This window comes from Sylvia atricapilla, chromosome 13 (genome assembly GCF_009819655.1).
Source record: "Sylvia atricapilla isolate bSylAtr1 chromosome 13, bSylAtr1.pri, whole genome shotgun sequence".
In the NCBI taxonomy this organism is placed as follows: domain Eukaryota; kingdom Metazoa; phylum Chordata; class Aves; order Passeriformes; family Sylviidae; genus Sylvia; species Sylvia atricapilla.
In genome coordinates, this window is record NC_089152.1 from 10,805,715 (window position 1) to 10,939,953 (window position 134,239).

Here is a 134,239-nt window from a genome sequence, read left to right on the forward strand (position 1 = left end):
ACTTTGGCAGTTTGTCACCAAATTACAAAACTCATTCACAACTGGGCAATATAGGTAGGACAGGTCTCAGATAAAGTACTGAGAGACTGTTTCCCAGTCCCCTCTCTCTTGCCAGATACCAAGATGCAAGTACAGGGTTTTGATGAAGGGTAGGGACCAACAAAGAGCAAAATGACTGATCAGCAGATCATGCACTTAGAGGAAAGGGCCTCCACCCTAGACAAAGATGAATCTACTTGTTTGCCCTGCCAAGCCAGTGTAATGCCTATCCCATGGCTGAAGAGATCTGAATGCTGTCACATTGCTCTTTACTTTCCAGCTCCTTGCAGGGCCAGGCAGGATAATAAAATGGATAAAATGTGTAGTGTTTTGGGCCTGCCTCACTAAAAATAGTCCCAGACAAGAACATGTATCATATGTTACTGATAGGATTATCCTGAGCTGAAATTACCAAGCAGGAGAGCAGTATGAACATCAGCCTGCAAAGGGCACACCTTTCCACTGCTAAAACTTAAAAGCACAGTATTGCCTACCTGTGATCTTCCAGATAAGAAAATCTTAAACTACAGGCAGCTGCAGGAAAAAAAGTGTTTGAGAGCTTCAGAACCTTTTCTAATTCTTTTATGTAAAGTGGAAAAATAGACACTTTCCTTTTTTGTTTCTTCTCTTCTCTGCATGTTCTTTCACCTAAAAGTTAAAAGAGTCATTTGAGAAATTCCACACATTTATTGGATCAGGTTTAGGACAGATTCCTAAAGAATTCTCTGTTAAATGGACAAAAGTCAACTTAAAAAACCAAATTGTTCAGTGATTCAGAATTTTTCTTCCATACAGTAACATACTAATAAATTTGTAAGAAGCATTTCAACAGCATATTTCATAGTTCTTATTTACTACATAGAAGTTATTTCCAGATGAGTTGTGTTATTTAACTCAAACACTGTATTGCTTATTCTTTTGATGTAAGAGAGCTGAAAAATTGGCCTCTTGAGGATCAGGTGAGGATTGAAGTGAGAACTTTACCTTTGAAAAGAAAGACAGGTATTTGGACAGGTTGTAGAGGATGCAGTATCAAATGTCTTAGTCTTATTGTGATTTAGTGGTCAGGGTGGGAAGTCCATTGATACTGTCACTGATGCTGTAAGGAACAGGCTCTCAGTATGACATCCTGAGCAATGTGGAAGACAGCTTTCAGAAGTATAACAAAAACTGGCAAGGGAACAATTGGCTGTTGTAGTTTAGGCGAGTAAAATAAAAAACCCCATTGAGTTATTTTTCATTTATTACAATATAATTGCTACTTAAACAATGCGTTTTTATTGCTGAGGATCAAACATCTTGAAAGAAAAAAATAGTACATCAACTATTAATTCAAGCATGTCATGCACATTTCCTCTCTATGCAGACAAATTCACTGGAGGATAGATACAGAGAAGTCTCAAAAAACTTGAAATATTTTTATGTACACCAAAAATACTACTTCTAATTCAGATGAAAATTTAGAAATAGTATAACAAAAGGAAAAAAGTGTATTCAAGTAATTTTCAGTTCTTCCCAGTAGAGCCAAAGCCACCTTCACCACGTTCTGTATCATCCAGAGCCTGAAAGAAATCAATTATGATGAGCTGCTTTAGTGCCTTAACTTGCCTTTTGTTTCCATACAAGAGACACTGTCTATTATTTACTTGTAACAAGAGCTACAATTAAGAACTCAAATAATGTATGTGAGACACTTTAGAATGTCTTTTGTACAGGCTTAAACAAATGATTGTGAGACAACCATTTCTAGTATATAATGAACTGTTTCTCAAAAACTCAGAAAACTTACCAAAAAAGAAAAAACCCCAAGCAAGTATGTACAAATAGTATTTACCACTGAAAGTAATTTCAGCCAAGTATTTATCTCTATAATAAATTTCATCTTATATACAACTAATAATCATTGAGAAAACCAAAAGAAATATTTTCTTTTGGTAACTTACTTCAACTTCTTCTAGCTCAGGATAATAAATGCGTTCACAGATGAGCTGGGCAATTCTATCTCCCTTTTTAACTGCAGGAAGTTAAAATATTATTAGTTCCTTTAAAAAAGTGAACAATGAATACAGACTAGACAATCTCCTTTCAAGAATTTCAGGATATAGCAAAAGTGAAAACACTTATTTGAAACTTAGCTAAACAGGTGTTAATAGACCCATCTAAAAATACATCTAAATATATCTAAATACATCTAATATATCTAAAAATACAGGTTAAGATAAACTTTTGTTTGGTCTTTCTAAGGTGAACATGAGCAGCTGTACCAGCTCAAGGCTCCATTCATTCCTGCTGCCATACTCTGGCATCTTACGTTCATTGTGCACAAGTACTGCAGAGATGGAGAGACACCTGTATGGATAACGTAGTTCCTTTTCTGAACTAGACCCAGGAATTTGGGGGGGAAAAAGGCAAACTGATAAAAGGAAAACAGATTGATTTCTCACTAGTAACCAATCTGGCTTGCAGAACTTCCATAAGCAGCTTGTGATGTGAGGATGCAGAAGAGGCCACAAAAGCACATATCCTGGGCACTGAAACTTAAAACTGACTTTCTGCAGAAAGACAGTGTAATAAAGGGAAACTCCTGTCTTTGTTTCTCATGTTTTAAGGATTCTGCAAAAGTTTTTTCTCAAATACTGCTCAGCTTTTTTTTTTCCTCAGAGAAAGGTAGTAACTAAATACAAAGTTGCATTTCAGTACAGCTTGTGAATCCAAAGCTTAGCTAGGTAGAGATGTTTTGATTTGCTTTTGTGGCAGTGTGGTGGTTTTGGGGGTGTTTTTTTGAATGCTAGTTAATTTCATGTTCCCTTGACAGGACATTATGAAGTATCTATGTTTTTGTTAACTGAGAGAAGAAAAATGTTTCCAGCTAGTTCTACTTCTGCATAAACTTTTAAAGAAAAAAATTGTTTTTTCTTCTCAGTCAGATGGCTGAAAATAAGCTCTGCCAGGCTTAACACTTACCTTCAAATGTCTCCTTGCCAAAGTTGAACAGGACCACACCAACATTTCCCCTGTAATCCTCATCAATAACACCAGCTGTCACGAGAATTTCGAGATACCCCGTTAGTAAATGTCAGTGTATGAGGTAACTAGATTAGATAAGGTTTAGATAAGTGATTACAGTATCTCATAATGACATTTTTATACTTCTGATAACTAACAATACATATGCAAATACTGAGACATCTAAAAATGGTCTTGCAAAGGAACTGGAAAACACCATCACATGTCAAGAAATGCTTCACCACTGTACTACTAATTTTAGTAGCAATAACCTAACTGAAATCAAGACATCTGGACCAAATTCAGGCTCCATTTGTTCTGCTAACTTCAGCTCTTCCAGCATGAAGCAGAAATCTGTTCTTAACTCTAACATTTCATTTGAGAGCTCTGGATTTGCACAGATCCCAATCCTGTACTTCTGGCAAGGTAACAGAATCAGAACTGTAAGGCAATGATTGTCACACAGCTATATTCCAGTACCAAGACTATAAAACTAGTTTACTTTTGCATTTTGTATGACTCTATTAACTACGTAATTCAGAAGATTAGCTACCAGTGCACATTAAAATAATTATATTCTGCTTCTTTAGAGTTTTTCTCTCAGATAAAGGAAATGTATTTCCAGTAGAAAACATGAGTTTGGGCCTCCCTGTGGTCCCAAGTACGTTTTTTGAAGTCTACCTGCAGGAAAAATTTAAATACTGAAATTAAATGCCATTCCAAGACATTCCCCAGTGAATACAAAATACTACCATTAGAGATTACTAACACCAGAGGAAACTGTAGTGTGAGTGTACCTTGAAGTTTTAATGTTGAACCACAAAATGCACATTTAAGAATAAAACCTGTTTTTTTAAAGTAGTTCCTTCAGCTTTTGAAAAAATTCTAGTGCACATGATCCATAGTTCCCATGCAATCTCTGCACTAGCTCCAGTGTGGAAAAGGTATTTACACAGCTCTCTTATGTACTGTTTTGGGTTAATCCAAGGGCATTTCTGAACAGCTTCCTAATTAATGTACTAGTAACACTGGGAGTATCCCGAGTTTTGAAACTTTAGAAAAACATGCAATTCTCAAGTTAACTTGCTGGTTAAAAAAATGGAGAAACCAGCATATAAGAGGTCATCTTTAATGCCTAAGCCAAAAAACAACTTCTATGTCAGGCAGTCCTACAGAAGTATGATACAGTTATTTTAAAAATCAGTAATATTTTTTATAATTAAGCAAGTTTTAACATAATGATGATGACCTATCTCTCTCAGGTATTACCCAGGTATCTCCTTTTGCCAGACAACCCAAGAAGCCATAATCTATTTGCACTTTGCAGTGTGAAACTAAGGCACTTCCGTGATCAGTATTTACCAAGTCTTAATAAAAAGAACAAAAAGCTTACCTCCAACATCTATGAAGTGCTTTGCAGCTAAACCAGAACGTGGTGCTAGAAAAGATTTTTTTTTATGTATTGCAATTTATTTCTTTAAAAGAACAGTATTTATAGGTTATACAGTATGTTTGCATGCAGTCTTGGCAATGACAATTGTTCCACAGTCTTTTTAAAATAAATATATTACAGGAATTACTCTAAGAGTTTACATATATATTAAACAGAATAACAGCTGCAACAGGCTACAATAAAACTGCAGTCTTGAAGTGATGAAAATGTATCTCTCCTTGACCTGCAATTGCAGAGTAGGTTTCTCCAAGGAAGGCAAATGGAGCAGACAAAGACTGTCTAATCTTGGCTGATTTTTGATGCCTACCACTGGTTCAACATCTTCTCAGAAGGGTATTAGGTGAATCCATTTAAGTTATGAAGGAAAACAATATTTAGCAGGCAATTTTCTAATTATTAGTATTATACAGATAAATTATGTGTGGGGATTTGGGTTTCTACTTACCTTAACCTGCTGTGATGAGAAGCTAAAACTTATATTATCTTCAAAATTTCCTTTGGGTAAGAGAAATGCATGTGCTCTTTTGCATAAAAGTGCATGGCAAACTCTGATCATGCTCTTCCCCAGGAGTGGCTATTGCTTTTTTACTTTAAGAATTTATACGTAATTCAGATAAAGAATGCACAAAATAAATAGAATATCTTCTACAGCTTCTCTCAACTATTCTATCACAATATGTAATCAAATTCTATTACACTGGTACTCTGGGGTAATTTTTAAACATCCAGGGGTGCATTTTCTGTATGTCCATTACCTATTAGTCTGGGTGATTTGAATTCTGAAAGTGCAGAGAAATAACCAGCTACTGCAGAGCCTATAAAGCTGTATTTAGAGTACAGGCATTTTTGCTCATCCTCCTTTTGTCACTTGATGGACACCAAATCTCAAATGTAACTGACAATGAGTAAAAAGGAAACCTCTACTACAAGATTTAGCAAATCACACAGCCACATGGCATCCCTTTTTTGGTGTAAAGTCATTCTGAAAGCTTTAGGCAGAATGTGAAGATGCTCTAGAATGACTCTGCAGCCTTTTGAGAGCTGTGTACTCACCTACTCGGCCATAGCACCCAGAGGGAAGTGCTATTTGAATGTCTGTTTTGACCACAGCCTTTTCCATGGGTGGTATCACACAGTCATAGGCACTACATTAAAGAAAGAAACACTAGTTTATATAGAGTACTTTTTAAGTTCCTTTACTGTAACTTAAGGTACAAAATTACCTAGAATTAATCCTCCTGGGAATTTACACCATGAAATTTAAACAACAAATAGTTACAGATTCGCAAAATGTAATGCAAATCCTAAAACACAAGATGTTGCCATTCTGATGGCATTAGGTGATTCTGATTCACCACTAGGTTAATGTGGTTGTGCATAAGCAGAAGCTTTACAGATCATACAGTCTGATTAAGCTTTCTACAGCAGATGGACTAGTGGTAATCAAAATTAATAATCTATTAAGTTAACTTCTAGGCTACAATGTTTTTTTTTCTGAGCAGTCTGACAGTTCATGATTCACATGATTCTCCTGGGAACTCTGAACTAGAGATTTTAAGAACTTGCTGAAGCTACCCAACTGGAGGCCTAATGAAAAGGAGTGGTGACAAAACTTGCCATATCTTAACCTTGACAAAGAACTGTTTCTTAAATAGTGGGAAACACTGAAAAGTTTTCTATAAAACAGACTTCTTCCAGGTCTACAGTGCAGCACTGGAACAAGAACAAAACCAAACCTGGGGAGATGAAAGGGATAAAAAGGAAAAAGGGTAAAGTGTGGTGTAGTAAATCTTCAGGAAAGAAGTCAGAGAGGTGAAGGAAGAAAAAGGCTGGTTATTCTATGTAATACTGAAAAAGGTAAGTTAGAAATGGTGGCACTCGTTAAAACTAGTGGCTTGATCACAGAATCACTATGCAAACAACCACAAATCTAGTTACAGATATTCCTGAACATAGTGGAACAATTGAATAAGGGCCGTTATTAAGTCAAACAACCCAAGGCCTAAGTCTGGACATCAACCCACGTGGTTTCCAGCTAGCGGCACTATCACACTCCTCCAACGCCCTTTGGCAGGCGGCAGCCCCGGAGCCAAGAGGAAAGCAGAACAGAACAATTGCTGGCAAGGAGGGCCTATGTGCGCTACCATTTTTTCCTTTCAACAAGAATACAACCTGGCCTGAGCACCAGTAGCAATTCTGGATGCTCTGTCAAGCCTGATTTTTAACCATAGACTGCATCTAATGCCTGATGAAATCAGTATAGTAACGTGGCTAGACCACAGACACCCGAAGACAGTCAGGGATGGAGGAGCAAGGGAGCTACGACTGGGCGAGCTGTGGCCTCCTCTCCTGCATGGCCAGCGAGGCTGTCCGGGGGCTCAGCTCGGCACAAGGCCACGAGGGCCCTCCCAGCCGCCGGAGCCCCGTGCCCAGGGCTGGCCGAGCGGGGCTCTGAGCGCGGGCCCCGCCCCGGCTGCCGCAGCCTCACCCTCGCTCACCTGTACAGATCGTAGCCCGCAGACCGCGCGGAGCCCCTGGAGGGGGTGAAGGCGTTCTCGGACAGCTTGGTGAAGCGGAGCCGCGTGGAGGCCTCTCCAGGCCCCGAGCCCTTCTGCCTCTTGCTGGGGGACGGCTGCGGCGCGGCCTCGGAGGCGGGCATGGCTGAGGGAGCGGGAGCGACGCCGTGAGGGGCGGCCACTCGCCCGCCAAAAACCCGCCAAAACCCGGCGCGGCCCATGGGGGCGGGAGCAGAGGGGGAAACCGGCCTCTCCGCGGCCTCTCCGCTCGCAGAGCAACCCCATTCCCCCCTCGGTGAGAATGGCCTCGTCCAAATGCTCCTGGGCATCCCCCGCCCGCACTGAGGGTCCCGCCCCGTGTGTCAGGCGGGGCTCGCCCGCCGTCCCAGATCGCAGCCCGGCGGCCCCCGAGGGGCTCATAGCGGGCCCGTGGCGCGGCTGGGCAGCGTGTAAGCCCCCCAGAGCCCCCGAGGGCTGCGGGCTGGGCAGTGTCTGCTCCCCCGCCGCTCCCCCACCCCTCCTTACAGCGCCCGCCGAGGTGCCGGAGCCACCGGACACACCGGGCCAACATAGCGCCGCTGCCGCCGTGTGGGAAGCGCGCCATGGACCGCTCGGCCGGCGCTCCCCGCCGCGGTCCGCACGGCTCACGGGGCGCGGGCGGAGGCGCCGGTGCCCCGTCCTCCCCCTGCCCGGGCTCTACCTGCCGGCGCAGCCCCTCGGGCAGCGGCCCGGCCCGCGGCGCTCCTCAGGACGCGGCGGCGGCGCTGCCGTGGGCTGGCGGGCGGACCCCGCGGGCTGCGCGGCGTTGCCGGGGGACCGGATTGCGGCTGCACGGGCGGGCGGGGCCGCGGGGGGCGCGGGCGGGGCCGCGGGGGGCGCGGGCGGGCTCGGCGCCCTCAGGGAGCCGTTCTCGTTCCGCATCGTGCGGCTGCGGAGCCCCGCGGCCTGCAAACGGCCCCTGTCCTCCGGCACTACCCGAGGGGCTGGGGCGACCTCTGGAGAACATCCAGTCCAATCTTGCTGTTAAAGCAGATCTTCTTAAAGCACGTTGCAGAGTAGGGGCAGAAGGAGGCTCCTTCAGGAATGGTCAGGCCATGACAGAAAGCGGTTGCCTTATGAGAGGAGAATAATTCTTGACGATGCGGTGGATCGTCAGGAGAACCTGTCAGTCCTGGCCTGCCCAGTTCTTCTCTCTAGGAGGAGCAGACTTCTGATTTCATTGTCTTTAATACTCTCTGCCCTGTTGCCATTCCATTAGTGATGTAATTTCTCCCCTATTTTTCCTATCTCTGTATCTTCCTATCTACATACCTATCTATATGTAGGATATATAGGTACTTTCTACGGGACATATCTATATCCTTAGGAATAGGGAATTTCCTGAATTCTCCCATGGCTCTCCACTGTGTGCTGAGAAGACCATCCATTTGATTCATGGTTTGAAAACTGCCCCTGGTAGAGCTAATGGAGGTATTTGACTCTGCAAAATAGCTACAGACCTTTGGATTCTTCTTGCTGGGCTAGATTTTGTCAAACAACTAGTTTTGTGACTTTTGTTTTAAACTCTTAAGTGTGACTGTCTCCTTGCTATGTTACATTTTCTAAATGCAGCCAGATGGCAGTGAAACCTTTACTACACATTGCAGTTCAGTTGTGAAAGGTATTTTTGCAAATGTCCCAATTTGGGCTTTGTTTTATTCCTGTTCAGTATTTTCAGTCTAAATAGTATGCACTGTTTGAAAGAGAATATGTATGTAACACAGACCCATGTGAAAAAATTACTTAAAGTATTTTATGGCTTCTGATGTAAGCTATCCAAAAATTGAAGTTTATAGGAATTGAAGTGGTATCTAACTAATATCTAATTGTAAATGTTTGTTTATACAAGTAAGACTTTATAGAGTTTACGACTGCATCCTGCATTATAGTCTAGAAAAGGACCAATTTTATGAATGGCCAAGCTTGGTGAGGCAGGCTGGGTTCTAAATTGTGCTGGAGGTAGCCTGGAAGCCCATGAATAATAGAAAAGAGGATTCATCCGAAAATATTATTAAGGAGAAAGGACTCAGCTGAGTGACACTTGTTTTTCTCCCAGATCTTAACAAGGGAAGCCCCCTGATCCTTTTGCTGAAGTCTAAAACCAAGTTTACCTTGGTTCTGGGAAGGTGTTGCTCAATAGTAAACTTTCCTGCATTCCTCATTGCTGATTAGTGCTGCTTTTCATCTGGCATTTCCTCTTTTGACTTCGAAAAACAATACTGAGAGAAACTGAAATCATCTGCCTTTTTGCCTGGACTGAGAGCAGGAGTGCAGGCTGCTTTGTTGTACACAGAAAGAAACAGCCTCTTTCAGGGGTAACAGCCACGAAATTCTCCCCACTGAAGTTTTGTTGTTAAAATTAGGATTTTTATTAGAAGACAAACATGGGTTTAAAAGAGCAACTTCCCACCCCATTCTTACTTAGCACAGCTGTCTCTTTCACAATGATTAAGGTTTGTAATTTAAAAAGGCTGTTATGATGTTGTCTGTTAATAATGCTACTCTGTTTTTGATTGTATGTTTGCAGTACAGCATGAGGGATGTGGAATTTTGCCATTGCTCCTTACTCTGTTCCAGACAATCTTAGTGTGTTTGATTTTGTTTGAAACTTAATTTCCTCTGATGGCAATGGCATGACTGTGGGTTGTTGCACTTGTTTGTGGAAATGTGAGCTGCAACTCGCTGTGTTTGTTTCCATTTTCCCTGGTAGAGTCGAAGCCAGTGTGAGGTGTTCCCTCAGCGGTGCTGGCCGCACGGTCTGGGTGGCCTGTACAGCTCCCGGGGGGCTGTGCCCTGGGGACCAGCATGGAGAGATGGCTGAACAGTGCCCTGGCCTCTGCTGAAGCACAACACTTGCAAAACCTTGACTTTCCTCATCTGTAAGTTGAGGGATGAGTCACTCATTTAGCAAAGAGCTGCAGCACTGAAGGTTTTTGCTCTGCTGCCAAGAGTTAGATAGGTAACAAGGGAGAGAGGGCAGGATTTTGGAATGAACCACACTCATTTCACTGAAGTCCAATGACAGCCAGATCATCAGAGGAAGAAGTTTTAGGGAGACCCCTGAAATTCAGGATGAAAATACTGAGGGTTACTCATTCTGTTCCCCCAGCTTTGCTGATAGATCAGGGACCTCTACCTAGGGGGAGGTTAAGGGAAACAAATAGCTAGGGGAAGTGATTCAGTAGTAGCTAAGACTGCTTGAAGCTGTTTGCCCCATATGTACAGCTGAAGTGTTGATTCCTGTTAGCTGTTGACATCTCTTGCCTGGAAACTACTGATCAGTTGCTGAAACTGCTTTTATAAAAAAGATCTTGAAATCCCACATGGAATTACAGGAAAAGAGAGGAAAAAATGTCTAGGTTTTCTGGGGATTGATACTGCTTAGTCAGGAAAGCTTTTGGTAGGACTTTTCAAAGATGTAATGAAAATTGCAGAGGTTTAAGACTGATGAAATTTACTATGCTGGTAGTGGGAGCTTTGTACTTTGTGATGATGAAGATTGAGTGGAAACTCCTTTGAGTGTGAAGTAGGATAACAACGTGCTTTTTGCACTGTAGTTGCAGTTGTTTATCCTCACAATACAGTGCCTTTTTGGTTAGGTAGCTTTTCTACTTGCACAGTTGGGTAGCTGATTTAAAAATAAAATAAAGAAACAATCCCCTCAAAAAGAATCTCCATTGGGAACTGAAACATCTAATGAAAGACACGTTTGAAGAATGCTGTTCTGGACAGCATAATCTGGACTGTGCTTTAGGAGTATGTGATCAAGATGGGCAACTTGCCAGAGGTTGTAAAAAGATGTAAGAGAAGTGTAGTCTCTGAACTATGATGAAATGCCTTCTGTAATACCTGTTGGAGCAGCACATTGGGAGGGAAAGGTAAGATTCACTGATGAGAGGAATGATAGTGGATCATTTTAACAGGCCCTTAGGCACCAGCTTAGCTGTGCAGGATGCCTAGGCTTTTGAACAAAATTCAAAATATTCTTTGTCCTTGCTTCATAGCAATGGCATTTTCACACTTAAATGTCCCTGGTCACTTTACCTGTGCTTGCTTTTGTTGTGGCTCACCAAATCCAGCCTAAATTATATAAACTTGTGGGATTGGTAGTTTGATACAAGCTAAAAATGTGCTAGACAGCATTAGAGCTGTATTTTTTCCTAGAGATGTCAAACATGTAATTAGAGTTTAGTTACTAACTTGATGATTAAAATTCAGCAGTTGTTTTGTGCATTACTTACATAAAGAAGTGTCTCTTACAGAGTTGGAAATGAGGTAGGTGAACTAACAAAATTTTGCCATCTAAGTTGCAATTTAAGGTAGTTCATAATTAGTATACTCTCCAAATGGGTCCACAGACATTCAGAAATCACGGTGAAGAACAGGAAATAGAAGCTGCTAGGAAAATGCTTCGTTTAAATTAGTTGTGAATTTGTGGAAATAGCACCTTCAGGTAGTTAAGTGCTGTTGCATACCGAGTTTATCCCATTACACTGTTGTGTGGATACATCTTCTAATTAATCACTATAGTGCAAGCAAGAAATTTTATAGGAATGTATGTTAGTACTTAATTTTTGATGACTGTTTATTTAGACGGGTATCTCTTGGGATTTATTTTTACAATGCCCACAGCAGTGTGTTTGTGAGAGAGAAATGTGAATAATATTGAAAGTGCCATTGCTGGTTCATTTTGTGCTCATCTCTTTTTGGATCTGCTTAGGTCCCTCAGGACAGTTTGGGTCAATGTTCCCTATAGATTGAGAATTACAGTACTTGGGAAAATTTAGGAAACAATCTCCAGTCAGGTACATAATTAAAGGGCTTAATAGAGGTGGATAATTCCTCCAGGTCCTTTTTGTGTAGATTGTGAGAAGAGACACACAAAGCCCAAGTGGAGCCTCCCTAAAAGCTTGGCTTTGGCTGGGTGCCATTCAGATTGTATCTGTGTGACATGAGGTGAGGTGGAGGGGAGGATGACCATTACAATTCTGCAAGGAACTGCAAGGACCTGGCAGCATGTAACAAGCTCCAGTATCACTGCTGACATCACTGTGAAGGATGAGAATAATCTCCTTGTTTTGCAGGTGCAGAATGTGAGCTTTGGTTTGCTCAGACTTGTGCAGGAAGTCTGGTATATAGAGGAAACTTCTGTGTAATGCAGTTAGATTGTAAAATGATCCTTCAGCCTGATTGTAAATGTGTAAGAAGCAAAGGAAGACTATTATGAGAAAATATCAATATTTAATATCCTGCCTTTAATAGATGGAGAAAATAAAGCATGGATTACTGGGCTACATTATCATGTTCTGCTGAATTGCTGCTGTTGAACTCAGAAAAAATACGAATATTAAATATTTGTCAGTTTTGGAGATGGAGTGCTAAATCCACTACAAGTTAAATTCTAATAATTCAAGCAAGATGGAAGCTGAGGCCTGCTTTAAAATATACATTTAATGAAATTCAGCTTTCCCTGGCTTTCATGAGGCTTAGATGTTGGTTGGTCTCTGCAAAGGAGTTGCAGGACTACAGAAAATAAATTAGCCATGTTCCTTGATGGTCTTTAATTTAAATAATGCTTACACATAGGATATAGCTTTACCCATTAAAAAGAGAAGCTGCTTTTCTTGACAGCTGAAATTATAAAGTACCATAACATTGCAGAGTAGAAAATAGAAAAATCACACAACTTAATGAATTGCCTTTATTTTAAGTTCGTGTATAATTAATATTATTTAGAAAGTCAAAAGAGAGAAATCTTTTATATAAATCAAAAATAAGGCATTCAACTCAGCTAATGAGTTTTTGTTGTTTTCTAATCACATAAATCACTGTACATGTTATCCCAATGTATGTCAGATTGTATTAACCCTAACATTCATAGCAAAAATTGTCAGAATATTTAGCATTTTACTAATTTTTTGGTGACATTTACATACCACATTTAATTATTTCAATCACACATTCCATTGCATGTCAGAGCTTGAAAATGCATTATCAAGTTTTGTAATAGAGTCCATATTTTTATATTTCTATTTATTGTTGTTGTTTTTCACTAAATTAGAAGTGTTTGAATTAAATTAGCAGAACATTTTAGGTAAGAGCATCTGCTGTAAGCATAGGCCTTAATTTGGCAATATTACAATCAAAAAGCTTTGCATGTATTCTACTTGCATTCTATCAGTTCATTACCTAGACCCGATGGATACCATGCAGGTTTTTGTCTCAAAAGTTGGTGCATTTCATTTTAATCCTACTGTGTGCCTATTAGCAACTATGATAGTGCAATTTGAAATAATTCTTTTGAGATTTATTGCTTTCTATATTATCAGAGTTAATTTTTGCTTCCTAGGATAAATATTAAAAACTTTTTCAATACCTTATAAAATCAGAAGAAATTCTTCTTTGTGTGCTCAAAATATTTGCTGTCTTGTATGACATGTAGGTAGATTTTCCTTCTTTTGCCTGTACTGGAGTGTAACACCAGCAGGGACCATTTACATTTTTTGTCTAATTCTTTGTTGTGTTGCTTTGGATTTTTGAAAAAAATTCTTTACATTTGTATTATATGAGTGTGTCTTTGATGAACTATTGCCATTAAAAATGTAGCAGTTGGAATTGAGCAAGGCATATTCCAGCCACTGAGGATTTTCTAAGAATAGAAAGTCAGTACATTTTTGTGGTTGCCTCTGACCATTAAGACTGGAGGAAGGTTCTTGGAGAGAATTTCTAGCCAAGCCATGTACAGGTAATCAGACACTGCTCCTTTTCTTGCCACAGGGAGGCTCCTGTTTGGGCAGAGGGAAAAATAAAATTATCGTTATGAAGGCAGGGGAAGCCCAGGCTTCTCATTAAATACTAAGCAGAAAACATAACTGTACGTGTGTATGTATGTTCATATACAACTGAGATAATTAGACTACAAGATTATTTTAATATCATCAGCCTTAATTTGCAAACCCTTGCTCTCCTGATTGTACTGGACAGGAACTGTGTGTGATTGTAGCCTTAAACTGGTAAAGAGTATTTTTGGGGTCATAAAAACTCACACATAGTATGTTTTTTTTTAAAAGGATAAAAATGCAACACATGCACAGTTTTGTAGTCCATCAGCCTATTTTCTGATCTGCAGTTACTGTGAGATGGGAGTTTTGAAATATGAATCAATTTATGGTAAGCATTACTTGACTACCCCTTTTTTTTTGAGACTGAATTGATAGAACTGGAGAGGTTTATCTGTGCATCACAAGTGCAAGGTAATTTATTAAAGCTGTGTATAAAAATGTGTCTGTAAATAAAAATCGATTCTGGAAAGGTATCTTTTTTTGGTAATTTTATTGATGGCCTCATTCCCTTTATACAATTGCTTCATCACCAGGAAAAATTCATATTCAGTGCATTCCCAGGGAACCATCAGTCCAGTTGCAAGTCCTCCAGAAGGTATGTAAAAGATTACTTTTGTGCTCAGTGAATTAACACAAGTGTTTCTGAATCTCGAGTTCAGAATCCCATTACACATTATTCTTAGAATCAAAAATCTCACAACTCACAGGACAATGAGGTTGGCTGCTCTCGAGTGCTCCTGTAAGAGTTCGTTCAGACGGACTTGGCGGTAACTCTGATTAAAGCACAGCAGGGAAAAGAAAACAGTTGGGTCAGTGATCCTCAGTCCTGGTGTCTTATGGACTTCTACACTCCCCCTTGCCTGCAAGATTTTCTGTTGCTCTGGGGTCCAGAGTCTCAACAATTGCAAAATATGAGGCTAAGCCGCACTTCTTGATTAGTATAGTTACATTGGGGCCATTCTAATGGTTCACCCCTGTGTAAGGTTTCCTGGGGATAGGGGTTATTTTTGTACTGAACTTACTTTATGGTCGAGCTCAAACCCTCAAAATTTTTATGACTTAACAACAAGTTGCAAGGAACAAGAAACCAGGACAGGTTTGTGTAAGATAGATGTATCTTAACTGATTTTGCAAATTATTTTCTCTTTCCCTGGAGAAAGTAAAAAGCAGGTTTTTCTCCATTCAGGCCTTAAATTTTCCTTCTCTACAGAAATTTCAGTGTTCTTGTGCATGTTATATAGGTAAGAACACTCATAATTTAGCCAGCTGTTACCTCATGAGAATCGTCCTGTAACATCACCCTTTATCTGTGCTGCCAGGTTTTTCTCTGTTGAATTGTAAATGTGTTCTAATATCCTCTGTAAAATTCCCAGAACTGCCCTTCTGAAGAGAAGGGGCATGTCTTTCCAGATGTAAGCTAAACTTTTTGTTCCTGTTTTTGTTTTACAGAGTAATTTGGCACTTTCATATTGCTGACTTTTCAACTTTTGAGGATTTTTTCTGGTTCCTTAATTAGTGACCTAGACAAGACCAAGCTTAATCACGTTTTTTTTTTCTCTTGTATCCTCATTGGTTCTGCACGCATGTGTCTGATTATATTCCTGTTATCTTTTATACTGAGGTGTTTTAAGGGCTCTGACTCTCAATTTTTGACAGTTTATGGTGAGAATAATTCCAAGGTTTTCTGCCCATAGCTGACTGCTATAAGCTCATGCTGGTTATCAGCTCCATGAAGAGGCTAATACAGTGAGCAGTCAGTCTGCTTCCCAGCTGCTGCAGTCAGTACTATAGTGTGTTATCTTAAATCATCATTGATTTCTGCTTATGTTAATATGTCAGGCTGTGACTTCTGGCAGCTCTGAGCTCAGAGTTGCAATGCATGCTCTGCTGAGGAAGTTACCAGCACTATAAAGTGGAGATAACTAAACTCCTAATATACTCAAGTTAATTCCATAGGAGCCATAACTAAAATTCTTGCATTAATTATCTGTGTGTTACAGGAGAACTTGTCTCTTAAGGGTGAAAGAGTTTGCGTCCTTTTGTCACTGGCCTGATGAAGGCTGGTTAAAAGGTATTTTTCCAACAAATTTAAAGAGCAGACTGGGCTGTAATTCACCCAGTGGATCAAACAGCATCAGCCTTGAAGTTCCTCTGAACTGTAGGAGAGCTGCTTCATGGTTGAGCCTTCACCCTGCTACTGAAGTAAGAATTCATGCTCAACCCTGCCTTTGGAGAAATTTCTAGCCTTAGTTGAAGTATCTGGATTTAGTTCTAAATCGCCCAAAGTGGTGAGTGTTTGGAACTGCAACCTTTAAAAGATTCAAGCTCCAAAACATTGGAGCCATTTAATAAACCTCAGCAGACCAATTAGGTCAGGCTCAGTGCAGAAACTGTGTGGCTCCTGGTTCAGAGGTGGTTTTCAGCTGGCTGGCTTTGATGTGGGCAGAGCCTCTCATCAGCCTGGAAAATACTGTGCAAACATGCCAAGGTCTGAGAGAGCTCCATAATGCAATCGACACACCTCTGCAGTGTTTACAATAGAAATCCAATCTGTAAATATCAAATACAGGTTTGTACATGTCGTGTTTCTAATGCCATATCTGGTATTGCACTTTTTCTTACTAATTGCTTCAAACATCTGGAGGGTAAAAAAAGGCACAGATGTAAAAAGGTGGGCGAGGCTTTACCTTCTCCTTGAATGCTTCCAGCTCTGCATCTGTAATTTTCCATGGAGCCTCTCGCTTTAATTTCTCAGCAGTTGTTATATCTTTGCAGCTTTCATGGAGGCGATATGGTTCAATCATCTCTTCAAAGAATTTCCAGCTGAAACAGGGATTACAAAGGAGGCCTTGCTGCGGGGTATGAACTCACTAACTTATTTCACAGTCACTGTGTATGACGGGGATCCCTGATAATAATTATAGCTGAAAAACATGCAAAATCTTTAACTATTCTTTGCTACATTGTGCCCCAAGTTATATCTGTGCCACTTCTGTATGTTTGGGTTATTTGAGGATAATTAAACACTGCATTTAGTGGAGAATTTTCTGCATGGTCGTAGTTCTAGCAAAAATACTGAAATTAGTTTTACAGTATTTATATTTTATATTATAAATTTTTACAATGAAGTGACAGTGTTGTTTTCTGTGGTGGGGGTATTTTTTTTTATTTTCAATATAAAAGAAATAAACTCTAGACAAAGGCTGGTGTCTAAATTGTAGATTTTGTTAATGCTTCTTACCTCTCTTTGTTGGGCTTTATATTGATATCACAAATTATATTAATATCAGCAAATTTTATTCTGAATTTGCTTAGGAGAGAAGCCATCCTGAAAACAAAAGAGAGAATGTTTTATCACTGTACTTCCGAGTGCCTTATATCAAAGAACACTTGTAAATGAGCTAGACAACTCCCTTTTATATCTTATCTTTAACTATATGACAAATTACTTTAAATGCTTTAGTGTCTCAATTTCCAATTACAGAACTAGATTAATGTGATTGCTGTAGCACAATTCATTTAACTGATGAAAATCACAAAATAAAAAGAAACTAATAGCAGACAGAGGGCAGGTGTTTACATTTTGGGAAAACAATGGTACTTTTAAGTATTCCCAAAGGCTTGAGTTATAAAGAAAGACTATTCAATATACAGTAGGTCAGAATTTTCTAGTACTTACAAAAGGCTTTTGTTACTGTCAGAATGTTGTGGATGGAGTTTTATAATACTGGTAGTGCATGTGTTGGGGAAAATTTTGTCCAGAAGGTTGATGTCCAACACATAAAGAATCTTCTTCATCTTTTTAATTTATGAATTTACATTGATCTACTCACGTGTTGTCTTTACGCATATTCATAAAAGAAAATACTTTGCTTTGCTGCCAGGTGGCAGAAGGAATAGTTTATAGTTTTTTGTGTGTTTGTGCTGAGGATAGAGAGGTTTAATTAGGTCTGTTTTGCCTTTGTTTGAACCATGGTTGGGATCTTGTGGTTCTTTCTCACACCTCCTTCTCCCACCTTCTTTTTTGTTTCTATTTTTGGTAAGTAAGCTTTGGATTTTGAAAAGGTCAGAGACTTCTAGGAGCTCACCACAGTAGAAATACATATTTGTTTATGACCTGAGCGTTTACTTTTTCTTTTTAACCTGTTTATATATATATAAAAAAGTACTGCTTGTGTAAATCTTGATGTCCCTTGTGGCAAGCCCCTGTTTTGAACATGATAAAGAGCAAAATCTCAACTTCTGTGAAAAGGTTTTAATATTTGGGGAATTGCATGCTAGTAAAAGTCCAGTTAAGTTTGACTTCTGAATTCAAAATACATGGCTGAAATTGTACTTGGATGATTTTGTGTTAGATCTGTCTAGGGAATGGAGGAATCACCCAGCCCAGATTTGTCTCTTTGAAGGCTTTTGCATGTGGCAGGTAGGTCATGTTTTGAGGAATGCTGGTGTTAAGGTAGTAATACAGACATATACTCTTTTCTTGGGGACAGATTGGGTCTGTCCTGGCTCATGCTCAGCTGTCCTGATCACGCTGATGACTCTGGCCTTTGTGGGACACACAGTGTGTGCAGGTGTCAGAACTGCCTCTGTGGAATCTGTCACGTTTTGACAAATCCCATTTGGTGTCAAAACTTCCTACTTCCAGCAAAATCAGGTGACTAGAGGGTCTGGGTTCAGGAGCCTGTGTGCAGTCCTGAACAGCCAAGACTGGGCAGACTGGACAGGGAGCAGAGAACACTTCCCAGCAGCTCCTTGAGCAGTTCTAGGGCTTTTTTTACCCAATTATGAGGATAGTTTGTACAGACACTCGTGAATCTCTTCTGCAGAAGTACATTAACTTCGGGGTACTGTTTAAAACTGATGGAACCACAGTGGAGTAAAGTTTTGTGTGTTAAAGCTTTATATGTTCTCTTTTGCTTTAAGGGAACATCCTGAGGCAGCTGTCTTTGCAGGACACTGTGTAGTAATCCTAGTGAAGCTGGTGATTCTAACTCTTGTCTTTGCACCCCTCTCACTTGTTTGCCACTGAAGTTTTGGCTGGAGGTGTTGTTTTTAATTCTCTACATGGTGCTTGTGCTCTTTGTTAAGCAGTGACTGACTTCCATCTCAAACTGAGCTGCTTCCACTGGTGGTGAAATGGCTGTGCCTGTAATGTGTGAAGTGCTTAGGAAGGAAAGGTCCTACATGCAGTGGTGATAAAAATAAGTTTGTATTAGTAATTTTCATTTGCTCAAAGGCAAATGATGATTATGAAATCTAGACTTTCTTTAAAACATTGAGTAAAATCAACTTGGCCTTAAAGTTGATTAACTTGCTCTTTAGCATCTTTATATTTTACCACAGTTAATCACATTTATGTGAACTATCTGTCTATACTATTTGCATATGAGAGCTTCATGTGCAATTTCACTTCCTGTTACCTGGACAATCTCATGTAAATCCCATAAAAGTAATTATATTCTCATTACAGAGTGCAGACTGCTCTTCTCAGAGAAGGGAATATGAGCTATTAAAGGGGAAAAGTGCTGAATGTGAGTTTCCTTTGGTAATCACCATTTGCAAAGCCTTAAGGGCTATGCCATAAGCTTAACACCTTTCAATCAAGTACATTTTTTTTTCATGCTGCCCACAATACAACAAACCAGTTGTGCTGAAAAATTCCCACCTTCCTGCTGTATATGCATTATGTTCAGCATCAATTCAAGCTCTTTAAACAAGTGAGACAAATTTATATTTACACTAGTTTTTCTTCTTCAATCCTATTGACCTTTCCTCCAGTGAAGATCCTTAATTTACAGTTCTTCCACTTCTTCCTGAGAGTTAGAATGTAAGGAATTAGGATTGTTAGACCTGGAAGAAAAGACAAAATTGGAGGAATATCACATTAGTGCATTGTATGGTAAAAATTCCATCTTTCACTTCAGCAGTGTTGGATGTAAATTAACTTTAAAGCATTTGAGCCTGACATAAAACTGATTATGTAAGCTTAATAAAAAACAGTTTTATGCAACTTCTCAAGTCTGTTTTTATATTTGGTAACAGAGAAATCTCTTTTCCTGTGATTCTTAATCAAATTCCTTACCTCCATCATCGAACAGCCACCAAATGTCAATTGTACCTTTTCCTTGCTTCTTTTTAAATTGAGTGCTGGCTTCTAGCAGCCTCTGATTGAATTCACCCACATGCATTGACTGTATGGTGTTAATGGTGCTCTCTGTAATGAGAAAGAAAAAAATGTGGAAGGATGTCTGATAAGTGAGGCAATAAGTAGCTTTAGGGAGCCAAATGGAGGGAAAGCTTCAGGAAAATGAACTGTTTCTGACATAATTTCTATTCTTTAAATCTGAAAAAAAAGGTACAGAGTAGATGCTTTAGACATTTAATTTTCTTTTACACACAGAACCCAAAACTTGTGTAACACATTGTCACTAGATTATAACATTTTGGAAAAGGTTACCTGATTATTTGTTCTCTGTCTCTTTAGTTAATGTAAAATGCACTGGGGCCTTAAAAAGCAACTGGGAAATATCTGATCGATTTTAGAAGTAAACGTGTCATTTTGCATCATTTATAGGCTCAGCTGTCTTGTAAAATTCAAGCTCCCTGAAAGGCACAGTCAGAGTGGATGAAATGAGCTGATGGAAGTTAGAAAACATAAGCACATATTGCTGTTTCCCTATGCTGACAGGGTTACTGCTAATTGGAAATAAATTTTGATTCTTGCTGTTTGCTTGGCTGGCTTTAAAAGATGCAGTCCTGACTCTGTACTAACCAATACCCTCTCTCATTCCACCTTTTGAGGCCTGTGGCTTTATTACTGTTTCTCTTTTAATGATTTCAAAGAGATGGTGTCAGAGCAGTATTCAAAGTGGAACAAACAGGCTTCTTTAGAGGTTTTAGTCTGATCTGCTAGGTTCTGAAAATGCTTTGTTTGGTTTTCCTGTGTTTCTGGAGTGTGTGCAGGATAGTTCCAAAGCAGTTATTGGCTTTCCTCTACAGTTCTAGCATCTCTGCTGGAAGATGGAACAACTCTAGGGAGTATGAACATAAAACAAAACAGAGAGTTGGGGCTATTTATTAACATAATCTAATACAGAGAGCCAAAATGTGTCATGTGTATTTACTTTATGCATTTCTCAACTAAATCAAAAAGGGAAGTGGAAACAGAGGTACACACTCTTGGTGGAATTGTCATAAAAATATGTTCTACTGAAACAAAATCAACTGATGCCTGCCAGCTGAAGAATAACGACATTTTATCTTCCCAGTCTGTAGATCGTCCTGGCACCTGTGGGAATTGCATGCACAGGCAGATGTAATAGTCTCTGCAGGTGAAAACTCTCAAAGTACATGTCTGAAGCTTGGCTTCAGGTGGGTCATTATCATTACAACCTAGCAGTTGGGAAATGAGACCTTAAATTGGGTCTGTATCATTTACTGTATCTGAAATGTAATATTGACTTCATCATCTGCACATTTAAGTTATGTGTGAATTAGTTATTTGACAGTATGCTGTGTATGTACTTTCAGTACTTTTACCACCTTCACTTGTGGATTTTAATGAAAATATGCTTAGAATATAGAGCAGCTGTGCTATTTTTACCTGGTTTTCAGTTGTGTACTGAGTTTGTGTATGTATATGTTAAGTAAAGTAAGATTGCTTATTCCCTGCAAATTGTGCTGCATATGTTCCTGTTTTCCTTAGAGAGGAGAAAAAAAGGCCTCTGTTTAAAAGCTTAAAATACCCTATTAAAAAGAAAAAAAGAACAACCCCAAAACCCCCCAGCCAACTTGTTCTGTATTCCTCAAACTTTAATAACCATATTCTCTTTTTGGCAAGTAGAAGTGAACATCAGCAGAGCTGAGAAGTTTATCTAGGAAATGAGGAGAAATGGTTGTGTTGTAGGCAGCGTGTCCTACGAGCAGAGGGTGTGACTGTGCTTCATTACAGGGTGGTGGCCACCATGGTTTGCACAAGGGAGGTTCTGTTCCAGGGGCTTCTGTGTCACTCAGGTGTTTTTGGCTTGATGTAAAGTCCAGTTTGCATATTGGTGAAAGTGTGATGCATTGAAGGGTTGGGGATAAGTTGTCATTTTGGAACTTACCCTTCTTTGTTTCATGTTTTGAGATATTCAATGAGCTGGCTTTTTTGAAGAATCCACAGATGCCCCTTTTTCCTTCTTCGAAATCATTTTCTTTAATGGTGGCTTCCAGTGCCAATCTCTCCTGCTCCAGCTTCTCCAACTCCTCTGTATATTAGAAAAAGTAAGACAACTGGTAACACATTGCTGTCTTTTAAATTAAATCCCTCACTGAAGTAATGATGGTGATGTAATTGGTGTTTGGTATGAAAATTTCTTTTAAAATGCTTTTTCTTTGCAAACCAGTAGGGAGAAGGAAGCTGAGTTCACCTCTGGAAGCCCTAGCTTGGGGTGCCTGTGCCTACAGCACTGTGGTGTGCCAGCTGCTCTCAGGTTGTCTCTTCCAAATCAAATTCACTATTATGACATTTTATAGTTACATGAGATACTATTTATTGAGTTATGTTTGTGAATGTTTAGTTGGTTTCTTTAGCCAAGAATTTGGAAAGACATTAGGAAAGTTGCTTTTCTACACTGAAGAAGCTGAGGTATTTAGTTCTAGCCTGTGGGTCTCCTTTGTTAGAACAAACTCTCATGGTCTGTACTTTGAGAGTCTCAGAAATACGTAAGCATCCTGAATATACAATCATTCTCCATGCAGAAATATTTTTCAATGTTTAGTTTTTTGAGCAGTAGATGCAAAGATGTAAGATTTAGCTAATCAATTCTGTGAACTTAGTAATACAGAAGAACAATTTCATCTTAGCAATATTAGACTTTTGCTGAGAAAAAGGTACCATGTGCTACTCTGGAATATATTATGGTGAGGCACTAATTAATATGATCCAGGCATTTGCCTGCAGAAAACTTCTTTCATAAGGAAATCTTCTGTTTTAGGAATACATTAACTAAATATGAGAAGTTCATTAAAGACATTGTGTTAAAAAGGTAGAATAAGCCCTCACTAACTAGACGTTATTAGCTCTATTAGCACTCTCGGTTGCCAACAGAAAGATTATACTTTCTTTTACTTTTCAATCAATGATAGTCACATACTTCTGATTATTATACATGGTGATAGCCACAAACTTAATGGTTACTCAAAACTAAAATTTCAGTTTTTCTATTGAACAGAATGCTGTACCAAATATAAGAGAACACAATGATCATTGTTTTCCACTACAGTGACTCTGTATCTGCTTCAAAATATTTCTTTGTATTTGAGGCTCCCTCCCTCAATTCTTTCTGACTCCTTGTGTCTTAACACTGGGAGAACATTTGCTCATTTTTAACCTTGCAGAGTTGTTTTTGACTGTATCTTTATGGGTGTTCCAATGACTGTATATTTTGAGCTCTCAGTTTCTGACTCGCATCAATCAGATATAGGCAGATATCTCTCAGAAATCACCAAGGGGAGAAGAAAAGCTTGATTGTTTTGGAACCTTTTCTGAGTCCCTGTAGTTTTGCCCCGTGGGGTCTCCAAGCACATCAAGCTGCCAGTGCTGAGTGAGTGTTCATCTACCCTTGCTCCTTAAAGGAGTCTCTGGCGCCTTTTAACTCTGGGGGTGATTTGTTTCTGTGTGTTTTAATTCTGGGGGTTTCTCCTTTCCCCCGCCCGGGTCGCGGCGCTGCCGTGGGCGCGGCGGGCGGGCAGCAGGCGGCAGCAGAGAGCCGCGGGCCCGGCGCGGCCGCTGCGGGGCGCCGCGGGCAGAGCTGTCCTCTTCTCCCCCGTCCTGTCCCGTCCTGCCCCGTCCTGTCATATCCTGTCCCGTCCTGTCATATCCTGTCCCGTCCTGTATATCCTGCCCCGTCCTGTCATATCCTGCCTCGTCCTGCCCCGTCCTGTCCTGTCCTGTCCTGGGAACCTGGGGAACCGTTCCGCCTTTGCCACACAGATGGCATCTTGTCTCCCGAAATGGCTCTGGGATGGCGGAAGGTTTTCCCTTTCCCCCTGAGATACGCACTGCTGGCCTCAGGAAGAATGAACAAAAAGGGGAGTGAGAGAACTGGTGTTTCCTGCAGCTCGCAGATTTTTGTGTAGGTGGGAGCTCTGTGGGACTCAGAGTGCCACGGAGATGATAGCAAAAGTGCAGCTTCCCTTTTCCTGTGTGTCCCAGAGATATCGGGAAGGCAAATAGACGAGGGTGTGCCAAGACCAGGAAGGAAACATGCAGCAGAGTAACAACTGGTTGCTGTGGCACAATATGATTTTATTGCTTTAGTGTGTGCCTGTGCTTTGGGAGCTGAATTCCCTGGTGTGCAGAGCCCCTTAATGTGTGAGGCTTGGACCCCTGTGGCTGCATGTGATCAGCAGAGATTTCAGGCAAGATTTAACCTGCACAAACAAGGACGAACTGTGGACGTTGTGAGTGTAGGAACTATTCTAGAGAGCAGATGGTGACTCTTATGAGTGTCAGAGTCCTTCTTATGCTGTGTGCCTAACCAGGAGAGATATTCAGCTGTCGAGTCACTGCATACCTTGAACCTGAAGGACCTGAGATATATCAAATCCTTGGCTAATTCTGATGATAATTACGCCGAGCTCAAAATCAAAGGCATCACTGGAAAGAAAGAAAAATAAGAGTAAACATGATTTTACATCATGTATGTTGATGAGGAAAATTATTTTGAAAAGATCAGTGAAAATGTTCACAGGCAGGACAGACTAGGTAAAATTGCAAAAGGAATTGCCTCAGATAAATTTGTAGTACTTATCTTCCCTCATTTAAAAAAAGGTTTGATTTGGCATGAGAATGGATCAGCTATTCCTGAAATGGGTCTTTCAGACAGCACTTTATTAGGAACTAGGTTGCCATAGGGTAATTTTTTCTCCCTTCTCTGATGAAATAACAAAGCCGAGGTGGGGTTTGTTGCTCTGTAACTTGCTTCAGCTTTATGAGTGAATTTTGAGCAAGCATCTATGAGAAGCCTGTTCTAAAATTACTGTTTCCTAGCTAAATCCCAACCCACAGAGCTGCTGAGCCTTAGACACACATGAGATTTGAAGCAAAACTCTTCCTCTGTCTCCTAGGCTTAAAAGAAGAATTCCATGATGTTCTGTTGCTCCCTTAGTATGTACATTAGGGTTGTTTTTCTCTGAGCTCCTGCCCACTGAAAATGGCAAAATACAGTTCTGCCAAAGCACTGCTAACAGCAGTGCAGCTTCTTTAGCATTGTCAAGCCACCTCAGCTCTTGTGGTGCCAGGTGTTTGTTAAGCAGATCATAGGAGGTGTGGGAAGCCAATGAGCTTTTTTTGATGGGCAATAACTTCAGCCACAGAGCTGGCATGTGTGAGCCCAGGTTTGTGTGTTATGTCCTTGCATTGTTTCTACACATCAAATTCTGTATGGAAATGCTACATTAATCAAGTCTAAGAGGAGTGAAAAAGGAGGTACTGAGGTGACTTACTGTATAATGCCCACATAGTTCTCGACTTGAGTGGCAGGTGCACTTCTCCAGTCCTTCTTAAATCCAATCACCAGGGTATTTGGTTTCATTCTACCCAAGCCCGAGGCCTGCCAGTATTAAAACAGTGCTTGAGAGAGGTACACATACATGCTTTTACTGTAAATGAAAAGTAATGGCAAAAGATAACTGAAGTAATGTTCTGGAGACACTTACAACTAGATTGCATTTCATAAATGCCCTTCATGCTCATATCCATGCAGAAAGCAGAAAGATTAGCTTTAAATCATTCCAACTATAAATGATTTTAGATGACAGAAGTGTAGTTTTGCTAAATTAGCATTCATTTGCATTTCTTCTGACATGCTCTCATTAAAATGGTTCAATAACTTGGAATCAAGAGAGAGTTCAAGAAGTGTTTGCATGCTCATTCTAACATAATGGCATAAAGCTTTTATCAGCTTTGGAATGCTCAGTAGATGAAGTGGGTCTGAAGTCTCTTAAATATCTCAGATACACAGAGAAGGTATAGGCTCCTAAGAATATTTTTTTGCTTTGAATTTGGAAACTGTTGCTGTTTCATTTGCTGTGTTCTTTTCAAAAGATTATCCAAAATCAGCTGAGCATGCTTTGTAGAAGTAAGAAGTAGAAGTACTTTGTAAAAGTACTGCTTATAAACAGGAAAAAGCAATGGTATGTCAAGATATGAGTTTGCCTTCAAAATTGGTTCTGGATGCTAAAACCTGGACAAGTAAGGGAAGTCAGATCTAGATTCAGCTAACCTAGTGTTTATAGAAATCTAAATATTCAGTGTATTGGGAACCTTAGGAGGAGACACACAAAACACCAGCTTCCAAAGCTGTTACACTTTTTACTGCTAGCAAACAGAAAATAAATAAAAACTGTTGGAACCTTGTTGGGTTTTTTGAGTAGCACCGTTTATGTTGAAATCAGCAATTGTTGCTGATGTCTATAGGTTGCAATAATGATGATGTAGTTATCCTTCTGTTTGCTGGAAGAGAATTATTTAGGGTCCAGTAGTTGACTTTGGCAATAGTGCTTAAGTAGTAATGGAAAGGAAGAGATCATCAGACCATAGCAGTTCTCAAAAACATCAGAAAGATCTCCTACGGAGACAATGTATAAGCCCAAGATGAAGTGTCTTTGTGAGGCTTTTACAGAACAAGAGGATCTTTATTAATAGCATTTCATCTTGCTCAATTGTACTGTCCATTCAGCAAGTGTACAAAGAGCTCTGGTAGGGCACCAGTGGGTGACATACCCAGAGTATTTTCGTTGGTTCCCTACTGTCTCAGTTGGCACTGATGTCTTTTCAGCAGTGTATTTTGTGCAAAGGATATGAATTTTCTCTACATTTTGCCTCAGTGCCTATATGTTTAAATATTCATATATGTGAGAGAGGAAAGGAGATGGGAAAAATGAAAACAGCATCTCTGTGCCTTCATTATGGCCATTTTAAATGGACTGTTGGAAATTATCTCCTGCATTCTTAGAGTAATAGAAAAATACTGCAGACTTTTATTTAAATTACCTTCTTGCTATTTGCAGAAAAAGTATATTACACATTTTCAGTTTTCATTTATTGCCAAAACATTCTCAAATATTTAATGTGCTGTGTAATTCCAGACAACAGAATTGGTTTGAAGTGTATCAAGCATCAGCTGCATAGACATTCATATGTTGCCCTGTAGATGCTTCTCTTTTTTCATAATAGTGTCTTGTTCATTTAGGAGAGAATCAGTCTGCCTTGTCTCATAATTCCATAGCCCAGAACTAGATCTTTATGAGATAATACACATGTAGCCCCAGAATGCCCTTTCTGTCTATACCATTACCCATTTATATGTAGAGCTTCTTCACAAGCTAATAGTAATGTCTCACATAAAGCGTTTCTTTGATGTACACTCTCCTGTATGTTCTGTAAACAAAAAGCTTACTTGAAGTAGACTTTTGACTCCATCTCTGAAGCTGTCAGCTGCCACTGCTGCATAAAAGGCTTTTCTTTTGTTCTTTGTGAGCCAGGCCTGCTTTTTTTCCATGCCACTGTTCATCTCCTTAACACACAGCTTGCGTGGTCCCTGCATGATATAGTAAAATATTATTACAAAGGCTTTGTATTGTACATTACACAGTGATTTTGAAGGAGTTACCTAGTCTGCTGTGGGAGCAAATGGAGAGAGTCAGAAAAATACCTTTCCAAAAAGGGTCCAGCCCTTTGAAAAGAACCTGTGCTGTAAACATAATTCACATTCTGTTTGAGAGGGCTGAGGCTGTTAATGCTACTTAAATGCAGTGATTCTGATAGGAAGAAGGACTACCGTGGATTGTAACATCTTAAAAAAACATTTAAAGTATGATAAAGCATCTCAGAGTGAATAAAGTCTCTCCCTAACTTGACTATGTAAGAGAGTCTCAGCAGATCTAAATATACATGATTAAGTTCCTGTCTACTGACATAAGAGAAGAGTTGATGCAATGCAATTAAAGATGCAAATGCCTTTGTTGCCAGTTTTCTTTCAGTGGTCATCTGGTAATTTAATGGGGAAAAAATCCATGTGCATATTCAAATCACAAGACATCAATAGATGTCTTACAAAGAATTTGATCCTGGATGTATGAAGAGCTGGGAATAATAACTTGAACAATGTTTGAAGTTTCATTGTGAGTAAGGAGAGGAAACAAACAAGTTTTCCCCTTCTTCCCTATCTCTCAAAGGAAAGCACCTGAAGGTGGTTTTGCAACTGGTTTGCACAATATGTTTCTGCTGTCTGAGTGGCCAGATCCACCCCTCTCTGAGATGCCAGGCTGTCTGTGTCCTCCCTGCTCCTCCTTTGCACCTGTGGAATGTTTGTGCAATTGTACAAGGAGTCCAGTGAATTTGCAGACTGAGGACTAACTCTGAAAAAATATTTTACATGAAGGCAGGGAGTAAGAACATAAACAGTCCCTTTTACTAGAAACTCAGACTGTTCAAGCCAACATTCAGCCATAACCTCAGAGACGAGTAAACTTGAAATCATCTCTGTGTTCTGTTATGATCATTATTTGTCTGTTTCTGAGCTATGTATCACCATGTTCCTAGAAAGTTTCTTGCTACCTTTTGGAAGAGGAGAATGGAAGATGTGCTCTCTGGCATGGTGTCTCAAAACTTTATGCATTGCTAACAGCATGTCAGCTTTTGAGGCAGAATGTGCTGGGTGTTTCATTTATGGCTGAATAGTCTTGCTGTATTTGTTGTGATGTATAATGCAGGCTGCTCTTCAATGTAATTGCTAGGAATTTTATTATCTGCTCTTTACCACAATTTTGCAATTCATAAAGGTTCATTTTGTCACATTTTTATTGCCAAGGAAATTAAATTTCACTTAAGTTGCTGAAGAAATAATTAGAAAGACCCCCTAAACAATTATACTAACAAAATAATCTTTGGGGTTGGTTTTTTTTTTGTTTGTTTTGTTTGTTTTTTGTTTTGTTTTGTATAGACAGGAGTGAAATCTCAGTTCTCCTTAGAAAGTACTAATACTAGAGAAACATGCCTAAGAATTCAGGAAATTTCTGAAACTCAACTTTAGGAAGCTGCATGGTCTCAGGATCTTGTTGGGATTGGTTCTACACTTACTGAATGCAGTGGGAAATCTGGCAATAATTATAGTAGGGAAGAATTAGGACTGTTCATTCTTTATAGATTAATTTGATTTGGGAAGAATCAGATGTGGATCTTCCATACTCTGTTTCTGCAATGTGGAAGCATCAAATGAAGTATTCCTGCACTACTGTAGAGGAATACATTGTCTTGGCTGGACTGACTCTATTATCTAGATTCTGTGGCCCCATTTAGTGCCATGAGCTGGGGTTTTTTTGGGGTTTTTTTCTGCTCTCAAAATTTAAAGGGCACTGTAATATTTAAAACACATTTTTCTCCCTACACTACAAACCTATCTGTTTTTGTTCTGTCCTAATGAGAGACTAGATCTTCATCCTCTAAGATACATCATTTGCTGTATATTTATATCTAGAAATACACTTTGCTTCTCTCTTTAGATCTCAGAAGAGCATGTTTATGCTCAAAATTAGCATTGTAACAGTTTTGCAGGAACCACTGCAAAGAGAGCTGAATTACTTGCCAAACCCCAGCTCTGCAAATCAGTGACAAAGCTGAAAACAGAACCTGGGTGATTTGACTCTGACACAATAACCCTTCAAATTTTGTGTTTTGTGCAGTTTGGGGATTTTCTGTTTTTTAAGCCTAAAATCTATCTTTTAGTTTTTTTTTCCTCCAGACCATTTTTTGGTTCACCTATAATGAACTTTGAAATGCATCTCAGTGAGACATTTACCAGCAGGCTTTGTGTCAGCTGATAGCTTTGTGTCAGGAATTATGATGAAATTCATTCTCAGTGCAGATCTCTTTGGTGGTGTGCAGAGCTGCCAGTCAGCACCAGTGGGAACAACGTGTGCTGAGTTGAGAGTGGGATGTGTAAGGGAGACCTGCAGCCCCCACTGGTGCTGGGGGTGCAGATTTGGGTGAGTTCCCTTACCGTGTACACTTCGCAGCAGATACACAGCCCGTTGTTCTTGGTGAAGGTGTGGGTGATGTCTAGCAGAGCAGGCCTGACCATAGGAGCTCCTGTTAATGCTAGGCACTGGGGTCTGGTGGAGAAAAAAGAGGTTGTAGATAGTTGGTTGATGTACAGATTCAGGACAAGCCATTCTACTGTTCACTGGAAATCTTACCTGAAGTTTTTCACGTGGTCTTCCACTGTTGTTAATGCCAGAGCGCTGTCTAAGGCATTAACAAAGTAAAGAGCCTGCGTAGAGGAGCCCCAGTTGACTTCTGCATATAATAAAGGTAAATAATGCATATTAAATCACAGGCTTGTCCCTATATTCTGTTGCAAAAATCAGCAGTGGTGTTATCTATGAAAAGCAAGAGTAATATTCTCTCATACTTCATTGATACAGACCTTTTGTTCTTTGTGCTTCATAATAGAATGAATTGGTTTTGCTTGTGTGATGCAGAAAACCCCATGCATGTAAACAGTTTCATTCTTATTTAAATGTTCTTCCCTTGCTTGCAAACTGTTTTCTTATTTGTTCCATTAATTTTGTGTCCTTCTCCCATTTAGAAAATGGACAGCCCTGAGTCATGTATGTGGTGTGGAATTTCAGGAAGTGCAAATGAAACCAGTAGGAAGGAACACTGCTAGTGCCAGTTTGCTGTTCTACTGTATAGGCCAGAAATTGTTCTCCAAACCCCATTTTGGCATATACATCTTTTCTCATTATTGTGCAGCTGTTTGGTCAGTGGAGACATATAAGAAATGTCTTTCTAGACTTTGAAATTTGTATTAATGCAGATCAAGTCCTGTTACGCCAAGATACAAAACCAATATTAAATGCAACTAAGCGGAGGTTTGTGTAAAGTTGCCTTTTCTAAGGAATATTAGTTTTTTCTGAACCCTCCAGTTGCTGGTAAATTACTGCTGAACAAAACTCACTCTCTGAGCAAGAGACAGAGGGCTTTTGTACAGTGGCTTCAGTGAATTTAACCAAGCTTTAAGGTGCTACTTTACATTTTCTTGGCAATATCCAAGAAAAGGGCAAAAATCCTGAAATGTTTTTGGCAACTAGCTTGAGATGGGTGTGCAGCTGATGATATCTTTACAGGGAAAGAGGCACAGACCATCTCAGTGGGTGTGAGAGAGCACGGATAGGGAGGACAGACAACAGCAACAAAAACAATAGCACAGTCTCAGACCAGATGTTGCTGTCACAAGCTAATTCCAATAAAAGCACATCTATTGCTAGGAACCGTGCCTCTTTTATTTTGGTTTTGTTTAATGTTTTCTGCTGCAGAAGTAACTCAGGTGGTTAGCACTGAAATCTGGATCTGGGTTAGTTTTGTCCTGGCTGTGAATAGCCAGACTGTCTAGTCTTGGACAGCACAGAGGTTTTTGAGGACAGCTCCTGTGATTTGCTGAGCTACTAAGTGTTTTTTTCCAGCAGTAAAAGTGGGCCCATCTGCTCTTGATTTACGGGGGAATTGTAGGGAGGTGCTGGAGGATGATCACTTCATAAGTAATTCAGCTTGCATTTTTATTGTATAATGGGCAGGAGGTTTACATTTTGAGTGAGGACCCTGCATGAGTCAGCTAAGAGCACTGCAAAATTCAGGTAAGGTTTTGTGTGTGGGTGGAAAAACAATGATGAGTGATACTCAGGTAAAAGCCCAAATGTCATAAAGATGTGGTGGGAATAAACCAGTCTGCTGGAATGTTTACAGAAAACCCTGAACCACACTTGAACTGCTTGTTAAACAGGCAGCCACCAGACTGCACCAGACTATCAACTTAATCTATATTATGTAAAGTGGAGTTTAACGAGATGCTTCAGACTTCCCTCTAAATAAAGATAGCACAGAAAAATAATTTCTAATTCTGTTAGCAGAATTAATTCCTTTAAAATCCAGTCTAGCAGCACAACATAGACAAGTAATAATGGTGGGGTTTGGCCTTACCTGGCTTCTTATATGTTACATAAATATATAGGAAGAGCTCAATGGCATAAGTGATGAGAGCTGCCCACCAGTTGATGACAAACATCACCCCGCAGCACAGCAAGGCTCCAAAAAGTGACACCCACATGTTATAATATCTGAATGCAGGTCTCCAACCTGTTTAAAGAGAATTGAGGAAATTGGAAGAGCATCAAATATATTGATAAAATGGTGATCCATATTTTTTGTTCGTGAAATCCCAAGTACAGTTTGTTTCAGGCTGTCAGAAGGGATGGGAGAGATATCTGTAAATTCTTAGGCACCATATGTACAGATACTTTCAGGTGTTGGCTGATGGAGGTTTCAGTTTTTAGAATACTCGGTCTTAAAGGCTTTCTGCTACTCTCTTTCCTACTGCTTTGTTCAGCCTGGCTTTGAGTAGATATTCTGTTTATATGTATTTTTGCAAAATTCAAGTTTACTGGTTCAGAATATTTCAGAACATCAGAAAGAAATTACCTGTGACTCCACATAACTGATGACTGTGTACTTTTGATGCATATACACAGAACTTATTATTGATAGATAAACACTTGCTGAGAGGAGTGTTTATCCCAATACTGTAAATGCACCTGTCTTAAATTTGGAAATTGCTTGGTCTTGTTGCAGAAAAATAAATTCATCTGCTATTGACTTCAAAAAGATATTATTCCTACTGCTCTTCAGCTGCAGTACTGATTCCATCCCCTGCCACCAATTAAAATGATGAGGCAAGCACTAAGCCTTCATGGTTTGCAGGTCTCTGCCAGGTGTTCTACAGAGCAGACTTCGGAGAGGGAGAAAACACAGAAGATACAAGAGGGTGAGCAACTCTATCTTGGATCATCTTTGTAATGAGGGAATGGGAAGGACCTGCTGTGAAGAAATTTTCTGTCCTGCAGCCTTGCAATTATTATAATTTATCATTGTGAATTGGCAGAAATTAACTAGAGGAAATGAGAAAAGAAAAATGGCTGCAGTTCTGTCTGAAATGTTAAGTAGTGGCAGAGTAGAGTCAGATGTACGCAGATGAAATCTATAGAGGTAATTGTCACTCAGCTCCAAGGCCATATGGAGCATATCTGCATTTGTTCAGCTGTGCAGGTAATTAGCAGAAGTGCTCATCTTTTCTGCCCTCTAAACAAATGGCACTGTGCAGATCCATAGGAAGGAAGTTGATGCAGGCATTTATGTCAGTAGTGCAGTTTCTTCACACTGGAAATCAGAAATGTGTTCCTCCTTGAGCTGAATAATTAATTCATAGAAGCAGGAAATTGTCTTTCCTGTGTGCCAAGCCAGTGTTGCTCAGCTGATTGACTTTATTCCTGAAGGTGTCACCCCTTCATTCATGAGATGGTGAGAATCATTCTGCTGTGGCAATGCACAAATCTGACAGCCAGAATGTTCCTTTGCTGCAAATGTAGAGGGAGGATCTCAGGTTACCCTTGAACAGGACCTCGTTGTTCTTCACAATTGTGCTTTACAATTCTGCTTCTAGGCACTGCAAAGCTGTGCTGGTGTGGATGGACCTGCTCTTGCTCTACGTGTTTCCCTCCAGGCAGCATCACTTGTAGCACTGTTACTGTGCTTAGGAATCTCCCCGTACATTCTGCTGTAGGTTTGGAGAAGGGAGTGATGGCTCCCCACTATGCTTTACTTACCTCAGTGGCCAGAGTTGGCATAAGCTTCTACCCACACATTTTTTAATAGTGAGGGGAAAAAATACCACCCTGATGATAATTGTTTTTTTCTCCAGTGTGATGCACCAAAGCCTTTCTCATCCTGTAAAACTGTAGGCATTGTTAAGGACTAGAGCCATCATTATCTTTTGGAGATAAATAAAATGCCATCATATTCAATAGGACATCAGATCACATAACTTAGATACTTTACACATACTGCAGTTTTCTTTGACGTACAGCCTAAAGCTTCCAGAGATCAGACTATAAAGCCCATATGTAAATCAGTGCTGAATGCAGACTCACCTGGAGATTTTGCATATGAGGCATGAAAGCAGGAGAAATTAATCAAAGCGTATGAAGCCAGGAAGAAATTGGAGATGATGGGAGCAATGGTATTAAGTTCAGCTGCAAGACACATACACAAGTCAGACAGAGGCACCAGTTTCCTGGACTGTTGGCTAGCTGTTTCCTAATTATGCAATAAAACTGAGCATTGTCTGCATTTATCATCCAGACAGAGCTTGGGTATTTTCCTGTCTTACTAATTTAAGGCCACCTTGATCTACCTTCATTCATATGAATTATGTTTGCTAATCCTGATTTTAATAACATTATGTGTTATGCAATGTTATACTTGATACTGTGATTCAGCATACTGTCTCTTAATGATGCAGATCTGATGTAAAGTTCAGAATTTTAAATACATAATTGACAAGATCGATAGATTTGAAAAAAATATTCATAGTTACAACTTAGTAGAAATATGCATTCTCTACTAGATATCCTATTTACTTAGTGTAAGGCAGTTTGAATTTCAAATCTTGGAAAAACTGATTTAACAGTCCCTGTACCCCTAAATGTGGTAGCTGGGATTTTCTTTCACCAGTGCTGGTAAACTGGGATTTGCTTTGGAGCTGACTGTGGGAAAGGCTTGGCCAGAATAGGCTTCCTGGTTATCTCAAAATTACCTCAGAGCTATGTGCAATATAAACTGGAAAACCATTTTCAAAGATTATGACTTTGCCTTATCTGATAGAGTTCTAAGCACTGCCCTCTTCCAGCAGAGTGAACAGGAATTGCAGCTACTCTGCATCTTGGAAAATCAGGCTGTGGTGGTGGTGGTAAGTCACTGGAATCCCTGCTGGTTTCTTTTTGCCTTCATTAGAAGTAATGGAATTGCTACCAGGACTTGTAGTGTGCTAATGTCAGAGCGTTCCCAACTGGAAATTTTTCAAACCGCAGCTACTAATTGTATTACAGTATCAGTTTGTATAATTTCAGAACATGGCGCTGTAGCAGCTGTGTAACATCATACAAACCAATCAAAATGAATGCCATGGCGATCACAAAAGTGAGGACATATCCCCTGATAGGCTCGTTGTTTTTTCCGTATCCTTTGGCAAAGAATTCAAGCCCTTTGTAGACATTGTCCTTGCAAAGAGCCTGGTAAGAAAATCAGCACATAATTCTATTAAAGCAGCACTTTCTTGCATCAGAAGTCACTGTCTGTGAGTGGCAGCTTGCTAGGCTTTTGCTAAACAAAAGTTAAATCTGTCTTAGTGCTTCAAGTACATCAACTGCTGTGGCATGTGGATATTTAAATAAGGTGATAACACAATGCGCTACTATGTTATTACATCGTGGGAAATAGAATCACAGGCATTTAATGCTTATTCAGTGCTTTAAAAGAAAAAGGTAATTAAATAGCTAAATAGAGTCTAAATTGGGAGAAGTTGAAGCATAAATCAGTGGTTTGATGTAATTTGTAAAGCTTCTCTTTCCTATGCCCTCTGCTCCCAGTCTGTCCACATTGCTGCTGCCCAGACAGCTTCTGGACAGCCTGTTTAGAGCACACCTGACAGCACCTGAATCTTATGGACCTGAGGGCTCCTGCTGCTCCTGTGCTTACAGGGTGGCTTTTTGTAAGAAGATAGAAGTGGTCCTGAAAGAACCTTTGAAGCTATTTATGACAGGCCATTTATGACTATCCCCTGCTCCTGCAGCACAGCTGAGTTCTGAGCAAAGGAACATTCTCACCCCTGCAGGATGATAAGACCTGTCTTTTTCTGCTGAAAAACATTCTACATACTGTTTTCCCTGCCTCTTCCAGCCACATGTGTCAGTGTTGCTTAACTATACATTACATTTGGCACACTGAGTTCAATTTCGTCTCTGAAGTAAAACCAAGCATAAGGAAATGGATAGTTTAATTTTACCTGGAAAACTTTGGGTGCGCTGACAAGAGATGCTAGAGCTGATGACAGAGTAGCTGAGAAGATGCCAGCTGTGATGAGAGGACCAAAGCCAGACACCATGCTCATCACCTTTAGGAAAAAAAAAAAAAAAAAAAAAAAAAAAAGGTAAAAAGAATAGGCTTGGATTTGGATACACTTTTTAATCACAAACCCATTTAAGTGCTCTATGTGTCTCTGCTTTTCATGGTTCTAAATTTAATCTGCTAGAAACAGTACTATTATTTCTGGTTTAGTTAAATGGAATGGAGGCAGAGCCAAATTTTTATTCAGATATGCAGCTGTCTGCTAGGGCAGATGAAAACTCTGTGAGATTTCCTCACTGACTTTACTAACTGATTGCTATAAGTAACAGCCTCTACTTGATGAGTAAATAGTCAGCTTTTGGACAAGAAAATGGAAATGGCAGGAAAAAGCATCAATGTATGAAATGTGTTTGGAGGCACTTTATTTTGTTTGTTTTTTTTTTTCCTTGCCTATTTAATATGGCTAAAAATGAGAGAAAATGCCTGGTGGTGGTGCTGATGTAACTGCAGTGCTGCAGACAGTAATGCTGGGCACTGTCAGGCCTCCCTCAGCCCTCCCAGGAGCACTGGGCTGGCCTCTGTGACTGCTGAAGTGAAAGGGTTCTTGGGAAGCACCAGACAAGGAAACCAAAAGATGGATGGATGTGACTGGTGATGTGTGGGCAGTACTTCAGGAAAGAAACCAGTGATTGCTGAAGATTTGTCAGATGCAGTCATACTGTTTTCTGGCTCTAATCTGGCAGGGGTAAATGCAAGAAGTGAAAGTTTGTCTGGCTGTAGAGAGGTCACTGATTTTGCCCTGAGTATGGGCAGCTAAACTGAGGTGAGAGTAAGGATAGTAAATGATCAAGGAAGGAAGGAAAAGTAGTCTATGAAAGGGACAGCACATCCCTTTCAAGGTGGTTACCCAGCCCTGTCATTTAGCAGAGCCAGCTGGGAAAAAAGTGAGTGACTTTAAAAGCTACAAATGACTGGTTGAAAAGCATGTGCAGGTGGGTGGTGAATTCCTCTTGCTGGCCATGAAGCACAGGGGCTGAACAGAGATCTGGGACCTGTGGTTGTCAGGCTGCAGAACTGCTTTACTTTGATGCTTTGCCTAAGCTTTATTTTGAAGAATAAAAATGGCAGTCTCTCTCTGGCCTAGGAGAAAGATTCCATTACTTCTCACTTGATTTTTTGCTCTACTATTTTTAGATTTTTTTTAAGAAGTCAGAACTCATGGTTTTTGTACTGTGACACAACCCTTTAACTGTGACCACAGCACCCCTGAGGTAAAATCACATCCATGTGTCAAGAGCAGTGAGGTGAGTTCCTCATCTAACAGGAGCTCCTGAGGTCTCTGTTAAGTCTGGGCTTTCAGTCTGAAGATAACATGTACTGCTGCATGGTACTTGTTAAGAGAGGGGATAAAGGCCTTACCAGAGTGTTAGGAAGGCTGGTGATGGGCAGTGTGAGTGCAATGCAGGGGATTTTTGCCTCTCATCATTCCTATAGTTTACTTTTTTAGATAAAACTGGTTTTCCTGTTGTAGTTGTCTGCAAATAACATTTTTGCATGTTTGTACTTACATATTCATGTATTGCTTATTATGTTAATATATGCTTATATGCTAATACGTATTATCTCATTAAAACCTGAAAATTATTCATCAGCCCATAATCACATGGCTGACTTGCACATCTGGAAAAATCATAGCCCAGGCCACAGGCAGAGGATCCATTGCAGCTCATTCCAGGTACAATTGTATCATTGACGTTCCCAGTAGCATCTCGTACAACACAGGAGCCTGTGAAATCAATGATATATTTTTATTTTGCTTCCTTGTGACATTGAAAGAATGTTCTTGCCACACTTTGACTCCTAGACTGCACTTTTTATACAATTGCTGCCTCTGACTCATCCCAAAGAGCAACATTTCTGGGCTGGGATTACTTCCGTGTACTGACATTCTCATGGTGTCTGTAAGAAAATATTTGCTTCTGCTACTTTTAAAATACTCAGCCACTTAACTAATAAGGATTAGCATATTTCTGAGATTAGAGACCCAGACAGAGATCAACAATGATTTGACTAACTCAGAAGTCTTTTGTCTTCCTGTTACCACTTTTAAACAGTGGTTTGTTCAGACCAACCAGTCAGTGAGGCTTTTAGGTCTAGGCATACCCTTGTTTTTGTGTACAAAATTACTTTGGAGACTCAGATCCTCAGCTGTTCAGATTGTCATAACCCTACTGATACCAATATGATGAGGAAAAACTTTAAACAGGAGAAATTACCTATGATCTTTTTGTGCTTATTGATATTTATACTATCTTTTTTTTTTGCTTATGTCCTAGTGTGACTTTATCCAAATAATGCAATGACCTGAGCTGAGGCTTGAGTCAAGTATTCTGCCTTATGCATAAAGTCCAAGAACCACAGAAGTTAAGAAGGCTTGAGAGTCATTCCCCAGAAAAGGGAGTTCTCTGCAGGGCTTTCTTGTGGTATTGAGGTATTTGCTCATTAGAAAGAGTGTTGCTTACAACCTTCTTTCTTACAATACTATTAAATACAAAATTATTTTTCTTGACCGGAGGTTTATTATATGCTTGTAATGAGAATTTAACTGCATAATCCTCCAACACAGTTTATGGTTTCAGTACAGGCTTCCTATTCACTCATGCCCATTTTGTTACCTCACATTCCACTACTGTTGAACATGTAGTTGTGTAGTTCCTTTGAGACAGGCAACTGATTACTGTCTTTGACATATAGTGTATAAAATGTGTGTGTTACCCTGTTCCTGTGATTCTCATGAGTGCTCAGTAAGAAGACAAGCAGAAGCCATGTGAAATTTCAATGTGAACCAGGAACAAAAGATCAGCAGATTGATCAGAGGTTCCTTTGATTATTATTATGCTCATGGCTACTATATGCTGGTGGTCATATCAGTGAATCTTTTGCAGAAATAACCATACAAGTTACTTGAAGGTCCAGTTGCCGTATGGAGACTTTTGTTTCTACTGATTGCTGCTTTTTTTAAACCACTGTTTTGACATACAGTAAAATCAAAACTACTGTCTCTACATAATTAATCCATGGCATGAAAAAGCAGTGATGCTAATCATTCATTTGCATGCCAAGCTTTCAAACTTAACTGTACAAGTGAAGCAGAGGTTCTGTACTTACCTGCACATATTGCAACAGCAATGTAAGCAATTGTGGTGATCAGAATGGCCAGCATTGTCCCCTGGGGTATGGCACTTTGTGGGTCCTTAAACAAAGCAGTGATATGAGAAACACTGTGAGTTTTTATGCTGCAGCCTGATTGCATTTGCATGCTGGGAGTTCTGCCACACTGTGGTGTGAGGATACCCTAGAGAGCAGATTTTTGTCACTCTGACCTGTGCAACATTTCTGATCTCAGCATGCAGACACAGCAGTGCTCCTGTGGTGCAGCACTCCTACCCCGCACATAGTGAAGGATATTGGGCAGGAGCAGAGCTCACATTTACAGCAACACAAGGGTCCTGAGGTCTGCATTACTTGAACTCCAAACTCTCTTTACATTGCAATTGGCTTTATTTTAATGTTTAATGATATAGTGGGTAAATAGTTACTGAACCGTCAGACTCTTGTGGATGACAAGATGGGACCATTTTTGGTTAATTGGTAAGACAGATGTAGTCGCCCTGTACAGAAAACAGTACTTCTGTGCTTTGCAACCAGCAATTGTTAGTCGGGTCTTCAAAACAGCTACTTTCTTTTACTGTATTGACTTAATTCAGATAATTTAGTGAGGCTGAGTTATAAAGCATACAGACTGGCTCGCAACAGTATCAGCTTTGATAATGCAACTGTAAGTAAGACTCCAAAGATCTTCACTGTACATTTTAAAGGGATTTTTAATGCTAGATAAAAATGTGTTTGTTTGTGCTAGGAAGAATTTTTTATGAATTTTCTTCTTAAGTTGGTTTAGCATGGGTTCTTAAATCAAAGGATTTTTGAATGCATTTTAAGTCACAGACTTTTTTATAACTATGCTTGTTGCAGGGTAAAAAACCAAAATACAAATTTGGAGTTTACTGTGAAGCATGCATGAATTGCTTAACTGGATCAGTAATTAATACAGGTTTTAAACAAGGTAAGGATTTACTGAGCTGGAAAATAATTATGCTGCACGAGAGTCTTTGCACTCAGACCATAGTAATTTTATGCAGTTCTGATGTTCATGGTTTTTAGGTCATTGTTTTTTGTGGACTCTTGTGGTTATCTTAAACTCTGTAACATTGCATCTTACGGTTAAAGCTTCTTAAAACTTAACAACTTTTATGTTCTCAAAATTTAAACCCATATTTACTATGCTCTTAGCACTTTAGGGGCCAAACCCCACTGAAGTCAGTAGGAAGTCACTAGGAAGCTGTCCCTATAAGTGGGCTCTGGAGTAGGACACAACTTGAGTGCACAGTGACTGCAGGAGCACAGACGAAGGTGTTTGCAACAAATTCTAAAGAAAGTTTGATTGGTAAGTTTTACGCTTTTTAAACACTCCTTAGCTTGTCTTGTAGAGTCTGAAGAGGCTGGTTAATTTAATTAGACTTGTCTAATTCATCTAAACATGCTCAGTGGGGAATCTGCTGCTTGGAGGACTTGATTACAGAAGTCCAGTTATTGTGAGACTGAAACAACTGCAGAGATCCAAGGGGAGAACTGCTTCTCTAGGTTTGCTTGGGTTGTTTCAAACAGCTGATGAAAGAAGTGCTGCTGCTTTGGGAGTCTGCCATGCAGACAGAGCACCATATATGGCAAAAGAATTATTTTTCTTTGATAAAAGGATGGAGATTGTGTGAGGCTGGTGCAGTCTCACTGGGCAGAAGTACAATGGTTTTTTTTTTTTTTTAATTAAAAATGGAATCTCATTGACGCTATCAGTGGCTCAGTTTCCACGTATTTTCTCTGTGCTTGCCTTGAAAAGCAGTCCTCTGAAAAACAAAGGAGCTGAGGCGTGCAGCTCAGGGTGAGGAAGGGAAAGAGAATTGGCTCTCAGGGGTGGTAGGATCTGGTGAAATTGTGACTGCTGTGCCAATACAGAAATAGCAGACCTTTGGTTGAATCCTTTAAGGTCTGCAAGGCAGTGGATTTATAGGATAAGGCCAAATAACATCATTTGACATGCTGGGGTTATCAAGCTGTGAGCCATCTCTTGTTGGTAACTTTTCTGCTTTATTTTGGTTGTTTTTGAGTGTTTTTGTCATGAAAATTAGAGGGCACTCAAAACTAAATTCCTGTCTCTAATTTACCTGTATGTTTAAATACTGGAAATTCCATCTCCTGTAACTGCTAGATTGCAAGAAGAGAATGGGGAACTCACAGAATGGCCACAGCAAGACAAGTGCGCACCCTTGGACCTCCTTTCCCTTTCTCTTCAGACTCTTTTTTTGGTCACAGCTGCAAGCTTGCAGCTTTTCCTTTGAGCAGCAATACTGACATAGGATTGGGACATACTTGCTTTCATTAAATGCTCTGTTTGCTCTGCCCTTGCTATGACCCTGAAGACGAAAAGCTGGTCTCCACTGATTTTTGTGAGTACAAACATGAGCTTTCCAGGTATGCTTTTCAGGATGATGTTTGAATTGAAGTTTACAAAAGATAAGCTCCAAGAGATACATGTGTAATTTCTCTTATAGTGTGCGCTGCTAATGGACTGTTAATGATATATTATTACAGGCTACTGAAACGTGTTTAAATGATATAGCAACCTAAATCTAGCTACAGTAGTTTCTGTAAATACCCATAATGCATTATGAGAGAATTTGTGAGTTGATGTTTTTAAATAATAAAGCAGGTACTTAAAAGAGAGAACTTGGCTTCCCAAATTAAGACATGATTTAAAACTGAAGTGTTGATTCATTATTTGTTTTCTTAGTATTTTTCCAACCTATGGCTAGTATTATGAAGTTCATGCAATACATACTTTCAGATCTCCTGAGATATTGGCTCCTGCTAGAATGCCAGTGGCAGCTGGGAAAAAAATGGCAAACACGGAAAAAAATCCTTCTCCACTTCTGAAATCTGGTCCAAAGTTTTCTGCAAATATTGATCCTGCAAATATAAGTGAGAATGAAATATAGCAACAGGATTTGATTCCAAAGTTATGTAATGAAGGAGGTGAGTAAGCCAGTCTCTCACTTCTGGACAAGTGGGTTTGAATCTGTCTCACATCACAAGCAAAGTGAATTTGATTTCCTTAGTCTGCTCCCCAGAAGGATGTGCTTGTCTGTGTCCCAGAGCTACAGATCTCTGTAGAAGTGACAGAAGTGTTACTGCAGCGCTAGCTCTTAGCTTTGTGCTGAAACTTTGTCTGTGCTCTACTGATGTATAAATGACTCAAGCTGCATCTTACTGTGCTGTCAGCTGCAGCAGCAGAGACAGACTCAAAATTAGAGATGAAATCCATTCCCTTTTTTTGCAAGCTCACTTAAACTTGGGCAGAAGATTCTGATCTTGTGACCTTTTTCAGTGGAATCCTTAGCTTACTATTAAGTCAAAAGACTACAAACATAATTTTATGATAGATAGCAAGGTTGCTTACCTTGGTAATTAAAAAAGCCTCTTGCCTTCTTTTCAGTGTTGGTAGGAATGACTGTCCCAATAAAGAAATTTGCAATGGCAACAAGGAGAACAATTAGAAGAATAACTTGAGCCTATTAATAGAAACAAAAAGATTCTCCTGTTGTTTTTAACTTTGTTGCTGTGGAGATGGCTATATAGTAAGTTACCTGTATCTGTTCCCTGTAACAGGTTATTAATTTCTACAGTTTTTGAAAATACCAGGAATCAAGATAGATGAATCAGCTAATGACAACAGCAGATGCTTTTTACTAAGGGGGTAATGAAATATAGGGTTATAATTTAATTTTAGGTTAGCTTCCTTACAAAAAAAAGGCAAAATGGAACAGCTAATGAATTAGTATCAAGTATAAGACATTTTTATATTGTAATTTTTTTTTTAGTTGCAAGGGGTTGTCATTTCAAAGGTTACAGTATCAAATTATTTTCTGATCTCTTTTACAAGTTGTTCTAGTCTCCATCACAGCAAAAACAAGGGTGCTGTTGAACCTGATTTTGGTAGCTGTATTCTACTCTTCAAAGTATTTCCATTTGAATTTGCATTCTGACCTTTTCTACAGGTGAAAGAATAGCAGAAATCGTTAGAGATTAAGGAATGGGTAACAAATAGAGCTCTTCTGCTGAGAAGGGCTTGAGAGAGTACAGTGAAAAAACCATAGATTGTTTTTTGCTACTGTTTATTCTATCAAGCTGCATCAAAAATAAGGGCAAAGGGGGCACGTAGCCAAGGCTCTGAATGATGCCATGAATTATAAAAATGAATATAACCAAGGTGTCTGCAAAACCCAAACTGCCTCTTTGCTTTTAAATGTATGTTGAAGGAAGAGTTTAGAGTAATTGTGCTTTCATTGAATGTAATGATTAAACTGCTATTGCTTTTAGAAAGATTAAGCATAAACTGAAACTGAGTGCTTTTGAAAATTCCATCTCTTGAATAGCATTCCTCACATACTAATGCTGTGCAGCAGGTTAATATACTGCTTGCTTTTATATTCTTTTAAAAGTTTACCTTTGCTTCCCATTCCATGCCAGCAACAGAGATGCCAAGGAGACACACCACAGTGATGGTGCCTATGATTCTGATGTCGTTGGACTCATCTACCATCAGTGTATCGCTCTCCTGAAAGGGGTGAGAAATGTTATGAGAACCAGTCTTTCTCTGCCCAACTGGTAAGTAACAAGGTGAAATAGAAAGCAGTGAGCTGTCAAAGTTTCAGAGATTTGTGAGACCAAGTGTTAGTATGCCATGTTCCAGCTGGCTTTTTGCAGTTGGGGTTATTTGTCTATCTAATAGGATGTCTGTTCCTACTCTGACTGTGAGATTCTTGTCACGAAATGTATGAAATATTTTCAAAAGGTAGAAATAATGAAGAAGCACTCTGTGGCATGTTTAGACACAGCAGCTTCTTCCCTGCTAAAGATGCCTCTCAAGCATTAACTAAAACATATCAGTACTTATGCAAAGACATCATGTACAACAAACACCATCTCCTAAAAAAAGGAAAAGCCACACAAAACAAAACTGAACCAATTTCATCAGATGCATGAAACATCTATAGTTACCTTAAGAAGTTCTACAACTGTTTCAGCAAATCCAACTACATACATGGCAACTGCCACTGCATTTGCAAAGGCAAAGATCAGTCCTATAGATCCACCAAACTCTGGGCCCAGGCTTCTTGAGATAAGATAGTATGCTCCACCTGCAGACAGAAATGATTGTTATTTCAGCACAACTAAACACTCAGATTTTGCTTTATTTCCCCCCCCACATAACTGTTACTGGAGAAATATGTGTTTTTAATCTCACAAATGTAATCAGTCTTTGCCCTACAATAATAGGGGACACTGCAAAAAAGCAATGTACTTTATACTGATTCTGCATTCAAACTTTTCAGTATGCCTTTTTATTCTAGAAATCTTTCTAGTGCATATTAGCATGAAAAAGTGGACCTTGTTACAATTTTTCATGATGAATGACATAGTAACACAAAGGAGAATGAACTTCACACCAAAAGGGTTCTAACTTACATGGCTCTATCCCAATGTTAACATGACAGGACACATTCTTTGGTACATTGTTTACTTCCTGCATCCTAGTGATGCAGTGAATCTTTAATGGTTTTTTGCATTAAGTCTGTACACAATTCAATTTGCTGTTGATCCACTGGGAGAAATCACTGCAAATACACACATAATTTCTTTGCTTATAACACAGTTATCTCAATTCCATTTACTTATCTAATTCAAATTTGGAGATTTTTGTATTTTTCATGAGATCATATTCACTTACCTCCTCTTACTACTCCATTAGTGCAAATGGCAGACATGGAGATACCTGTCAATGTTGTTACTACTACACTCAGAGCAATAACTATGATTCCAAGACCTGAAAGATCCGAAAAAGAAAGTATATGCAAGTGTATTCCAGTACCTGTTCTGCTTTAGTGATGTAGTAAATGGAAAATTTCCATTTTCCACAGGGCTTAGACCAGACCAGTTATAACTTAAAGGCTCTGAAATGCACCAAAACTTTGTTTCACAAAATACCTGACGTGGACTTTTACAGCCAAGTGATTTACCCGTCTTCCAAGGAGGGACTGAAATTTAAGGAGTGTTATAAAAAAGGCATTAAACTGAAGATATCCACTGATCTGCATCACTCTTCAAAATGACAGGAAGAGATGTCTCATCCTCAGTTTGTTGAAGACTGTCCAACCTGGAATGTTCTGAATAGGAAAGACTGGCTGAAAGGTGAAAGAACTCCATGAAGAGCCAGAACCATCCCTTGCTCAGCAGTTGGCAGGAACATCTGAAATGTACTTCTCAGACTGAACTGAAATCTGTGGTTTATTAGAAATGACAGGTCAAAGACGCCTTAAATTGTGATGAGAGGTGGCTAGAATTTTTACCTTGCAGTTCCATTAGATGTGCCCTTTGGTTTATGGTCCTTCTGGTTTATCTCATACAAAAGTAATACATAAATACCTTCTGGGGCTTGAAAGCATTAGTAACCCTAGGATTTTTACCTCCACGGACAAACCCATTAGTTGCTATTGCAGAAGTTGACAACCCAGTAATTGAGGTTACCATCGTGGCGAGAAGAATTATGATTACTCCAAGACCTGTTAGTAATAAGAAGATAAAATATTTTACTCGTGTTCAATGTTTCCTACAAATCATTCTTTCTTTGAATTGAATTTTCAGGCCAGAATCAGAACAATAAACTGAAAAGATGGTTTGTTGACTACTTGCAGCTTGCAGAACATTTTCATGAAGTCCGTGTCACAATAGTAAATTATTTGCATCAGTCTTCAAGTACTGATTCTTTCTGATAGGAGTACCCTGTCCAGGAATTCTTGTGATTTCCAAAGGATGGAGGAAATAAACAAACAGGTGTCCCTTGACATGGATGCTTATATCTACCTTTAACACACATCCTGGCTGTTTAAATAAAGAAACACATTAACCAGCGCTCTTGTAACAATGCTGTTGTCTTTCATCAGTTGATTAAATGCTGAATCAGACTGGCTGTATAGATTCATAGTGCTTGAGGACAAAGAGTCTGTCAGGCAGAGGTTCAGGACCTGAGTGGGAGCCTCCTACATCCTCACTTGCTAAGCTGTCAAGTGCTGGGTTTTCCCACTCTCTCCTCATCTGCCTCTTTCCCTGAAAAAAAGTCGTTTTACTCTAACACAAAACATACACTTGAAAATGGAAATACTGCTTTTTAGATGCCATTTACTTTAACGGGTGGTCTGTTATAATGTATAGAGAATGTCTGTTATAATGTATAGAGAACTTATTGTTTTATAGAAAACTTATTATTTAGCTGATATCACAATGATAATCAAACATCAGAATATCAGTTATAGGTGATTAGTTAAAAGTAACTGGATTTCAGGTAATACTGAAATCTGAGAATATTTCCAATCTTTGGCTATATGACTGGGTTTCTGTTAACTTTGTGAAACTGCTAGAAACTATTTGAGCAAGATGGGCTTTGCATGATTTAGAATCATGGAAGCATTGGTTTGAAGTGACTTCTGAAGGTCTGTTGCTCAACCTCCCAGTCATAGCAGAACCACTAGCAACACAGGATTAAATCAGTGATGACCTTGGCTAGCTGGCTCTTGAAAACCTCTGTGGATAAAGATCCCACATATTCTAGGGCTACCTGCCCAATAAAAGAGCTTTTATTGTGTACAAACTGCGCCTCCCAAGGTACAATTGCAGCCACTGCTGTTACATTTCTGGCACTACCTAGAGGAGTTTGTCTCTCTAGTTCCAGATCTCCTTTTTGTTGCAAGTCAGGTGAAGAAATAATACAATGTATTTCTCTCAACTTAATTGCTTTTATTCTCATTTCTATCTATGAGAAGGGGGGACAAAACCAGGAGAAAAAAAAATAAAGAATTACAGTTTGGTGCCAAGCCTGGCATCAGTTCTTAGTTTTATCTAAACTTACTAAGGCTTTTGCAATATCTGTCGTGTTTCCATAGGGTTTCCATAGGCATTCAGAGTGGAACTGGAGAATATACATTGCTTGTAGCTGTATTTATTGACCAGGGCTCATCCAGATTGAAACTTAGATCCTACAATTGACATTGAGCTAGAAGTATTACAAACTTATTGATTTATCTGCTGTATTTCTACCTTCTGACTTACAGATCAGATTCCTGAGTTCACTTCATACCGGATGATTACAGACATCCAGTCCCTGAATTAATGTTCTTTGCTGCCTAAATTGTAGCCATGTTATCACAATCCTTTAAGATAGAGCAGTGTAATGTGTGAGCCATAAATTATAGATAACATGGTGTAGGATATTTAAAGTGATTTGAGCCTCTAATAAATCATGTTTATCTTACTGATTTCTGAACTCTAACTAGTCATGCAAGTGTTTTATGTGCAGGTCTGTATAAAAAAATCCAAACGGTCATTCCTTTTGGTCAGCTACCATTTCACAGAAGGATATTGTTCAACCATGTGTATTTTGTGTCTGAGAAGTGGCTGGGTATGACTTCAGGAGCAGTTAACTCTTAAACTGAGTAAGTGTGACACATAATTCTCCAAGCAGTTTTTAAATTATTTGCTAAGTGTATGTGCATCCTAAGGATACTTTTCAAGGGTGTTTTATTGCATTTCATCATTTATATTGTTAACATGTATATGATATATAGGGTCTGATATTTTGCTAATCTGATTGTAACATCTTCATGGGAAAGCTTTAATGATAATTAAAAAAAAAATTAGCATTTAAGAAGAAAAGTGCATAAAATAAAGTGACTCAACCAAAACATCATTGTAATATAATGTAATGTAACAAAATTTTCATATCTGGGGCCGGATTTGCAGATATCATAAACTTGGTGGTTTTCCTTGCCTTTGTCTAACCATTCCATATACAGGTACAAAAGCAGATTTCAGAGAATCCCCAGATATTAGGTGGAAATAGCAGGTTAGTTTTGGACCTGGAATCTTGTCAGAACCATACTGTCCCTTTTTTCTTAGCTGATGATAGCCAGAGAACCTTGTGAAATCCTATTTTTTCCCCTGTAAGAGCTTTTGCCCAAGACAGCCTATCAGGGTATGGAAATAATTGGGTTGTCTGTCTTTGGCCCTCTAATGATGGGGATGTAAATGGTGCCCAGATGGTGGTTTAACTGTCTCATTTAATTTCCATGTTAGTAGCAGTACCCAGTGAAATCCCTGAGCCTTGGTGATGATGAGCTTCCATCACTGTTCTCCTTAAGCAGCTTGACTGGGGACTTAAAGCTTATTGCTTATAAGGCATGCCAAAAATGCATTGAGAAATTATTCAAATAGAATTTGACGTCTCATTTTCAAAAGTAAAAGTAACCCCCTTGCATAACACATGCAATTTAAAAAAGCAACAGCAGAGCAATAAACCATAAGAAAGAAGAGCCTGCTTATCAATAAGTTAAAATGGTAAAATTAAAAATGAAAGCAGAAAGGTTGTAACTGATGTTGGTGCAAATTAATGTTAAAATCTGATTAAAGTTTAGATTGAAAACCAGGCATATGGCTCCTAAGTAAGTTGTTCCAAAATAAATTACTCTTGCCTATGGCTATTCTCACACCTCAAAACAAAGTAATACTTCTTGATGATCTCAATAAGTTACTAAACTGCCCTTAAAAACTAATTTTGCATGAAACCCCAGAGCAAAGTCTTGGCAATATTAAGATGCAGAATTTTCATGGCAAGGCATATAGTTATGAGTGCCCTGGGCTGTATGTGCTCATTTGGTATGCATCATAAAATCAGAAAGCACCCTTTTGTCAGGCACAGCGCTGGAGCCATGCATGGAGCACTGCAGAAGTAGTAAAGTTCTTCTGCTTAGCTCTGGGTCTTTTACTGTTAGGTTGGTTTTTCTTTTCCTATTTGTTTCTCTTTAAGTTTGTGATTTTTTTTCTTAATAAGCGTTTGTTTCATTTATTATTTTTTATTAAAAGCTCAGTATTGCTCAAATGAAATTTCTATGAACTTACTCCATTTTATTGGAAATGATACTTCAACCATGCAAAATTTTGGAGATGTTTCATTTCACTTCCATTGATAAGGATGTGAATGATAGTTATATTCAATATGATTTTGAGCACTGACTTTTATCCAAGCCCAGCAGAGCTGAGAAATTGGATATTTTCATTCTGTGATCATCCAAACTGGACTATTGCCATCCTGTCTTTGCTGGTTTTTATGGCATCTGGGTGCCTGTCAAAGATCAGGGTCCCATTGCTCTAATTGTATGATCATGGATCACGGGGGGCCACTGCCATGGCAGCTCAGGTTTCTGTGCTTCCCCAGAGCAGCAGCTCTCAAAGGGGAGCTGTAGCCCCCAGCTGTGGGACACTGCACCATGCTGAGCTGCTCCTGCAGTGCTGGGCACTTGCAGTGTTGGGAGCACTTCCCTCTCTCACTGGTTTCACTGAACACTCTGCAATATACTGGATGGAGGTCTCGATGCCCAGGCTCCGGAGATCTGGGATCTGGAATCTGGATTAATTAAATTGCACAAAGAAGAAGCAAAGATACAGCACACAATGAAATGTACTTATTTCATTTATATGAAAGCTGTAGCAGAGTTTTTAAAACTTAGTCTTTCATAGTACACTACTATCAAATGATGTTCTGTGGTTAAAAATAACAAAATCCTGATGAGCTGAGACCTCCTTCCAGTTCTGTTTTCATCTTGGCAGAGAAGTGTGAAGAAGTGTTGTTTATAATATGTAGATGGCAAGGTTTGGGTTTCACAGATAAGCAAAGTGTGAACTCTTAAAGGTTAACTCTGAATGCACATATTAGAAATTGGCCCGAGTCATAAAGTTTACATCTGTTACTGGATCTAAATACAAATTTCACTAAAGCTCAGAAATATTCAAATGTGATGATCATATGCATAGTTAACAGATCTATGCCTCTAAGCAGTAATTTGGCTGTGAGTCTGGAAAATTCCAATAGTTTGGAGGATTAATGTCTTTTACCCTGGAAAGCATTTGAAAACATTATTTAGTTCAACATGCAAATGCACATCTCAGATTATATATTAATCATGATCATGTATAGTTTATCTTCTTTATCCCTTTCACTGCTGAAAATGATATTAAATAAGATACATACCAATTCCTGCTTGACCTACAATCCAGGAAAGTCGAATAAAGAGCATCACACCCCAAATATTAAGCATGCATCTTACCTAGGTTTTAAAGAAAAATTGCTGCATTAGTTCAACGTTGAAAGTAATGTTTAAAACCAGAAGGGTGATAAAGTGCATTTCACCCCAAACATCCCTTCATTCTTCAAAGACTTAAGTGTAACAGAACTGATTTTATTTTCTTTTAATTATTTTTTCAGAAATGCAGGTAAGTTTCTCACCAGCACACCCTTCACCCATCCGAACTTGACAAGTCCTGTTTTGTTTTCTTCTTCCTTGCTGGCTGCTGTCTCATCTCCAGCTGTGCTTTCTCCATTTGCCACTCTCTCGACGGAGCCGGTGCTCACGGCAATGTTCTGGAGGATCACACAGAAAACAAATACATTTTTGTGCTGGGCAGAGGACACCTGGCTGCATAAGGGAGACTAATAGAAAAGAATTCCAAAGATCAGGTTTTACAGTCACTGGAGTAGAGAGCAATATTGTACTCACACCAGGCACCAGCAGGTGGGCTTGCTAACAGGAGGAGATGAAAGAATCATTTAAACAGAGTAAATACATTATTACCTGATCTGATACTAACCTGGTTTTATTGTAAGCTATTCCACATATATGTTGTGTTGACATGTTAGTAGACCATCTGACATAATGAGGGTTTTGTGGTTGGCCTCGGCATGCTCTTGCAACAATTTATGAATAATGCTAAGTGTAGACACAGGGATAATTGCAAACAGTGAAAAGAGACCTAATTGAGTGCTGCATAGTTAAGTTCTGTGATGAAATCTAGCATTTCCTATTGAATGGAGTACAAACATAATTGCAGCAGCAGATGGGTAACATATTCCTGGAAACAGAGAAATGCCAGTGAAATGTAAAAGTTGAATAATCTTTTCTGTGGCTTAGCCACCACTGGTGTTACCATAGCAGATAGGATTAGGAATTGCCATATTTATGGTGTAACCAGAGTAAGTAGCCCAGAATTTTAGATTGTTCACATCAGTTACAGACATAAATGTGTATTTTATCTCTTCAGCTATCTTACCCCAGAGTCTTTGAGGCAGTTTAGCCCCATGATATGTTTCTTGTGGCTTGAATAGAAATTAGTCATAGTGCTGTGATTTATACTCATTGTAATTGTCCTTTGATTTAATTGGGTTTTGGGTGTTTTTGTTTTTTTTTTTTTTGTTTTTTTTTTTTTTTAATTTTTATTCAGAGCTCTCACTTGTTTCTGTAAGGATTTGGCATTAGATTAGCAATTGCCTGATTATTCTGGGTCCTCCTCAAAGACCTTCAGGAAGGAGCCTGCACATTGCCATAGTCTGGCAGAGAGTCAGCAGTGGGTACCACTGCTGGAGAGGAATCAAGATGCTCTTAGGCTTTGGAGGGTGATGAAGATATTTACAGATTAACGAAGCAGGTCAAGGAGGAAAGACATCTGTGATTCTGTGAAACATGAGATTTTAAATCTTGGTTAACTTTAAGGTTGTTTGTGTATTTTGTCCATAATTTTTTAAAAATAGCCAACACACAAACCCAAAACAGACATAAAGACCAACTGTATATGCCTCTTATGCTAATGTTTGCATTGCCCCTCAAGGATGGGGACTCTAGCCAAAATGGTGTAAGGTTTTAGAATGCCTTTGGCACCATAAATCCCAGCTGTGCTCACAAATGAAAAATAAGTGACTGGCTAATATGTTTTGACATGAGCTGAACTTGGTACCTATTGCCCTGTTGGCCCAAAGAAAAGTGGGAATACAAGATCTGTTGAAAGCCTGTGACTTTGAGCTCCTTTGAGATACTTAGATAATTCTGACAATTCTTACCCTGAAATTATAATGCCTGTATTTGCTCAAAATACAGTAAATGATTGAAATTGATGAAGAAAGATCAGCAGAATAATATGATGGGCTTTTTCTACAGTGGCTAGAATTTCAAAGAATAAAATTAAAAGGGTTTGGTGTCTGTACTTGAAACAAGTTGTTTCCTCTGTACTTTGAATTAATTTGTGCTCTCTATGCCATTATCATAAATTATGGCCTTAAACCTTCCATAAATGCATTTTAAATTGGTGTGCTTTAGTGAATGATTGGTTATTTACCAAGCAGCTGTACCTGTGCTACTCATGCATTAAGGATGTGGAATAAAAGTGACAGAACATTTTGAAAAACTACTAAAATAAAAAAGTTAACTGCTTAAAAAAAAAAAAAAAAAGATAAAATAACTAACCCAAATATTTTCCTTTCCTTGTTTCAGAATGGTTTAGTCTTCATCTCTCCTGAGGCTAAAGATGATGAGCTCATCAAATCTCCAGAACAAGTGTGGAGAATAGCCAAGAGGAAGAAAGGTTAGATTATTTCTTATGTAGGGTAAATATTAAAGCCCAAGTAATTATCACCAGCCATCAGCTGTGAAATAGCACTTAGACTATTTTTTAGGGATTTAATTGGCTTAATGTGTGCAAAAACTGACATATCTTGCTAAAAGATGACACACATTTTACTCCAGCAGTGTGGAAACTAGATATTTGAGGTTCCTTTCAGGCTGTCTTACATTCTGACATTTGAAAAATTACATATTAAAAAAACTGTATTAAATATTAATATTTATCTTCTGATGTTAAGTCAGCATCAAAGCACAATGGGAATGCTTATGTGATGTTTAGCAATCTGAAGTCAAACATATGCCACTTCTTATCAGAATCTTGCAATGGGCTCTGACAGAGCAGTTGTCTTCAAAAATTTGAGTTTCCATTCGGGGGAGAGGGGGTGGGATTGCCTTGGGGTATGGTGTGGTAAACCAGATTTTAGTGGTTAAGTAAAAAAAGAATAAAGCATCTGCTTCAAAAGTGCACCTTGGGCTATTCCTGCAACTCCTGTCCACGCTCAGGGTGGCATCTCCTCCCCTCCTTGCCAGGGGCTGGAGCCCCATCCAGCACACGTACAGCCTGTGCCTCCAGAGGGGAGCTCTGCCTTTCCAGACATCTCAATTCCCTTTCCTAATAAGCTCCTATGTGGTGACCTCGTGTTTATTTATTCTTCAGCACAAGCTCTGCAGAGGGAAGTGATTTGTGCAAGGTCACCAAGTGAGATCATGGGACAGCCAGGAATGGGCTCCAGCCATGCTAATGGGGCATCGTTTGTTCCAGAGCTGTGGTTGTGCTCCCACACCAGGGCCACAACCCACATAAGGGCACAGCAGGTTGCCAGTGTAACAAAAAGCCCATTACCTATGACATTCACATTTTACTTTGAAAGGCATAAGATTATCTTTCTGTAAGATGGATACTGGATACTGGAAAAAGTCTGGAAATCTCCAAGTTAGATTATACTCTTTTCTCTTTTTTCTAACAGTCCCAACATATGAAAAAAATTTCTCTTCATTTTATTCTGTGATGTAATCGGACTTTTTCTTAATGGTTTTTAAGTGAAAGCCTTGCCCTCCCCCCCCAATCATGTAATTTTGTTTAAAATATACAGACCATTTTTTACAACAGTAAAAAATCCAGAATTTTCTGGTTACTATAAAAACTGAAAATCCTTTAATCTGCTGATGTTCAGTAGATATTCATTTAGCATTATGTTGAAAGCCAAGATACAGTTTTACTCATATCTGGCCACTACTGAAGTAAATTATTTCTATAAAAGGAAATTTCTTCTGGGCATGGAAATGTGTTTAGTCCTTTGAGTAGAAGTTTGCACATCTTCAAATGAGTAGGGATACTAAATAAGTATGTTTCCCTTTTCCTATCTGCTTTGTTTTCATCTTTGGAAATATTTCTCCTTTTAAGCCATTTTACACAGGTCTTGGACAGCTTTATTTAAGTCAGGCCAAAACTAGGAAGCTGCCCTAAAAAGCTCCTAAAAAATCAGGTCCTAATTTACTAATGGCTATATTTTTTCTTGATTTCATTACTTTATATTAACCCTCTGTAGTAAAGAGGACTCTCCAGAGAACAGAACACTAAGCACATCTGGACCAGCATTCAAAAATTAAAAGCATGTCCAAATAATTCAGACCTTGGAGGTCTGAAAAACTGAGTGGAATGGGGATGAGAGCTTGTTTTGTCTCAAGTTTTCTCATTTCACAATTGTCTAACTCAAAAAAAAAGGAGCAGGAGTTTTTGCTGACACATACAGTCTCAGTTTAACTCTAACACTGATATTTCTCTTTCCAGCCCTGCCATGATAGGTGCACAATTAACTTCAAATTCGTTCACTAAATCAGCACCTGAAAAGTGCTGTCTGCTACCCCTCAGCACCCTTGTTCTTGATTCTTTCTTGCTGTTTGGGTTTGTTACAGCAACAAACAGGTAGTGCTCTGGATATCTGATTAACTGAAATTGAATTTGTTTCACACGATATTTTTTATAATACTTATATTTGTTAATGAATACAATAGAGGGATCTGTCAGAATTAGTTATGCATTGATGTAAAATTCAAGTTTAGAATAAGTGTGAATTGTGTGGCTTGGTTAAGTTATGAATTGACATTTACTGTGTGCCATCCTAACTCTTATGTGAAGCAGAAGAGATTTGGTAGGTCCATACTTTTAGACAAGATTAAACTATGTTTTTCTGCTTATCAAATACATTACAATCACCTTTTAATAAAAACCTTATCTTTGAGCGTGGTACAGAGCAGAGAACAAACTGCAGCTACCAGAGGAAATATGGTAAGTAGCTGCTTGTACTTCTTCTCTTGGGCAAGGTCCATGAATTTAAAGACTTTCTCATATTAATAAACAGAGTTAACAGTCTGGAAATGGAATAGAGAAAAATTCTATTTTTCCTTTTCACTTACCTTTGCCAGTTGTTCATGAATGTCTAATAAGCTTGGTCTGTTGAGCTTATTCCCACTGACGCTGCCAGTGTTTCTATAATAATCAATTTTGGGAACTGGGTCCATTGTGTTATGGCCAAAAGTTTGTAGATAATACATTTTACTGTGAGTATCATAGGGATGTAAGCTAGCTTCTGTTTTCTCCCCATTTTGACGGAAATTGTCATATAATTCTCTTTTTCCTGGTCTGTAGCTGATTCTTAGTCTGTTATGTGTTTCATCAGTAAAAGATGTTTCTTCATAATGTGGTGGGTCAGAGCCCACATCCTCTTGGGCTGTTTCATTGTTGTCGTGGTCTTCATTAATTATGTTAACTTGAAACCGATTTGCATTTGGATCCAAGAATACATTTGGTGCATTGTTCATTGACATCTTCAGGGATGCTGCAGACTTAGGTCACTGATCCGCGTACTCTTCTGTGGCTGCAGCCACTCAGTTGCAGATACAGCAAAGGTGCTGTTGCATATCAGATCTTTACTTCTCAAATAATGAAGGGCTGAGAATTTTGTCTTGAATCTCTAAACAGTCTTCCTGATGTTGGCTGCTGGTTTTGTGCTATAAAAGATATAAATAAACTATTTCTATTACCTTGCATGGTTAGATAACTTTCCCATCACAAGCTTTCCCCTCTCCTCTGCCTCAAGAAATATCCATGAGACTGTCATCCTATGGCTTGTTGAGTAAAAACATAGTTGAAGCAAAGACAGAGCTTGTGGAAATGTTCCATCTGTGATGGATGCACTTAACCCTCTAAGCAAACCAGCAGTATTTTGGTACAAGCTCCAAAGGCCTGAGCTGTAACTGGGCCAAGAGTTTCTTTAGTTTCAATCTGTTTTATGAAAACCCACAGAAGAGCGGGGTGATACAGTGAGTATCCGTGTATACAAGCATGGGACATGATAATGCAGTTAACACATGGATAGCGTGGGGCTCACTCCTCTGTAGCCTGTTCCCCCAATCCCTTCCAGGAGAGTTGCTCCCTGTATGGTGCAGATGTTAAATCTGTTTGAGGTACAGGATTTGTATTTGTCCTTGTTGAATGTCCTGAGATTCCTGCTGGCCCATTCCTCTAGCCTATCTAGGTCCCCCTGAGTGGCAGCCCATAGAGAGGTGAACACACAGCTGTATAATCTGCTTCTCACCTCCTCTTTCCCACACAGATCTCCTCAAAGAAACAAACGAGCAACTGAAAACTCCCTAGAGAATAAGGGGTATGTATATTTAAGACCTTTAGTGGGTTAAGTACCCTTGCAGCAATTTAAAGTATGGCTTAGAAAGCCCTGAAACGAGCTACTGAAATGATGGCAATCATATGTCTTGAAACATATTTCTAAGAAGATTAGGGAATAGACCTGTATAATTCAGTAGGAGCCCAATTTATTCAAAGGCACTAAACCAGAACATGCTTAGACATTGAAACTCTGCAAGCATTTGTAAAAGCAGAAAGTTTTAGAAACAAAATCAATCTTATAAACAAATATATGACCTGAAAATCTGGGTAAATAAGCCCATTACAGACAGTGTTTTAAAGCTTCATATTTTCGCAAGAGGTTGGACTAGATGAACTCCGAAGATTTTTTCAATTTAAATTTCTCAATGATTTTATGAAATGCATTTGGCCCTTTGGCACTGAATGATAAAATATGACATAAATATTTATAGCTCAGCAATATAAATTTTCTCTAAAATCACATATCCAAATTTGAAGAGCTGATAATCAGATGTCCTCCATCTTCAGTGTAAGATACAGCTAAAGCATATTTTCATATTTCTTCCATCAGCTATAGGTAATATTCTGCTGTCGCCTCTCTGCTAAGATACCACTTTGTCACCCCTCACATTTATGTTAGTTTTCCTGCTTAATGTTGTGTAAACCTAACAACATACTACATTTATTTAGTTTATTTTACTTCTACTGGCTTTGTACTATTATTACTATTATTATTATTATTATTATTATTATTACTATTATTATTGTTTTTACACATTTATGATCATAGTATTCTGCTTCCTTCATGCTTTTAAAGTTGCAAGGAAGTGTTTCATCTTCAGGCAGGCAGGAAGGAGCAAAAACAAATCTTCTGTCATTGAGGTCAGTGAAATTATGTTTGTTTCCATCTCCATGACTGAATGAAATCCTCATTCTTTGATGACAAGGAAACTTTTGCTACCAAGTAAAATGTCATTTCACTGTCATATTTCCACATTAGTGTAGTGCTAGGAAAAGTAAAGTCTCTTACCTTTCTGCTGTTCTTGAAAATAATACTTTGATTTTCACAATGTATTTCCAGAGATCTCTGAACTGTTATTTACCATTAACTTTGTGTTTAGTTTTCTAGCATTATGCCTAAATAATCAAATTTCCCTTATTCAGGGTAATTTAACTTACCACTCAATCCTGTGTTTTTAGGGAAGCACAGTCTGCCTCTTTTATTCATGCGTATAGTGTGACTCTCTCTTTGAGGCATTACAGACTCTGTCTTATTGGCCAGATTTTTCTCCTGTTTAATATACTGAATTGACCATCCAATCCCTCTCTTTCAAAACATTTCTAGATGGTGATTTACAAAGGCATTCTAGCTTGTTAACTTTTAACCAGCAAATGTACCTATCCATTACAATTACTGGGTTTATGGCATTGCGAAATTTCTAAGGGGCCTGAAAATACTTTTGTTATCTCCATTTCCCTCCCAGCTATGCCTGATTCTGCACAGATCATACTCTCTCTATCTTTCAGTTCTGCATATATAGTCATGCAGATAACAAGAGTTCAGGACAGGATCCGCTCAGTGCATTTTATGCAGAAGATTCAGTGAGGTCATTGGGATCATTCTTTTGGGGGTCCTCTTGTCCTACTTGCAGTTTTAAACCATTTACTCCTGACCCTATTTAAAGTTTTACTCTGTATATTTAAAAGGCCTTTGAAAAATTATGTTCTCTGTATTGTTTCTGGGAAGGCTGACTTCCTAGTCTTTTTGAGATGAAGAAAAGAGCAGGCAGAAAATGATGAAGCTTTGTAATTAGAAGGGAATTAGATAATTGCTTCCAGCAGTAGATTGGGTCAAGAACAAAAATAATAAGACAATATTGGGGTTCTTTGGATGTGTTTGCTGTGTAGTTTAGAGATAACTGAACTATATTTAACCCAGATAACTTAAGCACCTTCAGCACTCTAACCTGACAGCCCAGAGCTCAGCTGTGCTGATTAGATGTACATAAAAAGAATGGCAGTGTCAGATCTCTGCAGTGGATGATCCAATCCAGCAATAACAGATCACACGAAACATTGTAGAGATATCTACCTTGGATTTTATGGCTAAATTAACTAGGATAAATGCAATATACTGAATCTCTGAGGGTCTGGAATTTTTTCTTATGTATAATCTGAAGCAATTGAAAGCCCTTACATTCACAAAATTGTTTATGTTTTATAATTTATGTGGACCAGTGTAGATTAAGATTGTCTGTTCCTCTCTTGTATTTTTCAGACAGGAGATTCATGTCCTTCTGTGTACAATTGAGTATTTTATGTTCCAAATGGCACTTGAGGTCTGCTGTTCCACTGTCTGCCCCTGCCTAGTATATAGGGGAAAAAGGAGTAACATGTATTTTTCAGAATACATGAAAAAGAAAACAACTGCTGTAACTGATCTCCTTGTCTTAGCTTCTTATTGCAAACAGATCTGTTTAGCAAAAGTGACAGTGCCTAAAATTCTAATGCCAGCCTTCTTAAAAACGGAATTGAATTTCTGTCAAGTACTGTCACACTTGCTAAACAGCTGTGTGTATGAGGGTGACCTTGAATATCCAGATTTGAGTCTCTGCTTTTGCTCATTCACTTTTGCTTTGATAGGATCTCCCATGACCAGTTCATCTGTGACAGTCCAGATCATACACTGTGCACAACTGCAGGGGCACAAACAGAAGAACTGGCTGTGGAGAGTGCTGGAGTGTGCAGGGCTCTGGACCCCATCCCTCCTTGGGGGCTGGGTAAAAATGGGTCAGCAGCATGATTTGGCCTTGCCAGGCTGGTGTAATTATTGCTGGGAGCTGTTAACCAGCAGTAGAGTTTAAGTTCCACTTTAAGGTGAATCATCTTCTGTAACCAAGTGGGGTAAAAACATGGGCATACACCTCCTGCAAGCAGCTCCTATAAGCCACAACCATTTGTTATCCTCCACTTTAGCATCCTCAATGTCCAAGTACAGACATTGAGTTTCAGAGAATTGTATTGGATGAGGAGGGCAAGAGGCTACCACTTAAACATTCACCATACATGGGTCTGTCTTTTTCTTCAGCCTGTCATGACACACAGTAGACATAAGATCCTCCTCTGAAGAGCCAGGTACCATCTACTGCCTAAAATACTGGCCATGGTAACTTTTTAGTTATTTTTTGTGTATTTGTTTGCTGTTAGCCTTTTCTTATCTCCCATTCCAGTGTTCACCAAATAAAAGCAACATGAAGTACCTTTTGAGTTTGCAACAAATATTTATTTAACAAAATGGATGCCACCAACATATCTCCAAAATGCAGGTATGTATAACAAATGTAACAACAGTTGGTTTCCAAAATGAAATCAACATCAAATTTAAGGCAGGATATTCTGTGAGTTTTCATGCAAGAGCATATTCAAATGTTCCTTTATCCAACCCCTCAACTTCATCTTCCCAAGTGGAAGAAGGCATACTGCTGTAGGGGTCTAGCAAGATTTTGAAGCATCTGATAATTAGAAGTCCCAAGAAAACACACAAAATCCCCACAAAGGCAAAGCCAGTTTTTTGCTCTAAAGTCAGAGGGTAGGCAGACATTTCGTTGACACTCATGCTGGCTGAAGTGTTGCTGCAGTAATTACTGCTCATCATTGGGTATCACATCCTGGTGGCTCTGTGGGATTTTCACCTCTCTTGCTTCTTTGCCTGCATAGAAATGTCAAATCAGTGTGGTTAGCTCTAAATGGGCAGTATATATCTGAGCTGTAGCATATGAACATTTGAAAATGAAAACCAGCTTGGATTTTAGAAGTGTCCAGTTGTTTTTTCACGTTTAAGTTAACGTGATAAAATTGCAACTATTAGCCTCTACACACCATTCACTTACTGGCCTCTGTTTTGAGACAGCAGACTTACAATTTTCTGGCTTTTTGTCTCCTCAAAACAGAAATTTCAGTTCTTGCAAACAACATTTTGTCAGACTGGGCACAAGTCTACGGATTGTGATTTGGCAATACTCTCTAAGGTCTCCACATGCAGAAACCTGGTCTGTTCCCTGAAATGGCTTTATATATCTGTGCTTAAACTAGTTAAACTTACATTGACCTCAAAGGCAATTTCAGCTAAATAATGTGGATTTTACTCATTTGATTTAGCTCAGAGTCTACATAAATAGATCCAACTTGTAAAATAAAAGACTGTGTGTGCAATTTTAGTGAAGTCTTGGGCTCCAGTTTCAGAAAAAAATGCTGTATTTTGAGCTTGTATAAAAAAGTGAGCAGATTGCTAAAATTACTCTTTCACCTTTCTCTATTCATGTCCACTCTTGCATATGAGCAAAGATTGGTGGAAGAAGAGATAACAGAATTAAATTCCCTTCCCCTAAATCTTGCTCTCATTTGTTTCTCCTCCTTGCTCTTCCCCACACATACCCTGCCATCTGTACCTGCACAGTAAACAGGAGATGTGCCCGTGCTCCTCGTGTGTCCTAGGGAAGCAGGATGCTTAAGCAACTCCACCCTGCTGCTGCCACTAGGAGAGCTCTGCATGTTTCCAGAAAGGAGAAACTTCTTACATTTGTCTTTTTAAGATCTTACCTATGGATTTTAGTGGGAGGTGGGAATAATTTGCCTTTTTTTTAGATTTTCCATCAGATTTTGGAATCACATCTTTCTTTTGTATCTATAGACCGTGGGAGAATTGGAAGGCTGGGACATCAAAAGTGCCAAAGGACAAAGACTTTTATTCTAAGGTTAGAACTTGAGGTATTCTGGCTCTTGCTAACACCTATTTAACGAACATCCCTCAGGGGAAACTCTTTTTGTTAACAATTCAACCTCTTTTTCCCCAGGGAATTGCCAGTATCCATTTATTTCTTGGCAGAATAATTAGGCCACTCAGAGCTCTGTGCTGCCATGGCTACACTGCTTCAGGTACCTGCATGGCTAAGCCAGGTTAAGGGAGTGCCAGTATCTGTACTCTCTACTGCAGCCATGGCTAGAGGAGCCATACTGTGAGTCCGCCTACAAGAAAAAACAACAGAAAGAGTAAAAATAACTTCTGGTATTCCTGAGCAGACAGAAATGGACAGAACTTCTATCTTGTTTGGTGTCTCCTTTCTCACTTCAAAATTTGTAGGGCTTTTGACAACTATCCTAAAGAACAAAAAATTTAGAACAAAGATCAGAAGGACAAAACACAAGTATTTATTTTTCTTGCAATAAACCTCAGTAGAGTGGATATTAAATAATGTTTCCTGATAGTCTTTATGCATTTGCCAGACCATAACAGCCAATATTCTGTTTATTCTGTAGACCTGTGTGTGAGATCCTTCCTGGTTTTGAATTATATTCTGCTCTTTGGATCATGCTGTTTTAATTCCTGTTAAGCTGGAAGAAAGATCCAGATACAGCCCATAGGAATTAGAAATAATGTCAACAACAAGCAATATTTATTTTCTGAAAATTCATCATAGGTAAAGCCCGCCTGCTATATGGATTTTCATTGGGCATACTTCCAGTTTTTCTATTAAGTTTGACCTTCTGCAGGGAAAAATAATTACAGAAAGATCAATATCACAAATTCGTGTTAGAAGTCAGTTGATTTGAGCAAAAGCCAATCAAAAAATACTTTCCAAAAGTCCTATGATACTGGGTTATAAAAATTAAAAACAAGGCTTATACAGGAAAAGGATAAAAAGTCACTACCTGGAAATCCAGACCCAAAAAACCCCCAGTTGTTCTCTTGAGAGACATTGGAAAGAATGTTAGGGGTAGGCTGGCCATGGAGAATCCTGAATTTGAGCTGAGTCCAGACAGATATGTTTGTGTTTGACATAACATTTCTTCACTACAGAGAGTAATTTTCCAAGAATATGACTTCCAGTTTTACTAATTTTGCAGCTTACACACTGGAATTAGATGGGATTTGTTTGTACATTATGTGCTTGTCAGGAGACATTATGGGACAAATCTCTGTGCAAAGCTTGATTGATGCTGAAACGTGGAGAAATTGATATCTTGGTCTTACTTAACAAAAGTTTACATGAAAAAGCTGCATGAGAAAACTGTATTTTGCCTGGGGGAGATTGGATCTGGGAAACTCTAATGTGCAGCTTTGTGTTCTTCTGTTCCTTGTCCTGAAGTTCAGAAATTGTAATTGAAGCCTTAAAGTTCACAGAAATTTTTTTCTAATTATGTGTGCCCAAACTTGTGGCACCTTGAATACCTTTTATTGCTTTCACATTTTAGTGCTGCACACAGGTTAGATGTCCTCTCCCAGTTAGTCAGATACCTTTTCATTTGCTGCAGTGTACTGAGTCAGAAGACTGTGAATGCTAACTAACCTGGCCTGGATCCCAAAATCCTCAAAGATAGCCCTTAGGACAGCATCATGGGGACAGGCATTGTGTCATTTATAATCTGCAGAGCCATTTTGTCGGGGCTGGCCCCAGACAGAGCTCGATCTTTTTTTCACAGGTCAGGATTCTTCTTCTCCATTGATTCGTTACCCGTATTAACACTGTCAAAAAGAAAGGCTCCTTAACATCCTGAAATAAAAGGCCACTGGTAGTCTTTCTGAGGCCAGAAGAAACAATCAGAGTCCTAAAGAAAATAGGAATGAGGAAAACAGTTTAATACTGAGCTAATAAAAACAGAGCTATGAGCTGGGGGTGCTGGCTGCACCTGTGGGGGAACACCACAGTCACTAGGTATTGTGAGGCAGCTGGAAGGAAGAGGCCAAAATTCTTATTCTAGCAGAATCACCAGCCCCACTCTGCCAGTGTTTGGTGTGCATTGAAGATGCCAGCTCCAGCTGTTTGGTGTTTTGGGGTGACATGGTGTTATATTTTTCAGACCTAGCCTTTACTCTCAGGTTTACAGAGAGACTTAAGAAGATCAAGAAAGTAACCAGGATAATCTTCCCGCTATTCTGGATTTCAGTCCTTCTCTCACAGAACCCCCTAGAGGATTTTCTTCTAATGGCTCAGTTCTCAGGAAATTAGTATCTTTACACTATTTCAAGCTGGGACCATTCTTCCTCTTGGCATGACTAAGTCTTAGGTGCCTAAAAACTCGCTTCCTAAATGACAGTTTGTAACAAAATAACAGTGGTCATCTCTTCTCAGATGTCTACAGCCCACCTGCTGGTTCATGGATACGGTCATTCTGAAAGTACTTTGAATAGCTTCAGTCCTGAGTGCTTGAGTAACAGCAAACCTAACTTGAAAACGGACATATAAATAGGCATTCTCGGAGAGCTTTGGAAGCACCTAATTTACCCTTAATTATCTGTTCAGGGAAACAAAACTCTCTTCCAGAAATGCTATTACAGAAATTGGTCATAGAAGGTGGTAAGATGAAAAGACTAGCAATGGAGAAGTCCTATAGAACAGACTAGAAATAGAAATCAGCATGAATATGGAATTCTCTGAAAAGTCTGAGCTACCTGAGTTAACAACATATGGCCAGAAATGCTGCAAAAGAAGCACTGTGGCCACGCAGCCGACCTGTCATACTCATGTGCTCAGAGCATGCCTGTATTCTCTGAATTGCTGGGGAGAACATTATCTCTTCAGGGTATAGGTTCTAAGACATTCAGGGAGGTGCAGGTAGAAAGGCCAGGCCATTGACGCTCAGCAAATGAAGGCATTGCTCACAGCTCTGCAAAGGGAGCCCCACACTTTGCTGCATGGTAACTCAGGGTGCAAGCAACACTTTTCCACATAAACAGCATTCCCCTTCCACCCTGCAAAGAAGCAGCAGCCGAGCAGTGACACTTCCAGCCTTCCAACAAGGAATGAATTGCAAAAATAAGATTTTATCTGTAGCAAATATATAAACCTGAAGTCTTCACTGGATGAGAGCTTCTGTGTTGTGAATTCATATACGTGGTCTAGATTTGGGTAATATAGAGATGCAGGAATGTAAAACCTTCACTAGTATCATCCTTAACTTGGGAATGTGGAAAAGTGTTGCCTGCGTCCCAGGGGACGGAGGCTGAGAGAGACCGAGCACCTGCAAAGCAATTGTTGCTGTAGGATGGCGCGCCCAGCCTTCGCTTCCCCGGACCCGTGGAAGGCAGATTTGGGCGCTGACCCTGCCCTGCTCCCCCCGCCGGCCCGGCTGCCCCCCTCGGTCGCTCCCTGCCGTGTCCGGGAGCGCGGCCGGGCCGGGCCGGGCGGCGCCGCAAGGTCAGCCCCGCGCCCCGCCCGCCGGCCCCGCCGCGCCGCCCGCGCTACGAACCCTTGTCCTCCGCGCCCGCGCTGCCCATGGTGGCGGAGCGCGGGGCTCTCCGCGCCTCCGGCCCGCCTCGCCAGCTGTCCAAAGCCCAGGCTGGAGTCCCGACGGCTCGGGCCGCGGGGTGGTCCCGGGGCGGCGGGGGCGGCTCGCCCGGGCTCCCCGCGCCGCCCGGCGATGCGACCCCGCCGGGAGATGCTCAAACCGCCCTAATTAAAAAATTAAACACGGCCGCTGCTGCTACCGCCTCCTCCTCCACCTCTTCGCCCGCCCCTTTCCATCGCTATTCAACCGCGCTCCTCTCCAGCCCCGGTCTGCACGGATTAAACCCAGGAGCGTGGAAACTTCCTGCAAAACACTACGTGCGGTGCATCGGTAAGGGCCGGGCCGGGCCGCTGCGGAGCGGGGCGGGAGCAGCCCTCCCTCCTCCGCTCCGCTCCGCTCCCGCCGCCCAGGCCGGTACCGGGGCCTCGAAGGCCGGGCGGTCTCTGCAGCGATGGAGGACGGGGCTGCGGTACCCGCAGGAGGGGCTGCATCCCTCCCGGGCCCCGGTACCGGCCGAGAGGCGCAGCCCCGCCGCCGGCGCCGAGCGGGACCTGTGGAGCCGCGCTGGGTGCGGCGGGGCCGTGCTGGCCGTGGAACAGCGGGCAGCCTTTCACACGCTCATCTGAGCGAGGCGTGCTGAGCCGAAAGCCTCTTAGACTGTGCCCGCAGTGTAGTCTCGGGTCCTCCCAGCAGCTGTAATAGTAATAACGATTAAAGCATAGACCTCGCGTTATTATCCTTTCATTAGCTGCGTTTAGCTGATGATGGTTGTATATTAGAGAGGTTTCTATTTGCCACAACAGCAGGTGTTTAAGTTGGATTAGGAAAGAAGATTCATTTTTCCAAAGCTGGATGTATATATATTGCATTAATAAATAGCAAATCTGTTTCAAATGATAGTGGTTCCATATTTGTAAATCATCCGGGTGAATACACCCCTGCAGGGATGCACGTGGGTCAGTGGAATAGGACTGTATCACACTGTCATGCATCATGAGACTTCTGAGACTGCTGTAGACCTACTAACAGAATTTGTTCTGTAGAAAATAATTTTAAAACTCATCATGTTTCTTGCTGCATGCAATAACACTATGACAGATTAAACCTTCTTCCTGAAATGATCTGGGAAAAAAGGGATTTGCCTTCCCTGCCATTTTAATGCCCGATTCCTCTGCTGTGACTGCAGTGAACTTCTAAGCAAAGGGTAGAGTCAAAATACAGCTTTCTCCTGCTGTTAGGACTGATGGTTAAACTGATGGTTAACTATGTACTTACTAATGGTTATTGGTTTGATTTTCTAATGTTGCAGCATTTGTTATGTGATAAACAATGTCTGTAAGTCAAGCTAATTTTTTAAGTGCCTCTCATATTTAAAGATCCATGAAGACTTTATAAATAGATAGTTTTAAATAGTGTAAGACTACTTTCAGAATATGTATATAGAGCCCCTACTGTTCCTAAGGAGCTCTAGTTTTCTTTTTTAGCCATGTCCCTGATTTACTTGGGGGCCCCATGAAGGTCTCTCACTAGATGGAAAGCTGTAGTTTGAAATTTTGGGAGGAGCAAATACAAGGTCTCAGAATTTCTCCTCAACTTAGCATAATTGTTAAAGGAGAGTGACAGAAGTCCAGAGATTCCTAATAATTGCTGAGCATAGCAATACTTGGAGAACCTTTTTGGAAATATGATTGGGAGTAGCCAGGACCACTCTGACTGCTGTGGCTGGGAGTGAGAGACAGCATTGACAGTAGAAACACACTTTGAGGGGGTGCATCTTGCCTCTTCTGCCAGAATTCAGGCATGGGTGCTGGGCCTTTCACTACCATTTTCCTGGAAGAGGTTTCCTTGTGGGATACTACTTCTTATAGATACATTATCTTTTCATCTTGTTATTCTTATAGGATTGATCTTAAAGAATTTCTTTTTTTAACACTAAGATAATTGTCCCTCTTGTACTCTGGCATGGCAGAAGTTGCTGAAATCTTGTGTTTATTTCTAGGAATAACACGAATCTGACATTCATGTTCTGCTCTGAGGAGTTCTGATTTTATGTATTGAAGATCCACTTTTCTGGAATTGAAACTGGGAAAGAAACTGGCAGCCATAGGGAATGAGTCTCCTTTATCTACCAGTTATCAGCAGATAAGTAGCACTATTCTGTTCAGGATAGTATATTTTTAAATGGAAAAGTGATGGAACAACAATATTTTTCTACATTTAATTTCTTTTTCACTTGAAAATCACAAGTTTTGCTTTTGCATGGGAAAAGTGATTTTTTTGGTAAGGCAAATGGGAGAGCAGTGTTTGTGAATCATTCTGGATATATGGACAAAGGGAGCATTCACTCCTCTGCTTTCAATTTCTTTATCAGCATCCAGCTTTTGTGTTCAACTGACTGTTACTATCACTTTCATCTGACTTCAATCATACTTGCTGTTGATTTGATCCTTATTTAGGGAGTGCTGTGTTTCCTCAAAGGAGACACATCCTTGATCAGAAATAGAGATTTTATAATCATCTAGTAATTTGTTGAGTTGGCAAATTCAACTGGCTTAATTTAAAGTTGGGCAAGACACTGAAAGCCAGTGAGTGAAAGGCAACTTGGAAGTCTTAGAGCTATTAGCTGGTCAATACTTTTAATGTTTAAGGATCACTTAAGTGGTATAGGTAACAAGAAAATGTAACTGTTTTGGGGGATAACCAACTCCCTTGTAACTTGCTTTTCAGCTTAGCTTTAAACAGCTCTTTGGGTGTTCCTTTGCAAGCAAAAAAACTCTCCCTTCAATTGCTAGAAATTTTAAATGGGCTGAAGTGGGCAGAGTCAGTGAAGAGTATTGTGCATAGAAGAAACAGATCAAGTTGAAACTCCCCTCTAAAGCAAATTTAAGCAAATTTTTTGAGAATATATTTAGAAAGCAATAGTATATAGCAGAGATAAAAGTAGTAATAGAGGCACACAGCAAGAGTGAGTGGATAATATATTAATTTATGTATTGATCATAGTTGCAACTTGGAATTATGTAATTTAATTCAAGGTATTTATTATTTTTAAAAGAAAAAAACATTTCTATTCTACCATGGTTTTTTTACATAGTCTTAAGAGATCTGAATCTCTAATTGTGCTTGTTTAAAGGCTGTGCTTTTACTAGACACTGACTTCACCAGCAACATAGAGTCTACAGCCCTGTGGGTCTGTAGGGCACTGCTTTGGCGACTGCTGGGAATGAGGCAGAGAAACAAGTCCTACAAAGCAGTCTCCGCATGTCATATGCCTGACTAGGCCCACTCTTCCAATAGGAGAAGTGAGGGATTCAGAAGCTGAAGAAGGTTGAAAATCACCCCCTTTTTGTTGGGGAAGGTGGAAGAGTGCATGAATACAGTGAAAACCAACAGTGCCACCTTGTGTGGCTGGGACGGGAGAGTTCGTCACGAGGAGGCAAATGGTCCTCGGCGTGTCCCCGGCTCCTCTAGCTCGGCACTGGGGCGAGCCCCCGGCCAGCCAGGGACAGGGCAAAGGGAAGGAGGAGTTCCCTTTAGACCTGCAGGAGGGAGGTGTTTGCTGCTTCACTTCAAAGGCAGAGGTGGTGGGTATGTTAGGGGCACTCAGCCTGACGGTGGAAGAAGAGCCAACAAAAAAGCAGGTTGCTCAGGTTTTTCTTCTGTAATTCAGCAGCTAGACTAGTGTCTGGGGGAAGAGGGGGTAGTGTAAGTTGCTTCCATATAGGAACAATAAATGTGCTACCAAAAGTCTGGTCTTATGCAGCCTTTTAGGGGTAAAAAATAGGTGATTAAGATTCAGACTCAAGCTGAGGTCAAGGGTTGCACAACACTGAAAAAAAAATGATACTTAAGGAGATGTAAGCCTTCTATGGGGGAGACAGAAGTTATGTCCCTGCAGATCAAGTAGAGCAGGTCCCCTGTGTGATTGATACCACGTTGTGTCTCAGCCTGGAAAGATGATGCTTAAATGTAAAGAGAGCCTTTGGAGAAAATAATATTTGCTTCACTATAGGTCCACTCAAAGTATGCAAAAGAGGGTGCCAGTTGCAGAGTAGGGTAATTTAATTCTTTTAGCACAAAGTAAAGTAGTGTAGGTTGGGTGCATCCTTAGGCAGTGCAGATTGGTCTGGAAATACTTGTGTCTGTGCAAAAAGGAACCTTTAAATAAGATATAAAAGTAAACATATTTACAAGGCAAATATATTGCTAAAGGAACCCTTCTTCAGCTATTGTTGGGGCTTCCTGGAAAAGGGACAGGGTCTAAGAAATGCTAAGCACATTTAGGTATCACAGCAAACAAAAGAAGAACTATGTGTGTCCTGTCCAGCATGCAGGCATCATGTAGGTGAGAATTGAAAACAGTAATTTACAAAAAAAAAAAATCAAATGGATTTAAAAGCTATGAGGCTCCAAAATCCAAAATTTTCTGAAGTTCTGTACAAACTGACTTTCAGGAACATAGAATTTTTTCACAAGTTACACCTGGTAAAAATATTGATGAACTGCCTTTGATCATGATATAACCAGAAACAAAATTTTTTAAAAAATTGAGGTAAACAAAAGACAAATTAAAATGGTCCTCTCTAAAATGATGATGCATATTTGTTCATTAGCATATTGGGAGCTATGCCTTGTTTGTCACTGAGAACTGGAGACTTGAATTAACTGGAGAGTTACTGTTTTGAAAAGAATGCTGATACTTAAAATACACATAATTATTTTACCTCAGTAACTACTTGTACAAGACACTTTCAATGTAGTTCCTTTAGTTACTTATATTTACATATAGATGCAAGAACATTAACAATATTCCATTATCCTCAACTCTGTGTGTAAATGAGTGCTGTCAATTCTCTGCTTGCCAAGACTGTAGAACCATTATACCATACCTACCTATAACTGTGAAACGCTATTTCAATAGGGGATGACAAGAGGAATTTGTTAGGACAGCAGATCAAGAACACTTGTAACAGTGTTGTACTAAATGAAGGATCCTCTTTTAAGGAGAACATTCCTCAGAAATCTTGTCTGTCTCCTGTAAGAACATGAACAGAGGCAGAAGAGATGTTGGAAGCCCATATATCAAAAGATAATTTTTAACTATTCCCAGGAGGGACCAGTAGTGTGCAACAAAGCAGACTTTCTAATGGCATGGAAAGACAATGGTTCTTTTTTTTTTCCCCACTTAATTATGGTAAGTAGATTTAAAAAAAAAGAAATTTCGATAATTTTATACCCAAGAGTCTTCATAGGGAAAAACTTGAACATTTTTCAACACAGTTTTGTGGACCAAAGAAATTTTACTTTTTAATTCCAGTTTGCCCCTGTCAGGTCCTGAACAGCTCTTTGTGGCATTGCTCTCCCACTTTGAATTATTGTTCTTTGAAGATAGAAATACTGATTGTTTGTGTGGCACTTGTAGAAAAGGAGGCAAGACTCCCATAAAAATCCTGAGACAGGCAACTGAGCTGAACAGAATGCTCTAAATTGGAGTTGTGGTGTGAGGGAGAGAGGGCAAAGCTACCATAACTCTTCGAGGCTTTTAGCCAGACTATGCCCCAATGCAGCCTTAACACAAAACACCTCTTCATCTTTGGATATGTATGGATTGTGCAGTTCTGAGTATTTATTGCAAACCCCATTGTGTGACAGCAGAGTTTACTGATACAAAACCATGTACAGTGGTCTGTGGTGGGTCGGTCTTGGCTGGCCATCAGGTGCCCACCAAGTTGTTCTAGCACTCCTCAGCATGATGGGGTGGGAGAAAATAAGATGGAAATAGCTCATGGATCAACATAAAGGCAGTTGAATAAAGCAAAAACTGTGTATGGAAGCCAAGGAAAACAGATTTACTCTCTGTTTCCCATCAGCAGGCAACGTCCAGCCACTGCCCGGGAAGCAGTACACATAGCAGTTGCCCTGGAAGACAAATGTCATATCAAATGCCCTCTCTCCCCACCCTTGCCTCTCCTTTTTCTTGGCTTTTGTTGTGCAGATGTCATACCGTAGGGAATATCCCTTTGGATAGTTTGAGTTAGCTGTCCTGGCTTTGTCCTGTCCCAAGGTCTTGCCCACCCTCAGCCCACTGGTGAGAGGGGAATGCTGGAGGTACAGCTGTGATGCTATCCAAGCAAACACTAATGTGTTACCAACTCCTTTACAGCTACCAGTACAGAGCACAGCACTGAGGGCTGCTGTGGGGAGAATTTATTTCACCTCAGCCAGACCCAAGGGGCCAAAAGGCATACAAACTTGGGGAGGTAGCAATTGAAACAGCCAGTAGATTATTCAGAACAAGTTTGCAAACTGTATGTAAGAAAGTCAGCAACTCCTGTTATATCCACAGGCCCATCAGCACAGGAATTCAGTGTCAGCTGCTTGGTGCCATAATACTGCTTTAGGGAGCACAGGATTCCAATACTCAAGATGCTCTGTGCAAAGCATCGTCAAACAGAGGGTCTGGTAACCTGAACGTGGGAATTACTTCTCTTCATCCTGCAGAAGTGAGAGCTGTAAAATGTAATGACAGCAATATCAAGTAAACATTAACTATTCCAGCAGTGATTATTATCGCAAATACCAAGATATTTATCTAATTATGGTTAATGTGTGAACAGAATTACATCTCTTATCAGACCTCTGGGCATGCCTTTCTACCTTCATCTGGAATGGAGGTTATTGAGGTGTTTTGCAGTAGCTTTGAATGCTTTCTCCAAAATCTCACATTACCAACACCTGCTAGGACAGTATGAGGACAGACAAAAGAGAGTCCCAGCAGCTCATAAGGAGTTTACTTCCAAAAACCCCATTAGTACAGGTCAGTGGGTCAGCAACCGGAAGCTACCAATCTAAATTCATTGCAGAGGACTGAATGGCTTTGCTTATATAATAGATATTCATATAATATTTGGTTACCCCTTTAGAAATGATTTTGTACTTATGGTTAGTAAAGTGATTAAACTTTGTCCAAATGATAAATGCTTTTTTCTTCTTCTAAAAATATTGCTTGTTAGAGAGTGTCCAAAGGTGGAGTGTGTGGAGGCCTTATGAGGAGTGACCGAGGTCACTTGGTCAGCCTGGAGGAGATGGAGGGGAGACCTCATTGGGATCTTCAGCACTGTCACAAAGGGAAGCAGAAGCACAGCCATTGATCTCTTCTCTCTGGTGACCAGTGACAGGACTCAAGGAAACAACATGAAGCTGAGTCAGGAGAGGTTTAGGTTAGATAGGAGAAGGTTTTTCACCCAGCGGGTGGCTGAGCACTGGAACAGCCTCCCTGGGGAAATGGCACAGCACCAAGCCTGAGAATGTTCCAGAAGTGTTTGGACAATGCTCTTGGGCATATGATGTGACTCTTGGGGTGTTTTGTGCAGAGCCAGGAGTTAGACTGGATGATCCTGATGAGTGTTTCCCACTCAGCATAGTCTGTGATTCTATGTTTGGTCTGAGCTGTCTCAACATAGGTTGAGGGTTGATTTTGTGTCCAAATCCTTCAGAACTCGTGAGCCTTCAGTTCATGATGAATGTTGTAATCTTCTTAATGTTGAGGGGTACTGAAATGTTTGGAAAAAGACCATACAAGATTTTTTTAGCAGGAATTGTGTGGCCAGCAGGACTAGAGCAGGGATCATCCCCCTCTACTCACACTGGTGAGGCTGCACAGTGAATCCTGTGTTCAGCTTTGGGCCCTAAACAGCAAGAAGGACATTGAGGTGCAGAAGTGTGTCCAGAGAAGGGCAGTGGAGCTGATCAAGGGTCTGGAGCATCTGAGGGAGTGTTCAGCCTGGAGAAAAGGAGGCTCTGGAGGGACATTATTGCTTTCTACAGCTGCCTGAAAGGAGGTGTAGCCAGGTGGGGGTTGGTCTCTTCTCCCATGAACAAGTGTTAGGGTGATAGGAAATCGCCTGAACTTGCACCAGAGGAGGTTTAGGTTGGATATTAGGAAAAATTTCTTCACGGACCGGGTTGTGAATCACTGGCACAGGCTGCACGGGGAAGTGGCGGTGTCACCATTGGAGTAGAGATTTAAAAGATATTAACATGGCACTTGGGGACTTGGCTTAGTTGTGTACTTAGCAGTGCTATATCAAAGGGTGGACTTGCAGATCTCAGAGGTCTTTCTCAACCATTCCGGTGTGGGATTTCCCAGTCCCACAAGTGTATCTGCGGTGGAGTGATTCAGTGACTCTGCCGGCGGCCGTTCCGAGCCAGCGGCGGCCATGGCGGCCAGGCGGTCCCCGCGTCGCCATGGCAACGCACAAAGCCGCGGCGCGCGTGCCCTCCCCCGGCCGCGAGCGGCGCTCTCGCGAGACTTGGCGCGGCGCGGCGCGGCGAGGCCGAGGCGGTCGGGGCCCGTTTCAAACCGGCGGTCGCTGGGCCGCGGCCCGGCACGAGATGGCGGAGAGCGACAGGGCGGAGGCGGCCGCGCCACGCCGAGCCGAGGAGGCGGCCGGCCAGGCGCCACAGCCGCCGCCGCAGCAGCAGCAGCAGCCGGCACCGCAACAACAGACGCCGCAACAGCCGCCGCAGGATGAGGAGGCGGCCGCGGCCGCGGCACCCGGTAGCGGCGCGGGCAGCGCAAATGGCGTCAAAATGTGTGTGAGGGCCGGGCCGGGAGGGCGGCGGGGGCAGCGCGGCCGGGGCTGCGGCGGGAGGAGGTGGCCGGACCCCCCTGCCCCCACGGCTCCTCCTCCGCGGGGCCGGGGCACGGCCGGGGCCGGGGCGGCGGGGCCCCTCCCGCGCCGGGAGCTCGGGGCGGCCGCGGCCTGGGCGCGGGGCCGGCGGCGGGGCTCGGCCAGCGGCCGCTGAGGGCTGGGCCGTGCGGGCCCGCGGGGCAGGGCCGGGCTCCCAGCCCCGCGCTCCCAGCCCCGGGCTCGGCACCTGGCGGACCGGTTCCCACGGGATACTCCTCCCGGAGTGTTCGCATCGCTTCTGGTGCCGTTTACGTTTCCGCTTCTTGCCGAAACGATGTTATTTGTAAAGCCGCTGAACTGGTCTTTGTTTACGTGAGAATAGTAAGACAGCCCTATAGTAATTTACTTTCTGAAAACAAACCCCGCACATGTGCACTAAGTTTTCTTGGAAACTGTAACATTTTCATACACGGAGTATGTAAAATTGCGCCTTGTACAATAGTAGGTCTAAAAGGAACTTAATATAAGGGAGCTGGAACTACCAGCTCTCTGGAACAATACCGTGAATAACTTTGTATGCGTGGTTGTTCTTGATGTCAGGCATTGAGGGTTGTCACTCTTTAAGTGAATTAGGTTTTGGCCTGACATCTTTAGAATTTCAATATCTCTTCCAATCTCATTTACATCTTGGAGGGAAAATACATTTACAGTAGACTTACAGTACATCAAAGCTGTTGGTCTCTGTGAAGTTTTGACATGTTCTAAGCAGCCCTGCTCCGATACGGTTGTGTTTAGGGATCATCTTCAGTATAAAGCTGGAGGAATAAAGATGTACTTCATGCCTTTACTTGACTCCCTGTAAAATTTAGTTTAGTTTACAAGCTATGAATTCCACTTTACTGTAAAATAAAATTTGTGGATTTGCTTTTTCCCCCCTAGTCTAGCCCTCAGCTTCCAAACTGCACAGATTAGAATTGAATTTTCACAGGACAATTGTCACCCTTTTGCCTCTTTTTTGTGTATAAACTTTATTGTCTTTGGAGGTTGCTACTGTTGAAATGAGGTCTTTTCTCTGTATCCTTCTTGTCAATAATATCTTCTTTTCCCTCCAAAAGCTCACAGCAAATGAAAAATCCCAGTCATTTGTAGACTGTGTGGTAGAATTCACAACTTGAAGTTTGAAAGTAATGGGAGGCGCTTGGTAACAGAGATACAAATCTTATTGTTTTACATACAGTTTCTAATCTTCCCCCAAGTGGGTGTACAAAGGATTAAACTGGTAGGTGAAATGTGTTACTTAAAAAAAAAGTATGTCATTAACCTGGTTTGCTTAGCATTCATTAAACTGGAGAGGAATCCTGGTTCAGTTTGAACACTTCCCTAATTTTTTTTGTATTGGGTGGTGGAACTGTTCAGCATAACAAAGCTAAAGTGATCCATGTGCTTTGGAATCACATGCTGTGAACTTCTTCCATTTCTGTCTGCTTATCTTGTTATGGACACTTGTGAGGAGAGGAGTAGAAGTTTGTTTTAAAAACCAAGTTTTAGGACTTTTTATGTTGATGGATCTTGGGCTTATGATTTTTAGGCTTCAGATTTTGCATGTGGAAAGTTGTATTTTGTCTTCAAAACTTTATGGAAAGTTCAAAAGCTTGGTTTTTGTGGTTTGTTTTTTTTTTTTTTTTTTTTTTTTTTTTTTTCTCCCAAAAAAGACTAGAATTGATCTTTCAAATCAATGAACATATGCAATTTTTTTAAGAACTAGTTGTACATATTTTTTTCCAGTCCTAGGAATGGTGATGGTCTGTGATTTCACAGGCAAATATTAATTTAATATATGAAATGCGTAGCTCCAACAAAAGGTAAAGATTAGAAATTAGTATTGTTTTTCCCCCATGAAAATGTCCATTTCGTAATTTCTGAGTCTGTCTTTTCTGTGGTCTCTAGGTGACTAACGTGACATTGATTTGAATGTATTAGTTGATTGAAATTATTTATAATATTCAAGGAGGAGGGTAAGAGTTGTAAAAGGATCTCTGTCTCTGGCCTGTTCACTGGCCTGTGTTGGTTTTAGCAGATGAGTTTTGCAAGAAGGATTGTTTCTTTAATTAATCCTCTATTTTCAGCAGCCTGGCTGTGATTCCCAGACCAAGTGCAGTGTTGCTTTATTTCCCAGATTTAGAAGTTCATGCCAGGCTTGTATCTTCTGTGCTCTCTACCGATTGTACAGCCAGGTCTTGCAGAGCCTCTGGATTCCATATTTGGAGACCTGTCTCATCCTGTGCACTACACTGAGCACCAAGGGGCTGTTTCATAATCCTTTAAGCAGGAAAGGGCTTAAAAGGCTGAAGAGAATCTATTGCTCTAATCCTAAAACTTGAGGAAGAACTCAGATTTTTACTGGTAGTCTCGTTGGGCAGGAGTTGGTTTTGCATTTGCAGATGGGATTGGATTGGAAGGAATGACCTGACTGCAGACCTGTTACTCTGCTCTTTGCTTCCTCCCTGAATCCCTCCAGTTCCTGCATTGTTCCCTCCATTGCACTTCATTACACTGCCACACAAGAACTGTGTTGTCACACGGACAGGGTGCTGTGGAGGAGGGACATTGGACGATGCTTGAACCAGATAACATGTTGTTGACTTGAGATGTTTCAAATTTTACAAATACTTGCCCCAGGGGAGTATCCATGCGTTTCCCAGTTGCTAATCCACTCTTAATCCACATGTAAACCCAAGGACTGTGGAGTTAATACCATATGAGTATTTCAAAACTGGGGAAAAAGTCATGGGAGAAATAGGGATGTATTTGAATGTTCTCCTCCCTGAAAAGTGCCCGGGCTTGAGTAGATAATACATTTAGCTTTATGAAAAGCTCCTTGTGCTTTTGGGTGCAGGACTGCCACTTACTGTTTTGTTAACTGTGCAGAGAGCTGAAAATTTGTCAGTTAGTCAAAATCACTGGTTTTGCCATATGTTGGGGTTGTAAAACTGAAATCCTGAAACCTTCCAAAGTGTCTAAATGAAGGAAAAACGAAACCTGCTGAAATGTGGGAAATACAGTAAAGGTTGTGATGTAATTTAAGGAGGGTTCACAATCATTCACTTCTGTCAGTCCTGTAGGACATCACCTTCTAATTGTTCTAACTCAAGATGCTAATTCTGGCTTTTTAAATTGTGTGTTTCTGTAAAAGTACTTTTTAAAGTTCTCTTTAAGTAGACAGTGATGTATAGTTAAAGATGCTAAGTAGCATCTGTTTAGTGGATTGCATTTGTGTGGCTTTATTCAGTGGATTCTTTCAGTTCAGCAGTTCTCCTTTTTAAAAGTAACAATTCAGGCACCTTGAGCCTCTGTTAGCATGTGAAATGACCTTGTGATTGTAACAATATCAGGAGTGCTGAACAGTTACAGATATTTCCTCTAATTCTGTAGAAAGTGTGTGGTCTTACTGAAGTTGAGATTTGGATTGCCTTAAAAAAGAAGCAGCCAATTTTCTTGCATTTTCATCTAAAAATTAAGAGCATTTTAAAAGGAGAATTTTGGTGCTATTGGTGAAGTTTTGAAAGACTGAGGGCATCTGTTTTGTTGTTTTTAGTGGACAATACCTACTTACTTAATTACTTAGATTCATAGCATGGCTTAATATAGCTGTTTCCTATACATCTAGCAAGTTTTCAAGTTCTATTAGTGTTGAGCCATGAAACTGAAAAAATATTTGTTGTTCTTAGTTAAATTTTAATATCTGTCTAACAGTAGTCTGGCACGAATTGTGAATAAAAATTATTTGTGTGGTAGATAAAACGTAATTTGATATAAAACCTATTTGAGTTGATTTTGATATATTAATATTTCATTGAATGAAGTATCTTGAGCTGTTTCAAGTCTCAAGCTTAGACTGTTTTTAGTCTCACTTCTGTGGTGATTATCCTGTAGCTTGTCCAAGTGAGGAGTGACAATTTCCAAAGCACCAAGGCGTGGGAACTGTAGCTGATTTTTCACTCTTTCTGTTTTGATCTTTGTAGTGGTTTCATAGTTCCGTCTTTCTGAGTCTTGACAGACAGGATGTGCTGGCACAGGTTGCCCAGAGTTGTGGATGCCCCATCCCTGGAAGTGTTAAAAGTTGGATGGAGCCCTGAGTAAAAGGTGAAAGGTGTCCCTGCCCATGGTAGGGGGCTTGGAATTAGATGATCTTTAAGGTTCTTTCCAACCCAAACCATTCTAGGATTCTGTGATTCTGTAAAATGGATTGTAAGTGAATTAGTAAGATGTGTTTTCCTTACTTAATATTGTAACTTTTTTTTGTTCTCGATAAAACAGTATGTTTTGGAGTTACTCTGGTAGCATGAATCTATTTTTCCTAATTTGAAAAGCAGCAGTTGACATCCTGGGAATTCCAGTAGCATAGGAAATACTCAGTTATATAGGTAGGAAGTGGGATAGTCTAATGATCCAGCACAAGACTAATAGTGTTTTTGTTTGGATTTTTGTTTTTTTAATGTAGGGATAATGATGAGACAGCAAAAGAAGGGAAAGCACCTGTGAAAGAGAAGTTGGTTACAAAAGTGAAGGCAATCCCTTCTCTTGGAAACAAGAATAGATTCCACCCCTATGCAAAGGAGAAGAATGCAGGCTCTGGAGACAAGAAGGCTGTTAATCGCAATAGAGTTTTTATTAGCAACATCCCGTATGACATGAAATGGCAAGCTATTAAAGACCTGATGAGAGAGAAAGGTAACTTACTCCTTGTAATACACTTCACACAGAGACTGATAGGGCTTAAATGCCACTGATGTGTCCTTTGAGCCACACAGATTTGATTTGACTTTTTTTGTTTTGGCCTTTATTTGGTGCATCTATCTCCCTTCCCCCTCTTTCATCCGAGACAATTGCATTGCAGGGTAGGCTGGGTAAATGAAGTGCTCACAATCTTCTGCCATTCTGGTGTGACAGTAGAGAGTACATGCATGACCTCACGAGTTCTTAAAGAGATTGTGTTTTGTCTAGTTGTAGTTCTCGTAGATTTTTTTTTTCTCTAAGGGCTATTGTATTTAAGCAACACATGAAGTGTGTTAACCTGAATAATACGGGATGTCTTTCAAAAGTTGTTTTGTATTTCTTTGGTGGAATCTGGCTGTGGCATTAACTTTGTCTGCATTGTCACTACTGCCATGACTTTGTCTGGAGCTTTGTATTAAAAGCTTGTTACTACTGTTGCAGTTCTGATAGAGAAATCTGACTACCCCAAAAATTTTATTTTATATTTGGGGTAAAATAATGATAATACATAGATTTTGTAAAAAGTTAGTTCTGTGTTTTCCCTGAAAAATTGATTCTTCGAAAGTAATGCAAAGCACACTTGGCTTTTAGGCTGTGAAAAATGCCAGACCCCCCTTCTGTAACTGCTGGTTTATCTGTTGTAAGGTGACGTGACTATTTGATTGGTTTATTTACTTAAACTTCCTACTTTAGAAAGTGAGTCGCTTGCTGTGAAATATTTGATGTGTAAATTTGGTTATTATTGAAGGCAAACTGATGATTGAAGATATTCAGGTAGAAAGTCACCTTAAAACAGGTGTTGTGAGTAGGATGATAAATGTAACACTTTTCAGTGAACGTTGACGTTTCATTTGTTAGGTTAAGGGACTGTGTATATCTGAATTTGTTCACCAACTATATCATACTGGCCAAAATATGATCTGTAGTATGAATTAGGTTAAATATAGTTGTTTGTTTTTAGCTTTTGAGAATGTGGCTGCTGCATATTTCTGAAAACTAGCTAAATTATATAGCCATTGACAGGAGGTATGTTGGTCTGGTTTTGATTGTTGGTGAATAATAGGTGATTCTCTGTAGACTTGTGCACAGGGGCACAGTAAAGAAAGATACTGGTGTTTAAATGCATTGTCTCTTGGTATTTTCCCTTTGTATGTCTTATGTAGTTGGTGAGGTTACATACGTGGAGCTGTTTAAGGATGCTGAAGGAAAATCAAGGGTAAGTGCCGTGGGCAACAATCTGCTAGAGGTTTAAAAGTTCCTCAGCAGTTTTATTTTTGTATAATACCTGTACCAGTTATTGGAAAGTAAGTTTCATTTTTACATTGATTTTCATTAAGGTAGCCTTGAGGATTCTGTATTAGAAGTAGTCTGACACCTTCATGCAACTCACACTTAGCTGGCTGTAAGGGACAAGGTACTTCTGTAAATATTAACAAATGGCATTTACTTAATTCTTCTTTTTAGCCAACACCTTTGTCTTGATACAAATGTGTTTCATATAAGGGGTGCTCAATAAGCAAATTTATTTTATTTAAATTTTGTTAGTGTAGTATGCTCTTCTTGGGGCTAATAAGTATAAAATGTTAGCTAAGAATATACTGAGTGAAGTGCCTGATTTCACAGCTTTGCAGGATTGGTACTTTTAATCACTGGCTTAATGTATTTACTTTCTTAAAACTAAATGGATGGAGATGGTTGGTAGCCAACAGAGTGCCTGCAATGAGGCACTGATAGTGAAGATTGTTAAAGCTCCTCTGTCTTCTTAATAATAGTCAAAAGTTTGGCCAACAGCAGCTCCAAACCTGCAGTGAGAATGTGAGAAATGCAGGTTTGAGTCTTAACTGAGGTTGTATCAGTTGTTGTAAATTACTTTCTTTAATACTTGTTAAAACGAAAACAAGCTGTCAGCTTTGCTATACTTAAAGAAATCCTCAAGTCTTTGCTTTATTAGAAGGATGCTGGTGCAGTCATTAAGGGTATTTTCTTATAAGGTAATTTCTCAATTCTGCTGTAGTACTGAAGAGGTATGCAGACTGCTTTTTCCTTGTAGTGGTGTACTTGATGTAGGTAGATTTGAGTTTTGTAGTTAGTGGGCAGCTTTTAATGACATGATGAGTGTCTTGATTGGTTTTTAGTTATGTTTTGGGGTTATTTTCTTTCCACCCTTTTCTTCCCACCTCCTCGTCCCAGTTGTCCTTACATGGATCTGTGTGGCATTTTTCCAATTCTGGTTTGACTCAAAGAGTGTAAGAGACAATGTATTCTCTTGCATTTGAATGGTATGTATGCTGAGAAAGCAGCAGAAATTCAGATTGGCTACCACTAAAGAGCATATATTACAGATTTTGAAGCTGAAAATAACTTGTATAGTTACTTAACAGTGAGCTGGGATCTTTAACTGGAATCTTCATTACTCTGTCATATGTGCTGACTGATTTCTTGTTTTTTTTGCTTGTTTTCTCTTTACATATGATGACAAATCTCGTGGATGTAGGGTTGTGGGTAAGTTTCTTTTTTTATGTGTGTAGAAGCACACTGCTATTCAAACATTCTATTAGTTTTGGCATATTGAACTTTTTTTTTAATACTCTAAATGTTTTGATTTCTTTCTAAGTGTGGTTGAATTCAAAGATGAAGAATTTGTTAAGAAGGCATTAGACACTATGAACAAATATGATCTTAGTGGAAGACCCCTGAATATTAAAGAGGTATGTTTATTGCTGCTGTGTTGAATTTGAAATAGTCAAGATACTATTGAATATAGTATTTATACTATATTCATTAATATATTGAATGAGAGACTATATACAAAGCTACTGAGATGACTATACAGTGTTTTGAGAATCTTAGATGTGTAATTCCCAGTTTCATTTTTATGAAATTTTCTTAATGGGCTGAACTGCCTGTTGCCTTGCAGAAGGTTGGATACTATGCTAAGTAAACTGTCAAAAAGCATGTCATAAAGTCAAATAATCCAATGCTGGTTTTTGTTGAAACAACTTTACTTCATATTCTTACCTTAGTGCCATCAGGTCTTTTCCAACCTAAGTAATTCTATGTTTCCATTGCTTACCTGCTTCAAAATACAACACAGAATAAGCTGATTATTAGACCACTACATATGTACAAAAACGGGGCTGGAAATAGAGAAGTTGTGCTGTCTAGAAAGTGAAATATTGTCAGCATTTCTGTTGTAGTGCTGTAGTATATGATGGTATCTGATGCAGTTCTTCCTGACCTGTTACAATTTTAGTAATTTTATTAATACATTATACAAAACCAACACCTAGTTCAGTTAATTCAGTTCTTGGAGGAAAGTGCTGGACTGACAGTCCTTTAGCTTGAAATCTTTTCTACTTGTCCATAAGCTAGGTACAGCATGTGAAGTGGCAGTGCACACTTCCTCAACAAGTGCTTTGCCAATATGCCTCAGCCCTCATCTGAAAGGACCCACCTCTAGAGGTGAGGGAATTGGGTCTCCATGCTGATTCAGTTCATGATCCCTCTGACATGGACAAGTGTGTTTATTAGTTGATAATTGTGATGGATTTATGCAGAGTTTCAAATCGTTCCATTTTGTTTGTTGCCAGTGCAGCTGTTGATGGTGAAGTGGCTTTGTTTGTGCCCGTGTTTCAGGATCCTGAAGGGGAACACGCTCGTAGGGCACTACAGCGGGGAGGAGGGCAGTTCCCAGGAGGACATGGACCTGATGCAGCACCTGGAATGATGAATTTACCACCTTCTATTCTCAATAATCCAAACATTCCTCCTGAGGTGATCAGTAATTTGCAAGCAGGCAGGCTTGGATCCACGATTTTTGTTGCCAATGTAAGCTTAAAACTGTGTTTTATAACTTTAATGTTTGATCTTTGTAAGACATCTTATACCTGTGGAGTTCAGCTTTAATATAAAGAGGAGGTTGGAAATAGTTCACAGTTAGTATATTCAGTTGAAAATGTTGAGTATGTGTTCAGATTTTGGACATGGAAAGATGAATTAAACTCTTGAGACTGACATGCACTTCTAATTATTGCACTCATCTGCTGATTCAAAAATATTTTATACATATTTTCACTATTTACAACTGCATTTCTTTTTTATTAGATACATAATGAAGTTTATCTTGCTAGTTACTTTAGACTAACACAATAAATACAGTGGTTCAGTTTTTTTATTAGCACAAAAGACTTGTGGAATTGTGGAGGTCTTGTGGAATTGCAGCTGCTCTTCTCAAGAATCAATGTTAGTATGTTAATTAAAGTAAAATACATGTACATAGAATAAATTGTTGACTTTTTGGACTTTGACACAGTGTGTATATATAACAAAATCTCAACTGTTTACAATTATCAAGCATTTTCTCAATGAAGAGTTAACAGCAATGCAGAAAATATCTTCCAAATCTAATGGCAGAATAGAGAAGTGCACTGAAATAACTGATGTGTTTCTGCATTTAAGCTTGACTTCAAAGTTGGCTGGAAGAAACTGAAGGAGGTATTCAGCATTGCTGGAACTGTGAAGCGTGCAGACATCAAAGAAGATAAAGATGGCAAGAGTCGAGGAATGGGAACAGTTACTTTTGAACAAGCAATTGAAGCTGTTCAAGCAATATGTATCCTTGGTTTTGAAAAATAATTGATCATATATGGATGAGTCTTCGGTGGTTCTGACAGTGTAGTTTTACAAATGGTGCTTATGTGCCTTGTAGCTATGATATAGGAACTAGAGTGTAATACTGTGCAGATTACACTTGTAATGACTGAATTTACTACTAAATTCTAAAAATTGCTCATGGTGTCGAAAAAATTAAAATCCTGGCAGTGTGACAATTGTGGAACTAACTTCAATGTACCTCACAGCTTGTATTGCATCTTCTGGCCCTTGAATTGGGTTTCTAAAGATAAGGTAGGGAAAGATAAGTCTCATAGTAATTGTACAGAAATATAATAAGGTATTTAATTGATTCTTCAGAAACAGTTAAATTGCCTTCTTAAAATTCCTTGACTTGCGTTTCTTTAGCTATGTTCAATGGACAATTCCTGTTTGATAGACCCATGCATGTAAAAATGGTAAGTTGCTTTCATTTCTTTCTACTTCATACGTCTCTGCCAAAACATTGAAAGGATCATAGCATAACATCCTTGTTTTCTCTCAGGATGACAAATCAGTTCCTCATGAAGACTTCCGTGTTGTGGACAGCAAAAACTCACAGTTACCTCGTGAGTGCACTCTCTGTTTCCTACTCCTTGCACTTAGTGTATGGTGATTTGTGTTTTGGCACAGTTTAGTAATGCTTTTGCTTACTGTAGTCTCTCTGATACAGAGGAAGGTCTCTCTTCTGATCATATTTTTTTGTTGTTTTTGAGGTGGTCTTGGTGGCATTGGTATGGGACTTGGACCAGGTGGACAGCCCATTAGTGCAACACAGCTGAGCATGGGTGGTGGAATGGGGAGCATGGGTCCAGGAGGTAAATCCATATTCTTCATTTTTAAGTTATGCAGAACTAGTTTAAAAATTTTAAAGTTTGAAATTCTGTGTTTGGAAAAATGACAGACTTTTGACTAAGCAAGCCTTGTGTAGTGTGCTTTTGAGATTTTAACTCTCTCTGACTTTTAAAAAATCCATTAGGGTGTACTAAGTGTTGTTTATCTTTTTGATTTAAAGGTATGGGAATAGACGGCCCAGGATTTGGTGGAATGAGTAGAATGGGAGGCGGTACGTGCAATGAAATTTTTTGCATTAAGTATTTCTTTAATACTGTATAGAAAACACTTTTCCGTTTTTTTACAGGACTTCCTGGATTTCGTGGAATGGAAGGAATGCCTAACATGGGAGGATTTGGAGTCAACCGAATGGGAGGTAGTTGAACACCGTTCCTGTCCACCCACTAGTTTGCTAATATTTGTTTATTAAAAGCTCTCGGTTTAGGGGTGGGTAATATAGCTAAGTTCAGAGGAAGTAGTTGCACCACTGGAGGCCTAGGAACTGACAGGAGAGTTAAGTGTGCAGTAGGTGCCTCTGACTTGTGCATTATACTCATTTCTATTTAAACAAGCAGCTGTGAAACAAGTGTTGTAGGAGCATCAACTTAGATGTAAATAACAGAATGTTCCTGTTTTTTCACTTTGTTCTTTACAGAAATGTTCCGTGGTGGAATGGGAGCAAACATGGAGAGAGAATTTGGTCGTAGTGACATGGGATTGAACCGTGGCTTTGGAGAGTCTTTTGGAAGGATGGGTATGGTAACTGTTAAATTTGCTGTGACATAGTATTGGAAGAATTTTGCTAGAAGGAAGAGGAGACCTGGTTTCATTTGATCATCTTCTGTGCCTTCTCCCCTAGTCACTACTGTAAGGATGTAATCTGAGTGTTCATTACACCCACCACTTAAGACAGAGGTTCAGGTGTGAAGGGTTTTTTTCCATCTGTAAAATGTAAATGGGATAACTATTTGAGGAAAACATTTATCTTCATACTATTTATTTTGTGTGGTATTAAATCTTTGGAGTGTTGAAGTATATGCTTTTGATAATCCTGAACAAGCTGTCCATGTACAGCCTTTGTAACTCCCATGAGCCTGTTTTGCAAATGCATGGTGTAATACTGCTTTTACTGCAAATCAGATAGCACTGGACAAGAGTGTTAATTTTTGGTGCCCTCGGTTTTTGTCCTGCCTTCTGAGCTCATACAGCTCAGAATGGTATTTATTGGCCTCTCCTGTAAGTGAGCCAGCATTATTTTGTTTATAGATGATGTCTTGTTGGCAGTGGGGTTCCCTCAAATGAGTTACTCTTCCATCTTCTGAGGTGAGGAAGAGCTCAACCAGTAGAGCCTTCTTGATCTTGTTTATTATGCTGTTACCTGGATGAATCACTGAATCCCTTAGGCTGGAAAAGATGACTGAGTCCAGCCTTTAACCCAACACTGCCAAGTCCACCACTAAACCAGATCACCAAGAGCCATGTGCACACATCCCTTAAATCCCTTCAGGGATGGTGACTCCACCACTTTGTTGGTCAGCCTGTTCGTATGATTGACAACTCTTCGTGTCAAGCATTTTTTCCTAATATCCAGTCTAAACCTCCCTGGGTTAACTTGAGGCTGTTTCCTTTTGTTCTACTGCTTGTTACTTGGTAGAGGAGACTGACCCCCATATCTCTGCAACCTCCTATTTAGCAGTTGCAGAGAACAGAAAGGTCCTCCCTGAGTCTCCTCCTCTCCAGGCTGAGCACCTCAGCTCCCTCAGCCATTCTTCACAGGGCTTGTGCTCCAGAGCCTTGATGAGCTCAACAACCCTTTTCTGGACACACTCCAGCAGCCCTCTGACTTTCTTGTTGTAAGGGGCCTGAAATTAAACACAAAATTCATTATAGGGAAAAGCTGTTCTTCTTCCCTGTTTCTTGTACTTTAATTCACCTCCTTGAAAGAGAAGAACCACTAAGAGCATAAGTTTCATCTGGTCTAAAAGTTGATTTTTTAAAATTTCTTTTATTTTAATATTTGTTAGTTGAGGCAAGTCATAGCAAAGGGTAACTGTTGTGTGCTTCTCTTCAATACTGATAATTGTGTGGAATTGGTAAGAACATAATCAGCTCATCCTTTGAGCTAGTCTTGATGCCTTGGAATGAATGTGTTAGAGATCAAGTGTATGCTTTCACTCTGGCTACTTGCATAAACATCTGTTTCCTGAGTGAAAATGCAGGGCCACTTCAGTTATAAATGTTTCTTCAAGCAGTAGGCTTCAGAGTCTTCTGATAACACATTGGTTTAGAAGTCCATGAGCAAGGGCACTGTGAGAAACGGATGTGAGTGTCTTTCATTCAGTAGATCCAGCAAGCTTCAATTTACAATCTGGCAGGGATCTGACCATTTTAATAGAGTCCTGAGAACAAAGTTTGGAGATTCTCAGCTTAATCTTGAATAATGGAAGAAAATTGTGGGAACTTTTAATAGATACTGTGTTTGATCAGGGAAAGCCCTAATGTACTCCTGTTACAATATTTAGGTTAATGGTATCTTAAAAAGAAATACTGTGAAGGCATTTGGTTTTAGTAACATTGAAATCAAGGAAGGTGTCTTTGATTGGGCTATAGTATCAGAGTGGAACTGAGGATGTTTGATTTGCAGCAGAATTGTTGACTTTTTATACTATCAGGTTCATATAAGATGAAGTCTTGATTTTTGAGGTTGTTCTTCCCAATGTGGGAAATGGCCCATTTAGTTTTACCATGTTTGTGCTGCTGGCAGACTCTCAGAGGGGAGAAAAGCTAGAAAGAAATCAGAGTAGCTTTAAATCCTCTAGTAGAAAAGGAGAAAACTAATTTTACTTCTAGATGTTCCTTAGTTTGTATAGTAAAGGCACACGTTAAAGTGCCCTTATAGAAAAATATTGCCAGGTAACATTGAGAACAGTGCACTTAATTAGCGTGTGCTTTGTTTTTTTCACTAACTGGTGGTTTCAGTGTATGTCACTTCATTATTTTTCTCTGTTTAGGTGGTGCAATGATTGGTGTTTTTGCAGGAGGAATGGGAGGACCTAGCATGGGCCCAGTAAGATCTGGAATGAGTAGGTTAACTTGTTTCAATAGAACATAACTGCATAGGCAATGTTACAATACAGTGTATACTTACTTGTATCAGAGGAACTTGCTGTAGTGTAGTGTCTTGCTCTTGAGGGAAGTAGAACTCTGTTGCATGTGACAAGTCTTAACAGTTTTCAAAGCTGTTTTGTTGAGGTAAAAGTTCAGAGGAAAACTAGCTAATATAGTCTTTCCCTTAATCTAAGATTTGGAATAGTTTCAACTTCTAGTTTGGAGGGAGACGTGATAAAAGTAAACTTGTGTTTCAGAAAAAAAGACAGGCAGAGTTGTGTAAACTTTATGAAGCTGAACCTCTGTCATCACGGAAATAAAAAATCAGCCTTGAATTTCAGATTATCACCCGGTTTAATTTTGTGCAAAGCTCCAATACTGAGTTTGCACTGCAGCAACTCTCTGAGGTCCTCAGGCTAGAGCAGATGAGAAACTAAAATCTTGCTAGCGCCAATCTTAGAAAGCATAAGGCTTAAATAGAGGGTCCCTCATAAATGATCTTGATAGTTTTACTGTACATTTTTAATTATGAATCCAGACATATTACAGTATTTAAATGCTCTTGGTTCATTATATTAAATTAATATAATTTATTCCATATATGTACTTCTTATTGGGGTTTAAACCATGACACATAGGAAAGTTAATGCACTTTACAATACTTGCAATAACTTTCTGTTCTAGGCAAAAAAAGAAGCCCTCTCTAGAAGATTTCGTAATTAGTTGTGGGTATGGCTGCATTAAATAAAGCTGAATATAAATGCAGGAAGCCAGATAAGCAGTAATGCATCTGGTCAAATTATCTGTATCTAAGTATTGCTGCAGTTATTTATTTGGTCTTTTTGGTAAAGGGTATAATGTTTTTATTAATTAAAAGAAGGCAGACTTTAAATCTGAATTCTTGTGTTCAACATTTTGCTACATTAAATGGTATGGCTAATAGCTTGATGCAGTTTGCTTTTACTATTATTTTAGAACTGACACTCTGTATCTTGTAATACTTTGTCTATACTAGCCACACTCCTCAATGAATCACTGTGCATGTATAAAAGTTATGGTTTATATTAGGGCAGTTTTAATAATGTTATTCTTGTCCTGACACAAGAATTTTATTTTATACTAAATATTTGTGTGTTTGTTACTAGGATAAAAGGATATTTTATTTTTTCCTCCATTTCTTTCTCTGTGTAGGTGGTGGAATGGGTGGTATGAACAACATGGCTGGAGGAATGGGCATGGATCGGATGGGTTCCGGCTTTGAGCGCATGGGACCTGCCATGGGTGGAGGCCTGGACAGGAACATGGACATTGACCGAGGATTTGTGCCCGGCCCCATGGGAAGTGGCATGAGAGAGAGATTAGGCTCGAAAGGCAACCAGATATTTGTGAGAAATGTAAGCAATTAAATATATAGAAACCACTGCCTTATTTTGTGTGTATGTTTGATTTCATGCTCTTATTCTCATTGCAGTATTTTGTTTTCAATAATGCTTTTTTATTCTAGCTTCCTTTTGACTTGACCTGGCAGAAGCTAAAGGAGAAATTCAGTCAATGTGGTATGTATATGAATCTTACCTCTGCTCATCTCTGTGGACTTCATGTATCATGTGGTGTTTATTAGATAATAACAGGAAGACTGTTGTCTGACTCTGAAGAAGAGTCTGGCTAGTTTAACATTTCTTACTTCACCCAGCTTTCTTGGGTTATATAAATAATTTTTAGGCATCACAGAACACAAGACCAAGGTACATTATGGGCTATATTGGCTCCGAGTGCTCACTTGCTATAAACTTTAACCTATTCCATTAATAAAATTACTTTTTGAAATTTTTCTTTTTTGACACATTCGCTGGCCTGTAAAAGTATATAATGTAGTGTTTCCTATATGTGCAGGAGCCAGGGTCTGTCCAGGTGTCATGCATTACTTCAGAAATGGTGCTGCATCAAATCAGAGTTGGTAATTTTGCCAGTGTAGCGTTACAGGTTTTCTTACATATTGAGATGATCCTGATCAGCATATTTGCAGGCTGTAATGTTCCCCTTTATCTTAAGAAATAAAGGTTTGCTACACATATTCAATAATTGTTTTTATCTAATTCAGAAAAGTTGGTCTTTTCACAGAAATAAGTGAAAAATAAAGCTTGGGTTTAGAAATACACGATGTGTTTTGAAAACACATTTTCAGAACAGAGAGCTTTAACTGAATTACAGGATGGCTTCTTCTTTTGGATAGATAGAAAAGATAAATAATTTAAAATATACTATTGATGCCTAAGACGACATACAGCTGTTTACAGATTTGATACAAATTAGACCTCGCAGTTCAACTATGAAAAATTACATGGTGTTGAATTTTTTTTTTTTTTTTTTTTTTTTTTGGTAGATGAAAGATACAGTGCAACAGGTTCTTTCTTTTTTTAAGTCTTAAACTCCTGGGCAACTTTCAGATAGAGATAATGAAAAAAACCTTTGAGCTGTCAGCTAATGGATGTAATAATTATGTTCAATTCCTTTTAAAAATTGCAAGCAACAGATTGTGTTCATGTCAGTATAGTAAGGAAATACAAAGACTGTTTCCCAGTGTTCAATTTCTTTTAGTGAAAGCCCAGCCTTACATGATATTTAAAAATAAAAGGCTTTGTATTTCAGGGAAAGTTTTTTGTTCCTAGTGACATTCAGGGGCTCAGGAGGCATGTGCTACAACATACCATAAGCAAAATCTCATTAGCTCCAGGGAACTGAACATTCTCAGAGGTACCAAGAAATCTTTATAAAAATATTTCCTTGTGAGTTGAGTGTCCAACCTCAAGGAAGCTCAGCAGGAACTGCAGAGTGTATGCTACTTTTCTACCACTCCCAGCCTGGTTACTTTATTGTTTTAAAGGCTGTAATTTTGCTCTGCAACTTCTTAACAAAATTGCATGCTTGTGACTATTGCTTGGTATGTTTTTGTGATGCAAATGGTGGACTGGATTAAGCTACAGTTCCGTTAATGCTATCAATACTCACATCTCTGTCAGTATGAAACAAAAACCTTTCCCTGAGTCTTACATGGCACTTTGTTTCAAACTCGAGGTCAAATACGGGCATACTTCAGGAAAGATTCGAGATAGCAGATCTGGATTTGGATTCTTTCCTGTTTTGTCCTGTGTCCCCTTGCCTGAATGTACTATCAGTCTGAAAGTGCCAATTTCATATGTTCCCCTAGATTGTGCTTAAAAATGTTTTTTATCACTTCTGAGTTCTTTAAGTTGTTAGTACACTGAGGACTTGAAATAACTGCTGTTTAACTTATTTATTCAGGTCATGTAATGTTTGCAGAAATAAAAATGGAGAATGGAAAATCAAAGGGCTGTGGAACAGTCAGATTTGACTCACCAGAATCTGCTGAAAAGGCCTGTAGGATAATGAACGGCATAAAAATCAGTGGCAGAGAAATTGATGTCCGCTTGGATCGCAATGCATAATTTAAAACTGTGTGTTCAGGAACATTCCTATGTCTGTTTAGCTTCTCTATCTTAGTCATTTTTAGTAACATTGTATGCTTACAAAAGCTGTAAAAAGGAACTTTTAAATCCCACCAGCCTTTAACAGTATAGTGTTTAATATACTGTGATACTTGTTAACTGAATCTTACTATGTTTGGTTTTTAAAGACAATTTGCCTGATTTTTGTTGTTTTTTTAGAGGCACTGAACACCTGCAGGTCCCTATAGACCGTGGATGCTTTGGATGCTCAGTGCCTTTGGAAAATTAGGCCAAGTGTCTCTAGTCATTCAGTTTAAATGAATGGTTATACTGTTTTTAATAAAATAAGCCATTTTCTCTGTTAATCTCCAGATTGCATAGTGGGATTTATTTAGTGTTTTCTGATCTTTTTTTTCTCCCCTCCAGTGTGTATCAACATTGTAATGTAAAAAGTAGATGTCTTTTTCAGAATTTTGGTTTTATATGTGCGTTGTAGTCATACTGTAATTCTTGACTCTAAAAGAAAGGGCTCCAATTAGGCTGTGATGTTTTTGTTCTACTTAATATTACTTTAATGACATGACTTAGTTCTGTATATAAGATTTAGAGCCCAATGGGAGTTTGGAGTTGCTTTTTTAATTTTATTTTGACTAAATGAAGAAACGGATCTTTTTCTCCTGCTTTTATTTTTTTTCATCAGCATAATCACTGATTAAAACTAGTTACCACAGACCCTTGTAGGATTGTTTCCTATGATACCAAGTTCATATAAAATTGATAATACAGTAAATACTAAGTACAGGACAAGACAAATTGTTCCCAATTTTTTATCTATTTTCCAGCCATTCAGGTGAACTGCTAGAAAAATAAAACCAACAGAACAGATAAGAGAAATGGCTGTGTATGTCAGACCACTGCTGCTCACTTCTATGGGTCCTGATGTAGTTATGAAGGCAGTTTTTATAAACCAGGGTATTCCCAAACAGAGCATATCAAATACATTGGATCCTACAATGTTAGACATAGCCATATCTCCATTTCCTGTAAAAGAAGAAATACAAGTAAGTTGGTTAATTGTATTGCATGAAATTGCCAAACTGTTTTGGAGGAACAGAGTGCCAGCCCTCACTTTCTCACAGAGCACCCTTTTCAGATTTTGCATTGGAAGAACTATAGTCAAAATTCTACAGAACATGGGTACCACGACCATAAAAAGTCTCCCTAAATCACCAGCATCTGCACAGTTGCACTTAAAATTAAGCTAGACAGGCTATTATGAAGTCCAGTTATGTTTAAAATACCGAGACCTACAGTTGTGTTCTGCAGTAGAACTTTAATACTTAATCAACAATAAATAAACCAATCTAGAATACTTCTCTGAGGTACTCTGAGAAGTTTTTAAATGTCTGAGCCACAAATTTTTCAGGTAAGCTGTTTATTTATTTTTAGTAAATTTAAGCTCTAGAATCTGGAGTACAAATTTTGAGGTTACTCCTTGAATTTATCAAAATGTTGATTAGAATTCTTTCTTTTTGTAGTACTTTTTAAATACATCCATTGGCACGAGCCTAAATACTAAAAGCTTTACCTTTTCGAGCCACCAGCACACTTGCAACTGTATCTGGTACACTTGTTCCTGCTGCAAGCAATGTGAGACCCATTACTGACTCTGGGATTCCCAGCGTTTCACCTGCAGTTGAGAAATAACAGTAAAAAATGCAAGTGTGGTTTTAGTTAGGGTTCATCCAAAGAAAGTGCTTTGGACTTTCTTTGCTGGAGAAAAATCAGTAATCATACAGTAATTTTAAATGGGATGTGTTAGCTGACTTAACTACATGTGAGATGACTGAACCACAAAGCAGTTAAAGAGTGACAAATATCCTTTCCTTGTTCTTCAAGTCTGCAGTGGTCAAGACAATAGCAATTAGGATTTTTTTTCTTGCAGATAAAATAGAAGTTTAAAATATCTAACAAATTACTACTTTTTTCCCCCCTCAACTTTAAGGAACTACTTAAAGTATACAGTAGTTCTTTAACTACTGTACAGTTAAAGAACAGTTTCTACAGTTTCTCTTACAGTTTTGGGCATCTTTTTGTTAGTGTTCAAAAGTCTTATGAAGCAATAACTTACAATTATTCTTTTTAATCCCCTCAGGGGAAGGAGAAAAAGCACATGAATTTTCTTGGGGAGGACAGTCTTTAAGATATTACGAGCATACTGTCTCAACTACATGTTTTTACCATTTCACTCCAATTAGAAAGTGATTTGGAAGAATCAATGTGCAGAATTTTTATATAATTTGTAAGTACAAGTAACCCCTTAAAAGTGTGAGTTCCTTTAGGGAAATACTTAAAAAAAAAAAAAAAAAAGTTTTAAACTGTTTTTAGAAAGGCAGCTTATTTTTCCCTAACCTCTATTTTTCTTAGCCCCAAATGTCCTGTAACCATATTACTTTCTAACTTAAAATACAGAGATTCTTCAAAACTGTTTAGCAGTTGTACCATTCAGAAGCATCAATATGCTGAAGTATTTGATACCTCTAGTCAAGCTACAAAGTAATTAATTTTTCTTAAACTGTTTTGTTCACTAAAAAGTATCTTAATATTTTTTATTGTTGAAAACTGAGTTCTTACTTGAAATATTTTGACACATTTAATAAGAGCAATTTTATTTAAATAAGAGGCAGTATGCTAAGCTAGGTCAGCAATACTTGTCAAATACTTACCAGCTTAGTCTAGAGCAGCCCAGTAAATTTATGTTTGAAACTGTTGGTTTCAGAGAGACTAATATGCTCCTGTTGTAGAATTTGTACTTTCTTTATCCTTCCATCACTTCTAATAGATTTGTAGGATGATGGACCAACAAATCAGCTTTTATAAACTATCCAGGCTGGAAAATAATGGTTCAAACCAAGGTGAAATATGAATGAACCAGATTTACATACCCAAAATTAGTTTCTAGCCCTCTGAAGGTTATATGACAGAATATAAACTCAGGAGAAACTAATTTTTCTTTTTATTAGATTTATCTTCTATTTAATGTGTTATGGTTTATTTTTTTTTTCTGGCAACTGACCATAAAGACAGAATAGTCTTATTTTTCTAGATTAATAATTAATTTATTAATAGTTATTTTTGTGTATCAGTAGCAATGTGTTGCTGTAAGTAGTTGAATTTTCTTTGCCAGCAGCAAAAAGATGTACTAAGTTAGGTTTGTTCTTGACCATTCCAGTTTAGTGCCCAGCTGTGATACCTTTGTGACATTCTGACAGGCTGATTATGCAATGATAGGACCTTTGAGTCAACCTTCATGAGGGCCTGGACTTGAATATATTGTGTGTTTAACTTGTAGTGTTTTAATGTGTAAATAGAATATAATTTACCTAGAAGTAGTGGGCCAAAGACCCCAGTACTACCTGTGAAGACTCTTCAAAGTGAACTAATACACTCTCTGAATCTCCACAGAACCTACTTTCATATAAATTAATGCTATGTCTTGTAGAACAGCAATAATGGTGACTTGAATCCTGTTTAAAGGCTTCTAGCATCCAGACAGTGAACCCTTGCTCTTAGGGGTTAACATGGTGGGTATAATATCCAGCGATCTACTAGTAATTTCTCAAAGGTTTACTGAATGTGTAGGTCTTTTTCTGCACTGAACAAGGAGTTATTCATATCTGAACTAGTAGAATGCTTGAGTAGGATTAGTGAGCTATAATGTGAAAATGGCAGGCTTTGAAAAATTTCTGTAGAGTTTTAGTTTTGTTTTCTGCTTGTTCTTAAAATTAAAAACTGGATGTCTTTCAAGCTGACTGGAGAAACAATGAAATGAGCAGACCTTTAATACCTCAAAGTACTTTTAGGAGAAGGTTTTTACATACAAGTTCATACCCCTTCTCTCACTTAAATGCAATTCTTTTATTGCCCCACCTTATGATGCAGATTTTTAAGAGGTCCACATATGCACATTCTGAGAATATTAAATAAACGCATTTCAGAAGTTTGTTGGCAGTTAATTTAATGCCAAATCTCTTACTATAGCATTTGTGAAAAACACAGGTGTAGAAACTATTGATTTTTTCCAAAAACTTTGACTTCTAATTCCAGTCTTGATGGATTTCATGTTTTCAGCATGACAAGTTTATTGCTGTGTGTCTAATTGTTTTGCTTAATGAAGCAGTTTAGTGAAACTGTGTTTTTAAAAACAGACCAGGTTTTTTTGTAGCTACACAAAGTTCTCATTTATGTGATGGTAAGCAGTGTGAAGCAGCTAAACTCCGAAGTGTTTCATCACTGGATAGAAGAGGGTGGCAAACTAAGCAGTCAGACATAAGTTTCTGTTGTTTTTCTTTGTTTTGTGTTTTTACAGCACAGTCTGAATTGCTAAACTGACTTTTAAAAGGAAACCTCACAAGTTTTTCAGTGATTCTTGACTGGCATAGCAACACCACTTTAAGTACCTACCTGCTATTGTTACCATCCATACAAGAACATAAGTTATTGCAGAAATCCATGCTGCTGAAATTAAAAATGTCACCATGAACCAGTTCCTCCAAAACTGTCTTCTGCAATCTGGTATAGTTAAATAGAGCAGTGTGATAATAGGAAGGGATAACACCCACAAAATTCTCTTCATATCTGCTTCTGGCATGGTGAAGACATTTGGATGATCTGTTGACGAAAAAGTAACTTTTAAATTGTAGCATTAAGTTTGAATCCATAACATACAGTGTAGTACTGTTGAGAATACTGAAAAAAGGTGAAAAATATTTCTTCATGTTTCAGCTGTAGTATTACACAGTACCTATATATCTCTGGGCAAAATTCTGAAATCAGGTTACTTCTGGGGAGATTTTGCTTACACACAAGAAAAACATGTTTTCACAATGAGAATAATCACCAGTAAAATGATCTCTCGAGGAAGTGGTGATTCCCCAGTGTTGGACTTCTGAGATTCAGCTGAACATGTGCTGGCCCATCTGGGACCATGCTTTTGCCAGGAAAGGTTGGACCAGATGATCCTTGAGATCCCTTTCCAGCCAATTGTATGATTAAAATGATTTTTTGTTACATCAGCAGGGGAGAACTAAGGTGGATGAAAAATGAATTTCTTCATAAGGGTTTACCCATAACTATTACCAAGAGTAAGTACCAACTGCTGTTTTTTGCCTAAGAGGAAACATGACCTGTGGCCAGCCACATCACAGCTATCCCTTTAATTCTGATATTATGCATATTTTGGGCTATGAACCTGCCACTGTCATAAGGAAACAGTGTATATCAGTACAGTACCTGTGTGGCTTTCAGCTGATAGTGCATTTCACCAGCAGTGTCGCTGAGAAGTTTCAAATACACTCAACAAAGACTGAAGTTCTACTACAACACAAATGAACAACTATTCTTGCATTCCACTAGCAACTAACTTCATATGAAAACCATCACTGATTTTGCTCTGTGTTATATTCCAAGTTACAGTAATGATCTACTTAAATACTAGGTTGGAGTTCTTTAGTGAGCAAAATCTTAATACAATCTGCTCTTGATCAGAATTGATGCAGACAGGCATGCAGAGTGTGAGAGACAGCTGTAATGATGCCTGTACCTTCAGAGATCTCATCAAGCCCATGTAAGCTTGTTGAAAGTTGAGAGTAGTCCAGCTCATCCTGAAAAATTCCACTGTCTGTTCTTGACTGCTGACGAATTAGAGGTCCACTCTCGTCCTTCCATCCAACCAGTGGCTGCTGCTCTGCATTCTCCTCCATAGCTTTTGTAAAACACGTACAGCAGGGACTGAACTTCTTCATGAGGTATTGGTTGATTTTAATGTCAAAACATAGTACCAGAATATAACACCCATATATCAATAATAGGGATGCACTTTCATACCTAGAATGAAAAACAAGTTTTATATAAACTTGTATAAAAGAACCCAATCGTTGGCATAAGGAGAGAGAGAAAATTTGCATGAATAGCGAAAGGAGAACACACAAAAGCATCTATTTGCAGTTGTATGGCTACTGTCAGGGAAGTTTGTGAGTGTCCCCATGTCTTTCAGCAGTTTGATTAACTCTCCTCCCCTGCAGAATCTTGTTTGTGTATTGTATAGCTGCATGTTTTTTCAGGGGATCTTACTGATTTAATATTTTCCTGATGTTTGCAAAATTGAGTCTTCATGTGATGCTTAAATTATAAACTTCAAGAGACTTAATGCTGGGCCTGACTGTCTTGTTGAGGTAACAGGAGTTTCAGTGTTGATGGAGGAGTTAAAATGTCAGAAACTCATGATCTCCTTCTGGCAGACAAATATTTTTCTGAACAATGCTGCTGTGAAGGGAAAAGCTCACAAGGAGCAAATGCTGAACACTAATTGCTATGCCAGAACAGTTGTGATGGAAACTGTGAAGTCTGTACAGACAAACCTATGCAGATCAGACTTCATAAATATGCAGAGTTTGAATGTTTAGGTAATAATCTTTACAAGCATTGTGACTTTTAAAGTTTTTTGAAGCTAAGAGGATATTTATTTCTGTTAGTGAATGGCAGTTCAGGCTACTTGAAGTTTGGGGCTTGGGGATTTTCATTTGTTTTTCCAAACACTGTCTCACAAATCTCCAGTCAACAGGAATTCAACACTACTTGTGCTCTTACCAGTAAATTCTGTTGTCAGATATCATCGCAAGCACCGCTGCTGCACTGATGGTGTATGCCAGACAGTCTCTGAACAGCGGCCAACAGGATAGCCTCGAAACCTGCAGATCAGTCATGTACTTTTCTTAAACCTCTCTGTAAAACTTTCACTAAGTGCTGTAAATGCTGCATCAATATGTTGTTTCTATATTATGTAAAAATTAAAGATTCTTAGGAATGACTTAAGTAAGATATTTAACAAGTTAGTGTTTTTAAAAACTTTCATAGCAAGTTATCTTAAAACTGATTACATGCTGGTTTTGCTACTAAATAATAAACTTGGCAGTTGTCATAGTAAGTCTCTCTTGGCTTTTGTTGGCGAATGAGAAAGGTAACCATTTGGCTCTTAGGAGCAGAACTATCAAAGTTGATACATACCACACTGGAAAACAGCCCACAAGCTGCAGAAATACCAAGAAGATTATATATTGCTGATCCAAGGATGGTGCTGACGCCGATATCTCCCTTTGTCACAAAAGCTCCTGTAAGGAAAATGACTCTGGTATGTTCCAGTTTGCATTCAAGGAAAAGAATTTTAAGTTTATAAGGAGTCAAAACACATATCTTACCTAGAAAAGCAGTGACAAGCTCTGGAGCAGAGCTTCCAGCAGCCATAAAAGTTGCTCCAGCAACATCCTGTGAAAGGCCAAGGCCTGAGGATAAAACAAAAAGAATTGCTTAAAAAAAATTTGGTACTTCAGTAGCCTTTACTATAATTAGTATATAATGTCAGCTACTTCTGCAGTTTAATAGAATAAAGTTTATTTTCATACAGTCAATGCATTCATATGAGTTTCATAAATATATTCAAAATTAGCCTGATCTACTGGACTAGTTTATTTCTAACTACATTACAGAAATTACTTTAAATCTCTTATAAAATCAGCATTTGTATGTAGGATTTAACTGTGTTTCCTATTGGTAATAATTGTTGGAAATTCCATGGACTGTAGTGTGGTATTGTTATATGATCCATATCAAGCCTGTCTGTCTTCCAGGGAAATCTGTACTACTGTGTCTTCACACACCAGAAACATTAGTTTAATTCAAACCAGTGCTCTGATCTTAAAATCAAATTTTCATTTTGTATGGACAATGTAAGAGTCTGTGTCTTGCCTAAGAGAAATGAGATTTTTGTTCTGCAAATTGACTTTCTGAAATGTAACTCACTCTGTAGATCAAGTCCTGCACACAGAGTTAAAGGGATGTATGGTTGACCATGGCAAAAGTCTGACAAATGCTTACTTATCATTAATGAACAAAACACCAGCTCTTACAGCAGTATTTAAGCTTACATTTGCTGTAAGTGTTCTGATTTGGAGAGGGTTTTTCAGTTCAAGGATGAGTTTCCCTTGGGAATTTTGTTAATTCTTGGCAGTGAAAAGCTGAACTCGCTGCCAAGACCATCTCTTTACTTCAGGGGTCTGCTGAAGCCAGGGGAATTGTTGCAGGTTGATTAGATTTCTTAGAACCGTGGTAACCACAGAATTCTTTTGCCTCCTGTGTCATACGTTTAATATGTTAGCAGTAGCTCATCCTGATACTTGTTCACTACTTTCAAAGAAAAACAAATCCTAGGAAGAGTTTTGGTTTCACACATTACCATTCCTCCTTTTTTGTTTTCTTTTAGTAGTAGTTACCTGGACACAGTACTGTGCAACTCAAAGTTACATTGTCAGTTTAGTTAATACTGAGGATTCCTAAGATTTTTCCTCCAGGCAAAAAGAAAGCAATTATTAAATTAATACCTGTGCAGTGTAATCACTAGGTTCTTTTAATAAAGAATTGATCCTGTGTATCAAATACTGTATGGACGCATCTGTGCATGGAAAGTAAAACTTGTTCAGTTTTCTTTCAGAGCACTCTAACTTTGAAGCTTTTTAAGAGAGAAGGTTTATGCCAAGCTGCTCAGTTTTACAGGAAAAAGATCAGGATGTCACTTACATTCACTGATGATCTCTAGGGAAGGTAGGAAGTAATCATCACACACAATGGACACGGCCAAAAACATGTACAGTATAATTATGAAGTAGATAACGATTCCTCCATCCTTCCTCTCCTGCGGTGTGAAGAATCCTTCAGGAAACTCCGATGAAGACGACAGGACGCAACGCGTCCCGTTTTCTGAAAATTGAGTGCAAAAGTGTTACACATGCTGACACCTTCCCATTCCTCAAGCCACGGGACGTCTGCGGATTCCAGCTCCGGTGTATCGCCCTCTTCTGCACAGCAAGGACCGCTGCGGCGATGCCGGCAGAGCGCCGCACACCTGCGGCGGGACGGGATGGGCTGCGCAGCGCCCGAGCGGCCCCCGGTGCCCTCCCGGTGTCCCCGGTGCCCTCCCGGTGTCCCCGTACCCGCGGGGTCCCCGGTGCCCTCCCGGTGTCCCCGTACCCGCGGGGTCCCCGGGGCGCTGCGCCCGCGCTCCCCAGGCCGCCAGCGCCGCCAGCAGCACCAGCGCCGCTCGCCGCCGGGAGCCCGCCCGCATGGCCCGGCCCTGAGCGCGGGCGGCTCTGAGGGAGAGAGCGGGCGGCTCCCAGCAAGGGCGGCTCGGAGGGAGGGAGGGAGGGAGGGAGGGGACGGCTGCTCCCGCCGAGGGCGGCTCCGGGCGCGGGCGGCAGCTCCGGGCCAGGGCATTGCGTGGGGCCGCGCCCCCTCCGCCCTCCGCCGCCCCTCAGGGCCCGGCCATCCCGCGGGGCTCCCGCCGCCCCTCTCCGCCCCTCAGGGCCCCGCCATCCCGCGGGGCTCCCGCCGCCCCTCTCCGCCCCTCAGGGCCCGGCCATCCCGCGGGGCTCCCGCCGCCCCTCTCCGCCCCTCAGGGCCCGGCCATCCCGCGGGGCTCCCGCCGCCCCTCTCCGCCCTCCGCCGCCCCTCAGGGCCCGGCCATCCCGCAGGGCTCCCGCCGCCCCTCTCCGCCCTCCGCCGGCAGTGAGGGGCCGGGGTCTGCGGGCCGTCTGCGGGTCTCCGAGCCCGAGCCGCGCCCCAGGGCTCACCGGGAGCCGCGCTCCGGCCCTGGGCCCCTCCTGCCTTGTGTTTGTTAGAGAATGTTTTGGCCATGGCGAGTTCGGCCTTGGTGCAAGGTGCTGACCGCGATACCCAGGTGCTGTGTGGTGTTTCGGGGCGTAGAAGGCGAATTTAAGCTTACTCCTCAGTACTTTCTTCTGCTGTGACATTTCCTGCTTATTCGCACCGATTCCCCCACAGGATTTCTGTGCCGGGCTCGCCCTTCAGCGGGCCAGATATTCATTCCAGTTACGGGAATGGTTTGCCGGAGCAAAGCTGAGACCCACACACAGATCCTCCCTTCAGACCCAGTTCACTGAACCCCTTTGTCTGGTGACCTTTCCACAACGAAGTCATGTGTCTAACAGAAGATTAAAGAGTAAAATGCAATCTTTAAGCTTTGTAAAGTCATCACCCCTGCCCCTTCCCCAGTCTGTGGTTTCTCAGGCAGAGTTTTGTTTCGCTTGTATCGTTTGCAGATGTATCTCCAGAAACATTTGCAACCCCATGATCCAAATGGAGTTTCGTGGTGTCCATTTTTTTACTTGTTTGTGAGGTGTGGGCAGGGCTGATGCTCAATTCGTGAGCAAGAAGTTCAAATGGAAACAGATTGTTTTGCTTCATTGCATGTAATCCCTCTAAACTCAAGCACCTTGCATCTACGGTGTTTGGCTAATATGTGATCAACCCCGCTCCAGGATACAGGAGGTAAGGTGAAAAAGTGGGTATTTTCCTTTTGTTAATCAAACAATCATATAGCCACTATTATAGTAGGAACACTGAGAGAAATTCCCTGGAGCAGGTTCTGCAGCAATTGCTGTTGCCCATTTCTGGTTCATCTGTGGCCCAGCATACTTTTTACTAGAGCAAGAATTATTTTAATAGTCAAGATTTTTAGGAGTGTCAACTTTCAGAAATGAGTTCTGTGTGCTCCCTGAAAATCAGACTGCAGCAGAGAAGATGCTGCTTCTCTTGCTTAACAGGAAAAGATAAATCACTTTGGTCTGGAAATATTTAAGGATTTTCTTCTGAATCTCACTTTCCACCAGAGAAAACAGTACAAAATTCCCTGTCTAAATGACTGGTGGCTCTTTCCTCACACAGGTCAACAGGAAGGGTTTTGTAAGCTAAGTGTCTTCCTTGCCACTGCTTCTCTTCCTTGAAATGTATCACTGGCTTACTCTTAAAATTCCAGCATACTTTTCTAATATCAGCTGCTTCATTTAGTAGTAGTTATTTTTTGCTGGTGTGCTTTTTTTTAAATTGCTTTAAAATACTTAATAAGCCTGCTCTTCTGATGGGAATGAGCTCTCTGGTACAGCAACACGTTTGCTGCGTGGTTAGGAAAGCTCAGTCATGTGATTTCAGGATTTGAAGTTTTTGCTCTGCTCTGCTTTTGCTCTGTGTTCAAGCTCTAATTCCTTTCTACAGACACCCCCTCTCCATGCATAGCTGGAGCAAAGCCAGAGCTTTGATTTCACTGGAGGCTTAAGTCTACTTAGTTTGCAAGAAGTCATTGAGTGAGGGTGCTATGCTTGTACCCGCCTTGCCTAGAACACCTCTGGGGAGAGCAACAAACAGAAAAAAGCCCCCGATGTCCCAGCGTGAGGAACCACGTGCTGCCTGTCTGCATGCTTGACCCGGCACAGAAACACGGGCGGCCACAGGGGGCTTTGGCCTCGGCATTGCTGGCTGCCAGCCCTGGGCTCTTGCCCTGAGACAGCATTCTGTGAGGCTGAGGTCAGTCAAATATTAGTGCAGATTCAATGCGTGCTGCTGCATTTTTTGGCTGCCGTTAAGGTAAAGTTCTACTGATAGTAAAAATAATGAATAAATAAGTTTTTCACAGCTTCTGAAGGAGACAGACGGGTGACTGCTAGTCAGATTGCTAACACTAATGCTCCACCAGGGACATGCTGAAAGGCTGCTCTGGCTGCCTGATCACAGCCCTCAGAAAGGGTAAGGGAGCATCAAACTGCAGCAGCTGCAGCTCCTTTCGCAGTGATCATAATCCGGTGTGGACTGGCTACAGTGCCTCTGAATGTCCCACACAGCTGAGGACAGGGAGTCACAGTGCCTCTGAATGTCCCACACAGCTGAGGACGGGGAGTCCCTTCGCTGCCCAACCCAGCAAAAATGAGGTTGGGTGTCTGGAGGTGTGACTCCAGCTGTGTGCAGTATAGAGGGCAGGTGGGAGAGAAGATGTTAATTGGGATCAGCTGTATCTCTACAAAGCAGGTACTCATGTTCGGGTGAGGAGAGTGGGACTTCAATACAGTACTAAGGAGTTTTTCTATAAGTAGGCAGTTTGCTTAGGATTATTTGAAAGTTTTTTTTTCTTCTACTTTTTTTTCACGATTTGAGCAGACAGACCATGGATAGTCTGCTATGGGAGAAAAGCAGGTGAGTTTATCAGAACTTAAGGGGAGCATTAGTCCTTTTGGTAGGATCAGTTCTTAGATAAATGAGATACGGGGATGACATGATGAATTCATGACTAGTTTAAAATGATAAAAAAGTTTTATTATGTGATGTGGAGTCTAGTCTTTTTGGGAGAAGGAAAGGGTCTTGTAAGGAATTGCAGGTATATTGTTAACTTAGGTATAGGTGATCCTACTTGTGTAGGAATACTGAGTTTCTCTGGCTTCCATAATTATTATTCCAATCTTATAACTCAAGCTGCAATTTACTGTTTTAATCACAGTGATTCGAACTGGTCAGTGTCTGTGTCACCCTTGCCTTGTGGTTTTGGTTTTTGGGATTTGTTTGGTGGGTTTTTTTGATTTTATTTATTTTTTTTTTTTTTAGAGGTCTGTATAACAATATTCTGGTCTGGGTTTGGATGAGGGTGCTCAGACAGCCCCAGGGCTGGTGTGAGGGCAGCTTGGGGTTGACTGTCCCTCAGTTTTATGGCTTCTGCCCCAGGATACAGAACCTGTGCATAGCTGTGCTTTTCTTGTGTGACAGCCTGTGTACATACACACCACTTATGCTCCCAGTCATAAGGCCTAACGTGCTGGCAAACTAAATAAGTGAAGATGTTTTCATCCTCAAAACATACCTCAAACCTCAATATTGTTGTGATAATCTGATGTTCTCCCTGTTTGGCAGAAAAGGAGCTGAAGATGAACAGGGCACTGACTACCTGGCTGCACTAGGGCTGTTCAGAAGGTCAGTTTCCACACTCCTTTTATTCTGTTTGTGCAGCTCCTGTGGCATCTCTGGAGTGTAAAATTGTGGCCTTTAATAGAGCTGAGAGAAAAAAGTCTCTTACCCTGAGGTGCTCAGATACTGCTCTAAGGTGATGAGATACTGTTGCAAAGTTAAAATGAGACTCTTCAGTGTAACTCCATTATTCTTCATTTAAAAGATAAATATACCGTCACTGTCAGATCAGATATTCCCCTTTGTCAGCATTCCATGGCTCACTTCCTGGGTCTAGATAGATTGATGATAGCTGTTTAATATTCTTTCCTTCATAACCACCAATTTGAGAGTTGCCAACTCTCATGATGGCTGCTGTTTTTCTTAAAGCATCAGCTTGATGTACATTAGCCACACAAGAATCAGAGCTCGCTTTCTTTTTTGTTCAACTACACAGTTGTAAGGAAAGCCTGAAAATGGGAATCTGAGCATCTAATGCTGGAGGCAAATAAGCACAAGACAATATTATTTTCAAGATAATCTCATGACTTAAGAAAGGGGTGGTAGTTTCATTCATGGCTTTAGAACAACGTCAAGGGGAATGATTTGATTTCTGACCCTTAGCTCCAGGATCCAAATGCTCTTGCTGGGAGTATTTCTGAAGACCACTGGAAGATGCAACTCAACTGCAATCCCTGGTGACAACCAGGAAAGCTGCTGAGCTGAGGAATGATTTGTGGTAGTTGCTAAAAGGCTGGTGTGAAATTTATTCTGGGTCTCTTGGCCTTTGTGTTCTGACCTTGCACATATGATGAATAGTTTTTGTTGACTCTAAGCTGTGAACATTCTATGTTTTTAGGTGGTCCATAATTAGACTTCAGTATTAAATTATATGTGAGCTAAATGAAGGGAGCCTCCAGCTTTCCAGTAGTGCTGTCTGTCTGCCTTCAGAAGAATTTCAGTCACCAGGAGTGAGCAACATGGTTATTTTTGGCATGTGGCCCATGGAGTCATTCAGATAACATAATCAAGGGGAGGTAGGTGAGGATGGGGACTGCTCTTCTGTGCAGACTGCAGTTGTGGAATATTTTTCATGTATGCTGGGGAGTACAGTCATCACCTGTGACTGTGTGCCTCATAGCCAGATAAAGGTGTGTCTTATGGGTACCTACAATGTTAAAAAAGCTAAAAACTCCTTAGCAGAATGTTTGTGCTTGGTGGCTCTCAAGTGAATTCAAGTTGAGGAGAATGCCTGCTTAAAGGAGGGTGTAGTATTTTTAGTTGAAGAAAATTGAATCTGTTCATTTTGGTGCTTGGGGATTTCTATTTTCCCAGCAATTCAAATGTGCAAAATTGCACCTTCTGTCTTGAAGCCAAAGACCTCCATCACTTCATCTGCTGCCTATGTGGTAAAGTTCTACAGGAGTTCTCATGGTCTTAGCTTGCTCACCAGGTGGTTTGTTCATCTATTTAGGACATGGAAGGAATCTCTCAAACTGAAAATGAAACATGTCTCAGATGATGTGTTTTTGAGATCTAAGTTAGTAAGAACTTCTCCAGTATTATTTGAGTGCTCCTCCATGTTAACTGCTTTCCTTTGGTTAGAAGGTCTCGTTAAGACAATTGGAATGTATTGTGAATGTCAGTGTTTGTGGTATGGAACTGAATTGTTTCATCATGAAACTGGTGGTGGTTAACTTGATTGATCACAACAGAAAACCTTGCTGCAAAGGGTTGTTATGCTTTTATATATAAAACTTAGATATACCAAGAGAGTAGGGTTATTGCTAACCAGTAATAATGCTGTAGAGGAGCTTCTTTGTATAGTTCTTGTTTTGTGTCTCAATAGTGCCTTTAGAACATCTTAAGGTGCTGAAGCTCAAAAGATTGCATACAGTCTAAAAAGATTTCAAATAGAGCCAGCCTGCTTTTCAAGCAAGTGTGTTTGAATGAAGGATGGCCAAAGAATGGAGCAAAATGAGGCAGCTTGTGAGGGGCATCCTATGGATAATAGTACTATTGTGCCATGGTTACTTCAGGTTGCTCTGTTCCATCCCTCCAGGAGTTTAAATACACATCCACTTCTATTTCTACACTGTTATGTCAAGGACTCAGGTAAGTACACCACAACATGTAAATGGGAGTAGAGACTGGCAATGAGTGAGTCACGGATTTCTTTGCTACCACCTTGGGTGGTTTTTTTCTTGATTGGTGTTTTGTTTTCCTCCCCTCCCTCAACTATTCAAAGTCTTGAGTCTAGGCTTCATCTGCTGCCTGCTGTCCTTTCAGTGTACCTCTCCTGAAGCATTTTGGAGAGCAAGATGTGTGTTGAAGGCTGTGTGTCACATTCTCTGTGGTCTCAGTGCATCTGCTGGCTTTGTCGGAGTTTTGCTGGTTTTCATTGCATTGCTAATGAAACAATCTAGCTGCTCTGGCAACTTTCAGCTGACCTTGAATTTGCAAGTGCTTAAGAATTTATACTCTACATAAATAAAATGGAGATTATTATTCTTATGATTAAAATATTATTCTTATGGTTATTGCCTGCAAGTTCTGTAATCTCAGCGATCTCTCAGGAGATAAAACAAACTCTCAGTACATAAGTGTCTGTATAAACAACATCAAATCATGTTTTCTCCAATGCAATTGCTTCTTTTCATGTATTCCTGTAACTGAACAAGCATTAGAAAAATAATTATTATTGACATACTAGAAAAGGGACACATTTAATTCTATCTTGTAGGCTCCCAAGTTGTTTCACCAGGTGACATCAGCATGTACTAACATTATTTAAAATGTAATAGATGTTGTTGATTTGAGGATGTTTCACTGTTTCAGAAATGGATTGCTACAAGGCAGTGTGTTGCAAAATTCTACTTGCCCGTGTTGGGTTACGTTACTGTGCATCAGTTGAAAGGAGACTCCTTTCATTTTAAAGGACCTTCAGTTTTTGGTGCAGTAACTGTGATGCTAAACCTGTGTTACTTTGTGTGTGTTGTGAGATGTCCTGTAAATTCTTTCTTTCTGCCTTCACTCCTGTGCAGCCTTAGAGGTGAGGCAGACAGGGAAAAAAATCAGCTTGGTTGCTTTTTAGATGTGCTTTTGCTGAGGAGAAGAAAATAAAGAGTAGAGAGCAGTTTTCTCAGGAGTGGGGCAGAAGCCTGTGTTGCAACCTGGCTGGACAGTGAAGCATAAGCCTGTTTTGCAATGAAGAGGGGTGTTTGGGTTATCAAACTGAAGAGACCAACCTTCTGGTAAAATGAAAATGAACAGCTGTATGCCAAAAAGATGGTCTAGATAGATAACTCTGTGAACCTGGAGTTTATGAAAACTGGCTGAAATTCAGCTGGAACTTCTTGGTAAATAAGTTCTCCCCGTTTATATTTTGGGTAGAGTTCATGTAAATTATATCCAGACTAATATACAAGTTCTACATATGTGCAGATGCCTGCCTTTCCTCTGGAAACGCTGTCATCTTTACATGAGGACAAAGGAACAAAATCAATTCTGTACTTCTGCAGAAGAGATGACAGAGCTCAAACTGAGCAGTGCAGACAACTAAAAGACAGAATTATTGCAACCTCTGAGAGTGTCTCCTTAGAGAGCTTTGGTGCAGCCCCCCACTGCTTCCTCAGGAGATACCAGTAGAAATGCAGTTTGTGTTTTGGCAAAGGACTGGGTGCCTCTAAAGCTGACATAAACTTCTGTGGAGTTACTACTGATTCCTTCACAGGGCTAACTTTGAACATCTCCACTGTGAAACTGAGAATATTAAAAACCTCAGGCATTTAATAGTAATTCTGTCATTGCTGTATATGCTGGAGCATAACGTTTTCAATGTTCTAAGGCAACTTTTAAGTTTCTATCAGACTTTAAAAAGATGAACATATTGATGCCTTAATTGCTAGTGCAGAATATATAGATAATACTGTATCTTTCACAGGAATCATGTTCTGCTGACAGAACTGATGTGATAGAATTGAAACTTTTTCCCTCAGGATACAACAATTATTATATCCTTCTGTTGCTAAAACAGAAATCTCATATTCTCACATATCATGAAATCTAAAAGCTTCTAGCTTATGCATCTGTTCCCTGGCCACTAGAAATGTCATTTCATTGTAGTAATTTGTCACTGATCAACATAATCTACAACCATGGAAACAATGTGCGTAGTATATGCAAGTTTATATAAGTAAGTCTATAAGCATATGCAGGTCTCCTGTACGTGCTTACATTTTCCTTGTAAGCAGGGGATGGAGATGACAGCCAGGTCTGCCACTGGTGTTCTTTCTGCTATCCAAGAAAGCTGTTTCTAGTACTGACTAGTTTACTTGCAATTTTTTAACAAACAACTATGACTTACCTTTTCCTGGATGATTTTTTGGATGCTCCCATCCGTTGCCAAAGATTTCTCAGCTAGAGTTTGCCTGAATGAAAAGCTGATTCAGCTTAACAGACTGAAAGCCACCAGCTGGGATGAAATTATGGTGGGGATATAAGTAAATCAGCTAGAAATTGAATAGATACTCTGTTAGTAACAACTACATGAATCCAGTGGATTTGCTTTCAGGTGCTTTGTCTCTTATCAGTTATGCCCACCCTTGACCCTCTTCACACTCAGTTTGAATGAGAGCAGCTGGCTCAGAGGTTTTTGTAAATGCTTAACTAATATTTTGCTTTCTTAAGTCTGTTGCTGATGGATTTCACCTGCCACACTGAGGAATTTGTAGTTAAATTGATGGTTTTTTCTCCACCATTTTTCCCCATTTCTTTGAAGAAGAGCAGTCATGAGAGCTTCAGCTTTGTGAACTGTCTCCACACTTTTGGCTGGAAGTGCTTCTTGATATTTTTTTTTAATGTTTGAGGAACTAGGGCTGGGTTAAGACTGTGTGAAGCCTCATACTTTTCTGGTGTTTATGCCCACTGAAGCCAAGTCAAAATGACTTGGAATAAGGAATGGCTTCAGATGGGTTCTTGGATTTTCCTGTGAATTTGCCTTGGAACCAACACTGTCATTTTCTAGTTAGAGGAAAGTTATTTTCTTTTTTTTTTTAATAAAACCTTTATGATGCTTATTTTGATTCGATGGGAGAGGGCCGTATTTATGTCCTGTCTAGTGAGTTGATGCTCTTGGTAAGATACCTAGCAAAATCTCTAAACTTTAAGACAGGACAAATGATTGGCAATAGAGGGCTTAAGGCTTTTAAAATCTTTTCTTGAAAAAAAAAATAGTAAAGTGCTTTCTAATTTAAACATTCTTTCCATGTTGAAGTAATAAAGAGAATTATGCAAACGTAAACAGACTTGAGAAAAATTTCATTTAATCATCCCTGAGATATTGAATACTGAGTCTGCTTAATGGGATTTTCTGCTGTCCAAGAATTTGAAAATGTTATAAATGCCCTTCTGGTTCCATAATTGTGGGTATTTGACCTTTGGATGCTCAGGGGTATCCACAGGTTTCCCCCTGCTGCTCTGAAATGGGTCCTGCTGTGGCTGCTAGCCTCACAGAGTGTCTTGGTTACTCTAAAGTTCCACTTCGGATGAAGATATTAATGTTTCAGCAATTGAAAACTTTTAACTTATTAACTTAACTTATTCTCATTATTTGAGGTATTTGGATATATTTTAAATTATTTTTTTAAAAAATAATCTGTTTCTACTCTCCTTCCTGTTTGTGGCAAAACAACACTGTGGATAGGATCTTGTTTGCAGCAAAAAATTTTTCTTGTGAGCTGTTAGCATCTGTTAGAGCCATGAGGCCATTTCTGTGCAAATCAGCTTACTGCTGTAAACTTGTGCCAATTCTGACCAAACAGCAAAGGGATTATTAAATATTCTAAAAGGTTTCAGTGAATTCCTCTTTACCATGCTCCCAGCTTCCCAGGTTCTAAATGTTAAAAGCCAGCCACGGGTCAGATCCAGTAGCTCTGAAGTACTTTGGCAGTCCTCTTGGAGCAGATGTAGCACTTAGGGAAGAGAGAGTACAGTTGCAAACTTGCACAAACAGAAATGTTCTTGCTTTTGACTTCCAGCAAAACTTAGAACACTTCCCCCTCTCTCCTCACTCGCACGTCCCCCACTTTGTTAAAGCTCTGCATTTAGGAGTATTACAGATTTTTCTGTCTGAACTAAAAAATAGAAATGTGCCTGTGCCTGCACCCAGATCCGGGACCATGCAGACTGTGACTCTTGGCTGATGGAAATACAAATCCCAGTGTCTGGAAAATCCAGATCTAAATAGAGCCCTAAAGATGTATCAGTGCAGGATCCATAGCGTTGGAGTGCTGCGGGGGGAGGGAGAAAAAATGTCATTCTGTAGCAGTTAAAAACTAATGGAAAATGCTATAGAAGGAATTTAAAAAACCTCAGACAATACTCTAGCTAAGGTATTTCCTGAACATACACTGGAAGAAAATAGTTTAAAGCTTAGTCTGTCAGCCTTCTTGTGCTGGCAGGACTGTGAAGACAGCAAAGTAAATCCATATGCTTAAAATCTTTAAGAAACAAGCAGAGCTACAAAAAACCATGTTGTGTCCACTTTGACTCACCCATTCACTGACTTGGTATCTTCCTAGTGTTTGACTTTTGATTTTAGTAAGAGCGTGGTGCCTCTTACTGTCCTTGATACACAGCAAGAGTATTGGTGTGTTTGGATTTGCATAACCATTGTGGCAAGGCAGCCCCCTCTGCATGCAGACTTATCTCTGGTTAGTGCCGGCCTTACACCCTGTAAATGCCTCTCTTGAGCTGCAGTTCCGTGGTTATGGTGTGTTTTGCTTGGGCAGTATATTTAGCAAATTGTGTACTCAAATGATTATGTTAGACTGAGTGGTTGACATCTAGTACACAAATAATTACGACACTAAACTTACTATGTATGAGCTGGAGCCATAGCTGATTCCAGTGACAGATGGAAAACTCCACTGAACCTTTTATTGGCCATATGCCATTTCTGAGTGTTGGCCAACAACACGATTTGTTGCTAATATATAATGATTTAAACAGTAAAAAGAGCAGCTGCACTTTGATTTTTGGTGCCTTTACTACAGGTTTTCCTGGAGCTTTTGAATATCTACTGCTGCTTTCTAATGCAAAGCTGTCAATTCTGTTCTGTGAGAAGAGACTTTATCTTCCCAGCACTATCTGTGGTAGAATTTTATATTTTCATACATATAACTAAAGCTCTCCTCTGCCTTTTATTGCATTATTAAGTTGACAGCATAAAAAATCTCCTGCAATATGGAACTGAAAATGGCTTGTAAGAAACTGGCCCTGTTGTGAGGTACTGCAACAGAGCTTTTTCTAGGCTGTCAGTAAGTCTTTTGTTCTGTGGCCTGTTTGAGGACTGGAAGAGCAGCGCTCCTCCAGCTGTTCAGGGAAGACAACTTTCAAAACGTAGTTCACTGAGAGGAACGGCCTGTCCTGTTCACCATGTCATTGGGACAGTGCTTACAAATGTGTGTGTGGCTACAAACTGCAAGTTCTAGCTATGCAGAACATGTTAGTGTTCCTACTACTGCTGGTGGAGCAGGAAACCTGCTGCCATGCCATGTTTTGACCTGTGTTTCTCCTAAAGAGGGTTTAACTGCATTGTCATTTGTCAGTCTGCTCATTCCAATATTCATCCAGAGAAAGACAAGATAGAAATCTGGAAAACAGAACTGTTCTGGCTTTTGTCCCAGCAGCAAAAAGCATGGTAAGGGAGGCACATGGCAAGGAAGTGTTTTCCAACAGAACTTTTTTTTTTTTTTTTTTTTTTTTTTTTTTTTTTTTGTGAAAAAACCACTTTGTTTTACAAAATTTGCGTTAGGAAAGCTGGAATACAGATAAAATTGACTAAACATTTGACCATCCTGAGCATCATCAACCTGCACTGCATTGAGAAGAACTCTAGGGGTTTCTAGAGTGTGTTTGGCTGATCCTGTGGGTCAGGTAGAAATCATCATGTTGCTCCTGTGCCAAGGGAGGCATGAAGTTGTCATTGTATTAGGTGATTTTCATTGTTTAAGGCAAGCAGGGGGGGAAGAGGGTAGTTTACACTGTATGCTTCTTGCACCTCCTTGGAAATCAGTGAGAAATGAGGTTAATGTTTCTGATGGGCCATATGGAGACAGTTACAGAGCTGTGTACCTGTGCCCCTGGTTTGTTTCCTGACCAGCTCAGGGGATGTGCTGTGCCTTGGGCTGGCTGTACCTGAGCTCTGTGTGGCTGGGCTGCCTCTGGCTCTCAAGCCTGGTTGCTGATGTTCTGTTATGATGCTGCCTGTAGTGCTGATATGCTCTTGCATGCATCAGACTATCTCATCTGCCTAGGTGCCTTGCCTCCTATGGCTGGAGCAGTTTTGCCCAGTAGGATTTATCTATGCAAAGCCTAAAATGTTAATTTATTTCTTCACCCAATAGTAAAAAAAGAAGGGCATTTCTGCATTTACTGCTTTGTTGTCTGTTCTTTGTGGTGTTTGCATGCCAGCTGACTCCAGGTCTGACAGGTTGGATTGCTTGCTGAGAGCTGCATCCGCTGAAAGTGTCAATGTGTTGGCCCTGCTCGTCCCTTTCTTCAATGGACCAATGTGTTTGTTTACTTATTTATCTTGTATCTCTTCCCTTAGCTTGGAAAAACCACGTAACTGCTGGCTGCAGGCAGGTTGTCTCTTCACAGCTAATAGCTTCTCTCTTGTAGTTCGAATATTTGTTGGGTTGCTCCTTATCTAGCTCATAGTTTTTCTTTCCTGTCAGATTCCTCCTACACCCCTCTTTGATCTTACCTACAGAAACCTATCTGTCTCAAACAGTCAAGCTGAGCTATGCAAAATGTTCATAAAGTGATACAGCTATTTCTCACTTTGTCACATCTTGCGAAGCGTTGGACCCACGTGAAACCCGTATCAGCTATAGGGATGGAAAAGAGTGTGGGTTTTTTTTTATCTTATTCGAATTGAGAAATAATAGATCTAATTCTGAAAGAGGCTTATAGTGGCTGTATTATCTATCTGAAATGGTACCTACTGGAGAACAATTTTTGAGTGATGTGGATGCCCTTGTGTATCATCTCTGAGCTGTGAATCAGTGTCCCATATGTGTTTTTACCTTGCATAGCTGGTGCCTGACACCACCCTGAACATCTGTGCAACTGTGGCCAAACACCCTCTTTCATTTCTGTGTTTTTATACTTTTTTTTTTATTTGCTTCTTTTGGACTGGGATTTTTTGCTTGTGTTTGTATTGTTTTTCTTTTTGCCAGAGTTAAGAGAATCTCTTATCCAGGTGTTTGTGGTTGGTTGCAAACTGTTGAAAATAAAGCACTTTTGCATTCCCTACATTGTGCAGTTCCCTAATGCCCATTAATGTCACTGGCTACATCACCTGCCCTCTTTGTAGGATTTGTTGGCTTCAATATGTGGTAGTTTAAAAACTAGTTAAATGAGGTAGTATCATTTGGTATAAGGGAATATATACCAGCTTACCCTTTGAGTGTTTAAAGGCTACAGCTATTTTTCAGATAACATATGTCCACATACATTATCCAAAACTGAGGGAGAAGAGGGCAATTCTAAAAGCTGTAGGGAAGATTGGTGAAGGTTGTTTCCTCCCTCCCCAAGTTGTCATTATGTACTTCCCATTGATGTTTATAGGCAGCTGTGTGGGCAGTCAGTCAGGAAAGAATCAGATAACAGAAAATGATTATAGAAGCAATAAAGCTCTACAGTTTACTTTTTCCCCTCAATAAATTGGTTCTTACTTCATATAAAAAAAAGTGAAATTATTTTTCTGTCTGACAGGTGTACTGTGGGTAATGTTTAGCCATGGTTAGCAACATTTCCTTGTGACGTTATTTCAGAGCAAGACCGGTGATTTACGAGTTCAAGATAAGAGTCCTTGGCACCATCACTGCAGTGTTTGAAGCAATTAAAAATGTGATGATTCTTGAGGTGACACGTACAAAAATGAAAACTCTTTACTAGAAAGCAGGACTTGCTGGTGTCAGCTGGTGATTAGTATTTGTTGTCTTAAAAGCCCAAGGTTATTGCAGTCTTGTCCGGTTTAACGCAGCAAGCTCTGTGTGATGGGCATGACATGCTTGGCTGAGTGCTGTGGCTGCAATTTCTGTTCAGCTGGTACTCATGCAGAATTGAGCTTGTTAAGATCTTCAGCCAGATCTGGTTGAGCAGTCATGCCAAGCAGGCCTTTAAAACCCAGGGGTGGGATTCTCAACTGGTAAAGCAACAGCGTATGGTGAATGTTTTTGTGACTGTTACTAGTGTACTTGGATTTTCATAAGATGGGAATAGTTTTCTGTATTGCAGATTTGTGGTGACTTGGAGGGGGATGAAAACTAATTCCTACTGCTCTTTGTGACTGTTCTGCCTTCACTGTGATTTCTAGGGTTTGTGCTGTCAGTGGCCTTCACTTGGCAGCTGAATGGTGGGAAGTGGGTCTCGGAAGCAGTGCTGTGTGGTAGCTACGTGGTGTTTGCTGCAGGCACATGTGTTTTGTTGTGTTTACTCCCGAGCAGCTTGGTTTCTCCCTTGCCTTTCAGTAGCTCACCTCACTATTTCCTTGTGTGTTTTGTTCCACAAGTGCTGCACAGATCTGTGCTGTGTGTCTGTCTGTCTGCAGGTGGATACTTCACAGCTGTCTGGAGACAGTGACCCTGCAAAGCACAGAGAGCCGTGTGATAAACAAATGGGCATTGCTGTCCCTGCTAGTGCTGGCAGGAGGGGTTTGGCAAGTTCCTCCCGTTTCTATAGCCTTTAAAACAAGGATAGTGTCAATGTTCTGTGGAGGAGTAAAAAAAAATTAATAATGTTCCAAAGATTAATGTTACTTGAGAAGTCATTTTCTTCATTATGCTGTACATGGCAAACAAAACAGGAGCAAATGATCAAGTGTTTTTTTAATAGCTGGGACAGGAGATGGCATCTGTTGCAGTCCATGTGGATTTATTAATGGAGTGGCCCTCTCTCTCTAGAACTTGGTTCTGTCACATGTTGCCTCATTCTGTGTTGCCTATTGGTGTACATGTAAATATGGTGTGCAAATGATACTTAATTATTGTTAACAATTTTAAGGAAAAAATGTATGTTCTTAGTTCCATACCGGTGTTGATAATAGACGTATCTATACGGATACAGGCAAAAAAAATATATTATTAGATCATTCATGCATTTAAGTACCTTACTTAGATTTTTCTTTTGTTGCACTGAATGCGATATGTAATTAAAATATTGAATGAGAGAAAATTTTACAACCAAATCCTGGTGACCTTTTGGTTCCCAATCTCAAAGCTGTCAAGAAAAATTCAGATGCTTCAGAGTCATATCCAAATGCAGACAAAGCAAATGCACTCCTCAGGTGCAAGAGGAGTGGATATTAATCAGCAGCTGTGCTTATCAACAGTTGTAATTATTCTGCCTCTAATTGAAGTGAGAGGTCCTGTGTGTTTGCAGCTGATTTTGTATCAAGTTCTGAAGGAACATAATCTACTCTGGTAATAAAATACTTCAGTTGCTAGGTCATTGTGGATCTAGCAATTTACCTATGTGTGTAAATGATACTGCCATAATACTCTGAGATGGAAACAGTCATGGCCAGAAACTCTTAAATATTTTGTTCTCAGGAAATTAGCTTGTTTGAGCAGACTGTAGGGTTGTGCATGTAAAACAGATTATGTCTTTCTGAGGTTTCTGTCTGCTTCAGGTATATCTCTGCCATTACATACCCAAATATGCAGTGAGGACATTTGGCGAATTTAAGAGCTCTCAGAAAGCAAATGTTCCATCACAACTAATATTCTCCTCCTGCTGGTGACAATACCTCAGGACATCAAAATGGCAAAAAATGAAAGCAAAACAGCATTTATTTGGCCACCAGTGTGAAGCACCAATGTGAAATAAATTAGAACTTGTGCCAGCTTTAGACTTTGCTTTATTTTTTTGATTTGTACAATTTTATGATCTCTTTCCTCTGTTGACCTTGAAAGCACTGGTTATTTATTAACATAATATGATTATATTCCTTTCTGCAGGGTTTAACATGAAAATTGAAACCATGCAATAATTTGACTAAAAGCTGCTGGAGTGTTCAGCCAGCTGTCGAAATTTTAAGAGAAACCATATTAAGCAAAACTAAGCTGTAGCTGTCTAACTGATACCTAAACACAGTCAGCATAGCTACCTGGGCAGGAGGCACTTGGCTGGCTTAATTTGCTGGCTATAGATATGAAATATTAGCAAAATGCAATTTGGTGACAGCTTACACACTGTGGGCCATGGACTCTTCTCAGTCCACATGTGTAGCTTGTATTATAGCCAAATTAGATGCGTTTTTAATTGATTCTCTCCCTCCCTCTTTCTCACACATATTCAGTTCTGTACAATCTGTATTTGTGACTTAGATGGACCAGGGCTTTGTTAATTACGTGTCCAGGAAAGCATTGCTTGCTATCATCTTACTGATTCCTCACTGATATAAGTGGCTAAGAACTGACTAAAAACTCGTGGCCGAAATAGCAGCAGCAGTACTGCTACCTAAAATGTGACTATAGTTTGTTTAAATGGTGGGTTTTACCTTTGGGGAAAAAAATTAAATTTGCATTTAATGTGGATGACTAAGTGTTGCTAATTCCCATTTGGCCAGTGCAGTGGATACATGCCAGAACTTCCTTAATACCCTTTCTTGGTCCTAAAGGTAATTAATTTTTTAATGCAGAAGCAGTCATTAGTATTGTTGGTAAGTAACTATTTTGCTTTATTTTTCTTTATTTGTTTTCTTTTGTAATGAAGTTGTAATGGCTGTTATCTCTAAATCTATCAAAACCATTATATTGTCAGACCCTCACTTTGAAAGTTATGTGCAGCCTTGGTGAGTTGCATATTACAGAATTATCTTCTTTGGTTTCTGTTGCATACAAATAGTGAATTGATATTTACGTTAGACATAAGGACGAGTTTCTTCTTTTGTAAGATTGGGCATAAGGCCAAAGTGGTACCATGCACTTGGTTACCTACCTGGTAGCTGTGGATGTCTGAGGAAACAGTCTCTGTTACAAGGCTTCACCTGAGTCTGAAAAACCTTGAATTGCTCCATGGTCAGAGACTTGGATATCCAAGCAGGTGAAAACAGCTTTAAAGTGCTGTATGTGGTGGGGTTTGTTTGTTTTAAATGGAAGCTATTTGGTATTGAGCTTAGTAACTGTAAATGCCAGTCTGTTTCCTCTTGGACGTTAGAAATATTCCCCCTGAAATTCCACATACTGAGTTCTATAAACAAATAATAATTTACTTAGAAGGACTTACTGTATTTTGTTTCAAAGCACCAGCTGAATCTGCAACATTTCATAAATGTGTTATTTTCTCAGATAATCTCTAATACTGTATCAAATATTTTAATATTTGAAAACGAATTCTGAATTGGACAGAAATTCTTGTAGCAATAGAGCTTAAATGTCTTTTTTACTGTACAGCATTTCTTTTTAAGTTCTTGATATGCTACTATTTTGAAGTGGTGTGGGAGAAAACATCTCTGAGGTCTGTTAAATGATTTAATGTGCATTCTCTGAAGTCCAGATTTGAGAGAATGAGGGGGAGAAAAGACAGGAAACAAATTAGCTATCAGTGGCTAAAAAGTTTGGAGAACTAGTTGTTCTTCTGCTGGTATCCATTTATGAAACCAGCCCAGATGGCTCAGGGGTAATAGATATCAAAATTTCACTTAATTCCACCATTATTTTGTAGTGATATGTAACCAAGTCTTGCCTTTTTTCTGCCTAAAAATGTACTTGTGTTATTCAAACGTTAATTCAGTTTTCATCTTGGTTTTGGTTAAGATTATGCTACAGGCTTTTTTGTTAAGAGAATGGGCCTCAATCTTGCAATATGATGCAGGAGAGTTGGTACTTGAGCTCATTCAGGCCTTGTGAGGAATTCTGAAGCTGTGTGTTGTACAGCCAAGTCCACATTTTGTGTATTTCTTAGCCACATTAAGGTGTATTTTCTATTAGAATTTGTTGCATATGCCTTCTTTATTTCTAAATCATTCCATATAAAAGAGAGAGATTTGACCAAATATAGGTGTAATATATAGAACTGTAAAGAAATTTGATGGTGACTGCTGAATGTAAACATTTACTATGTTCTTAAAAGGGTGTTTAAAAAAACCCAAATCATGAAATAATGATTTAAATCATAACTTTAGTTTATTTAAACTGTTGTACTTAGATGAGCATTTAATGACTTTCTTCATCTTGTCTCATATTTTCACTGCTTCTGGATCTTTCACACAAGATCAGTGGGCTCATTGCGTCGTGGGCTGGCATCCAATGCTTCAGTTATTGTAGAAGCTGTTTAGTATTGGTAATGGTCATGCCTGACTCTTGTGAGGGCCTCACCCTTCTTAGCTTGGCTTTTCTTGTGGTGGTTGCCTTATGGCTTGGCCTGGTGGCTTCTGGCTGGTTTGGTTTTGTTTTATTCCCATTAATCCAGAGAGGACATGTATTTTTGAGCCTTTTGCTAAATTTTTGTCAACCCTGACTCAAGTTTTGAGACATAAGAGGGCTATTTTGACTCAAGCCTTTACAGTTCACAATCACTGTGATGGCTGTTTTTTGATGGCTGTCCTTGATGACTTGAGTCTTTCATTGCCCCATCAGGAAGACAGTAGAGGATTTTACTGCATTTCCAGTTTTATTAAGCAGGATTGCCTGGGAGGATGTTAATGGCATGGGAAATTTTTTGTCCTTAGAAGACAACTTCTTTTTCCTAGGAAGTTTGTTTTACTCCATGGAGCCATCTTTCATTGTAGGTAGCCAAAAGACAAGTACTGCCATTCTTGTATATCATGTTCATTCTTCCACCCACCTTTAAGCCTCCTTTCTGGCAGAAGATTTTTCTCAGCCTTTAACAAGATAGTCTTAATTAAGTTGCCTGCAATTTCACCAGCAGTGAGAAAAGTATTATTTTAAAGCATTGATTTAAAGTTTCATTCATTGGTTTGCTGCAAACAACGTCTTACTGAGATAACTATTTTCTGAATTTATTTGGCTAGTGTACAATCAATTGCTGAGGTGCTATGTAATTAGCAAGGACTAAACTAAGTATATCAAGCTTATTCCAAGCTGTCAACTACTTAGTGAAAATTAATTCAGATAGAAAAAGGAGAATATTCCTAAAAGGTAAGGAAAATAACCATGCCAAGTGGTCTGTATGTCCCCAGCAGCAGTCCTTGTCCATGTCTAGGAGGACAACCTTGGAAGATGTTTAGTGCTTTTTGCCAATGGTAGACTTGCAGGTCTGCCTTCAATAAATCTCCTCTCATCCAAGCTGCTTCTTGAACCCTAAATTTCTTAATTTTGTTTAATGCTTCTTTTTCTTAGAGTGGTTGGATTCAGTCTTCCTCTCTGGTCTGAAGTGCACACTGCTAGGTCTCATCACACCCGCTGCTGTTTGCTCAAACAGTGTTGACTGCCTTGGCTTCTGTGGGCCCCAACAAACAGCTGCAGCAATTTAGATGTCATTGCCCTGCAGTAATGTGTTACTGCCCCTCTGCTAGAGGTTGCCTTCCTGCAACAGAATTGGTGCAGCCACTTAATTCCACAGTCCAGCACCTTAGAACAATTCCCTTTTAGTTCACTCTAATCCTCACCCATGTGTTTCACACAGGGCTGTATGTAGTGTTTTGAGAACTCTAGTGTTAGAACAAAGGGTTGGAAGTGAGGTCCACCTTAAAGCATCTCTAGTCCCTGCCACATCAGGTGCTGCCCATGTGCTGTGCAGTTGAAGAGAAACTATCATTGTTATGGTAAGTCACTTGGGAGGTGCTGTGTTCCTTCAGATATATGCAAGGTTATTTAGCACTTTGGGTACCCAAAGAAAGTACAGCTTTTCCATTGGAGACAAACCTTGGTCCTTTCTGCACAATACTCAAAGAATGCTTCCAGAAACAATCACCAACACTGACAAAATTCTGCCAGCTCAGAAGCTTGTTGATTTAACAGTAACCTCAATCACCATCCAATGTGCATCGTGTCATCCTTTGGATTCTTCTATCTGGCAGGATTTGAGATTCACAAGATTTTTTCCAGCTTTAGACCTTTTGAAAGCAGGATTCTGGCTGATTTCTATACTTCAGTAATTTGTAAAAAGTGAACCTGGCAGGGAAATTGGAAGGATGGTGACAAGTGCATGCATTTATCTGTGATTAAAACAGTATCCATATTCTGGAAGTCCTCTAACTAGAAGGCTAGGATTGGGTGAGTTTTGTAGTTCCCCTCTTACAGCTGTGCATTTGCCCTCCAACAGCAGCCTGCTAACAGGGTGCAATAGTCTGCATCTTAAACTAGTACAACTGCAAGCATAGCTGCTGACTGAAGGTAAGGTTGTGCAGTATTATTTTTCAAGCCTGGCACCTTTGACAAGAGAGAGAGTTTCATAATTCAACTCAGTTTTTCAAGGCAAAGGCTTCTTACCCATGGGCTGTGTGTGGTCTACCAGGGTAATTAATCTGGCCAGCTTCCCAGGAGAACTTGGGAGAGGTCTGTGGGCAAAAAAAGTGGCTCTTTTAGCTGGGGTAGCCTGCTCTGAGCTACCTCTATTGTGCTGTCCTTCCCCCTTGTCATGGTACTGTGTGTGATGGGGTGGTCAGGTGTTTGTGATGGGGCTCTGTGTGTCATGAGTGCCATGTTTTAGCTGTGCAAACTGGATGGATTAGCTGGGAGCCTTCTGATCTTCTGACCACTTGCAAGCAATGGGGCTTAAACAGGGTGTGCATCAGTTCTCCAAAATTGCAAGAAAATAGTGAAAATATAACAGCTAAGTGTATTTTGGCTACCAGTGAGGAGTAGGAAATTTATTCAGATGAGTGATATTACCTGTAAGGGATGTATGTTTTCTCTAACAGCAACACATCTGCTCAGACACGCAGGAGCATCTTCCAGGTATAGGTGGAATCTAAGCCTAACCAAGTGCTGTCTTCCCACAGTAACTCTGTTGGTATTTCCCTAAGTATGCCAGTTCTCAAAGAATAGTTTTACTTTATTTATCGCCTTAATTTTCTAGATGTTGTAGTTAATGAAGGGTAGGAAGGGTGTTAAGCTATTTCATGCTTCCCCAGGTACAGGTGTTCTCCCTTCTCCAAATTCATAGAAATGACAGAAAACCCTTAGGTTGGACAAAACAAGCTTAGGCAAAGGAATCGTGTCTACTCTCTCAATAGCTAGGGAATTGTGCAGCTAAGGAAAAGGTCACAATTAATTGGAGGTGTGGTCTTAAGTGACCCGTTCATAACTGTCATGAAGTTCTACAAACTCCCTCTCTTTTTCTAAATTGCCTGAAGTGGAGGCTAAAAGCTATGTATCTTAAAAATTGGGTCACAAATCAGTATAGTTGGTTGGTTTAACCCATGCAATTCTACCCTGCTCCTGCACCCCATATCTGGAATGAAATGATTCCTGCTCCCTGTTTCAGCCCCTGCCAGAGTCCTAGGGACAGTTTGCAGTCAGCACCTGCTCTGTTCTCTCTGCAGGCTGTGACCCTGAAGTTGACAGGTTCCTCTGAGCAGATTCTCTGTGGTGCAGACCACATCTGTATGTGGATCTGTACTGTGTCCTGAACAAAGACTCCCCCACGCCATGTCATGAAATCTCCCCCACTTCCTCTGAGTACTCTGTCACCAGATTGTCAGCTGCTTGTTATGGACTGTTCAGCTCGTGCAGCTCTACTTCATTACTTACTCAGAATTGAAGTGGTTATAATTTGATCAAGTTCCCTTCACAAGCATGTTAATACTTTACTTTTGATTGAGAGTGCTTGCAGAGGGGCTCTATTTATTGATTTGATATTGAAAAGTAATATGGGTTAATATTTTTCAGCAGATGTTGTTCCATCCTTCCTGCCCTGCATACTTGGTCAGGATTTTAAATCTTGCAGTATGGGAAAAGCCTGAAACCATGAACCACAGCTTGGGATAGCAAAAGCAAAAAAGGCTTAAGAGAGTAGTGAGAAAATGGTTGTGCTAACCCCATATTCACCTCCCAATATTGGATGAATTGCACGTCTGTAGACCCATCTGGCACTGCAGGGGAATAATATCCTTTATGACAAAGACATTTAACTTAAGCTTTTTTTCCAGCTCTGGTCCAGAAGGGGGAAATCGATTTAGCCTGTGATGTTAGAAACCAAAATCAAGAAGTGTTGAGACAGAGGGCAAGCTGCACTGTGACACCTTCTGTGCATTCAGACTAGAAACTGGATCTGTTCCCTATTGCAGTGATCTCCCCTTCTCATCTGCTGCTCCCTTCTTATCCAGACACATGCGAAGTCACATGTACTGTGCTGACAGCACTTCAACTGTTCTCCTGGAATAAAAGGACTCCTCATATGAGCTCGTTTGCTCTGCCTGTAAATGCCAGCCTGCAGAGGACAAAGCCTTGGACTTTTTTCATCCCAAAAGGAAGCCTTTAGAAGAAAAATATTTTTGCTGGGAGTGTTTGGGAACAATACCCCAAGGGAAAATATTTTTTTCTTCTGCTGATGCCAGTCTGACTTACTTTTGCAGCTGGAAGCAGAATCTATGAAGCTGGTATTTCTGAATGAAAGGACAAGGACTTTTGTGACGTTTTAGTTCCTTTGGCTTGCATGGGGAAGTGGGACACAGTAAATAGATTGTGTGTGTGTCTGATGTATAAAGTGATAACAACTGTTTCATAAAGTACCAGAGGCTCTAGCCCATTCCTAAGTAAAAGATTAGGGTTTAAAAATACTATATTTTTGAGGTTCTATTCAATGCTTATTTCTTTGAGACATTCTTGTGTTACTGTATTTGTGAATACTGTGTATCTCCCCGGCTAACAACTTTTCTATCCCTCTGATGCAGTGATTGGGAGCTTCCTGGGTGGCAGGAGGGCTGCACAGTCAACAGTCATGTCTGGACCAAACTTCTAGATGAGGAGTCTTGTTTCAAATTCATTTTGATAATTCGGGTTTATGTAGCTCAAGTAATCTCTTCAGTAACCAACAGCCTCAGTTCATGACCATAATGCATCAGCCCTACTTTCTGGGGAGCAGCAGGCCTGACAATGCTAGTCTCAATCCTGAAGCAAGTTTTTTGGGAGCAAGTACTTCTATGAACCAGAATATCTTGCAAATATATGAATGCTGGCTTTGAAAAAAATGAGACCTTCTGGTGGGGTCACTCCCATTTTTCTGTTTGGGAATAGATAAAAAGTTACTTGTCCTTTTTCTTCTTTACCCTCTGCTTTTATGTTTTTCTTCTAAATTGAAAACAGCTTTTCATTTTAAAGCTCTTTTTGTGCATATACAGCATACAACCGAAGTGAAAACCAGACATTTAGATTGAGTTGTAATAATTTTATAGGAAGTTGTTTCATAAATGCAGACTTGGCAGAAAGCTGAAGCTGAAAGCTCAGAAGCTTTCATGAAACCAAACCTCTGTACTTCACACACCTTTCATGCCTGTCCCTGCAGTGTTTCCACCTAGATGACTGAAGTACACTGCAGTGAGGATACATGTGCAGAACAACAAAGGCTTCAGCCTGGTGTGATGTGTCTGGTCCTCTCCATATGAGCACCAGTATTTTCATTGGTGTGATGCTGAAATTTGGCAGTGGTGATTAGCTGACAATATGATCCTGTTGCTTGTTGATGACTGTCAAATTTTGTGGCTGTCATGCTCAGAATATGGAGTACTCAGTGATTATTTTAAACATTTGTATGAAATGAAGTTTGAGAACTCTCTTACTGATATAGGCTCATTCAAACCATCTGTCGGAACAGTGCTACAAATGTACCACAGGAGAACTCACCTAAAAGAGGAACTGAACTTTATGTTCCATACTGTTGAAGTCTGAAGTTTTCTCTCTTAAAGCTTGAACTTAGCTTGTGTTTCACATTGTATGCAAATAGAACTCATTCCATGACTTTCATGGGAACTGCATTGGTGGTAACTCTTTAATACTTGTATTTCTCTTTTTGGGATCCTTCATGCCTGCTGTCACAAATACTCCCTTGAAAAATCATGATGGTAAGGATGAAGATTGGTACATTTGTTGAGAGAATCAGCTTGCTAGCAGGACAACATGATGTGGAACCTCCTCCTTGTGAAGGCTGGTAGTTCACAGGCAATTACACATTTATACTCTCTGAGGGATTAAAAGAAATACTCTTGAAAGGCCAAGATGCCCATTATGAAGCTATCAGGCTGGAAAGCTTCCATTAGATTAATATGAGCCTGGTCAATTTTTCAAAACATACATTTTAAAAAGAGCAATGCTTAGTACTTTGTTTTCAATCATTTATTAAATGATCCTTTCAGATACAAATGATGTACTGGAAGAGAATTTGTAAGTAATTTAATTCAGGATTTTTTTAGTAATTGTAGAAATGATTAAGACTGGTTCTCAAACATTTTTCACTTCCTTCCTTTCTCCTTGCCATTTTCTTTATTTGGGTCTTGTAAACATAGTGGTAGGTGCCCAACAGATCCACTGCTGCAGACCCCTAGGAGATGGTGGCAGGACAGAGGTTGCTGTGCTCAATAGGGCTGGTTGGAAGAGAAGGTGCCTGGCAACAGAATTCTGATTCCCTGTGTCTGGGGGGTCTTGCCTGAGCCTCTCAATCACTTCCTTCATTTTCCAGTTGTTCTTTAACCTAGGACTGTGGGGCAGGGCCAGCTGGTGGGGCAGGCAGCCCTTCTGTCACAGAGATCAGCAGGAGCTGGAGTGCCACCAAGCCAGGCGGTACAGGGTGGACAAAGCAATAAAGGGGCTTGGATGGTGCCTTCCCCTCTCGATGCTCCGTGTGTTTCCTGCTGCCGTTTGCATTTGTGGCTGCCTCCTCTCTCTGCTGCCTCCTTCCAGAGACAGCCCGGGCCTGCAGCTTCTGTTCCTGTGCGGTGATTTGTGCGGCTCCCGAGCTCAGCGGGGCTGGAGCCGTGACCTGACCTCCCTCTGCACCTTCCCCCGCAGAGCACGGGGTCATGAAAATAACCCAACAGTGGCAAATCATGTCTGCTGCAAAACAGCCTTTGCTCTCACCATCGCCCTTATTTCGGCATTATTGGATTAGGGAAAAAACTGTCACAGTACTGGAACAGGGCATTAAAGACGTGTGGAAAATGATGCTTCAGGTGACACTGACAAAGGCATTCAGAGCCTTTACACAACTTTTAGACTGGTTGGTGAGTTACTTCATTCTTTGTATTTTTTTCAGCTTGTAAAAGTGCTACAGAGATGAAACTGTATCACACTTTTTTTTTTTTCCCCTCACTCTGTTCACCAATTAATATAAACACTTTGCAGATGAACCAGAAGCATTAGTTTGCCTAAGAAAGTTGGCAACATAAGAAGTATTAATGAAATTTTCCTTACATGTTTAGAATAGCAATAAGCAGCAGAATTTCATCCTGTTTTAATGGTTTGGATGTGGCTGCCTGGAAGTTCAAATCCCCTGGGGAAATCTCACATTGCTAAATGTGCTTTCATTGGTGTCAGATCCCTCTTCTCTCCAACTTTCTCCCCCCATCTATAAGGTTTTTCACTGTAATTTTTGAGGTGTTCAGTATTTTCATTTTAGAAATGTAAAATCATAAATGTAATCTTAACAGTTTGTACAACTGGAAATTGTTTCACTGGAAAAAAAACCATAAAAATTTATTGCTTCAGTACTCATCAAGGGAGTTAAGTCATTGAACTATTCTTGCAAAATATTTAGACTTCTGATAAAACTACATTTCCCACAGAGAATGTTGTTCTGGCTACTTTGGCTTTCTAAGATTAGTGCTAGCCAGCAGCAATCCTATTAACTTTGCTTAAGATCTGGAGTTGAGTTTAAAGCAGAAGCTGCAGTGTATTTACATGTTTTCTCATTTCTGAGAATGCTATTTTATGCAACTTTAGGGACCTTATCAGCAAGAAAGAATAGAGAAACTGAATCAAACTTGGGCTGCTGACTGTAGTGATATATAAAACAATGACAAGAACAAAATTACACATTGATAGTATTGGCAAGTGGGATTTTTAATTGTTGTAGTAGCTGAAATTCATGGTTTTATGCATCATGATAATTGAAACCAGTTATTAATTTGGCACTCAGTGATAAGCAGAAAGAAAATTGATCTCTAATAGCAAAAAAAACAGTCTTGGATGTCAGCTGGTGGTAGTATTTTTTTTTTTTTTTTAATCCCTGGTGTAGGTCACAGATTCTGTTCAATTAATTCTGTAAGCTTAAATTTTATTGCTAGCACATTTTTATGCCTTTATTTTCTTTTAATTTGAAGACTTGGAGCAATATTTTACTGTCTGTAAATGAGTGTTTGTTTCAAAAATGCCCCGATGTAAAATGCTGAGAGGGTTAGCTTTGGCTTTTTTCTTTACCTACCGTATACTTTTTCTGACATGTTAGATTAACTTTCAGCCGCAGGCCAATCTGTCAAAGAAACAGGGAATGTCTCCTGCTATGACAGATTTGCCAGAGGCTGAGGTTTGAAACAAGCTGGGTATTGCTTCTTACACAAAAGTAATTTCTCCCTACTGAAGAGAGCTATCACTGAATCAGCTGAACAGAGCCTCTGACTTGCATTACTAGGTTCTGATCAGAAAATCTGCAACAGGCATTTTTTCTAATAAACTTATATGCCACAAAGGAGCTCTGTCAGTATGACTGCAGGAGAACTTTCAGCAATATAGGGTCAAAATAATTTCCTCAAGGATATCAGGAATCCAATATATATTTTAAAAACTTTCCCTGGTTGACTTTGGTATTGTTATCATGTTGGATGAATATACTGCTGTAGAGATAGACCCATAGGTCAGGCTTTAGCATAGAGACAGGACCTGCACTATCATTCTGCCATATGCTCCAAAAATAACCATCCCACTCCTTAAACCTGACTCAATTTACTGTGTGAGCTGAACAAAACTGAGCTCTCTGTGCCCCACTTGTCCTGCCTTGGCAGTGGTGCTGAGGCACTCAAAGCTGCTGTTCATCCTGACTGGCCCCTTGCAGCAGAGCTTCTGCCAGGGCACTGTTGGTAGCAGGCTCTCCAAGCAGGCCCAGGTGTGTAGCAAAGCCTGGGATCTTTGCAGGAGTGTCCCTGAGAAGGGATCTGGGAAGTCACAGAGCAGCCATGGCTGCAAGGAACTCACACTTTGTTCTGTCCAGGCTCTTTTGGGGACAGACTGCCATCTTTCTTCAGGACTGACTGGCGGAAGGTGTGTGAATTACACAGGGAGAGTTATGAGAGAAAAGAGAGGATTAAACTGGGATTCCTTGCTGCATCTTTTGCCTTCTGTGATACAAGCATCCGATACTGTGAGCAGTGCACTCTGCAGACTGGGGAAGTGGCATAAGGCTTTTGTTTTACCAGACTTCAGTACCCCTTACATGCAAGTCAGACTCTAGGATAAGATTTGGGCTTAATGAAGGAATTAATACATACCCTCCTCAGGCAGGTGTCATAAAAAAGAACTGACTTAACCCATTAAATGGACCCCTTATGGCACTGGAGCTGAAGCTATGCCCATTTCCATAGACTAATTTAGGTAATTATAGCTGTATTACCTTATGCCAGCCAAAGATGTGACCCAATTAAATTGGAATAACAAACCATGTTAATTTTAAGATTTTCTCCAGGAGTGCATGTCTGCCTTATTGCTTATTACTGATCACAAAGTTCATAAGCTGCTGGTTATAATTTAATTTACCCCTTATGACGTGGAATCCCTGTTTGGATTTACTTAAATACTTACTTACATATTTAAAATGCTGTGAACAGTAAATAGACGTGATATCAATTTATATTATCATAGTTCCCAGAGGCAGTAGTTTCCCCTTATAGCTGCATGAAAACACAACATAGTTCAGAGGGCTGTGGCAAGGGGAGGAATCTAGCTCAGCATTGCCTCTTTGCTAAAGTCAAGGTAGAGTTCCTGAGCACATTTTAAGAAGAAAACACTGTTCTTCTGTTGAAATATTGTGGGCTTCTGAGATAACAAAGCCTAGAAGTGTGCAGGTTTAAGACTTCAAGAAATGCAAAAAAATTAATTTTTTTGTGTGTACTTGAAGTTGCAGAAGATGAATTGTCATGAGGCATGGGGATCTGCTGGATCTGAGGTAGGTCCTGTTTGGTTTGAGGTAGTATGGCTGTGCCTTAATGCAGCTAAAACTTGAGCCCACTGTGGGTACATATGTGCCTGCAGTCAGAGCTGAGTAGGACAAGCCCTTTTGCTGACACACACATCAACCTGGAAATTGTATCCTATGTCAGAGCTTCTTACTATAAAAAAATCAGCAGAAAACTGGCAGGAAAAATAAGAACAAAAATACCTGAATTAAGCACATGTAGGTTAAATCCTTGATGCAATATCCATACTGTGAAAATGTCTCCAGCCTTGCAAAACTTCGAACTTGACAGTTCTCATAACACCCTTCTGACATTGCCCCAGCTCTCTGCAGTTTTAATGACTGTATGCTGAAGAGTGCTTCTAGTTACCTTTATGTTTATGCTGCCATCAGAACAGGAGAGGTGCAGCTAAACCATTAATACTGTGACTCTGCCCTGTCTGGTCTGCCACAGACTGACTGCAATCAGCCTTTTAATAGTCATTATCAGAATTAAGCAGCAGATACGTTATACTGACATAGTTTAGTCTAAACTCTCTGTGGTTAGTTCTGCTTTATAAATAATAAATTGTTTGTGACAAATACTGTTTGCTGTTGGTTGAACAGGGCACTTGATGCTTTCTTGTGGACTGGAAGGCACCTTAATCATCTGTAGAGAGTCAGTGTAGCTGCAACACATGTGCAGATTCCAGCACACAGCAGTGGTGCCACAGTGATTTTTGTTCTTCTCAGTTGTGTCCAGGAATTGAAGTCTTAGCTCTTCAAACAGGCTGAGAGGACAGGAATGAAAACCTAATAAACAGACATGATGGTGGGGGCTTTTATGCTTTTTCTGGCCATTACTCTCACTGGTATGCTGTGGAATGTTAGGAGACTAAATTGCACTTTGGAAAAACAAGTGGATGAAGTAAATGATGTGCTGTGATACCCTTGGCTGAGCTTTTTAATAGGGTTTGTTTTCTTACTTCCTAATTTGCAAGGTCTGGTAATTTGCAATTGGCCCCCCAGTCCTTAGCACTTGGAATTAGTGCAGTCCTCTTGTATCCGAGGGACAAGCAAATCAAAAAGAGAAGCATCCCGTGTTAGGGAAGCTACAGGAAAATTTCCGGCAACTTTTAGTCTGGTACTTATAACTATTTCATTTTTGTTTTGTTCTTAGTTCATTCCCTTGCATAGAAGTAACTGTCTAAAAATGAAAAGTCTCTCCTAGTCTTTAGTGAAGGTGATCTCTTGTTATTGTTACTTTGAATGCTTCCATTGTGGGTCTTTTATCATTTTTATGATGGTATAAGTAATGTGTCATCTATGTAGCATCTGTACAAGGTTTGCTGAAAATTAAGCTGGTTTAGAGGATTATAGTTCAAGTCTGTCATAGCAATTTCAGCGGTGATGTTCTTTTATTTTAAGCAAATTATTCTGAAGTTCTTATGTGTTCAGTTGATGGGCTGTTGTTTTTTTGGTTTTTTGTGGGGTTTTTTTTGAGAGAAGAGATGGGGAATACATTCAGTTCAAAACTCAGTAAAATGATTGTCATATGAAACCTATCTGAATTTTTAAAAAATCACTAGTGGATAACACATCATATGTCCTATCGTGAAGCTATTCCTACATGATGCTTTGCATGAAAGGATGATCTTTTGTTATAAACAGTGATAAGAGCCCACAGAAATTTCCAGTACTTCCCAGTTTTCCATGGACTTTCTGAAAAGGTTGTCATAACCTTAAAAGCTATGAAAGTGTTGTTTTAAAGAAAGGCATTAAGTAAACATTCTTAATAATATTTTACTACTTTATAAAATAAAGATATTCAAAGTTTCAGAGATGCTATCCAGAGATGCATACTGAATAAACTAGACACACCCCTGTATGTAAGAAATCAGTGCTCTGTTGCTGGAAGTCAAGATTGTTAGCTGGGTTTTTTCCTCTGAAGAGTAGGAGTAATTTGTGAAGTGATTCTGTGGATAGTGTTTAATCTCTAAGAAAAAGAATGGAATAATACTTCTGAGAAACAAAATCAGCAAAATCAGATGTTGTCCTTGTATTGAAATGACTGCTACTAATAATGTTCTATTTCTTAATGCACTCATTTATTTTGCTGTCCAGAACCCTCTAATTATGGCAGGTTTTGCTTCTGAGGCTGGTGACAGACAAGGTTATTCAGTGTTTGCAGCCGATTCCCCTTTCCATCTGTTACATCATCCTCTGTTCCTATAGATGCCAGATGATTATTTCTTCCTTATTTTCTGGTTCCTTTTATTCTGTATAGGCAAATGCATAGTTTCATATTTAAAATTTCTGCTGGTGATATAAACCAGCTTGAATATAGAAAACATTTTATTCAGAAACACTTTTTTTTTTTTGTTCAACTAAGAAAGAAGGAAGTAAGAAATATGAATTCCTCCTTCACATATTAAGATTAGCTGGAAAAAGTGATAGATTTTCTTTTCTGCCCTAAGGTTGGTTATGGACTGATTTGCACAAGTTTTTCTGGTCTGATTCTTGGTTTTATAGTTTAAGATCCCCTTTTATTCATGCTTCATGGACAGAAGTAGAGTAAGTTATACTGATACAAGCCATTTTGTACAAGTTTAAAACTGTGAACACCTGGGAATAGAAGGGGATGAGCTGTACTCATTGTACCACAGAATGTCTTGGTTTTAGTGGAGTTATCTGATCTATTTAACTGAGAGGTTTTTCTGTCTGTGAATGAGGTAGGCAATTTCATTACTGCTATGTGTCTTAGCCTCTTCTTATCTTTGCTTTATTATACAGCCCCCATTATCACAGAACCCAAACGATCCATACTTGCTAATGGACTGTTTGTACCTTTTGTCTGGAAGGCCACTATAAAGATGGAGAACAGGATCACTTGACTGATTAAAGGCTAAATTCAGACCACCTAATAGCTGTGCCTTGTTTACGTATACTGAATTTAAATGCAGGAAATCAGTTGGTGATTAAAACTTTGTGCTGAGGTTCTTCTCCTGGTGCCCCAGGACTGCAGGTTGCTCTGTTGGGACGATTTTTCAATTTTAATAATTTATTGTAGGAAAAAAAAAATCAGTGTGGGCTATGCTAGTCAGAGGGAATGTTCACAAGAGCCTGCCAGAAAAGATCAGGCTTTCATGAAGCTTGAGGGGAAACTGGACTGGATCACAGTGGATGCTGCAAAGCTTTGGTTTCCTCACTGGAAGGGTAATCAAGGCAGCCCAGGCATCAAGGAACAGAAATGTTTAGCTGAAGGCAGATTTATGAATTAAGCTGTTTTACATATCACAGAATCGTAGAATAATTCAGGTTGAAAGGGATCACTGTGAGTCACCTGGTCCAACCTCCCTGGTCAACTAGGATTGTTCTAAACACACAGGATTGTACCCAGACAGTTCTAGAATATCTCCACTGAGGGAGACTCTTTCCGAGGAATCTGTTCCAGTGCATGGTCACTGCACAGTAAAGGAGTTCCTCTTCATATTCAGGTGGAACTTGCTGTCCATCAGTTTCTGCCTGTTGCCTCTTGTCCTTTTGCTTGGCAGCAGCACAGAAGAGGCCGATTCCATCTCTTGACACCCTCCCTTCAGGTGCTTGTATGGGGTCATGAGGTCCCATCTCAGTCATCTCTTCTCGAGGCTGAACAGGCCCAACTCTTTCAGGCTGTCCCAGAGATACTTCAGCCCCTTAATTATCTTTGTTGCCCTCTGCTGGGCCTGCTTCAGGAGCTCCATGTCTCTCCTGTGCTGATGAGCCCAGAATTGGACCCAGCACTCCAGACCTGGCCTCACTATGCCTGAGTAGTTAGAGATCACAGAATATTCTGAGTTGAAAGGGACTTAAAGGGATCATCAAGTCCAGCTCTTAAGTGAATGGCCTCTAAGGCCTGTAAGTGTTCTCTCTATTCTTCTAATGTCCTGATATCTCACAGGTTGGTCTGAACAGACTTTGTAGAGAGCACATCTGCTGCTGCTGTTCAGAGCATGGTGCTCCTGCCACTGCAGCACAACCAGGTTTGGAATAATTTTCTCTCTTCAAAGCAAATATATTAACATTTAAGGTGATATTATGCTGTATGACTCACTTAAAAAAAGATGAGAGAAAAGACCATAATTACCTAAATAGTCTGAAACTTGTGTGTAACATCTTTGTGCCAGCTTTTGGGTTCTTCTTAGTTTAACCCTGATTTGTCAGCCAGTAGGTATATTGTTTGGCTGATGCCTGATGGTGTGAAGGTGGCTAGGGAAATATATGTCTTGCTGCTCTGTGTCTCGAGGGCATTGTCCCTCCTGTGGATTCTTAAGGAAACGTTTGTGCTAGCAAAGCTACTTTGGGGTTTGGGGTTTTGTGTTGGTTTTGGTTTTTTTGTTTCTTGTTGGTGTTGTGTTTTTTTTTGGTTTTTTTTTTTTTTTTTTTTTTTTTTTTTTTTTTTTTAATTACTTGGTTGTTAATTTGAAGGTGAACTCTAGTAATGGCCTTGGCAGGGAAATGCTTTCTCTTGTTTTTCCAGATATACACCTATGCCTCTTTTCAAACTCTACATTATCCTAGATAGTTTTGTTGAGTGATGCTTAAACTATTTAAAAGCTATTTTTACTATTCCAGGATTGTGATACTGACTCATGTGATATTTTATGCCAGTCATGTAGTCTGTAGTCACTAAATTTATTGCATTTCCCAAAATTGTCTGGTGGTGACCTTGTTCCCGAGGTTGTTGCAGGTTCTAGCTAAAATTTGCCGAGTATTTCCAGATTCTGAATTTCAGTATGGTAATAAACCTTATCAGAAGTTTGAGAAGACTCTACATTTCTACAGAGCTTGTGAATCTACAAATGTATTAAACAATACAGTCTGAGAAAGATGTGAAGGAACTAAACCAAACCTTTACTCCCAGGCCAAGGACAGTTTAACATTTGTATTAGCATATTTTAGACAATGGATAGTTTGATGTCTGAGGTCATGAATTTTTTTAAAGTAGCCATACCACGTCACATTTCTTTTTGATCTGCACTTAAATTTTCATTTACTTCTTTATGTTGCTGGCTGAAGGCCACTAGTTTTCTATCATGAGAAATGGGTGCTGAATTAGATTTGCTTTTTTTACTCAGCTCTGAAAAGATGTGCGTTATCAAAGCAGTTGTTTGGCTTAGAAAAAGAAAAGAGATAGTTCTGTAGGGAATATGCTTAGCAAAGCAATGCCATAAATAGGTCTTGTGTCAGTGTTTGCTGTAATGTCTTGATATGTGTCATCATGAATTATATATTATTTCAGATTTATCACTTCTTCCACTGATAAGGGACATTTGCTTCTTTGAGTGAGTTTTCTTCGTGGCTTAAAAGATTTACTGATACATTGAAGTTCCCCGTATTGGAGATTCGGATGAACTTTGGAAACTTGAGATAAGACCTATAAATCTGCTATGAACTAGGATGCCATTTCTCAAAGTGTGTATTTATTGACAAAGCTTGTACTAGCTTATTCTTCTGCTTCTCATTTGGGTGCATCAGAAGAGATTTTCTTTTCAACAGTATGAACCAAAAATAAAAAACCAAATGTGGGTCATACAGTGTGTGTATATATATTCTGGGGTAGACAGCTTCATTTAATTTAAGCTCTTTATGCAAAGTTGTCTTCACTTGAACACATTTGAAGATAAGACTGCTTGGTGGATGGCATAAGGGCAGCAGGCAGGGAAGCCACCACAAAGCTTTCATCAAAAAACCCGACTCAACTTTTATGTGGAAGGAGACCTAGTATATCCTTGATCTAAAACTCCCACTGCTGAAACCTAACCAGCAAGATTTAGCTTGCATGGGAGAATAAATGGGATGTTATTAGTCCATGTGCCCTACCACTGGGCCCCCAACAGACATTGTACCAGAGGGGATACCAACGTATGTGACACCCTTGAACAGATTTGTGCAAGGAGATTCTGAAAACTCAAAACCTGTTTTTCTTTCCCAGAATTAGCAGGACTGTAATCAGTATAAAGCTACTGATAATGAGATATCTGAAGTTGATTTTTGAAATCCTAAACTTATAAAAAAAGTCTTTAATAAAGATTGGGCTATAGAAAGGAATGAGCAAAGAGTACCTTATTTCAGTAGCTGTTCTTCTCTGATCCCAGTTGAGTTGCATTTTTTTGCGTCTTTCTAGCTCCTTTTATTTTGTAAAATATTGACACAGAAATTGCTATTGAAATTTTGTAATAGAATTTCATAACAAGCAGCTTAGTTACAAAATCTGTCTTCTGTTCAGGTTTGCTTTCATCCCATTTTATGGTTCAGCTGAGTTAAAGATAAGACTCATATAATTTCCCCTCGGGACCTATTAGATTCAGCAGGAGATTTCTTGGTATCACTTCCCTGCCTTTTACCCAAGGGCAGATTAGGGGCTGTTTTACCCTATTTTACTGCCATGGAGTGAATAATAGTTCCACTTGCACCACTTCAGAGGTCCTTTGTATTGCTGTGATTTCATCTGCTCTGTTAGTTCTGGACACTGAAAAATGTGGCAAAATCAGGTTTTTACTTTCTTCATATTGCCAAATAAAAGACAATCTAAGCCTTAAGACATGATCCCAGTACTAAGGCAGTAAGTCTCAGTCTTTTTGTCACTCCCTCTTCCTCAAGCACTGAATCATTTATCAGCTGAAATGGGCATTATGGACAATTTTGTTGAAACTTGGAGTCATTTTACAAAATGCACATACAGAGCAGAGAGATCTTCAATTACAATTGTGGGATAATTTAGATAAGTAGTCTTGATCACATTATACAGTGGGGAGGGATGAGCAGAAATCTGTTGCATGTGAATGACAAGGAATTCTCAAATTTAGCAGCTGATAGTGTGGTATGGAGAAAAGTAATGTAGGAATACTTCACCCACCCCCAGCTTCATCCAGAGCTTAAAATTCTACGTGTTCAGTTTCTGGCTGTTTGTCTATGAGACTTGGGAGGACAATCAGTGCTGATTAAATATTGAAGCAATCTAAACCAGGGTAGCACTGCTTCCTTTGCTTTCTAGTTACTCAAAACCTGACTCTTCAGCAGCAGTAGCAGATCCATTGGCATCTGTGCAAATTGTCCAAGGAAAGCACCAGTAGCTCTAAGCTGCTGCTGTTTAGTTTGGGTGCAGGTCTCTGCATCGTGATAAATGTCAGAGGAGCTAAGTCCTGCTATCTGGTTTGGCATGTGAGCACCTGGGCATCTCCCCAGCGATGTGAGCTTAGTGCTGTGTGTTGGTTGGTGTTCTGGGCTGTTCCAGTGCTTGTGAAGCCCAGGGCTGTC

General features: G+C 39.9%; 5 protein-coding genes and 1 long non-coding RNA gene across 12 annotated transcripts; 2 read left to right on the plus strand and 4 right to left on the minus strand.

Annotated features, from left to right (window-relative positions):
• Positions 1-1,264: 1,264 nt before the first annotated feature.
• DUT (deoxyuridine triphosphatase) lies at positions 1,265-7,825 on the minus strand. 3 transcript variants are annotated; one of them, XM_066328418.1, is made up of 7 exons: positions 7,715-7,825; positions 6,997-7,159; positions 5,552-5,643; positions 4,439-4,483; positions 3,004-3,078; positions 1,983-2,053; positions 1,265-1,601 (listed from the first exon to the last, which is right to left on the minus strand). In XM_066328418.1, the coding sequence occupies exons 2-7, from the start codon at positions 7,155-7,157 to the stop codon at positions 1,545-1,547; spliced, it is 501 nt and encodes a 166-aa protein (XP_066184515.1). In that variant the 5' UTR covers positions 7,158-7,159; positions 7,715-7,825; the 3' UTR covers positions 1,265-1,544. The 3 variants fall into 3 exon arrangements, with proteins under 3 accessions (XP_066184515.1, XP_066184513.1, XP_066184514.1); XM_066328416.1 differs by lacking the exon at positions 7,715-7,825 and adding an exon at positions 7,540-7,601; XM_066328417.1 differs by lacking the exon at positions 7,715-7,825 and having other exon boundaries at positions 6,997-7,266.
• A 4,774-nt stretch (positions 7,826-12,599) lies between these two features.
• On the minus strand, positions 12,600-57,495 carry SLC12A1 (solute carrier family 12 member 1). 3 transcript variants are annotated; one of them, XM_066328431.1, is made up of 27 exons: positions 57,418-57,495; positions 54,990-55,583; positions 50,408-50,542; positions 50,153-50,228; positions 44,804-44,899; positions 44,074-44,213; positions 43,520-43,630; positions 42,473-42,584; positions 41,855-41,982; positions 39,070-39,154; positions 37,536-37,687; positions 35,840-35,947; positions 34,943-35,066; positions 33,927-34,028; positions 31,924-32,079; positions 30,141-30,240; positions 29,945-30,056; positions 27,344-27,484; positions 25,389-25,495; positions 24,458-24,540; positions 22,004-22,147; positions 19,981-20,112; positions 19,637-19,748; positions 17,137-17,223; positions 16,583-16,718; positions 14,601-14,668; positions 12,600-13,838 (listed from the first exon to the last, which is right to left on the minus strand). In XM_066328431.1, exons 2-27 carry the CDS (start codon positions 55,398-55,400, stop codon positions 13,703-13,705), a joined length of 3,294 nt encoding a protein of 1,097 aa, XP_066184528.1. In that variant the 5' UTR covers positions 55,401-55,583; positions 57,418-57,495; the 3' UTR covers positions 12,600-13,702. The 3 variants fall into 3 exon arrangements, with proteins under 3 accessions (XP_066184528.1, XP_066184526.1, XP_066184529.1); XM_066328429.1 differs by lacking the exon at positions 44,804-44,899 and adding an exon at positions 45,540-45,635; XM_066328432.1 differs by lacking the exons at positions 17,137-17,223; positions 44,804-44,899 and adding an exon at positions 45,540-45,635.
• On the plus strand, positions 16,681-43,683 carry LOC136367061 (uncharacterized). Its single transcript, XR_010744632.1, has 4 exons — positions 16,681-16,754; positions 41,861-42,048; positions 42,509-42,650; positions 43,543-43,683. It is a non-coding gene; the product is annotated as an uncharacterized lncRNA (long non-coding RNA).
• A 2,004-nt stretch (positions 57,496-59,499) lies between the features above and the next one.
• CTXN2 (cortexin 2) lies at positions 59,500-64,865 on the minus strand. Of its 3 annotated transcripts, XM_066328039.1 has the most exons (3): positions 64,486-64,865; positions 61,178-61,263; positions 59,500-59,947 (listed from the first exon to the last, which is right to left on the minus strand). In XM_066328039.1, the coding sequence occupies exon 3, from the start codon at positions 59,891-59,893 to the stop codon at positions 59,645-59,647; it is 249 nt and encodes an 82-aa protein (XP_066184136.1). In that variant the 5' UTR covers positions 59,894-59,947; positions 61,178-61,263; positions 64,486-64,865; the 3' UTR covers positions 59,500-59,644. The 3 variants fall into 3 exon arrangements, with proteins under 3 accessions (XP_066184136.1, XP_066184134.1, XP_066184135.1); XM_066328037.1 differs by lacking the exon at positions 61,178-61,263; XM_066328038.1 differs by lacking the exons at positions 61,178-61,263; positions 64,486-64,865 and adding an exon at positions 60,673-60,734.
• A 7,983-nt stretch (positions 64,866-72,848) lies between these two features.
• On the plus strand, positions 72,849-96,977 carry MYEF2 (myelin expression factor 2). Its single transcript, XM_066328419.1, has 18 exons — positions 72,849-73,118; positions 77,659-77,888; positions 79,097-79,149; positions 80,428-80,435; positions 80,548-80,641; positions 81,570-81,761; positions 82,392-82,545; positions 82,953-83,002; positions 83,089-83,152; positions 83,300-83,401; positions 83,599-83,649; positions 83,725-83,793; positions 84,073-84,171; positions 86,429-86,500; positions 87,717-87,919; positions 88,030-88,081; positions 89,829-92,009; positions 92,060-96,977. Exons 1-17 carry the CDS (start codon positions 72,919-72,921, stop codon positions 89,990-89,992), a joined length of 1,857 nt encoding a protein of 618 aa, XP_066184516.1. The 5' UTR covers positions 72,849-72,918; the 3' UTR covers positions 89,993-92,009; positions 92,060-96,977.
• SLC24A5 (solute carrier family 24 member 5) lies at positions 90,711-98,799 on the minus strand. Its single transcript, XM_066328421.1, has 8 exons — positions 98,624-98,799; positions 97,249-97,332; positions 97,058-97,161; positions 96,641-96,741; positions 95,595-95,878; positions 94,457-94,663; positions 91,581-91,682; positions 90,711-91,033 (listed from the first exon to the last, which is right to left on the minus strand). The coding sequence occupies exons 1-8, from the start codon at positions 98,688-98,690 to the stop codon at positions 90,711-90,713; spliced, it is 1,272 nt and encodes a 423-aa protein (XP_066184518.1). The 5' UTR covers positions 98,691-98,799.
• Between the last annotated feature and the right edge of the window lie 35,440 nt (positions 98,800-134,239).

Excerpts from the sequence above, each read along its gene's own strand:
- MYEF2 (XM_066328419.1), top strand. The coding sequence starts at position 72,919 with ATGGCGGAGAGCGACAGGGCGGAGGCGGCCGCGCCACGCCGAGCCGAG. Across the intron at positions 77,889-79,096 it reads AGACCTGATGAGAGAGAAAG|TTGGTGAGGTTACATACGTG; the intron begins GTAACTTACTCC and ends TGTCTTATGTAG. Across the intron at positions 81,762-82,391 it reads CCACGATTTTTGTTGCCAAT|CTTGACTTCAAAGTTGGCTG; the intron begins GTAAGCTTAAAA and ends TCTGCATTTAAG.
- SLC24A5 (XM_066328421.1), bottom strand. The coding sequence starts at position 98,690 with ATGTTTTTGGCCGTGTCCATTGTGTGTGATGATTACTTCCTACCTTCC. Across the intron at positions 94,664-95,594 it reads GCTTGATGAGATCTCTGAAG|ATCATCCAAATGTCTTCACC; the intron begins GTACAGGCATCA and ends TTTCGTCAACAG. Across the intron at positions 91,683-94,456 it reads ATGGATGGTAACAATAGCAG|GTGAAACGCTGGGAATCCCA; the intron begins GTAGGTACTTAA and ends TCTCAACTGCAG.
- DUT (XM_066328417.1), bottom strand. The coding sequence starts at position 7,235 with ATGGGCCGCGCCGGGTTTTGGCGGGTTTTTGGCGGGCGAGTGGCCGCC. Across the intron at positions 5,644-6,996 it reads GCGGGCTACGATCTGTACAG|TGCCTATGACTGTGTGATAC; the intron begins GTGAGCGAGGGT and ends TCTTTAATGTAG. Across the intron at positions 2,054-3,003 it reads TGGCAAGGAGACATTTGAAG|TTAAAAAGGGAGATAGAATT; the intron begins GTAAGTGTTAAG and ends AACTTCCTGCAG.
- CTXN2 (XM_066328037.1), bottom strand. The coding sequence starts at position 59,893 with ATGATGAGCAGTAATTACTGCAGCAACACTTCAGCCAGCATGAGTGTC.
- SLC12A1 (XM_066328431.1), bottom strand. The coding sequence starts at position 55,400 with ATGTCAATGAACAATGCACCAAATGTATTCTTGGATCCAAATGCAAAT. Across the intron at positions 32,080-33,926 it reads CTCATATGCAAAATCTCCAG|GTTGGAGACCTGCATTCAGA; the intron begins GTGAGTCTGCAT and ends CTCTTTAAACAG. Across the intron at positions 30,241-31,923 it reads TGTAACATATAAGAAGCCAG|AAGTCAACTGGGGCTCCTCT; the intron begins GTAAGGCCAAAC and ends TATTATATGCAG.